The sequence below is a fragment of the Saccostrea cucullata genome, unplaced genomic scaffold (assembly GCF_032062105.1).
Source record: "Saccostrea cucullata isolate Sc308-1 unplaced genomic scaffold, CSIRO_AGI_Scuc_v1 ctg1455, whole genome shotgun sequence".
Lineage (NCBI taxonomy): Eukaryota > Metazoa > Mollusca > Bivalvia > Ostreida > Ostreidae > Saccostrea > Saccostrea cuccullata.
In genome coordinates this window covers 1-144,179 of record NW_026924057.1, presented here as the reverse complement: position 1 = coordinate 144,179, position 144,179 = coordinate 1, and the positions used below count along the sequence as shown (strand labels likewise).

Below are 144,179 nucleotides of genomic sequence, written 5' to 3'. Positions count from 1 at the left end.
CAACAGAAAACAGAAAAAAAATGTCCTCCCCCGTGACACAAAAAACTCCTTTTGACAGGTAATGGACTATTATTACACGAATTCATATCAAAGCTTTTTTGTGTTTAAAGGGGGGGGGTATGTTTATAGATTTAAAGACAAAAATACTTAATATCTTTACTTATTTCAAGGCAATTTACAACTGAAATTTATATTTTGTTAATATATTTTTGTAAAATTCATGTGTCTTAAAATAAGGAAAGAAATAGGGAACATTTCATTTAATCATATCCAGGACTATTTCAAAATGTGGTGATGCTTCAAAGAACGGTTTCATTGAAAATATCGTCTACCCATTTTTTCAAGAGCTGGATTTATTACGATTTAGCACTTGTATTAAAATAGTCCAAAACTTTTTCTGTTTAAATTGGTAAAAATATGTTTATTTAAAAAACGACAAAAATGCCTAATATCTTTAACCAATTTCAACGCAATTTACAAATGAAATTTATATTTTGTTAATATATTAAATATGTTAAATTTATGTGTCTAAAAATAAGGAAAGATATAAGGAACATTTAAACATATCCAGGACTATTTCAAAATGTGATGCTTCAAAGTACGGTTTCTTTGAAAATATCGTCTACCCACTTTTTAAAGAGCTGGATTTAATACTATTTAGGACTGGTTTTAAAATAGTTCATCAATACCAGTTGACCTGTTCTTTGTATTAAAAAAAAAAGCTTTATATTGAATTAAATGGGTGAAAAATGTAGGCGAGAATCGAAAGTTAGCTTGCCTATTTCTTTATCATTTTAGCATTTTTAATTTTTTTTTTTTTGGGGGGGGGGGGGGAAGGCAAAGGAAAATTTTTAAAAAAATACGTGTGTCATTCATAGTCCATATCTTTTGAAAACTGTTCCATTGCCGTACATTTTCTGTGCACCTTAAAAATACTTTTCTTAGTGTGTGAAAATGTGTCATTCGCAAATGCGTTAAATGTATTCACAACAAAATCCATACTTCTTAAAAATTTGTAAAACTTATTAATTATTTTAGGCACTTTAAAATTGACATTCTGAAACTCAAAACGTTTTGTTTTTATATTATTTGGGGGAAGTTCTTGCAATTTAAATTGCACATGTAATAAATATATGATGAGAAATGAAAAACAACTTACAACCTAGTAATAACCATGTAGAAAAAAACTATTAAATTTTTATTCATGCCTTTTAGGTTTGGTTTCAAAACAGATTTTTTTTTTCATTGAATCAATGAAATAATGACCTTTCAATTCCGCACGAGCCCTGTCTTATACATGTACATATAAAAAGGCTGCTCCTGCCGTCGATAATTATTCATCAGAAATTAATGATACGACAGAAATATTACTGGTTAGGTTTATATTTTTTCGTAAAATGATAATTAAGTTTGCATTTAGATAATTTTTTTATTAGCAAAATATTTATTTAAGTACTAACCATTGAAATTGTTACAGAGAAAAGACTATTATAATTACAGTTACCGGAAAAATTTTAGACACTTGATATGTTTTGACAAAATCAAAACAAAACAGCTTTCAACATAAATATTTCATTCTAAGAAGGCCAACCTTTAACAATTTCATAAGAAAGGAATAATTACTTACAATTTATCTTGAGGAAGATACAACGTTTGAATGAGCTAAGGATTCTGATTCATTTTTTTTTGGTTATGTGTGTTATTTGCAATAAAGAAAAATGTAAATTTCATTATCTATAATTAATATTGTCGCCTGCGATGCGCAGTGCTTAGAGTGTCCACTTTAAAGTTGCGAGGTAAGGATTCAAACCTCAGATCACGGGCTCGAATCCCACTGTGGGACATGGAGACCGGTCCATGGGATAAAACCGTAAAAACCGAAGCACCGTGTCGCAGTGGAAGATGGCACAAAAAAAACTCTTACTGATCAATGGCACTGAGTGCCGAGTATAGGACAGATTTTGTTACTCTCCATCGGCAAGTGATGGTGTCTCCATATGACTAAAAAAATTTCTGAGACGGACGTCAAACAACTTAGAATCAATCAATTACAAAAGAAATTATTTTGTTTTATTTGCAAATTTTCAGTTATGTACTTAATTTTTTTTTACAGATTATTTTTTTTTACATATATACTCTAGTAGAAAGTTTAACAAGTCCTATTGATACAAGGCATCAAATAGGCCATAAAAAGAACTGCGGACGATAGTATTGTTCTCCCGCCTACTTTCAAGTCAATTTTAGATAGTTAGCATATTAGAAGAGTTAATAGTATTTTTATAGATGATTATATGGATTTTTATAAAACATTACTTTTTTGGAAAACAAAGAGAGAGATGTGTAAAATTTGAGTAAAATCGGTGTTTTGCAATATACAAATCAACAGAAAACAGGAAAGAATTTCCTCCCCCGTGACACAAAAAACTCCTTCTGACAGGTGATGGACTGTTTTTACACAAATTCATATCAAAGCTTTTTTGTGTTTAAAGGGGGGGGGGGGGGGGGGGGTGGGCATATGTTTATAGATTTAAAGACAAAGATACTTAATATCTTTACTTATTTCAAGGCAATTTACAACTGAAATTTATATTTTGTTAATATATTTTTGTAAAATTCATGTGTCTTAAAATAAGGAAAGACTAGAAATAGGGAACATTTAATCATATCCAGGACTATTTCAAAATGTGGTGATGCTTCAAAGTACGGTTTCATTGAAAATATCGTCTACCCACTTTTTCAAGAGCTGGATTTATTACGATTTAGCACTTGTATTAAAATAGTTCATCATTACCGATTGACCTGTTCTTTATATTAAAATAAAAGCCCTTGAGAAATTGACATCATTAAAAATTTTAAAAAAGAATAACATTACGTGTATCATGCATAGTCGATATCTTTTGAAAACTGTTCCATTGTCTTACATTTTCTGTGCACCTTTAAAATACTTTTTTCAGTGTGTGAAGAAAAGTAAATAATTTTATAAGTTCATGGATATATGAAGAATAATATAATCATCAAATTATTTCAAACATGTACGCGAAAAAAAAGTTGTACAAACTTCAGGTTCTGAGATGGATCTCTCTCGTGTGAATGTTATATCAAAGTATATGTGAAGTAAAAAAAAATGTTTCATTTGCAAATGCAATACATGTATACAAAACAAAATTCATACTACTTAAAAATTTGTAAAACTTATTTATTTGTTTTGGGCACTTTAAAATTGACATCCTGAAACTGTTTTTATATCGCTTGCACATCACCTTTGGGAGGAGTTCTTGCAACGTAAATTACATATATAATAAATATATGATGAGAAATGAAAAACAAATTACAACCTAGTAATAACCATTTAGAAAAACTATTAAGGGAATTCTCAAACTTTTTATTCATACCTTGTAGGTTTGTTTTCAAAACAGATTTATTTTTATTGAAGCAATGAAATAATGACTTTTCAATTCCCCACGTGCCCTGCCTAATACAACTATAAACAAGAGGTCCATGGGCCACATCGCTCACCTGAGAATCTTTTGTCATATTGTTCTTTACCAGATTTCCCCCTTGTAATACATTTGTGGCCCCGCCCTACCCTCTGGGGTCATGATTTGAACAATTTAGAATATACACTACCCCAGGGTGCTTCCACATCAGTTTCAGCTTTTCTGGTCCAGTGGTTCTTGAAAAGAAGATTTTCAAAGATTTTTCCTATATATTTCTATGTAAAACATTCATTCCCCATTGTGGCCCCGCCCAACCCTCGGGGGTCATGATTTGAACAATTTAAAATCTACACTATCCCAGGATGCTTCCACATCAGTTTCAGCTTTTCTGGCCCAGTTGTTCTTAAGAAGAAAATTTTCAAAGATTTTTCCTTTATATATCTATGTAAAACATTGATGCCCTATTGTACCGCCGGGGTTCATGATTTGAACAATTTAGAATCTACACTACCCCAGGGTGCTTCCACATCAGTTTCAGCTTTTCTGACTCAGTGGTTCTTGAGATGAAGATTTTCAAAGATTTTTACTATATATTTCTATGTAAAACTTTGATTCACCATTGTGGCTCCGCCCTACCCCCGTGGGTCATGATTTGAACAATTTAGAATCTACACTACCCCACAATGCTTCCACATCAGATTCAGCTTTCCTGACCCAGTGGTTCTTGAGAAGAAGATTTTCAAAGATTTTTCCTATATATTTCTATGTAAAACTTTGATTCACCATTGAGGCCCTACCCAACCCCGGGGTTCATGATTTGAACAATTTTGAATCTACACTAATCCAGGGTGCTTCCATATCAGTTTCAGCTTTATATATTTCTATGTAAAACATTGATTCACCATTGTGGCCCCGCCCTAGCCCCTGGGGTCATGATTTGAACAATTTAGAAGCTTCCATCAAATTTTTCCTGGCAGTGGTTCTTGAAGAATTTTCAAAGATTTGTCCTATATATTTCTATGTAAAACATTGATTCACCATTGTGGCCCCGCCCAACCCTCGGGGTTCATGATTTGAACAATTTAGAATCTACACTATCCCACAATGCTTCCACATTAAATTCAGCTTTCCTGGCCCAGTGGTTCTTGAGAAGAAGATTTTAAAGATTTTTCCTATATATTTCTATATAAAACTTTGATTCCCCATTGTGGCCCCGCCCTACCCCCGGGGGATCATGATTTGAACAGTTTAGAATCTACACTATCACAGGGTGCCTCCACATAAGTTTCAGCCTTATTGGCCCAGTGGTTCTTGAGAAGAAGATTTTTTAATGACCCCACCATATTTTTGTCTTTTCTTGATTATATCCCCTTTTGAGATGAATTGGCCCTTTGTTTTAACAATTTAAATATCCCTTCACCCAATGATGCTTTTTATCAAGTCTGGTCAAATTTGGCCCAGTGGTTCTTGAGAAGAAGTCGAAAATGTGAAAAGTTTACAGACGGACGGACAACGGACAAAATGTGATCAGAAAAGCTCACTAGAGCCTTCGGCTCAGGTGAGCTAATAAAAAGGCTGCTCCTGTCATCGATAATTATTCATCAGAAATTAATGATACATGTAGAACAGAAATATTACTAGTTAGGTTTATATGTTTTAGTAAATAACAATTAAGCTTGCAATTAGATAATTTGCTTATTAAGATAACATAATATCTTATTAAGAACTAATCATTGAAATGGTCACAGAGAAAAGGGTATTATAATTTTAAAGCTACCGCAAAAGTTTTAGACTCTTGATATGTTTGGACAAAATCAAAACCAAAACAGCTTTTCGCATAAACATCTCATACTTCAGCAATTTTATAAGAAGGAAATCATTACTTACAATTAGCGCAAATTAAATTAAATCATTAATATGCACTTTGAATATTTTCACTAAATCCTTAACAGTCAAATAATTCTACATGTTCAGTGCACATCATTCCAAATCTCGTGATAAAGTAACTTTTAAAATGCAAATATTCTACTTTCATATATGTGAATATAACATAATTCAAATTTAAAGGTTTGGTTGATAAGAAATAAAATACGATTCCCTGTTGGTTTTTTTTAATGTGCATGCACATAGGATGTTTTCTTGATTAAGACACTCCTTAAATTAGATTCTTTAACTTTTATGATCTTTCATATGGAAAATAAATATTTCGATTATCCCGATTAAGCTACTTTTGAAATTCTTCTTGACTTAAAAAAATGAGTATTTTAAATGCCGTGGTTTGGTTCTGTCACTCTTAAAATATAGCCTTCAAACATTTTAGCGCCGACAATTAATGAGATAAGAATCAAACTCATGTTTAATAACCTTTACCGTAAGTAAAGCTTGCTGTGAAGCAAATTTAGATTGTGGAAGACTGGAATTTTCAACAGTGATTAAATAAATTTATTCATATTTATATATCTAGGTTATATTCAAGATCAATCTGTTAAGAATTTGGTTCTAAGAGTTGTCCTTGTCAGGTGAAATCTAGCCGTTTAAGTTTAAACCTGATTGAAAAAAAATCAGTTATATCGGTTTCGATATTTTGTGATTACATGTCACTTGCACTATTTTCTCTGGTGTATTGACACAAATTCCTATAAAATTAATAATACATATTTGTGTTTTTAAACACTTCAAAGCATGTCAGGAAACAATTTTTATTCTGCGCAAAATACTCTAACGAAAATGTGATTACAGCTATAGTTTCGATACATCTTGAAATCCCTTACAAGTAATATAATATAAAATGAGTTGATACCATCAACTTGCGATCGTTAAAGTGATCAAGTATTGTTATCGTATGCAGTACACATACAGTATATATTATAGTGTATCTAATACCATTAGCCCAGACATGCCTACGAACAGATAACTGTCATAAATGATTATAAATATGCACAATAAGAATTCGTTTTGATTAGCAGTTAAACAGAATATTACGCATAATCAGCTAAGATCCTTTACTTCCGTCTTCATTAAACATAATTTGAGTATGACTCGAAAACCAAACTTCAAAAATTGGGGGAGGGGTTAATCAAACTCCATACCCCTATTTTTGGGGAGGGAGGGGGTGGCACATACTTTATTTTCAAAATTATTGAGGACATGCATAAGTGTTAATTTTTTTTAGCCAATTTAGAGCTGATTACTTAAAACAGGTATTTTGAACACCCTGACAGGTTTTTCTTTTTTCAAAAATGGCTTGGCAGTCTGTTTTGCATGGTTTTACATTAATCAATGTTATGTATGTAAATGTATCTATCACTGTAACTACTTACTGAGCCACAACGTATTGTTCATTTAGTCTTATTTCAAAAAATGTGCATGAAGTTTTTGCTATTTTCTCATTTGTGTGAATAAATTCAATATTGTTTGAAAAGACAAGTACAAAATATCGTTATCACGAGAATAAGAACTCACAGCATCGATGGTGTCCTAGACTCGTCATTCTATGCACTGCCCATAGCAGCGATGTGATTTTTTTCCGTTCATTTTCGAGTTGAGACAAATGGTACATTGATCAGATTATAATTCTGCATTTACTTCATGAGCTACCCTTTCATCATGATATAAATAAATTGTTTCTCTTTAGAAGACATTACGTACTAAACATAGTGAACAAGTGAAGGCTCGGTCGAAACATTTTGTTGTATTTATCTGAAAATCATGGTGTACATCTTGATCTTGTCGTGCAGGTTGTACCTAGAAAGAAAATCGCCTGGGCGGTTGCTGTAAGGTACTAAACAGCATAGAACCGTAAACAACTAAATAAAGTGTTTTTCTTTTTTATGAAAATAAAAAAGACCGTCTCTCTGTCAACATGGTGGCGGAAAACGGCCAGGGAATTGTCGTAAATTCCTAATATCAGAAGAAGACTCCAAAAGCCAAAATTGAATAATTTTATCCGAACTATATTGAAAATAAATTTATTTGTCTAACAAATTGTTGCTTGTGATCAATTAAATTACTTTTATAACAAAATGACACGTAATTATTAGTGTCAAGACATCAGCAGCGATCAGCTTATTTTCAGCAGTTCGAGTTGCGCGGTAGATTTGATTTCGTCACGTTCAAATCACCTTAACAATTTTGTACACTGAAAATATTCACTGAAATTCAAATTTCATCAAATATGATTTTATGAACTTTGTTTTAATAATTGTACTCATAAAGTAATGGAGAAGTAATCATGATTACAGGACTTTTTAAGAGTAATTGATTAAATTACGATTACTTGAAATCAGAAAAATGGAAGATTACTGATTACTCATGATTACTTGGCAAACTGTAATCGATTACAGCTGATTACGATTACCCTATCCCTGTTGTATGCAGCACACATTTAACCACTGTCATTTGTGTTGTGACTGTGGTTTGTATTCAATATCAGCGTTGCCTTTAATTGCCAATACATATCATAACAAATATCTTCTTTATTTATGTGCCATCTCGGAGATAATATAAGGCAGAAGATTCTTGCTTACTTGGCAAGACAAGAAAATAGAAAACTTACTTTTGTGACGCAGAGATGAAGAAAGATTTCTCCCCATTTCACTACAAGTTTGTTCATCCATATATCGGTACGATTCACATTTGTCCATGGTCCACATCATTGTGTAGCATTGAAATCGATCTATGCAATATGATTCGCACTCCTGAGCGTTATTTACACCAAAGAAAAAAAAGTCCTTGCACAAATTCTGAGGTTCCCTGTCCTTTAGACTAGATGTTTCCGACGTTTCCATACAGGACTCATACGGAGGTGCTGAAAAAAGATTTTAATATAATGAAAGTAACCCTTTTCACTTCCAGGTTAGTTTATATTGAATTTTGTATTTATCAACGTCACATTAAACCAAGATTACTAATATACGAGAAAATTATTCATTCTTATTATATAGCTAATAAAAAGATGTAAGATGTGTTTTTTTCACACAAAATGAAATTATTTATGAAAAATTTAGTACGTATTAGAATTATTAAAACCTAAATAAACAAATTATATCGCTCCATAGGGTCATCAAAATAATGCGATATTGAACGCCTACAAGACAGATGTAAATGTTAATTTGAATACTAATATTTAAAAAAAAATCATTAATTTGCCTTTTCAGTTGGAATAAATATTATAAATTATGTGGAAATGCTTTAGCTCTATAATAAAAGAGTTATTGAACTGATATTGGTGAATATCGGCACGAGTTGGCTGTTCAAATGCACTCGCACGCTCGTGCTAATATTCACCAAAATAAGTTCAATAATCCTATTTTTTTTAATTGTAATGAAATGTTTGCCATCATATAAAAACAGTGTCAATTTGGTCATACCTATCCGATAGTTCTTTACTTGTTTACAATATCATAAGAGGAAGGTAATGGATTGATTAGACAATAAAACAATAGAATGATAAAATTCATCATAGATTTCAGCATTCATTGACCCACGATAGATGAGGGTATATTTGCAGTATCTAATAAATGAGTTTTGTATGGAAAAGAGGTATGTTTTTTTCTGTAAGATTTAAAGTAAATATAAAGTACCTTCTTGAATCGGAAAATTAATTTTGTGAAAAACGTCTTAAAAATCACGGTTTGTATCCATAGAATGCATTATTTAGATTCAAAATCTTAAGTTCTCATGAATTGTTTATGTGCAAATTGATACGTGTATACATGTATTGCACGTTTATTGCAAAAAGAGTACCTAAGATATCTGGCGTCATTTCTGTTTCTGAAAAGTGAGAATTTATATTTGACAATATAATGTAGTTGAGTTACGAATTCATACATGCATGACTTAAACTAGTAGACATTTATTACAAAAGCATGCACTGCCCTAACTTATGTTTTATCGTATTGTTGTATTCTTATTGCGTAATACACAGCTTCTTGATGAGTGTATTTGAGTAGCTGATCTTTTATACTTGTTGTAAATTTTCCTAACTGTATTAAGCCATATTAAGCCATACAGCATTCTAATAACATCTCAGAGGCCTTATTTTGTTAGGTGGTAAGAGGCCCTATTAGTGCCTAACACCTAATGGTGGCCTAATATTATGTAGCTTGAGACCCTATTATTTGGTTGCCTAATAGAAGCCTGATTGAGGTCCAATGGATGCCTAATAGGTGTCGAACTGTATTGGGCTGTCAAAAAAAGTATATATACAGGGTGAGAGAATGCACTTTACTCATTTCTTCTTTATTCCGAGTTATAATATGATATTATGTTGATGTAAATTTCCATAATACAATTCTTCCAACAAAAGCAAAAAGTTGTTCTAATTGATCTATAAAGATCTCAAATCCAACGCATGTATTGAATATAGCACAGGATCCACGTAATTTTTTTTTATTTGCTTGAGGTGAAGCAAACTTGGACATAATCGCTAGCTACATTATCCTCAGTCGCTTTACAGTATAATATAAGGCGTAATAAGCTTTATTCCTGAAATATATTAAACTATATTTACATTACCTTTGTTTTTGCTTTCACATATGAATGCCTTTTTCCTCTTACAGTCCTCGGGGTATATATTGAGGTCTGTTCTGTTATAATACAAACAGAGCATTCCGTCTTTTGAACCCACTAAAGTTGTTTTAACGGGTAAAGAACAATCCAAAGATTTGCAGGTCTCAACAGTATTGCCTTGATTTGAAACTCGTATAAATTCATGGAACCAAATTCCGCTGAAAACAGATAATAGAAGCGCGAGTCTGAAATCATATTACATAATAAATATGGACTCAATGTAGGACAAAAAGCATTTAAAAGACCCAGGTTGTCAGATATTGACCGGAGATACATGGAGTATATCGACCGAGGATAGCCCTAGGTCGAAATACTCCATATATATGAGGTCAATACCTGTCATCCTGGGTCATTATTAATGCATATTGACTGTGCATTCAGTCCATATCTATTATATTATGTAATTTCCCAAATTTATTAGTGCAACTGTATATTTACCTAATGTTTACAGAGATGTAATTTGTTGTTGTTAACCATGTATAATTTGATTGTGAATGTTTCATTGATATATTTATTGCGCGCTACTCACAGGCACTTATTTCGGTATTACAGTAATAAACCTTAACCCATTACATAATAATAAGACAAGGTATCTAACTCCGAATAGCACAGGGTACCACCCACCCATCCACCCAGTAACGCACTCATTAACACTCCCAAAGAAAATGCATTGACAAAATGTTAGTACCTTTTTCTTCTTTGTTAATTTATCTACAAAATCATACATGGCATGCTAGTGTTTACTTTCTTCATATTAGTCTCTTTAAACAGCGTCAAAACTCTGCTCGCCGAGTGGAAAAAGTCGATTTAAACCATGAAATTTTATGTGCGAAGTATTCTTGAAAAATGATAACAGATATCATTATTAACCGATTTGTATTTTCAGATTCAGACTTCTTTACTATATCTTTCTCATATATAAGCTACAACTCGCAAATTTGTTTGACTAAAACGAAAATGAAAACGAGGCAGCTCGTGTGAGTCATTATTCAAACGTAATGACTTCGTATTGACTAATCAGATTACCGGATTTTACAAAGTTATATAATGTTAACCGATAATAACCGATCATATATGTATAATGTTTATCTGTTTTTGTGTTGTTAAACACCCATCTCGAGAACTTTTTCTTTCATATGGAGACGCCACCACTTGCCGGTGGAAAGCTGCATATATTTCCTATACTCTGCACTAAGGGCCATTGAGGAGGAAGGGATCTTTTTCGTGCTAGCACCTACGACGACACGGGATCTCGGTGAATAGGTTTTTTTCCGATAAGTAGAAGAAAACCACTGTAATTTTTAAGAAAAGGGTAATTATCCTTATTCATGACGTGATTGACAAATGTTGGACTGGGCTGCACTGCCTGTCTATACGACGATCGTACATTATCCTGTATTGATAGGAATTCTAAAAATTAAATCAGTTATATTCTAAACATACATACTATTGCAGACATTTGTCAGGGTGACATAAAGAAAAGCAGAGCGCGTAGATAAACCTTATAAAAAATTCAAAATATAATTGAATACTAACATAAAACTACAAACATATTCTGCTTAAATTGTATAATTTTAACTGCTAAATAAACTGCATACATGTAGTTCTGGCTTAATTGTATAACCTCACTTGCAGAATATTCCACATATTCTGGTTAATTGCATAACCCCACCTCCTGAATATTGCACATACTCTCATTCTGGTTTAATTGTATAAAACCATCTTCAGAATATTCCATATATTCTGGTTAAATTGTTTAAACTCAACAGCGGAGTTTTACACCATACTCTTGTCAAATTGTATAACCTCACCTGCGGGATATTCCACATACTCTGGTTAAATTGTATAACCTCACCTGCGGGATATTCCTCATAATTGTGGTTAAAATGTATAACCTCACCTGCTGAATAAGTCATCTTGGTATATCGTGAATTTATCAACTTCCTTTAATACTAGATCCACCATGTACAAATCAGCGAGGACTGAAATGTTCGCTAGAGTCTTGCTCCTCATTTGACAAACATCGTATGCCGTGTACCATGAAGCCTCAGGTAGGTGGACAGTGTATCTACACTTTGGATCAATTTCTGGAAAGATACACGTTTCATGCTTTCTGAAATATTTATAAGATAGGAATATATATTGAAAACTAGAGTCGAATGTGTTGCAAAGCAGCGGTTAAGTCTTCAGTTCGCCCTTTTGTAGCACTGCTTGTGGGATAAATAAATGAGAATAAAATATTTGTTCAAAAGAAGGTCTCCAGATCAAAGTAATGTCGATCTGTATTTTAAAATCTCTTGACTCATTTTTGTAAAACGAAGCAAATTAAGACTGTTTTCGGTGACCGTATGTGACCCAAATAGACAAAAATTGGGTCAAGTTATGGTATTAATTCATTTAATTTTATGTTGATATCTATAGAAATACGTTTTTTTAGTTACTTTCGGTTAAATGTGAAATTGACAAAAGTGACGATACTCGACAGAAATATACTACTGGACCGTCTCTCTGACATAGATTATTCAATTCAATATTAATATCTGTGAATTTAGCAATTTTAACTACTTCCAAGTTGACCCAAAATGATATCATTATATGACACATTGATTCCTCGCTAGCCGCTATTTATCATATCAAACAGCTTATGCTTACTTCTCCATGGCACCTGATCCCATCTCTGAGGTTTTGGAGGTCCGTGTTTGCTTTGCTCTTATTTTGTATTGTTTTGTGGACTTTGAGATTGAATACTGTTCTTTATCTTAATATGTTTCATTGAACAACTTTGCTTCTTTAAAGTAGTACAAGTTCTTAATACAGTGTTGAGATATCAGGAAAAAAATGGCCATCTAGATCCCTTATTTAAGGTGCAAACCTCTTTTTCGAGGTTTTATTTTAAAGATCTTTTATTTTATTGTTTTTTTTTTATTTTATATTTCTATTCAATTTTTATAATTTTAAACAAAATGTTTTCAAAGTAAAAAAAAATAACTTGTGATGTATGATGGACGTGTGGTATACTGATGAATAAAATTGTGAACATTTTAGAGTTTAGTATGAAAATTTAGAGAATTAGTCAAGTGCAATAACCTTTGTGTTGCAATTTAAGTAATATTTTAGAGATATGCACATTATATTCATTTTGTTAAATTCGATGGAGCTTAGAAACGCTCAAGGAAGAGCTACTTTAATGTTTGACTGCTTAAATACTACTATGGGTCATGTTGTCCGTCTCTTCGGATGAGACAATTAAACTGAGATGTCGTGTCGCAGTAGATTATGACAGTGTTAGGATCACTCACTGATCAATGGCCTTGAGTGCCAAGTACAGAACAAAATTTACAGCTTTCCAGTGGTATCCATATGAGTGAAAATTTCTGGAAAAGGGCATTAAACAACAAACTAACAAACAAACGTTTGACTGAAATGGGAGGTTTATAAGAATATCTAATTATGTATTAAAATATCTGTTACTTGATAGAAAAAAGACAAGAGATCTGTTTTTTAAACAATTAATGAAAATCAAATGTAAAAATATAATTGAAGTTTTTATTTCACTTTGTTCTTTAGTTTTGTTTCCTTTTAATGTTGAATTCTTATGTGAATATACGAGTTTCAGTTTTGAATGTTGCAAATAGTTATATAATATTCAAATTTAAGTGATGTGTAGATACGAAGACGTTACTTACCTTTAAGGCAGAAAACCCGATGTAGCAATTGGAAAATGAAGATTAAATCATAGATGGTGAACTTCATCTGAAACCGATTAATTTTTTTATGAATACCAAAAAATACATTTATAATAAATGCTTAAGCTTCGTTAAATAACCTTGTTATTTCAAAAATAGTCTATACAAACCATCTAATTCTTGCTTTTCCCTAAATCAGAGGTGATTAAATAATTTCCATTACCACATGAACAATACGCTGTAGCTCCAGCAGAAGTAAGATAGTTCTATTTACATACATAACATTGATTAATGTAATACCGTGCAAAACAGACTGCCAAGACATATTTTGAAAGAGAAATACTGTCAGGATGTTCAAAATACGTGTCATGAGTAATCTGTTTTAAACTGGTTAAAGAATAATGTTTAACACTTATGCATGTACTCAATAATTTTGAAAATAAAGTATGCGCCACCCCCTGCCTTCCCAGAAAGAGAAGTTTGAAGTTTGATTAACCCCTCTCCCAATTTTTGAATTTTTGTTTTTGAGCAAAACATTATTTTTAATGAAGACGGAATTAAAGGATCTTAGCTGATTGTGCGTAATATTCTGTTTAACTGCTAATTAAAACTTATTCTTATTGTATATATTTATAATCATTTCTAACAGTAATCTTTTTGTAGGCATGTCTGGTCTGATGGTATTAGATACGTTTTAATAAATACAGCTTATGTACCACATACGATACCAATACTTGATCATTTTAACGATCGTAAGTTGATGGTATCAACTCATTTCATATTATGTGACTTGAAGGGATTCCAAGATGCATCGAAACTACAGATGTAATCACATTTTAGTTCGAGTATTCTGCGCATACAGATTGTTGTATCATATTGGCTAATTTACAGTTTGTATGATCTACAGAATAAAAATTGTTTCCTAATATGCTTTTGAAGTGCTTGAAAACTTAAATATAAATTATTAATCATATAGAAATTTGTGTCAATCCCCCAGAGAAAATAGTGTAACGGGCAGGTAGTCAAAAAATGTGATGTTTCAAAACTTTTTTTTTTCAATCAGGTATAAGCTTAAATGGCTAGATTTCACACTACTGGCTTTTAAAACCCCTGTCCGTATGAAAATCCACTGTCTTTCTCTGTATCCTACAGCATTTTCACAGTAATCTACGGTATACCTACAGTATGCTACGGTATACTAGCTCTGTATATACAGTAAATCTCTGTATGCCACTGTATGTATCCCCAGCATGCCACAGTGACATACAGTAGGCCCCGATACGCCTACAGTATGCCACTGTATGGCTACTGTTTCCTACAGACAACTACGGTAAACCCCAGTATATGCCCCAGTACGCCCTTGTTTATGTTCTTTGAAGCAAAAAGAAGAAGTTTACACACTCCCAGAGCATTGTAAGGTTACCTAAGATGTGGGATTATCAATGTAGTACAAAAAGTTACTTACATAAGAAATTTTTGAACACTATTTTAAACACATAGTAGTATTTTTTTTTATTTGTTAGGAAACTTAGTGTGTTCTTTTATAATAACTCTGAAATAACTATGAAAAATTAATAAATCATTTCTTCAAAGAATATCTATCTATTAATTTTTAAAATTAATTATTTAAATATTCTTTGAATTGATTTATTAGTTAATTAATTAATTTATTTATTTTGCTAACACCTATTTAATCTATAAAATTCTTGGAGTGACTTTGTAACTTTTAAAAAAAAAAGCACGGCCGGGGTAATGCTGCATTTTGGAAAATTGTAGTTTTTAAAATTAATATAGTTTCTTTGAAAAAATAAATATAATTAATTAACGGCATGAAATTAATCACTGTAAAAACAAATCAATCTATTTCTTGACAAATGCAGAGCTGCATAGTAGACACGGCACAAAATAAACAAGGTGAAGTGGTAAGTGAAAATTAAATAAAATAAATGACTTTAAAAATACAAAATTGATCAATGAACTAATTAATTATCTTATTTATTTATTCTGTTTATCAATTTATCTACAAATACATAAATAAACAAAATAAATTATTTATTTTTGTAATTGACAAGCCAACAAAGTGATTAATTATATAACCCCCCCCCCCCCAATTGATTTTTGTAGTTTTATTTTTAAATGAAAATTATTTCTCCTAAAATATACTACAAAGTAATTTTTAAGCATATTAAAACAAATTTCAATTATTTTACGTCCATGATGGATATCAAAATAATCGTCAGATTATGCACAATTTTTTTGTGTCAATTGCAATTTTATATTTTTAGTTTGATTTGATTGAAAAAAAAAACGGTTTTCAAAACCTTAACACGATTATGAAAGAACTTCAAAGCCATTGATTGTTTACAAGTGACTCGGGGTACACAGTAATGACACCTATTGTCTTTTTCACTGACCACTATACCTTGTTTATTTTGTGGCAGAGAGCGACCCTGTCCACTCTGAGGCTGTTTGAAATAACATTTTTTCTTTGTGAGAGGACCGATTTTTTTTCTAACGAAATAAAATAAAAGTATCAAAAAAGCTATTGACGGGTTAAGATTGTGCATAATGAGACGATTATTTTGATATCCAACACGGAAGTAAAATAATTAAATTAATATAAATATGCTTCAAAAATACTTTGAGAGGCATTTTAGTGGAAAATTGTATTAAATAAGCCAAATAAATCCAACTTTCGGGATTATAATTAATTAATTTGTTTGTTTCGTCAGTTTTAAAATTCATTAGATATAAATATATTGTTCTTTGTACAATTATTAAATACGTGCTTTTAATCAGTTTCATTTATTTATTCACTAACTATTTAAAATCAATTATTGAATTGATTTGAAAAGTATTTTTTTTTTAAATGCAGCATAACTCTTGTTTAGTTGGTGTGTGTGTGTGTAATTTTTTTCCCCAAAAGATACCAAAAAGCCATTCCATGTATTTTATGGATTAAACAGGTGTTAGAAAAATAAATAAATGGTAAATAAATAAATAAAATAGATAATTAATTTATCACCATAAAAATGTCAAACTCTTTAATTATATTTTTTAAATTGACAATACAACAAAATAATCAATTATTTATATCCCCAAAAATAAGATTTTAAAGGGTTTTTAGTATAAATATTTTTATCCTAAACTATGTTACAAAGTATTTTTTAAGCATATTAAAGTGAATTTCAATTATATTACGTCCATGATGGATATCAAAATAATCGTCAGATTATGCACAATTTTTATTTGTCAATTGCAATTTTATATTTTTAGTTTGATTTGATTGAAAAAAAAAACGGTTTTCAAAACCCTAACACGATTATGAAAGAACTTCAAAGCCATTGATTGTTTACAAGTGACTCGGGGTACACAGTTATGACACCTATTGTCTTTTTCTCTGACCACTATACCTTGTTTATTTTGTGGCAGAGAGCGACCCTGTCCACTCTGAGGCTGTTTGAAATAACATTTTCTCTTTGTGAAAGAACCGATTTTTTTCTAACAAAATAAAATAAAAGTATCAAAAAAGCTATTGACGGGTTAAGATTGTGCATAATGAGACGATTATTTTGATATCCAACACGGAAATAAAATAATTAAAATTAGTATAAATATGCTTCAAAAATACTTTGAGAGACATTTTAGTGGAAACTTGTTTACATTAAATAAGCCAAATAAATCCAACTTTCGGGATTATAATTAATTAATTTGTTTGTTTCGTCAATTGTAAAATTAAATAGATAAATATATTGTTCTTTTTACTATGATTAAATACGTGCTTTTAATCAGTTTTATTTATTTATTCACTAACCATTTAAAATGAATTTTATAATTGATTTAAAAACTAATTTTTTTTAAAATGCAGCATTACTTTTGTTTTGTAGGTGTGTGTGTGTGTGTGTGTGTAATTTTTTCCCCAAAAGATACAAAAAAGCTACGCCAAGAATTTTATGGATTAAACAGGTGTTAGAAAAATAAATAAATGGTAAATAAATAAATAAAATAGATAATTAATTTATCACCATAAAAATGTCAAACTCTTTAATTATATTTTTAAATTGACAATACAACAAAATAATCAATTATTTATATCCCCAAAAATAAGATTTTAAGGGTTTTTAGTATAAATATTTTTATCCTAAACTATGTTACAAAGTATTTTTTAAGCATATTAAAGTGAATTTCAATTATTTTACGTCCATGATGGATATCAAAATAATCGTCAGATTATGCACAATTTTTATTTGTCAATTGCAATTTCATATTTTTAGTTTGATTTGATTGAAAAAAAATGGTTTTCAAAACCCTAACACGATTTTGAAAGAACTTCAAAGCCATTGATTGTTTATTAGTGACACGGGGTACACAGTAATGACACCTATTGTTTTGTTCACTGATCACTTTACCTTGTTTATTTTGTGACAGAGAGCGACCGTGTCCACTCTACAGCTGCTTGAAATAACAGTTTCTCTTTGTATTAGAACCGATTTTTGTCATACAAAACAAAATAAAAGTTTCAAAAAATCTATTGAGGGGTTAAGATTGTGCATAATGAGACGGTTATTTTGATTACCAACATGGAAGTAAAATAATTAAAAGAAGTTTAAATATGCTTCAAAAAGACTTTGAAACACATTTTAGCGTAATATTGTTTACATAAAATTAGCCAAATAAATTCCAACTTTCGGCTATACAATTTATAATTTTGTTTGTATATTCAATTTAGAAATAAGATTTTTTTTTTTGCAATGATTGACTACATGCAATAAATTTGATTTTTTTTAAGAACATCAATAAGTTAAAAAAAATAAGAATTACTCGGGCTGTGTTTTGTTTTTTTTTTTAACAAAAGTTACAAAGTCACTCCAAGTATTTTATAGATTAAATAGGTGTTCGCAAAATAAATAAATAAATAATTTAACTAATAAATCAATTCAGAGAATAATTAGATAATTAATCTAAAAATTGATAGATAAGTATTCTTTGAAGCAATGATTTATTAAGTTTTCATAGTTATTTCAGAGTTATAAAAGAACACAATAAGTTTCCTAACAAATTAAAAAAAATACTACTATGTGTTTAAAATAGTGTTCAAAAATTTCTTATGTAAGTAACTCTGTGTACTACATTGATAATCCCACATCTTAGGTAACCGTACAATGCTCTGGGAGTGTGTAAACTTCTTTTTGCTTCAATGAACATATACAGGGGCGTACTGGGGCATATACTGGGGTTTACCGTAGTTGTCTGTAGGAAACAGTAGCCATACAGTGGCATACTGTAGGCGTATTGAGGCCTACTGTATGTAACTGTGGCATGCTGGGGATACATACAGTGGCATACAGAGATTTACTGTATATACAGAGCTAGCATACCGTAGCATACTGTAGATATACTGTAGATTACTGTGAAAATGCTGTAGGATACAGAGAAAGACAGTGGATTTTCATACGGACAGGGGTTTTAAAAGTCAGTAGTGTCATCTGAAAAGGACAACTTTTAGAACCAATTTTTTAACAGATTGATCTTCAATATAAACGAGATATATAAATATGAAGAAAGAACTATATGCGGTTTATTGCATATATTTGCCCCCACAAAAGTCAAATTTTAAAAAAAACTCCTGATATGTGCTAATTCAATAAATTGTATGAGAAATATAAATTAAAAGAAAATATTATAGTGTCAAAGCAGTGTATTCACAATTTTTGTTTTTATGACATCACATACTAGTCCGATTTTGTATCCTTTCTCAGAAAGAGGACAAAATGGACAAAATTTCAACAATTTTAGCTTTAAAATTGATAGAGCGCAAGTTTGTTCAGGAACAATATTGACATACTTCATTGATATTATCATTCTAAACATTAAATCATTATATCAAAATATTGATCCCGAACACACATGCGCTCGTTGACTTTAACTCAAAATATCGACGAAATATGTATTTTTTTTTTTTGTAAAATTCATAAAAAACTTAAATTTATGTCATGTTTGTGACGTCATTACGTACATATGGCGTCATTACTTATGAAAATAATCAGTGCTTTGAAGTCAGCATATACTCCCCTGTTTAAGAACTTAATTATGTATATCTCCATCAAAGTTTGATTTGGGGGGCAAACATTGGTTTCTACCGAATAAAGTTCTTTATTAAACGCTCTTGAAAATTCCCGTCTTCCACAGTATAAATCTGCTTCATAGCAAGCTTTGCATACAGTAAACGTTATTCAAGCTAGAATGTATGAAAAGTCTTTGTCACAACATTTCAAAATGTCAAATTAGCACTCGCTTATCAATCAGTCAAAAGCACAAGACATGTTTCCTTGTTATTAAATGTAGTACAGCATGTGAAACATGGAATGGTATTTACATACTGCTACTAGACATTTTCAGTCATTTCTCAATAATAAATTCTTTTTTTATTTCATCGACTTAAAGGATTAGTCCACATCTAAGAAAATATAGGCAAATGAACTCTATTATTTTTAGTCAATTTTCGACCCTGAATTTGTCAATATTTTTCAGAAGTCTTTGTCACAATGTTTTCAAACTTTAAAATGATGAAGAACATACGCAAATGATTATAAAAAAAGATTAAAATATATACTTTTCCTCTTTGATTAATGAGAGATAGGTAATCTACCGATCCTAATATCCTTGACCTTTTTGCACTTACGGGATTTAATTATTAAATGACTGTTTGGGGTAACTTTCAGATTAAAAAATGTTTACCGAATATCTTAAATTGTACTTTTAATTCAAAAGGATCATATTAAATAGAAAAATTGTAATCAAACACAAAGAATATGAATAAGTAACAATTAAAAATGAAAAGGAATCTACATCATTTCATGACAGTTATCACAAAAAATGTACACATAATCACCTTATCTACAACATGTACATCTTTGACTTGGAAAAATTTCATCAAGATATAACACTTTTTAGTAGGCAACTGAAGATTCTTAGGATTTTTCATTCCTTCAAAATACATGTAGTTACATATCATTCACATTTTACAGTAAGTTGTATACAATGTACATTGTAATTTCATTACACAGGATAATCTCGGATTTGTCAACTTTATTAAGGCCGATATCTAGTAGATGAAAGGTTCTTATATATATATATATATATATATATATATATATATATATATATATATATATATATATATATATATATATATATATATATATATATATATATATATATATATATATATATATATATATATATATATATATATATATATATATATGTGTGTGTGTGTGTGAGGGTGTGTGTGTGTGTGTGTGACATTGAATTTATTATGACGGTCATAATGGATCTAGCTAAACACATTCACTCGTTATGATGTCGTACGACGTAGGTTCTACGTTAACTTTAGTTTGATTCTAATCTTATTTAATGTCGGCACTAAAATGTTACATTTCAAGAGAAAAAGAACCAAAGGAATGGCATTTGAAATACCCATTTTATTTATAATAAATGCTTTAGCTTCCTTATTATATAAGTCAATAAGGGTTTAATTTCAAGAGTAGCTGAGTCAGGATATTCAAAATATCTATTTCCATATTAAGGATTCCAAAAATCAAAGAGTTGAATATAACGAGAGTCTTTATCCTATGTTTATGCAAATTTGAAAGACAGGGGGTCGTATTTCAATTATAATCAACCAAATCATTAAAGGAGAAAGTATGGTATGAGTCCAAAAATCTTATGAAATTGTTCTTGAAACATGTCTAGAGTAACCACTTTCTAAGTCATTTGAATTTTTGTCATTATCTCAAACCATTTCTCAGAGAACTCTTTAAATATAGGTAATTTTCGTTAGAAAATAACGCTATGACATTATAAAGTCAACTTGACTTTATCTAATTTCAATGTTTATCTCCCGATACAGGACAAAGAAATTTTGCTTCGCTTATTTTAAAACTACCAATCTTCACATACTTTTATTTTTTGCGAACTTGTATATAAAATAGTAGGCCTCCTTATAATAGATAATAACTTTGTCTACATTGTAATATTCACAAATGAAAGTAGAATATTTGCATTTTAAAAGTTGCTTAACCACGGGATTTGGAACGATGTGCAATGAACATGTCAAATTATTTGTCAATTAAGGATGTAGTGAAAATATTCAATGTGCATATTAATGATTAAATTCAATTTACACTTATTGTAAGTAATGATTCCCTACTTATAACATTGTTGAAGGTTGTCATATACTTGGGTGAAAAGCTGTTTTTGTTTTGTTTCTGTCGAAAGATGTTAAGTGTCTAAAACTTTTCCGGTAGCTTTAATTATAAAAGTCTTTTCTCTGTAACCATTTCAATAGTTAGTCCTCAATTTAATTTTATATTGATAAACAATTTATCTAAATGCAAGCTTGTCATTTTACGAAAAAATACAAACTTAGCTAGTAATATTTCTGTTCTTTTATTAATTTGTGATGAATAATTATCGACCGCAGGAGCAGTCTTTCTATTTGTAATTGTATTAGAATGTACAGGTAGGGAATTGAAATGTTATTATTTTATTGCTTCAATGAAAATAAATCTGTTTTGAAAACAAACCTAAAAGGCATGAATAAATATTTTGAAAATTTCCTTTATAGTTTGTTTAAATGGTTATTACTAGGTTGTAATTTGTTTTTCATTTCTCATCATATATTTATTACATGTGTAATTTATGTTGCAAGAACTCCCAAAAGTGATGTGTATACGAAATAAAAACATAACGTTTTGAGTTTGAGAATGTCAATTTTAAAGTCCCTAAAATAATAAATAAGATTCACAATTTTTTTAGAAGTATGAACTTTGTTTTGAATACATATAGTGCATTTGCAAATGACACCTTCTTTTTTACTTCACATATACTTTTTATTGGAACATCATCAATATCACACGAGGAGGTTCCATTCCACAACATAAAGTTTGTTAAACCTTTTTTTTTAAATAAAATTCAGACCGTCGCATTTAGTCATCGCTGATTGTTGTTTCACATGAACTTGAATGAAATAATTTTATGACGAAATTATTTATGCATGAGCTTATTTCCTTTTCTTTACACACTGAAAAAAGTATTTTAAAGGTGCATAGAAAATGTAAGGCGATGGAACAGTTTTCAAAACAAATGGACCATGCATGACATATGTATTTTTACTATTTTGAATTTTCCTTTGCATTTCTTTCTACCGAAAAAATTGAAAATGCAAAAAAGAAGAAGAAATACGCACGCTAACTCTCGAGTCTTGCCTCCGTTTTGCAACCATTTAATTCAATATTGATGATAATTTGGCAATGGCTTTTTAGTTTAATACAAAGAACAGATCAGTGGTATTAATAAATTATTTTTATACCAGTGCTAAATCGCACATTTTTCCTAATTATAGCTCTTGAAAAAGTGAATAGACGCTATTTTCCATTAAAATCGGACTTTCAAGCATCATGATTTTTTGAAATAGTCTTGGAAATGATTTAATGTTCCATATATTTTTTTCTATTTATACACAAATAAATATAACATCAATATATTTATAATGTATTTAATTGCAGTTGTAAATCGCCTTGAAATTGTTGAAAAATAAGCATTTTTGTCTTTTATATATAAATATACTTCCCATTCCGTGAAACACAAAAAGAAATTGGTATGGATTCGTATAATAGCTGTTCATACATGTATTACCTATAAAAAGGAGTTTTTTAACACGGGGGGGGTGTCAAAATATTTTGCGTTTTCTGTTGATATCTATAGTAAATACGCCTATTTTAAGAAACTTTCACACTTATTTTTCTTTGTTTTCCCAAATAAGCAATGTTTTATGAAAATCCGTATAATAATATCAATACAAATGCATGTACTAATAATCCTTTAAATATGCTTACTTTTGAAAATTGACTTGGAAGTAGGCGGGAGAACAATATTATCGTTAACAGTTCTTTTTTACCGCCTATTTGATACTTTGCATCGATATAAAATGTCTAACATTCTAGAAGATATGGAAAAAAGAATATGTGTAAAAATTAATTAAATTACTAAGAAGGAGCAAATAAAACGATATAATTTTATTTTTTGATTGACTGATTGATTCTAGGTTGTTTAACATCCGTCTTGATGATTTTTCACTCATCATGGAGACGCCATTACTTGCCGGTTGAGAGCTACAAATTTTGAAATATAGGGCGATTGGGAAGAGCTAGATCTTTTTTGTGCCAGAACCTAATGCGACACGGGGCCTCGGTTTAAACGTTCTTATCCGATAGACCTGTCTCCACGTCCCACAATTGGATTCGAACCCGTGATTTAAGGATTGACTTCTTACCTCGCGACTCTAAGGTGAACGCTCTAACCACTGAACCACGCAGGCGACATTATTTTTTTTAACAAAACACACAAAACATAATGAATTGAACTTTTTCGTGATTGCAAATATGATACATAACATAGAACTGGACCAGAAAACTCAGCTCATTCAAACGTTATAACTTCTCCAAGATAAATTGAACACCAGGCTTTTTGATTTCATAGACAGCTGCTTATTTCAATAAAAAGCAAAATTATTACATTCCGATTTTACACACAAGTACTCTGAAGTTGACATAAAAAAAGATGCACATGCCAAGGAGCGCATGGCGGATGTCACAGGTCAGCAGGGGAATGCTCACTTCTCCATGGTACCTGGTCCCACCTCTGATGTTTTGGAGGTACGTGTGAGACCGTATAAAATGAGGCCCCTTGTCTCAGTAGGTTGTTAGTAGGATAAAGATGTTTCCCTGCTTTGGGGCCGTAAAGTGCCGATTATCGGAAAAAATTATCAGCAAGCGGTGGTGTCACCATATGAGTGATTCTTTTCCATTCCTAAATAATTTAATTTTGCTTGTATTCTTGCCTCTCATTGGTTGATTTCCAAAAAGGAACGCATAACATTTTGTATAATCTGGTTTGGTATGGGGACACACCCCCTTGACAACAAGCATAATCATCTGTATCCATCAATCCCCTCATTTCCAGTCCTTGGGATTCATGGAAAATTCCAGATTTAATGAATGTACCTTTAATTTCAAACAGTTACTCGATCTTACCTCATGTAAACAAGCATCATGGCCGCTAGATCTATGTATCAGTTTTTATCTCCCCTCGCTTCCCATCACTTCCGTTACTACGGTTGTATTATTGCGCGGTAAATTTGAACTCATAAAAACAACACAATTTTACATCCCCAGTTGAATAAATATTTTAGAATTAAATTATAAGGAATGACTCTAATTCTTGGCCAAATTATCGAGTATAATATGGTTTGGGTCAGTTTACGCTTTTTTATAATCCGCTTCGCGGATTATAAAGCGTATACTGACCCAAACCATATTATACTCGATAATTTGGCCAAGAATTAGAGTCATTCCTTAAATGATTAAGTCTAGGACTAGGTTACGAGACCATGAAAGGAAATGTACAGTACTTCATTAAAAATGCACAAACTGAGCAGTTTTTGAAAATTTAACTTTTTTTATTCTTGTGTATATATATTTCTAGTAATATTTTTACTTGTATAATTAAAAAAGCAAGTGAAATAGAAAAATAAATAGAAATAAATTCTAATATGTAGTCAGATTTGTTTTTGGGCATGTGTATTACAATATGTTGAATTTTCCATGAGGGAATGTAGTCAACTTCTTTATGTATAATGCAATTTTTTAACAGTTCAATGTGTCTTGGATTCCAAGAAAGTTCGTATGAAATTCATAGAAATAATCAAAGTTAAAATAATACAGAAGTATATTTAATAAGAGATCGCTTCACTTTCTGCCCCTAGTTGATACTACTGACCGCAGGTTTATCAATGTATTTGCAGTTGTTTTAGATTGAGCACAAGGAGTTTTGAGATGGTGTGTTCTTCACTGTCTCGATGAAATACTCTTTGATGGATAAGTAACATGACAGTCAGGAATAAAATGTTGTAACAGTTTCGCTTTAAACTTCGTCCCAATGGTTATTAATTAGTTTCAATTCGTTGTTTAATTATCATCATATATTCATTAATTTATGATAGGGATGTCAAAATATTTATTTTCCTCAATCGCATTTTCGGTAGCATTATCCAAACGATATGAGAATATGTTTAAAAAAATTTTCTGAAAATATTTTTTTATTCAAACCTCACTATGATTTCCTCGTCATTGATATTCCTAAATCGGTTTTGTGGGCAATAGTTTCCAAGTGATATTGATATACATTTTAATTCAGTCTGCTTGCTCAATTATTTATTGTTCCGGCTACTACAATTTAAAGTGTATTAAAAAGAGTTATTTCAATAATTATCGAAATGTCAAAACACGGTGATGAGAAATGATCTTCAAAGAAAAAATGCATGTTAACTACAGATTTATCACAGCCGTACCTAACACTAAAACCGATAACGCAGGGTCATAAATTTAACATGTCTAATAGAGGAACAATCATCATCATATATCTAAGCTGCAGATCTGTAGCGTTCTGGTTTTATATATTTGTCTTTGATCATATCATGGACAAAGACAAAGATATAAGAATATAACGCTAAAGATCTGGAGCTACATATATCTGACCATAGGTGAAGATTTTCAATGAATTGACACATTTTCAATATAATCAATAGACTCCAATTTGTAACAAAAAGCCACCACCGTTAGACCACAAATGTCAAAAACTATATAAGAAGCACCCTTATTCATATCATTCATAAAAAAACTCTGTACTTTGTTTATCTGCTCAACTTTAAGGATTACATAGGACTACTTAACAGAACAAATACATTTTCAATAATTTATAGTGCCCTGGCCCCAGGATCATAAAACAGACCTAGACTGAAGTCAAATTTTCAACTATGCACTTAGTTAGTTTGTTTTACCCTGGAGCAGAAGAAGGATGTGGAGATAACGAAAATTATTTAATATCATAGTCCATAAAGCAATACAGAATAAAAGCAGAGCAAACACGGACCTCCAAAACATCAGAGGTGGGATCAGGTGCCAATGAGGAGTGAGCATCCCCTGCTGACCGGTCACACCTGCCGTGTGCTCCTTGTCATGATCGAGAAATAACGGGAAAAACTAATATGTTGTATGAAAAACGTCAGTCAGCATTTGACTCAATCATAAATTGCATTTGCTGATAAGATCATTGTATCGGCCATAGAACTTACGAAATGAAAAGATTTTCAAACAATTAAATGCACTTTCACTATATGATGCATATATCCCGTAGACACCAGAACCCCTGACCCTGGAGCCGTGCATTTCACAATTTTGTCAGAGCCTTAATTGCTTACTACCACCATGCCAATAGTTTAACTGCATGATGTTCAAGAGTGAAAAAGAAGATTTTTAAAGATTGCATTAATCTTAGTTGTTTTGGCTCACCCCTCAGACTCCCAGAGAGGCTGGGACAATGAAATTTCTAAATCCCCCCCCCCCTCCAACTAAGGATATTTCATGCCAAAATTGGTTGTCATTTTTGTTAGGAGGTTTCAGAGAAGCTGAGAATGCAAAAAAATATTAACGCCCGACCCACAATGCACGTAACACGAAGCACCCATCTAAACGCACAACGAATGACGAAAACAGATAGCAATAAATTACACGAGGTTACTCAGGTCACCTAAAAATAGGGAGGGAAAGAGAGATGGAATGTATTCCTGGTCTGCAATGCACAAAAGAATAATTAATGTCAATAAATCTGCCATATATTCAAAATTTGAATGAATTGATTTTGGGGGGAAAAAATTGGTGTGTCTACAAACAAAAGCGCCAAGTAAACGAAATAGCAAGCAAACACCCCGTCCCCGCACGCAACACCTAAGAACGAAATATTAATCTATCTGATTTTAAATACCTGAATTTTATTAAATCAATACATTATTTAATTTGCTCTTTAACTAAGAATAAGCATATGTCATTTTTCCTTTGTTTTATATTCTTTTCGTTTCTCTCAATGGCACCTGATCCCACCTCCGATGTTTTGGAGGTCCGTGTTTGCTCTGCTCTTATTTTGTATATTGTTTAATGGACGTTGAGATTGAATACTGCTCCTTATCTCCATATTCTTCCTTTCTTTGACCACTGCACACTTTAAAACTATTCTCAACGTCAGTGAAAAGTAACTGTGTTATTTCTTGTTATTGTGGTCTTGCCTTTTTCTAGATCTTGTACTATTTCGAAAAATGTGGTATTAAGTTTTGTGTTATTACATTTTACGTTGATTTTGACGCAAAATTAGGTAACACAGTCATATCGTAATGATTATTCTTAAAAGTATGTTGTTACACTTTGTGGTATTTTGCGTTGATCTCAGTGCAAAATATAGTAAGAAAGATTGCAATAATTCCGGGTTTTAATATCCATTTTAGGCACAGCATATTGTGCACGTGAAAGATTGTAAGAAAAAAAATAAAGATGATTTCCAGTATTTGTTTTTGATTTTGCCGTTGATTAATAAATGGCAAACTCGTTGATTATCAATAAGCGAATGATAAAATAATTTCTTTCGCTACTTTTCTGAAACCACTTAACCGAATAATTAATCGAGAAAAAAATGAAAACAAATTCGTTATCTTTATATATATATATTTTTGATTCTTTTCAAAAAAGACTGTATTAATCGTCTTAAAGGTCAGGAGTCTATAACTTTATACTTAATTGTTCCAATTTAAAACTATCAAAAAAAACTATTTAAAAAGAGTAAACTTCTTCCATTCATGTTCTAGCAGTATAACTTTTGTTGCTTTTTAATTTACTCCTTATACTTTAATTTCCAATCATTGATAATAGAAAACGAGATAATTTTCCCCTTAATAAGCCTTCAAATGATCACATCGAGCGGATTAATACTTATTTGAGTTTCAACATTTTGACGTAGACAAGGCAGGTTACACAAATTAGATTAATTTTTTATCCAATCAAATGTCGTGTTCCAACCAAAATTAAATTATTGCGAGATTAACTTGTGTATAATTTGCGTATATAATAAAACTAATACAAAGCCTTAAGCAAATTTTAGTCAATATATACCGTAAAGGAATCTTGTTTTGGATTTTTTTTCCAAAAATTGAATACTCTTTATCTTGTCAATTTCTTGCTGTTAAGCCTTAAATATATTATCTGATAACTGATAACTCGGAGACGACTACATCTCTAACTAGTTTTAATGAAAGCGCAGCAAATTGTGCAATATTTAAGTAGTAAACATTTAACAAAGGAGACTTTAATTACATCCAGCACATTGGTAAACTTTTTCTTTAACTAGTACAATCACTGCTAAATGTCGCAATTAGATTTTTCAATGTGAAATAAAATTATACCTACCACAACTGTAGAGTTGGTCCGCTGTAGTTTACAAAGGAAACCACTCAGGACCACGCAAACCACTCAGTAAAAGGGAAAAGAAATGACAGTTTGATATTACTGAAAAAACAAGTACCGTACTATGCATGCCTACATTTAACCTTTTTGTAGGCGTGGTTTTATTAATTATATTTCAACAGAATGCAGGTAGCGAATAAATTCCAGTTATATAACATTGATCGATTTTTTAAATTTATACTGCAAGTTTGTCTCCAGCATATTTATTTTTATATCTCACTTCTGATTACAAGGTGTTCTCTTATGCATTATTAAAAACCATAAAGTTTCGAGGACATTGACTGGAAAATGTTTGTAAGTCCCAAAATACTTATTTAACAATAAGTACTAGAATTCCTTATCTTATTCTACATTTTTTGTTAATCGTTTCTTATTAATGTTTTTACTTTAAACGTCTTTCTCTTGAATTTTTGTTTTGGCGGGAATCGTCTGATTTCTTTGAAAATTATGTATAGCGGGAAAATTTGTCCGCAGCTATGATAAGGCTGTCCGAAGGCTTTAAATGCCTTAAAAATATACATTTTATTTTGAGCTAGATTTTAATTTTAATATGTAACCCTTGTTTGAAATTGCAGTCAACTTGAGATGATAGTTTAATCAGGTATTATAATAAAGTATTTTTGTGATGTCACATGACTGTGTTGATCACGTGACGGAGATTTATGACATTCCTAAATGTTGCACAAAAATCGCTTCGGCACAAGTGCAAAACAAAAATATTGTGCAAAGTTTGTTACATAGATCGATTCATCGTGATCTAGGGTACATAGAAAGTGCTGGGGGCAGGTTTAATTTTTACTCGTTAAGAAAATATTTTACGAGAAATTCAACTTACCAACATAAGAGGGGGTAATTTCCACGCCTTATCGCAATTTATACAAAAATAGATAAACTACACAAAATTCAGTAAGAGAACAAACTTCCCTTGTAGATTCACGCAGAATATCTTCAATTTATCCTTGTCTTTCACTTGTGCCAGTCCAATGTAAATACGATTCTTAAATTCTAACTCTGTCTACGGACGCGTGGGGGGAGTGTTTCACACATATTTTTTCTCTATTGTTTGATAATGTGCATATCGGACAAGTAAAAGAAATAAAAATATTTAAATTTTATATGTTCAACTTCATAATAAACATCGGAGCTTAAAAACAATCCTAACACTTGAATTAAACAATAAGGTCCGAAAATAAATCTACATGCCATGTACAAATTATGACACTTTCCCCGTCATGTCAACTCAAGTATGCAGTGACTTGACGTCATATTCTATTATGACGTCATATCTAAGTAGTTCAGAGAACTTACTACAGTCTGAACAGTTTGATATTTTACGGACAGCCTTATCCTAGCTGCGTCATAGGAGATTACACTATTGTCAAACAAAGATGACTATAATATACTATAATTTAAGTAGTTTCTCTATCTGTGTACAATAATGACATTAAAACATCTAGGCTTATTATAAAACTTTTTAGAACTCTAGATTCCTGATTGATAGTATATCCATGAATTATTGCTTGCATAAAAATTTGATAGTTGATAATAATCTCCCTGTTATAACCCATTTCCAAGCAAATTGTTCCGGTATCAAGCCAAATAACTTAATAGATAAATTAAATTAATTAATAAATGAATAAATTATTTATCAGCCACTTAAAATGGCTAACATGGCCCCAAGAGGTAGAAAAAAAATCATTTTTTGTAGAAAAAAAACAGGGGTCATCATTTTGGAAAAGAGTCTTATCCAAAAATATAACACCCGTTGTAAAATGGTCCCTTTTAGAGTGATACAAAATTTACAAGTATAAAATGATGCAAATTGAGCATCAAATCGGCTGCAAAAATAGATAATTTTTTTGCATTTTAAGAATTCCCTCAATAAATCCAAAGGAAAACCTCATATTAAAAAATACATTATGATACCACTTATTATACCACTTGTTCAAAAGTAATGGCTAAGGATAAGTTTTGGTAGGTCAAACTCAAAAGGCATAGGGTCAAAGTTGATCGTATCTTAAGAAAGGTTTAATGTAACAAGGATCACAATATGTGAAGTATAAAAACCCTAGCCCTTACCGTTTAAAAGTTATGGCCAAGGTTAAATTTTTTTTCATAAGAACGGAAATCTCTAAGGTCAAGGTTAAAATGTCAAAGTTTTTAGTATCCAATGAAAAGTCATGCCAAAAAAGTATGAGAAGTATGAAAGTACTAGTATCTACCGTTTTCAAGTTATTGCCAAAGTAAAAAATTGACATTGTTGTGTTAAATGGAAAAACTCCAAGGTAAAGGTCAAAAGGTCAAATTTGGTGGAACCCAAAGTAAGGTCTTGTCACGAGGAATACACATATACAATATGAAAGTCATAGCTCTAATAAATGATTGATTGATTGATTGTATATTGTTTAACGTCCCTCTCGAGAATTTTTCACTCATATGGAGACGTCACCGTATGCCGGTGAAGGGCTTCAAATTTTGACCTGTACTCGGCACTCAGGGCCATTGAGCAGTGAGGGATCTTTATCGTGCCAACGCCTGCCGCTGACACGGGGCCTCGGTTTTTAAGGTCTCATCCGAAGGACCCGCAACTTTCACTTCAAACTTCACTGACTAGGTCAGTCGCAGCCGAGATACGAACTCACGACCTCCCGCTCACGGAGCGAGCGCTCTACCGACTGAGCTACCGTGAACGGTCTCTAATAAATGAAAAGTTATGGTCAAGGTTAAAGTTTTTGTGAACAAACAGACCACCAGATAGACAGACAGACATACAGCCGGACACGATAAAGCTATATACCCCCGAATCTTCGTTTACGAAAAAGAAATAGTCCTCAATTTATTTTTAATATTATGATACAGTATAAAGAAAACGTTACAAAAATGAAAATGTTTGTTCTGATTTTCATATTAAATTCTCTGAAAAATATACTGAGAACTGAGTAAAAGGCCGGAGTAAACCAAAAATTAAGAAATGTAATGAATACTGTGTGCTAAATAAAAAGATTATGTCTACATGTATAGTTTTTGCATTCGAATGTGTATTTTACACATTTTACACACTAGCCCATAGCATAGAATTAGACTTAGGGCGGGGTCTTATCCCCTTTCCAAATTCATTAATGTAAATTTTTAATTTCTCATTTGAAAATGTTAATTGCAAGTCTGGTTGTTCTATCGTTGGGGGGGGGGGGGGGGGTATAAAAAGTAGATTTAAAATATCTTTAATCATATAGTGATTGTCTGCATGTATAAAATGGAACATATAAAAAATATACAACATCGAGGCCTCCTGTCATCTATTTCTATTTTTACCCAATCGTACGAATGAAACCTTATTAATTCGAACAAATTACATATTTGTACCCACCGATATTAGTTTGTCAGCTACAAATTTCTACTTTTTCCAAACAAATACTTTTTTTTCTGAAACACCGTATCAAAAGAGTCAGAACAGAAATATATTCATAAATTCATAAATATTTATATTCATAAATTCATCTCCTGCGTGCGTTTGATCCATTTACATGTACCATCTTTGATTTTCTAGGTTTGCTCCTCTATAAGAGAAATGAAGATTAATTGATTGATTGTTAATTGCTAAAAACTGATTTGTCAATATTGTAGTAGAGAGAAATGAGGAACTTTATTACCCTTACGTGCTAATAAGAACAAAGATCAAATCTATTCGAACAAATGCATGAATTACTCGAAGGAACAACAATTATAATATACAGCATAGTTTTCCCTTTAACATGTTATAAATTTGTATCACTTTAAAGGGGTCATTTTGCAATGTGGGTCAATTTTTTATAGGACTAACATATAAAATAATGACTCCTAGGACTCTCTTTCTACAAAATTTTTTTTTTCTACAGGTGGTGGGTCATTTTTTGTCGTTGAAAAATGAACCCCGGTCATTTTTCGATGGGGTCATTATTCGTCTTTACACCGGGTCTCACAGTGCAAAACAAAAACTTTGCCATTATAATCATATGGAGGAAGACGCATCGTCTAGTGATAGCATTTAGTCTTGAATGTGTATGTTTTACATACTTTACGGGTGTATACGAAGTATATATCATTAATAGGAATCGTCAATCATTTTCTAGGCCACCTGAGTCACTCGGTTGTTGACCTATTGCTATCAGTTTTTGTCCGTCATAGAGCGGCATCCGTCCTCTGTTAATTCTTAAACATTTTCAACTTCTTCTTTGAAACCACTTAAACAATTTCCACCAATTTTGGCATAGAACATCTATAGGTAAAGGGAAACAAAAATAATGAATTTCATGGAAAAATTACGCACTTTGAAAATTTTTTTCAAAGTTCGTTAAAATTGTGACAAAATCGACGCACTTTGAAAAAATTTTCAAAGTGCATTAAATTTTGGACATACTCAACGCGCTTTGAAAAAATTTTTCAAAGTGCGTCAAAAGTTTACATCAATACATTTTACCAAGGAGACACTTAACGCACTTTGCAAAAAAAAATATGTAAACACAAAAATTCTAGATATAGATTTTAGTAATGGAACGATTCTAATTCAGTGTTATTTATCTGGCAAAATACTTATGAATTGTTTTACTCCCGTCGAGAAGAGGAGAAGTCGGGAAGAAGATCTCTCAGCCTAAGTCTTTCTCTTTCAATACACAGGCGTCTGTTACAACTCAACCTACCCCAAAATGGATACGTATTTACATTACCGGTATGATGTTGAAAACTATCAATAATTGTATTAATTTAAAGCAGAAGAAAACTAGAAATTTTTAATCACAGTAAAACGTATGAGAAAGAATTTTCATAGTATTGAAAAATCAATTTCCCTTTTATAGTAACTGTATTTATCAAAACCTAAAATATTTAAAACGTAAATATCTCAGGTCCTGAAGTGATCTTATCACCAAAAACGTATCCGACCAGGGTCAGTTATTTATCAAACCGATTATTTGTAAGAATATTGATCAAGCTTCAAATTTTTATTTTTTAAAATGCGTTAATATGGTCGATATTTACGCACTTGAAAAGAAATTATATTTTTTCAAAGTGCGTTAGCTTGGTCCCAAATTTTTCAAAGTGCGTAATTTTTCAAAGTACGTTGTAACACTGCCTTCTATGGTCTGTGGGCTGGTACAAAAAGTACTAAAATTAATGCAATCTTTAAAATTATTATTTTTTTCTTGGACTTCAAGCAATCAAACTGTTGGCATGATTGTGATAAGCATTAAACCTTCTACCAGAATAATTTATTTCTTGGCCTCTCGGTCGGAGTTCTGCTGTTTGGGTGGGAATCTAATTGATCCTACAGTGAAATTAAAGTCTGAAAATCTTCTACTCTGCTCCTGGGTACTACGCCGATAAACTAAGAACATAGATATAAAGATGAAGATTGTCTCTTCCAAAATTGTGAATTCCAAGTCCCCTACGTCGGGGTTTCCACTTTGAGGTGGTAAGAGGTGGCTGATTTATTATATACTAGTAAATGTATGCTTTGAAAATCTCTTGAAAATCTCGTCCAAAATTAAGAATTTCATGGCTCCTGGGTAAGAGTTTCTTGCATTTGGGTTATGCGCTATTTGTTAATTAGCAAAACTGCATTAATGCTTTGAAACTCTTCTCCTCTGCCCCTGAGTACTAAGCAACCTTAATGCAATAATATCAATATAAAGGTAGAAGATATAATTAAATGTGCATTTTCTTCTCTTTTGGGTATCTAAGAGGCAAACAATGTACAAAATTGTATTAAATGAGCAAAGGAGAAATACTCTTCTTTGATAATTGTTGTTAATCAAAAAATATTTTCATACTATTAATAACACGTTATGTTTGAATGAGAATACAGTAAAATATGCTATATATGTAGAAATAAAATAAAAATAAATGTTTGGTTTAAATACCGAAATCATGCTCAAAGTCACATTCTTGTCTGAAAAGCAGTACAAAAGATTGACATAAATATTATCCGTATATTTAGCAAAAGTTGTAAAAAAAGACTCCATTGGTATAAGATTCATAGTTATGAAAAAATTGGGGGTGTTTTAGAAAAGACTTGCTGTTGCGAAGTCAGCATGTATCGACGATTGATTGTCTATTAACAATGGTAATTTCCATTCCTATGTAGATATGATATAACCTTGTGAGCATGAGATAAAACATACCACGGAGTCTGACACGTCTTTCATACTTAGATATGTTACTTGAAAAAGACGTTAATGGGAATCTAACAACCAATGTATATGATAAACGTGACGACTTTAACTTTTCTATCGTCAACTTCCGTTACTCATTCTGCAATATACCTTCATCACCTGCATACGGAGTATATATGTCTCAGTTGATTCGATATGCAAGAGTACATTCTACGTATGAGCAATTTCTAAAACGAGTTAAAGTATTGACAAGAATATCATCAGTCTCGTTTAAAGTCATCATTTCGTAAGTTCTATGGTTGATACAATGACCTTTTCAACAAATACAATTTATCATTGAGCTAAAGGCTAACTGAAGTTCTACATACTAACTGTTACTGCATTATTTATACACTGAATTGACGATGGATTTTTTTGTTATTTCCCGATCATGACAAGGAGCACACGGGGGTTGTGACCTGTCAGCAGGGGATGCTCACTCCTCCATGGCACCTGATCCCACCACTGATGTTTTAGAGGTCCGTGTTTGCTCTGTTCCTATTTTGTATTGTTTATGGACTTTGAGATTGAATACTGTTCGTTATCTTCATATCCTTTTTTTATTTCAATTGCCCTTTTTAGCAATTTTTTTTAAAGCAGGTGTACTTTAATCGCAATAACAGACATTTGTTTAAATACAAGTAATTGCTTTTTTTCCTTCATATGTGCAAATAAATATAAATTTTATTCCAACCAGGATATTATTACCTTATACATTTGCTGCTTAATATTACCATTGTTTTTAATAATCCATTACGCATGTGTATGTTTCTTTTTACTTCTGCTAATGTGCCCTCCACTATTTGTTACTGTTCAGTGACTGATTATCTTTACCTGATTAAAATTAATCAAAATTAAGGTATCTGAATAAAAACGGACATTTCCGTGCTAGTTTGGTCTTAATTGTTTGTTTAATTTGTTACTAATGGGTTTTCATTAATTATTGAATAAATCTAGAAGCCCATTGACCACATCGTTAATCTGAGAGCATTGCCAGGGGAAAAAAAACAGAAATCAATTCAGTCTACAAAAGTTTACGGGGAAGCATTTTTATACTACTTCATGATGCCTCCATATCATTGAAAAATACGACTTTCCTGTCTTTGAGAAGAAGATTTTTAAATATATATTTTTTAAATCTTTCCTTTATATAACTTAGTGAAAATTTTACCCCATCTCTTTTGTGATCCCTCTCTACGCCCATGGTTCGTGATATAGGTCGCGATTGAAACCAGCTTAAAATACTCAAAGATGCCTCCTTGTAAATAACACAAAATCACTCTCAAATACTAGAACGTTCTCCTTTTTCTTTATCATTTGCTGTAATACACAGCAAATAATAAAATGCACTATTTGAATATACTTTTGGATTCATTTCTTTTAGAAACTTTCTGCACATATATGGCTGAGGATGTTTTATAAAGACGGCTTCATCTATCTTTCCTTGATTATGTGACCAAAAAAAAAAGAAAAACACAGTGGTAGGTAAATCGATCTTCATTTAAAAAAAACATTTTTATATTAATAATAAAAAAAATTGAAAGATTATATAAAAAAGTTTACTTTCTAATCTTAAACATTATTGTACTGTTTCTTCATATCTTAAAATCCTGCATTGAGTTTATTATTTAATATTTTTAATTTTCCTATGTTTTTTCTATTAAATCTACAATTAAATTTATTGAAAACCATATTGTGTATACTCTTACGTAGAAATACACGCTGAGAATTGCACTAAGTGAATGATGGTACAGGGACAATAGTATAAATTAAACAATATTGAGCATTGAGAAACTTTATTAATGGATACATTTCGTGTTCTTCCAAACTTGTAAATGTAAATATCAGGAATGTTTTTAAACTTGGAATGAAATATTGGTGTCTAGTTCACAAAGACCGCTCATGTCCTCACGAAAGGTCTACATGATTTAGACATCAATATCTCAAACAAACTTTAAAAAAAAGATTCCTTAAACATGTTGAATGTTAAAACTAAAAACCAATTAATTTCAGATGTGGTTTTTTATTATAGTTGACGATATTTGTGCTCCCTATATTCAAAACAATTCATGTTTAATTCTGTTTAATTCCGTCAACTTGCGAATCACTTAAGCTAATATAGATCATGCAGGATAAATGAAGATATTCCCATGGGTATCTTCTGCACCTCGTTACATAGGCGTCGAAACCGAGAGAGCTAGTGGGGCTTAGCTCCCCTACTTTTATGCAAATATATACATTATATATGCATTGAAAATTGGGGTTTACGTTATTGGTGATTTAACAACCACATCCCCCCCCAACTTTCAATTTGCTTCCGACGCCTATGTGTCATGTGAACACCTTTTTTGTATTTATAGGAAACCAAATTTGTCAAAAAAAAAATGAGAAAAGAAAAAAATAAACACTTGCTGTGGCCTTCTATTTGACACAAAGATATATAGACGACGAATTGTCCATTAACAATCGTAATTGCTATCACTTTAGAATGATCCTTAGTAAGATCCTCGCCCAATTTAAGGACAGAATTTGTCCTATATTGTGTACTAAAAATGAAATTCATTGAGATAACGAACATTATTTAAGCTTAAAAGCGTAAGAGGTAAGGATCAGGTGCTATGGAGGAGGGAGCATTCCCCCTGACAGGAGGCATCTGCCGTGTGCTCCTTGTCATGATCAGGGATTAAGAGAAAAATCCATGAACATTGCAGTGTATTTATAATAGTTGAACAATTCGGATGCAAAAGTAGTCAGCTTTTTGGCTCAATGGTACTATTACGAAAAATACGATGACTTTAAACGAAACAGATAATATTCCAGTTTCAGCAACTTGATCGTCGAAATTTTAACTAGGTTTAAAAATTGCTTTATTTAGAGCATGCTCGTCTGTATCCACAACAAAAATGAGAGATTTAAACCCCGTACGCAGATAATGAAGGTTTATTGTAGTAGCAAAAGTAAGGGAAGTTGAAAAGATCTTTGTTGATAAACAATACATCGTCGATATATCTAAATGTCGAGTCAAAGAACGCAATAAGAATTTCTTCTTTTCACGTATATTATCTGATAACAAATGCAAATTATAGTTTAAATAAAAATTCTCTTAAAATGATCAGGAATGAAATAGGAGCAAAACGAAAATTGGATATCTTAAAATAATAAAGATGGGATCACATGGCCTGAAGAAATAATCATCCCCTGGTAACGAATCACATCCATCATCAATGCCTTGTCATGTCTGGGCAAACAGGACAATAGGTAGATATAATTCGGTGTGAAAATAACGACCTGACAATTGAATGAAATGACATTTATGTAAGCCTTATCTTAATATGTGACTACATGTACGAATTTAAAGCCTTACGACTCGTGTTACGGTACACGTAAGTGTGAAAATGCATTGCCGAACAATCTCTAGTCAAAAGAAAAGAATGTTGCTCGTTTTAAACTTTATCAAATTTTATGTTTATTTGTCGCGAAAAGTGTCAAGAAGAAACATTGCAACCATTCATGGTGTGTAGGGATGAAAGAGAAAACTAAATATGTATCAATGGTTTTTGCGATTCACAGAAAAATGAAATTTAGCCAAATACTGTAAACCATCTTTTATTCGCGTGCGAGGAATATTTTGCGAAGTATTTTACCAGAGCCTTGTAATCGAAAATATTTTTCGCCGCGAGCTGGTCCTGAAAGTCTCTGTGTCTATTAACTACAGAATAAAAGCTAAATCCCGAAAGATTATTGTCGCTTATAATTTAGCTATGCTGAATCGCAACATAAAGTCGTCGCGAATAAAAGTTTGTTAACAGTAATCGTCGCACTTTCATTTATAAAAAAATAGCATAAATAAGTTTTGTAATGTTTAATTATTACTGTGATAGTTACAACTACAGGAAAAAAAAACATCAGTTATATTCACTTTGTTTGGTACAAAATCTTAAATATAACACAAAGTAATCACAGTTTACTTTTTTATTTACAACATCGATATATTACGCACATCAACAACATTGTTCACGTAAAATTGTTTGCGAGAAAGATATTTCTATGTATCTATATATATTGAATTTTCAAAGAGTTTTTTTTAATTGCTTGAACAGTTGCAAACACTTCTCAAAAATTTGTTTACTTCTTCACAAATAATATCCAGCCAACACCTTGCAATATGAAAGAATCGCCAAAATTAACATCCTCACGGTGCCAATTATTAAAACTCATGTATTTTTTTTTTTGCTTCCATTAAATCAAATACACTTGGTTTATTCATTAGTTTTGGAGGAAAAAAATCTTCCGTATATCATTAAGATGGCTTTTCATGCAGTAAAGATATTTTCGCTAAAAAAGCAAATTCTACAAAATATTAGGTAACAAATAAAAAATTATAAAGGGAAAAAATATCAACATTTAATTTGAATTATCTTTCTTGACTCGCGGATACTACCTTTACGAATGATAGCGCAATCATATAATTTTTTGTTGCAATAAAAATATGACTTGGTAGATTTTGTCAAGATGCAGTGATAAACATGTACATGTTTTTATCATTATTTCTTTTTCAATTTTCTCTTTAATAAATATTTTATTTAGATTGCGACAGTTTATTACTTCAAAATTATTTCTGTTAATTGTCTTCATTATTTCTAAAATTCTATTCAATGAATATAGATACTTAACTTTAAGAGCAAACTTCTTATATTTGCAGCCCAAAATAAAAAAAAAACTCTCCTGATTTTGTCTAAAACAATGACCAAAAACAATAATGTAAATTACGACGATATAAACGTATCAACAAATGAAATAAGCACAGCATGCATTCAAGAATATAGCATTTCTAGAATTTCATTGGGTTAATTATGGCATGAAGTTGATAAATTCCTGAAGGGCAAATTTTTTTGTTTTCAAATATTTATATTGATTTGTATTGCAAGGAAAATGTGCGCAAGGCAATTAGATATATAAAAGAGGCATCCATTGCAAAACAAAAAACAAAAAACAAAAACAGACAACAACATAAGATATCATACAAAAACCATATTTAGCAAGAAAATAGTCCTTATTAAATACAGATATTTTATTTGTATCAATTAACAGTGTTTTTTTAAGCTTCTTATAGTGTCTTCTAAATTTTCATTTCGATATAAATGAGAAACACAAAGTACACAAAAATTATTGTTAACCCTCAAGTGTGGAATGAAAATTATTTGTTTTTCCTTTAGATTTTTTTGTTTTTGTCATCTCATAGTTATTGTTATAGTTATGATGTAGATGTTGTTTGTAAGAGTTTTGTTGATAATTTTTAAGTGTCTCAGATGTTGATGTTAATTATATTATATTGCATTAAATGCTGCTTGTGTAACTCTAATTGTCTTGTAGGAAACATACATTCGAGAAGATCAAAATTACAAAATTAACATTAAGTAATATTAAGTCTCACAAATACGTTAGACTAAAACATTTTTATTTGTACGCTTCTATATATATATTTTAGCAAAGCCAGCTGCTTTGTTTTACTAATTACTCGATATGATAGTGCTAAGTCACAACAAGGGCTTTAACTTAGGCATTGGAACAAATAAGCGAATATATTAAAATTAAGTCCACATAAGGACAATTCAAACATGTAAATGGTATGAATATTATTAAATTTATTAGAATAATCGCCCTTCGGATTGAGATAGGGTCACAATGGGATTCAATTAGGAACATTTATGGCGTAATTATAAATGAAGTGCAAAGTTCGACTAGGCTGCACTGTCTGCTTACAAAAGTAAATTGTCCTGTATTGATTGGAATTTTGAAATTTAAATCAGTTATTTTCTATAGATAAATACCATTGCAGACATTTGTCAGTGTGAATTAAAATGAAAAGAAGACTGTCGATGAAATCAGTAAACATTCTGAATCCATATCTTTGAAATATTACACCTTTAAAGTTCGCAAAAGAGTGTGAACTGTGTAATTATATTTATTATCAAATCAAGGTCTCTATTAAAATATTTTCTTTGCATTTACTAGTATGGGTATTGGTAAGTAAATTACAGCATTTATCCTTGAGCTTTGTAAATAATAAAAGGAAAGAAAAAAAACTAGGACAGAAATATACATCTTAGTATCACTTGACCTGCTTTACTACAAAGTTTCAAATTCTGTAAAGCTTTTATCCCCTCCTTACTGGGTGACCTTTGATGATTTAATCAATCTTAATTTTTCGTCACATTTTTCTGACTCTCCTCTTATTTACAAAAAAATTAGGAGAATGTTAGCTTTTTATTCCTATGTAAAGTTTGAGCCCCTATTAGGACACTACCTTATCCAAGGAGCCCCGATTTAATCACATCACAATATTCCAATGCAATATTGACAATGTATCCCTCCTGTTTTTGATAAGAATGCTTTTCTAATATCTTATTCTAATATGGCATTTTATATTTATGTCATGTTACAATATATTATACTATTATCATGTTATAATATCCCCGTTAGTCATATTATTTCGACAAAGTTCAATCGTCATAACACAGGATTACGTTCACAAAAACTTCTCAAACTACGATCTTGAGCATGAACATGAACAATCATGTTATCCCCTTATATATTATTACTATTTTGAGTATTTAATTGTGTAATTCACCCAAATTAAAAACAAACATACACATGTATAGCATTATACTCCATAAAAAGATATAAAAACAGAAATTTATCCTTTGTAATTTTACCATGTTTGTTCTACACCTGAAAAAATATAAATGAATATTTTCTAAATTTAACATTTTCAAAATTGATTTACGTGCACGATAGAATCAAATCCAAAAATTAATATTTTTAAAATCACATGAAAACTAACTATGTATTACTTTTAAAACAGCCAAAAATTAATCGCTTAAATTTTCACCACTTTTCTGGCTTAGATAAAAAAAAAGATTATCTGATGTTAAAACTTCATCGTTTTTCTAACTCTCTCATAAAAATCCTAATCCCCATTCAATTTTTTCCAAACTATGGAGTTACACTGTAGTAGCTTTCATTTCACAGAGAGACCACGCTCCCTTAGCATTACCACTGGCTAAATACAGATTGACGTCACTACAGTGGGCGGGGTCTGGGCAGTCACAACGAAACACACAACGTGAAAAGGCGTCAGGTACGGCCTTGTTGTCTGTCAGAGTACAGAACTGGGTCGGTTCTTTGATGGCTCTGTAGGATACCTAGAGATATTTGTACAAACAAATCAATAAAATTGAATAAAAATAATAACTATTACCATCATTTTTACCTTGCAAAGTTTCGACTTTCATTAATTGCTATTCTGCATGCGTGATTTAATTTTAGGCAAACAATACGTTATGCATTTTAAGATAAAAACAATTTAAGGTCCATCTTTCCCAAACAGTTCTAAGAGATAAAATTTACATCAAATATTTGGTGAAAATCAAAATAAGGCTCATTCGAGATTCGAGGTTCGAAATACGAAATTCGACAAGCGAAATATGAGATTCAAAATTCGAGTTTCGAAATTCAAGATCCAAACTAACCAATCAAAACGGGTATAAAATTTGATTACTCCCCTTTCTTATGTTTTTTTTTCGATCGAGAAATCGTTGAAAACATAATTATTAATGGGTCATTTGCTAAAATCATAATGCAAGAAATATTGTTTCATGTATTAAAACTAAAAGTAAATAAAATTTGGATTACATTTTGAAAAAAACATATATAATTTAATTTTTCTTATTAAACAAAATAGAAAATACATACGTATATATGGAAAAATATATGGTCTTATCGTTGCAGAACAAGTAGGCCGACTTTTATTTTTAATCAGATTATTGCCGATGGAGAATATTTATTTGATTAAAATGAGATATGAAATACTAGTATTATGAATCGTCTCTACACTGCACAGTAATTCAAGGGTATATATTTCATTACATTCATAAAGGGTATATTTGTGCAGTGAGACTTGACTGCTGAATCGAACTGTAGCGTTACAAGGTTTCACAAATATATTTTAGTCTTTGGTCATAATGGTATGGTCAGAGACTAAAATTTAAAACCATAACACTATAGTTCTACATCTAATTTAGACTCATCTATTATTGATATATGATGAAATAAATGCCGAAATTATTTTAATTCATTTGCCAATCTGTATTGTATATATAATTTTTAATCAATTCAAGAAATCAAAGCCTTAGATGAAGATAGGTAAATAAATATCTTATTTCTATGTATTTCCTCTATCAGGAACATGAACGCGATAGTTTTTCAATACTACGTCGCCTTTCACGTTTTACAAAGAAACATTTTCAGTGATTGATTGTATATTGTTTAACGTCCCTCTCGAGAATTTTTCACTCATATGGAGACGCCACCACTTGAGGGTGGAGGGCTACAAATTTTGTCCTTTGCTCGGCACTTAGGGCCTTTGAGCAGTGAGGGATCTTTTTCGTGCCAGCACCCACTGCGACACGGGGCCTCGGTTTATACGGTCTCATCCGAAGGACCGGTCTCCACGTCCCACAGTGGGATTCGAACCCGCAAAATAAGGATTGACTCCTTACTTCGCGACTCTAGAGCAGACGCTCTAACCACTGCGCCACGCGGGCGACCATTTTCAGTGTGTTTGGAAAATAGGCACATGGGGTTGGTAGGGGTTGGGTTATTGATAATCTTTAGACACTTTATTTTTATGTCATAAATCCCGGAAACAAAGTAGACAGTACAAAAATATATATACTCCATATATAATATTCTATTTAATATTTAAGACGCCAAAATATAAATTGAAGTATATCTTGCTGATTAAAAATCCAATGATTATTTTAATTTCCTTTTAATATATATAACACTCTTTGTTGCATTGTATTTAAATCTAATGATCCATTTGGTCATTAATATACTAAAAGATTTCTTGATAGAAAATCATAATAAAGGGGAGTAATCAAATGCTTTTCATTGGTTAATCTGGATCTTGAATTTAGAAACTCGAATTCCGAATCTCAAATTTCGAATCTCGTATTTCGAATGAGCCTTCAGGGCTTTCGTAAGATAAGGAACAGTATTCAAGCTCTAAAGTCCATTAAACAATATTGAGCAGAGAAAACACAGATCACCAAAACATCAAAGTTGGGATCACATGCCTTGGAGTAGTGAGTATCCCCTGCCGATCGGTCACAGCCCTCGTGTCCCCCTGCTTTATTCTTCCCCTTTTTATTTTACAGTCATATTTACCTGAAGCATCCGGGCATTTGAGTGTCTGTCACATGATATGCCTATCCCTGATATGTTGAGAGTGAAAGCTTTTGCCTGAATGCCGAAGACAGGTTCTGTCGGTATGCTCATCGTTAAGAAAGGCGTGAAGTCTTCTTTGGTCGAAAGAGAAAAACACGTGTCCTCATTGTCATCAAAGACAACTGCTATTTCAAATTTCGTGGTTCCACCGGGATCTTTAAATATTGAAATCGACTCCCATCCTGGAGGAGAAAAGCATGTACAACTCAGATAATGCTTTAGATAATGCTTAAAATATAACAGGAGTTTCTTGTAAATCCAAACTCTGTCACCACCCCATGACGAGTAATTAATGTTCTGATTTTTTTTTTTAAATAAATATATTTGTAAGTAAATTACCTCTGGAAATCGAATAGCTTTCAGAAGCTTTACTAGTTGGAACTGAAAAAGAATGCATGTTTTTTTTTTATTTCAAAAGATCAAAATTCCATATCAACGTACATTAAAAACTATAAAGCGCAAATTGAACCAACCCAGTTTATACCGTATAAAATGGGTAGCTAGTAAATTCATTCCTTAACTATAAACAAAATAACTAATTGTCATTCATAATACGCATAGGTTGCATTCAATTAAAACGATTTTTAATGCATTCTCTTTACCGTTACAGGTGTTTTCTCGAAGAATCATGATTTTCCTTGGTTCTTTAGATACAACAGTGGTAACTATGGGTACAGAAGTGGTAGTGGTACTGGTACTGGTAGTGGTAGTGGTAGGTAAGGTACTCAAAGTTGATTCTTCGCTCAAATTTGCAAAGGGACCTAAATTTGATAGAAATACTGTATAAATGTGTAAAAGCAAGCAAGTTAAAGGCTGAGGGTCAAAATCAAAGACAGATCTAAAATTTGAGGACAGGAAAAATATATACTCATAGAAACTGTTTGAAAAAACAACAAAGTGATTCATTAATCTATACAATTGGCATTCGTCTGAATTAAAACAAATTATTGACCATTACCCGATCATAACAAGGAGTACACCTCGTGTGTGTCCAGATCGGCAGGTGATGCTCACTCCTCCATGGCACCTAATCCCACCTCTGACGTTTTCAATTTTTATGTTTGATCTGTTCCTGATTTGCGTTTTTTGTATCTTTTTTTTTTTGCGTGTTTACTATACTTAAATAATGTTAGCCATATGTTTCATATACAATTTGTAACTGAAATCAAAGGTGTAGCAAAACCTGCACGCGGGACGGGAATAAATGAGAATGAATTTGTGTTTATCATTGTGATTTAGCTTTTGATAGGCACGGGCAATGAATGTATTTTTTTTAATCTATTTTCTATGAAAGAAGAAAATTTTTTGGGGGATAAAAATATTCGTTTGTTTCGTTTTAATGAATTATTTAGGAAAGTAAATCTTATGTTAAAATTTCTATTAAATATTTCATATGTTATAGACGTTCTTTAGTAACACCGGTTCCATTTGACCACAGAACCTTTATAAGTAACTAATCAAACACATTTTATATACATGAAAATCTATAATTCTACAATAACTTGTACCGGTTAGGTGTTAATGTATACTTGGGAGAAGAGTTAATTTAAAATATGATTCCACAATGTATTTCAAATAAATCTAGAGCATAGCAAACCAATAAAAATTGGACTTTCTTCACTCTTTCTTTTTCTCTCTCTTTAATAATAAAATATAGATTGTTCGACATCTGATAAATATACAATGATTAACATACAATATATTTCCTAACCGACACCTGATAGACAAACACACATATATGCTTTTTTTTAATGTTTGCAAATCCATCTTTCAAAATGTTTTAATGCATACACTGTATCAAGAGCTCTCAATGAACCGATGATCAATCTTGATTTGGTAATAAAAAAATGTCATTGATTGGATGTAATACAAACTGGTTTATAAATGGTCATGTCAATCAAAGATAGATTTATGTTTGATAAGTATTTATAAAAATATTAAATACAGAGTCAGAAAAGAGATTAAAGTCAGTGAGAACCCTAACATTTGTCTCATTCTCATAGTTTTGTCTGTCTTGAACACAATCCGAAAATTCAGTAATACTTTGTTTTATACCAACAACGCAAAAGCTATATAACGCGAAAGGTAACAACGGAAAATTACGTCATTGCTGTACGCTTCAGAGTTGTACATTCCGTCCGAATTGTTTTATACTTTATTATTCGTAAAGTGATATTCGGATTCAAATGCACGGACTACAGGTTGGGGAAAAATACCATGATTTCGACCGTCAAATGTGTGAGTTATTTACTTAAAACATGGCTGTTAATAATAATGAGAATTCTATGATAATGAACAAACTGTCCGAGATTAAAGAGCTGCAGATCTGCTATTTATTGTAATAGATATTTATCCATTAATAGATTGAAACAATAAATGTTACTATATGGCATGACGGTGTGTCTGAATTTCTGAGCTGACCAAGAGCAACATGTCAACATAAGGGAAGATACAGCCACCCGAAGAGTCGAAAGATCCTGAGCTATAGGGCAAGAGGCGTCGACGTTCAACGCATAAGGTTAAGTTTCACATAATATACAACAAATTTAGAGAATATTAACACTGATTCTACGAAAATCAAAGAAATTCGAAGAGGTCTGGCCACTTGATGTCACCGATTTCAATGATTTTGGAGTTGTTGGCTTCTTTCACCTATCTTGCACAAATATGAATAAAAAACAAAATATTAAACCGTTGCCATGGAAACCAACCACGGCATATTACAGTGGTCTATAACTGTGAAATAAGTCCATTTTTGACCCTCTTCATCCAACAGTGAATTCTAATGTAAATAGAAAAAAAATAATTATAGATTTCATTTTTCTACAGATAGATCTTTTTATACCTGCAATCATTATTTACTCTGTGATAAATGGTGTATGCACGGTGTACATGCAATTTTTCATTACTTGGCATTGTGCCAAAAAGTGCATTTTTGCTGTTTTTTCATGCATGATTTTCAAACATTTGGCTAACATAGGGAATAAATGCAATTATAAACATTAAACAAGCATAATCTTGACTTTTAAAAAGTATAATAAAATTTTTGGAGAAACAACACAGTCTATAGAAACAATGGCGAGAAAGTTATTTGTTTTTTGGCTCTTTGCCAAAAAATGCAACTTATCTATTTCTGAGTGAATTGTTTTTTTTTTTTTAATTATCAAATACTGAGAAGAATTGTAATTGTTAGCATAACCAAGTTTTATTAAAAAACATTTGATAAATAAAGGTTTTACGTTCATACAAAAGATCCATCATATCTTTAAGATTGTACACTTTGGCACTATGCCAAAAAAGTAATATTTTATGCTTGTTTTGAAAACTTTGGAAATGCATGGAGGAAAGGCAATAGGCAATAATTATGAGCAAAATCTAGACCTTTTTAAGTGTTTGATAAGATTTGTGAAGAGAAATTGCACATCAAATAAATCATGGCAGGATTACTACCAACACAAGTTTTAATTCAATTTTGCCCTCATTTCAGGGCGGATTAAATATTTATCAAAAGATCGGAAGAAATCCAATTTGTATTACACATTGAATACAATTTTCTACTGACTAAAAAGATTTATGAAAGACAAGAAATATGACACATAAAATATTCAAGAACTCATTATTATGCCTATCAGATTTTGTATATACTAAATTGGAAATGTTTGACAAAAATTTTAACAGAATGAGGAAAGCATGTTTTCTTTCATTATTTTACATTTTTAACAAACACAGTGTATATATATTTGTGGTATTTCTCTATTATATAAACATGCAGAGAACTAATAACGTCATATCTGTATGAAGTTATACACAGGTCATAGGTCCATATTGGGCCTAATCACATGGTGCAATAAAAGAGAGGTTAAGCAGATGACCGTGTACGTCTACGTGTACGTGTAGCTAAGGAAATCCCCTAATTTGATGCGATTTACGACATCAGTTTTGCATAATTCTACAAGTTGTACAATGTACATACGTGTAGATTCGCAAATACATGTAGCTGAAAACTTGTAGCTTCTTAAACTTGAAATACGGAATAAATATTTTTCAGTCAGTATTTAGTATGAAGTTGATAGTTTATTACGAACAACCAATGTACCTTCTTTATTTCAAATCATAGATTTATGTAATACAAATGGATTGTAAGGTGACATGTTAAAATGACGTTTTACACGTACTGGTACACGTCAATTTGTTAAACAGAACAGGACATTAATTACGCGTACGTGTAAAATTACATATAGGTTAACACGTACAAGTAGACGTACACGGTCAAATGCTTAACCTCTCTACTCTACCAATATGTAGTACAATACGTAGTAACTTAATTACTTGCTATACTTTTTTTAATTAGACTTTTACCTAAATCTTCATGATAAACTATAATTTCTTTCATTTAATTCTACTCGCTATAAATTTGTAAATCTGTTAGAAAATATCAAAGCATGCAATCATGCCACAAACAGCTGACAAACACTTTGGTGTTGTCATAATAATGTAACCGAGCAGTAAGGCAGATGTTGGTTTAATAATTTATTGAGGAAATAAAGGCATTGATATAAAATAAACAAAATACATTATAAGTCAAAATTACAGAATTTGTGAAAATAATATATGAAATAATTTACCTACAGTATACGTTTACGAAAAAATGAACTCTAAGAAAAAATGTGTACTGTAAACAAATCAAATTGAAATCTTACAGACTCATTATAATTTCAGTAACAACTTTGAATGCAAAAATACAATGAAGTAAAACGTTTGCAATCAAAATAATAACGTAAATTAAATCTTTATATGGTTAGGAAACACATAATCAAATATATAAGTTACATACCATAAGATGCGTATGATGGACACTGGATTAAATATACTTCTTTCTTGGAAAACGTATTACTGCTATGACATACATAAGTAAAGCGCGGTAAATTTATACTTATAATGAAAATGTATTATTGGATGATAAAATAGTAAATAACCAATCAAATGAAAGAGCCAATGAAATCATAGAATAAAACTTTACTCAGGCAACTCAATCCAGGTGCGCAATAGAACTTTTGGTTAATCAAATTTTAAGATTATATTTCTCAAAACGCTATGAAAAAATAAATAAAAACGAATAAATACATATAGAAATAGATTTCATAATATCACAATAATATAAGTCTTCGCCAGTGTCTCTGTGTCTACATCATAAATATGCCTAACTGAAATCCTAAATTTACGGTTTTTGATCAAATTTTATACTTGATTGTAATTTCACTGCGGCTCGGAGAAGTGTCTCGTGGTATTACAGTCTGGAAAACTGGTCTTGGTGGTAAGAATAGATATTTGATTACGAACTGTTCGTGTCTCAGTTTTTAGGCTACTCTCAGTTAAAGGCTCAATAAGTGCCGGTGACTCGTAATGAGACTTTTCTAATTTTGAAAACATTGAATCTTTTAAGGCATCACTTTCTCCAGGACATATTGTCTTAAAGAGAAGAGAGAGGCATTTATTTGCTTTGGCAGAAATATCTTCTTTTTTTTGCTCACTTGAACGAACAAATGACCCTCTAAGTGTTTTAACATGACTCTTGTTACACGCTGCAAGTTTTGAAAGGCGATCGATACCAAAAATTGATGCCTATGTAACCTGGCTTTTTTGGCTATCCATTGGTGTTTCTTGACTGGATTCAACATTTTCCTAATAATACAAGGAACTATAGAAAAAAAGTTATCTTTTTGAAAAAAAGAGTAAAATCTCTTGCCCTTTGTTGAAATGAACATATTGTGCTATCAATATACATGATATATTTTTATGTCCATTTTCTCCATTGACCTTAAAATCGATAAGAACTATATACTCTTCAAAGGGATCCAGTGTACCATGTTTAACGTCTGTCAAGCAAAGGGTTATAAAGATTCTAATGGTCAATATCCTCTTATGTCCAGGTTGACCTTGACCCTTGACTTTGTGACCTCAGTTTCTGCACATATTTGTGATTAGTCTTACAATTTAAAAGATTTAACAGACATCTGAACAAAGAGACACCAGGATAGTGATCTCTGACTTAATTTATACTTCGTCTCAGCAAATTAATCAACACATATCATCAGGAAATTGATGAAATCAACATAATGAATACAGAATCAGAAAAGGTGTCAGGACTAGTTTGGAAACCTGTTGATGATGAATTCACATCATTGAAAGCACAATAGCCATGAAGAGAAATCAAACAATAATTCGGAGGAAATCCCTGAGATTTTGACAAGAAGAATAGTACTAAGTCAAGTTGCAAGAGTGTATGACCCTTTAGGACTGATTGTTCCTTACACTCTTAGTGCAAAATCTCTCATAAGAAATTTATGCCAAGGAAACCAGAGTAAGTCAGAAGTGAGAGATAAATCTTTATCCACAGAAATGAGACAACAATTGATAAAATTGTTAAATGGACTCTTTCAGTTAGAATCCTTGTGCATTCCCAGATGTTTAAAACCAACTAATGTCTTTGGAAATCCGGTTTTGGTGCTTTTTTTCTGACGGCAGCAATCTTGCTTTTAGAGCGTGTGCGTACAAAAGATGGGAGACTGCTTGGGACACTTTTGACGTCAGATTAAATTTTGCAAAAAATCGGATTGCGCCATTTATGCAACTTTCCATTCCAAGGCTTGAGATTTGCAGTGCTGTGCTGTCAGCTAGAACAATGGTAAAATTTGTGGAAAGTATGACTTTTATATTTCAGAGAGTAATTCATCTTATTGAATCCGCAATTGTCCGTGCCCAAATTCAAAGGGAAAGTTACGGTTTTGGTACATTTGTTGCCAATAGGATACTAGTAGTCGAGATTCAATCAAAGACACAAAAGGCTGAATGGTTTTGGATTCCTTCTGATAAAAATCCTGCGGATCTTACAACAAGGATTGCACATCCCAGCATATTAAACAATGATTCAAGGTGGCAGAAAGGATTAGAATTCTTACATCTACACTATCCTATTGAACTGTGGCCAATGAAACAAACTGTTGATGTTTTACAAATTCAAGATTCACTGGTGCACAATGTGTTGACAGAAAATATTGAAGTGAAGCCAAAAGAATCATCCTCCACTCGGATGCTGGAATTGATAGACACCACAAGAATCTCATCCTTCAATAAGCTGTATAGACTCACTGGTAATTTGCAACTTACATTCAAGGTGCGCTCGTTTAAGAAGATTCTGAAAAATGTGACAGTTGAAGTTATAAGAGAGGCTGAAAAAGCTTGCATTTCACATGCTCAAATGGACCTATCTAACAACGCTATGCAGCGGTTTCGACGTCTTGGCCCCGAACGAACAAAGGATGGCATTATTACAGTTCGACAAAGAATCGAGTAAATGGACTGAAGAAACCTGGAATCAATCAACATTTGCACTTCTTCCTATAAATCATGTTTTTACAGAATATGTAGTGAAAGCAGTACACGATGATGATCATGCAGAGATTGACGTTACTCTAGCAAAGATTCGCAGCAGATTTTGGATACCCAGAGTAAAAAACATTATACATGTACGCAGAATCAAAGAGCTATATGTGTTAAGGGCTTTAGGCCCCTACTTGAATTTTGTTTTATTAATCATGGTAGATGTTGAGATCATCAAGTAACTCATGAAGTATACCTTTCATTGTTCAACCCTCTCTTTTCCATGGAAACAGCCTTCAAATACAAAACCTTAGAATTTGACTATATTTGGCACATATTCAAAAATGCACATGTTTCATTTAAGGAAATTTACAAAAAAGGAATTCATTTTATCACTTGATCCGTAAAAGAGGTTTCTGTTTCCATGGCCACAACTAAAAAATAATAAGGAAGCAAAAACTAATACTTTAAGTTATATTATTAATTTTTTCTCCATATTTACATGCATTGTAAATGGTTTAAGTAATTTTGAATGAACAAATATTCCTTCATAACTGATAGAACAATTTGTTAATTATTTTACCCGCACTTTCTAAAGAAAGTTCGGGTATATTGTTGCTACTCATGTCCGTCCGTCCGTCCGTCCGTCCGTCCGTCTGTCACACTTTTCTTCCCTGAACTCCTCTTACATTTTACACAGTAGCCTAATCATCTTTTGGGAGATGGTTGGTTGTGTCATGTAGATGTGCAGTAAGGTTTCGGAATTTTGATTTTGCCCCGGGGGGTCAAATGGGGGTCAAAAAATGACGTTTTTTATGCAAAAAGCCCCGTCTTCCCTGAACTCCTCTTACATTTTATAGAGTAGGCTAATCATCTTTTGGGAGATGGTTGATGGTGTCATGTAGATGTGCAGTAAGGTTTCGGAATTTTGATTTTGCCCCGGGGGGTCAAATGGGGGTCGAAAAATGACGTTTTTTATGCAAAAAGCCCCGTCTTCCCTGAACTCCTCTTACATTTTACACAGTAGGCTAATCATCTTTTGGGAGATGGTTGGTGGTGTCATGTAGATGTGCAGTAAGGTTTCGGAATTTTAATTTCGCCCCGGGGGGTCAAATGGAGGTTGAAAAATGATGTTTTTTATGCAAAAAGTCCCGTCTTCCCTGAACTCCTCTTATATTTTACACAGTAGCCTAATCATCTTTTAGGAGATGGTTGGTAGTGTCATGTTGATGTACAGCAGGGTTTTGGAATTTTGATTTTGCCCCGGGGGGTCAAATGGGGGTCGAAAAAATGATGTTTTTTATACAAAAAGCCCCGTCTTCCCTGAACTCCTCTTACATTTTACACAGTAGGCTACGCAAGTGAGTTAAGGCTAAATATGAATATTTCTATACAAATGAGCTGATAAAAATTCATAAGCTGTATATTTTATGTACAGAGAAAGTTCAATTTGATTTTCTTATACATACTAAGTACCCACAGTTTATTTATGCAAGTGCATATTATGACGTCATATTATGACGTCATTGTTCTCTCCCATTCAAGGTTATAAATCATATCAACAAAATCATGTCGGCGCAAGGGCATGTCCTATCTAATTTAAAATAAACAATGTATGATATTAAGGGGAATATTATTAAAATTAATAAAATTGCTGCACAAATCCTATGGACTTTTTCAATCGATAAAAATTTTAGGAAACTTACACTGGACTGTGAATTTTTACCCTGTTTAAACTTAAAACTGCACGGATAGTAACTAAATAATTGCCGTGCCGACACTTGTGCAGCAATATCGTAAATCCTTGGAGTATCCTTCGTCTTTTTATACCTTGCTTCTGTAAAACAAAGTAAGGTTTTTGTTGATTTTGTCGATTTTGTTGATGTTTCATATAAAATTGTGTAGTAGAGCTCGATGACGTCATAATATGACGTCATAATGTGTACTGGCTATTGCATGTCCTGGGTACCAAGAATGTATAAGAAAACAAATCTTATCATTTTCCGTGCAGTAGGTAGAGCAATTGTGGAATTTAATTAGATATTTTGCATAGAAACCTCCATATGTAGCCTTAACTCACTTGCGTAATCATCTTTTGGGAGATGGTTGGCGATGTCATGTAGATGTGCAGTAAGGTTTCGGAATGTTGATTTTGCCACGGGGGGACTAATGGGGGTCGAAAAAAGATGTTTTAAAAATGTCTTAAATCATTTCTTTAAAACTAAGCGAAATACAAATTAAAAAGGATGGAGGTCAAGGTCACAGGAATGTGCAAGGTGAAGTTTTTGATGCAGGTGAGTAGCTTCACTAATACATATCAGCATATAATATTTGATAAAAATATCTTGAATGATTTAATGAAACTGAGCTTAACACCTTTTCTAAAAAAAAAAGAGAGGTCAAAGGAAAGGTTGGGGCCAAAATGTTGTTGCAGTTGACAAACTTACATCAGTATGAATTTACTATTAGCATATGAAGTTTGATAAAACTATAATTAATGGTTTATTTAAAACTTAGATAAACACATAATTTAAAAAGTGAGGTCAAGGTCAAAGGAAAATTCAAGGTCAAAATGAGTTGATGTATTAATAGCTCTCAGCAGTATGTATCAGCATATGAAGTTTGATAAATATATCTTGAATTGTTTATTCAAATCTGATCTAGACATTAATTTTAGAAAAGTGAGGTCAAGATCACAGGAATGGTCAAGGTAAAAAAGAGTGAAGCATTGTAAAGCTTACATCAGTATGTATGATCATGTGAAGTTTCATTACACAACTTGAACGGTTTCTTTAAAAAAGCTAAACACTAATTTAAAGAAAAGTTAAGTGAAGGTCAAAGGAAAAGTCAAAGTCAAAAAATATTGCTGCAGTTGGATAGTTACATCAGTATGCATCAACATATTATGAACTTTGATAAAAATATCTAGAAAGGTTCTTTGAGCCCGATGGAAAGACAGATGGAAGGGTGGAGGACGGACATGACAAAAAAAAATATACATGTATGTATTCCTAATCATGGTGTGGCATAAAATTAACTTGAATCTACATGTTTCCATCTATCAAGATTATACAAGCAAATTCAAAGAATTGTGGTCCTCTGCTTTCTGTGTTTTAGTGAATGGGATGCCATAATTTATGGCAGATTGTGTGTCAAATATGCACCCCTATCATATATCAATTTTTGAAAATTGGGTCAAAGGGGAAAAATCATAGCATGCTCTGACATTTTTTTGCAGGTAATGTACATATCAAATATGAAAGTCCTATCACTTTTGAATCAAAAGTTATATATACAATACAATATTTTTGAAAAGTAGGTTAAACTTCTAGGTCAAGGTCACAGAGTCAAAAGTCATGATATATTTAGAAAAGTCTTTTCACATGTAATAAACATGTATAATTTAAATGCCGTTTCTTTTCTCTTTCAAAATGATCAATTTAAAATGTTATTTTTTGGAAAGTAGGTAAAACTTAAAGTCAAGGTCTCACTTCGGTTAAAAAATCATAGTATATCTAGAAAGTTTTGTGGTAATGTACATGTGAAATATGAAAGCACTATCTCTTATTATTCAAAGGTTATGACCAAGGTTAAATTTATTGTGACAGATGCACATACTAGCTGTAAATAAGATGGACAGACTGACAAACAAATGAAATTTAATGTCCCCTCCCTTTCCCCAAATTGGGGGACAATAATGCCCTTGCTGTTCTTGAGAAGAAGATTTATGATGGAAAAATCTTAACGCAAATCAATATTGTGTTTTTATGTCATTTTGTTTGTTAAACATCTCTCTCAGGGATTTTTCACTCATATGGAGACACCACCACTTGAAAAATAATGAGGACAAGTTAGATTTGAGGTCAACATTCATTTTAGGAGTTTTCAACCATTAAGACGTAAAGAAATATTAACTCGATCCTTCCCCTCACCCCTTCCCAGACCCCTGTTTGTTCATGTATGCAAACTACTTCTTGTTTTTACATTTAAAAAAATATATACAAATACTTTAATGTGGTCCATCTCTGAATGAGTTTCATTCCTAATTCTAGGAAGATAGGTTTACACAAATTCATGAATAAAATGTCAAGTAATGTTATCATTGATGCACTTTTATTTAATTCAATGCAGTCATATTGTGAACATTTCAGCTCATTAGGAGAGTGGGGATGACCTCTAGGGGTTCATAACCTTTATACCATTTAATTTACATAACATAGTAACACAAGAAACAAAATTATATATAGTGAAATGGAAAAAGTTTCCTACTATTTAGGAGTCACATGATCATTTGTCATTACAGGGACAGGGAAGTGGATTGGGAGCTCCCCCCCTCAACCCCCCCCCCCGGAATTTGCAGGACTATAATATATACTGGAGGAAATAAAAATGACTTTGGATGCCCTAAGTGTCCCTCCACCCTAGAAAACAGACCCAACCATAACTTTTTTTTTTTTTTGCTTCTCAGGAAATTCTGGTCTGGAACACCCCCCCCCCGCCCCACCTCCCTCACAGAAAAAAAATTCTGGATCTTGTAACTGAATGTAACATTGATAACGGGGGATAACTCTTCAGAATGTAAAATTCGTCTATTGTAAGTTTAAAGGATCAAAGGTCATCCGATGCTGAACCTAACCACTGGCATTTCAGACTATTTTACCCAAATCTATACCAAAACTTGTACTTACCGATTGTCATTATTTAGGCACTGTCATCTTCATGAAATATAATCCAGTTAAAACACAAAATGAAATAATTCCTACTGACATATATGAAATGATGCACACTAGTAGCCTACTGCACGTGCAGTGAAATCCAAAATAATGCCAACGGTAAAACTAGTACTTAAGTTGGGTACGTGACGCAAGCCCAATGTGATGCAGGTGTTCAGATACATGTATAGTGCAAGAACAAATTGAAAATTACCATTTACAAAAGATGTTTTATTTTAACTTTGCCATCTAGGCCTATTTCCAAAAACAGGCAAATAAGGTGTGTTTGTGTGTGTGTGTGTTGATGGGAGAGGGGTCGGGGTTGACTAAATTGACTGTGTATATGGCAGCTTTCAAGAAGTTTCTGCCTAATCAAATACAAATAAACTTTGCACATTTTGAAATATTCATCAAAAACGCTTTACACTAATTTGAATGATATTATTTGTTGTTAATCTATATGAGAAAATATATTTAAAAAGTTCCAATTATGTGCCAAAAATTTATAACCCCCCCCCCCCTTTTATCAAACCTAATTTACATCATTAATTTAATTCTGTTGTTTTAATTCCGACTGGTAATGAATTAAGAATATAAAATACCTATAAGATGGAGGCCCATGGGTCACATGGTCACTAGCTGCAGATCTGTATAGCGTTATGGTTTTATATATTAGTCTTTGACCATAAAGCTACAGATCCTGTAATGCAAAAAAGGTGCAATTTACAGTGCAATATTTTTTTTGCGCACTTCTGGGGAGAATTTCTCCACTTTCTAGCATCGGTCAATTTACTACCTTTCACTCCCTAATTCTAGGCACATTATTTAAGTAATCTGTATATTTTATCCATCTCCAATCCTTTTATAGTTGTCTCTACACGAGATAAACTCGCATGATTAAATTTAATTGTTAGATTGCTTAAAATTCACATCAAGCGAGTTTGTTGCCTGTAGAGATGACTATAATTGGCTGAGAGGTGGACAAAATATACATTTTGACTACAGAATGTGTCTAAAATTAGGGAGTGAAAGGTAGTTGATGGACCAATGCTAGAAAGTGGAGAATAATTCTGCCCAAAAGTGCGCAAAAATATTGCGCCGTAAATTGCAACTTTTTTGCATATGGGGATCTGTAGCGTTATGGTCAAAGACAAATATATTAAACTATAACGCTGCAAATCTACAGCTACATGGTCACCTGAGCACATTATGCTCAATTTGAAGAATACATGTGTTATGTAAATTATTGCATTATATTGACTTTTTCCTTGGTAAAGTCCAATATGAAGAAGTGTGCATTTAGAGGCAAACACCTTAGTGCGGGTATTACTGTCTCATGACAGCATCTAGTTTAAAATGAAGAAAGATACTTTTGGTATGATCATAGACATCCTTCTATTGTATACTTATACATAACAGACCCAAAGTATATAGAGTTCACCTATGCACGTTCAAATATTTTGATACAAAAAATAAATTTATATTTTAATAATTTTACTCTTTTAGAAAAATTTTTGTAAAACCTGAAAAAAGTTAAATCAGTTTCACCTTATAAAAATACAATGTCTCTCAATGTAAATCTCAAAAAGCTAGAAAGATTTTAAAAATGAACTTAATTTACAACAATTAATGGTTATATTCAATAAACAAGAAAGGTTCTTTCATATACCAGGTACATCTACATAATTATGTTAAATTTCATGTTCTCTGCAATGGAAGACTGTTGCTGTAGAGGACAACCGAGATGGTTTCAATACTTTGCCGTGTCCCTCTATGCCAAGATACTGTAAAACACTGGCTACATGTGCGCAGCACCCGACCATTCTGGCACCAACTTTACAAGTGCAGTACCAGCCTTTAATAGGGAGATATGTTCCACAGGAAAAGTCAATAGAGAGAGTGTGAACTGCAGCCTTTGTATGTCTCGACTGGATCTTAACCTGCAGTAGGAATTTACTTTCTTTGCAGATCAATAAATCAAAATTTCCTTCTTCCGATATATGCTCCCGTGCATAGTTTAATGCTTGCTTGATTTAATAGACTCCAAGGGTAATGGATCTCAAAATATCTGGGGATAGTCTTGGAAAGTCCTGTAATGATTCTCCATCGAATTTTCAATAGGCAGATCCTCGTCTAGCCAAATTGTTTTCCTCAACAAACAGTTTCAATGGATTTTCCATAAGTGAACGTTCTAGCATCTTCTTTGCTACTTCATCATCCTCTGGCTGGTGAAGCAATGCGTCCTTGTATTTATTCAGCAATCCACAAATGATATTTACAAGGTCCCCAATGCTTGGAATCATACTGTTAGGAACAATCTTATAAAAAAAAAACGAAAGTGTTTGATCCTAGCATTTGTGCTCTCTACAACCCGTAGTCGTTTTGTTACAAGACGTGTTAAATTGGCATCTTTGGTGGAAAGATGCTTCGACCCTTTTGGGAGACAGATGGGCATTTATACCATGTACATGTAACCACTGTCCTCTAAAAACTTCACGGCATCCTAAAATCCACAGTCAACAAGAAAGACATCATCTTTCTGAAACCAAGATGCCATGTTTTCTACATTGTTTGTGATGGCATGATGTCTAATAGCTGCATCTTTGTAATGGCCATCTGAGAAGTATGGTACTAGCACCGACAATATATATCCGTCTGTTCAAACAATGACCATGAGTTTGACCAACAGTCTATGCTTGTGCATACTGAAGGACATTCTTTGAAATCGGTAGTCTTGGCTCTTGGCTCTTGGCTCTGAATAAGGATATATGTTCCTTCAATGACTACAACAGCTTGGCCTGGCTGGGTTGTAAACCACTTCTGGGTTGTTTGAGTGGTATGACTGGTGACCATGTCATCATAGTTGGTATGTTGAAAACCCCTTGTGTGCGGTACAAATGTTTCCACGAGCGTTCCTCTTACGTACTGTATGAATAATTCTTTAAACGCGAGTTGTCTTTAATCAAAATAGTGTGGCCAGAATTTTATTTGCCAATCCAACCCTCAGTTTTGTAAGGAATACCCAAAGGCATGTCCTGAGTGATCTGTTTCCAGTATTTCTCACGGTTGACAAATACTGAACCATATCACTGAAGTTTTCTTTTGTCAAACCATTTAGTTCCTAATAGTTATCATCTGTCAATGGAGATGGTACATCAAAGTTCAAATGGGAAGATGTTGATTTCATTCTTTGCTTAAAATTATTTAAAAGATCAAGTTTTTCTGTGCGTGAAAAGAATTCAAAATCCTTTGATGACTGCAGTTCTTGCAATGCTGCTGATGTGAAGTATTTATTATTCATGTACTTTTTGCATCACGATTTTTCTGTGAAATGAAAATTCCCTTTTCAAAAAATACTTGGGTCCTGGCATCTGAAGTGACTTGTATCAATCGATGGCGATGATTTGCTTCTTTTTTGCAGACAATACAGTAGCGATGAGTCTTTGGTGCTGATTTGATGTGCAGTTTGATAGATTTTTGGAAGCAAATGTTTGAGAATGATAATCCTCTAGCTTGGTTATTTGCATGGTTTGACTTCTCGTAGACAGCGTTGACCTTGTTTCTTCGAAGATCTTTGCAGACCATCGTGAGCACAGACGATCCGAATCAGTTATTACATGCTCCTCTTCATTGGTTAATTATATGTTCAAAACAGCAGTAAAACAGTGTCTACTATTCCCTGTCTGGCAGCGATTCTCACAAAAACAGCAGATAAATGATTTAACCATTGTCCAACGAAGAAATAATTGCTAAAAATGGAAAATAAAAACAATTTTCATCATTGCTATTATAATTCATCATAACCTCCCCCACCGGTCACGGTAGCCTAGTGGTAGAGCGTTCGCTTCGTGATCGGGAGGCCCGGGTTCGATTCTCGATCGCGGCGCCGCGTCATACCTAAGACGTAAACAAAGGTAGTGACTGTTCATTCGCCAAGCGCTCGGCACTAAAAGAGAAAGTCACGGGTCTTTCAGATATGACCTTAAAAACGTAGGTCCCCTGTCACGGTAGGCGCTGGCACGATAAAGAACCCTTACTGCTCAATGGCCCTGAGCGCCGAGTATAGGTCTAAATTTGAAGCCCTTCACCGGCATATACTGTGACGTCTCCATATGAGTGAAAAATTCTCAAGAGGGATGTTAAACAATATACAATCAATCAATCAATCATAACCTCCCCCCCCCCTTAATTCTAGCCGAAACATCTCTGTTGTATGCTTATATTGCACAGTTATTTATAATCATGTGGAGAGAGACAAAACATAAAATGACAGCTGAAATGATATCCTGGAGAAAATGTTGTTCAACACTTATCTGTGAGTGCGCTTTTTGAAATATTAGGATTTTATAATGTGACAAGCAAACCATTTATAGTATATGTTCATGTGTATCCTGATGAGGAATGTTAAACTATCTACTGAACAATTCATTGAAGGCTACAACACACACTATCACTATTCAATCAGGCTGAGACTAGGTCAAATGGGAGTGTTATTACTATGTGTCTCAGAACTCGCATTTAACTTTCCTTGAAACGTAATTCTTTTTTTTAATTTAGTTTGAAAATGTCATATAAAAGGCCTGCCACCCCCTAACTTTGTTTTAGGAAATTTAAATTCTGTGTTAATGCATTCTTTTTTTGTAGAAAAAGTTAACAGTCACGCCCACTTTCTTTATAATATAAAACCACATAGCTATTTTTTCAAGTGCCCCTCGTATAAATGACTAATAGTCAAATCCTTAGGTTAATACATTCAAATATCTTTTTGCCCATTTGTTCTTGTTAACTTTAATCAAATATTTTTTAAAATATTTTCTTTTTTACCATTTTATTATTAAATCAACATTCGATATTTTCACGTACTTAATACTAACACACGTACTGATTCTCAAAAACAGCATATCCTTTCCCCATCCCATTGCAGTTTTATGTGTAATTAAATTTAATCTTGGAATATTTTTTTTGTGAAAATAACCACCTATGTTACAATTTGGTATTTAGATTAATCAGAATTTGCTTTCATATACAGGAATCAAAGAAAGACATTTTTTCCGTATTTTGGAACAAATATGCTTATTTAAATGCCCTGGACAAATGTCTGAAAGAAAATACAAGGCTATAAGACAACACAAATATAAATTATTTCATAAATCTTTTTTTTTCACTATGTATGTATACAAATGTATTTCTATTTTTATTTTGGAATGCCTTACACCCTAGTGTATAGTGCCCCATTAATTTACACCATAGTAACCCATCATACTTTAAAAACTTTCATTGATCAAACTCTGTTGCAAGAAATGGATATGGTGACGGTTTAATGCCTTACCAAAGATAAAAAGAGAATATTAACTGAAAATTAACGAGAGTCGTAATATTATCGCTATACTATTGGAACTCCATGGCATATTACGGTTACTTCAATGATCACTGATGCATGCATGCACGATATGCATATCGTGAATTAAATCAATTCATATCCTTTAGGAATCTTGTCCTGGATATTTTAATATTTCTATGTCTATTGCTGTATTTACAAAATCAAAATTAAACAAGACACAAAAGCAAACATTAGACCTTGCTGTTTCTTTGAAAAAAAAATACAATGTTATGTTCAGCGTAGATCTACAATAACAGTCTCGACGTACTAGAGCTGTGGAGAGTATTTACGTCTTAAATCGCATTAAAATAGTTTCCAAGCAAACTTTTAAAATAATCAAAGGTTATTCTTGTATAAATTTTATTATATATTTATTTTTAAGGAATCTATTACCTTTGAAGGCGTGTTTATGCCTAGGTCACATTTCCCGGCCGGTAGCCGTAGACCGGTGGTAATCGTTGGTAATCCGTGGTGTAAACGATGCCCTTACATCGGTCCACATCGGCTTAGTAGTCCTTACAGACTCAGTCACATTATCCAGCGTTGGGTATTCGATGGGCAACCAATGCCTTTTATGATAAAATGGCGTGGTTGCCGTCCGGACTTTCAAAGGCTCAGTGAAGCATTGCTAATCATAAAACGATGTTCCAAGATAATCGGCCGATGTATATTACATCGTTCGTACATTGGTGAACATCGTTCGAACATCGGTTGACTATGGGCCAATGTTTGGTCGAACATCGACCGATGATCGGCCTTTATCTGTTGGACACCACTCAACCCCCCCCCCCCCCCCCGATGACCTCAGATTCAACGGATATTGGACGATGCTCGGCCATACATCGGCCGATCCGTGAAAGATGTGTTAATGATGGGTTGCCGATGAGGAGCGATGTGAGGCATCGTTGGAGACATTGCTGAATTTTAACTACGACTTATTTTCTACCGATGAACCCACCGATTCGCAAAATGGCCTCAGTCACCTTCCGATCACTAGTGATGCCCGGTTGGCAACCACGCCATTTTCATTAAAAAACGCACCGGTTTCTCATCGTATACCTTATCGCTGGATAATGTGACTGATACTTTAATCAGCCTGCATATCATCGTTTGTTTACATCTTTGATGTTCTGAAGGTACTTCTTCATGAACCGGTGGTCGTGGCTGTTGTCTTCAGGTGAACCCCATCTCTGGCCAAGTATTTCATGTCCGGGTTCCAGGAGCTGCAGTGGTGCCGAATTAGATTATTGGTGGTGAACTGGTGATATTGATCATTTAGAAGTTTATTGTTGTCAATCACTCTAATTGTTATGGTCTCCTACATGGATGGATGTCTGTTAACCAACTTGAAATTCGGTTAATTCTTTTGAGCTGACTATCTCGCGGGTCTTGATGCCGCCCCTGGCTCGAATTAGCAATTTAAATGTATGTTAATGTAGCCGTGAATTATCGAAATCTGTTTCATTCAGTTATAAACACCGTGTCTACTCTTCAAAGAAGGATTGACCTATCTGCTTTACAGTGTGCGGTTTTGGATATCAAGGTTTTATTTCTATGCCAACTTTTTGATTGAGACAATATTGCACAATCAATCAACTTTCCAAACTGATAACGCATCTGAGGTAATGTCACAGGAGTAGAAAATATAGCTTTAAGTAAAATTAAATCTTCAAATTGACTACAACCTCATGTTTCCGCAAAATTAAATTAATTGAGCACTCGATCCCGATCAAGCCGAACCCGATTCAAACATGAGTTCGATCCCGGTCCAGTCGACACCATTCCTAATACATTAAAAATCAAGTTTAATTTTAATCTAAATTTGTCAAAAACAATCTTAAAAGTTTTTATATAAAACATTTCATGAAACATAAAAAGATGTCAACAGGTTAAGTTTTTCATAATTTGAATTTATAATGGGGAATAAGGAAATATTTTTTGTCATTTCATTAAATAATGTATGAATTTTTGTGTGCCGTTTTAGTTAAGATATAATTAAATTTTGGACTTTGAATCGTAAGGAAAAGTATTCTCAGAATGAGGAAAATATGAATTTTGAATCTAGATCCATATAGAATAAAATGTAAAATTGTTTTCTCCCTAACGATCTTATTTTTAAAAAAAATGTTCAAAATATTTTATCTAATTCTTCTAAGGTATAAAGACAATAAATTCGATGAATTGCATAATAATTTTTTTCTACACTTCCTGAGCATGATTACCAATAGTAAAGACTGCCAATTGCTACAATTGCTAAAACCTACGATCTCAAATACCACAACATTAACTCAGCATTTTCGTGTAGTTTATTATAAAACTAAAAGAAATAAGGTAGAATTATATATTTCTCTTATAATTTCAGTTTAATATCAGTTATTTTTGTCTTTTTATCGAATATTTCATCTTTTTTACCTGAATGTCAGAGTTCAAGATCGTCAACTTTTCCAATGATAATTCCTGATTTAGCAGTAAACATACTTTTTCGCAATACAATCTCTTAAAACATCTTTAATCTATCAAATTTGAGTAATTACAGGTTTACAAAATAATCCAGCACTTATTGCACCAACTTATTTTGTGGACCACACGTTTTTCCGTGAAAATAGTACTTAAAGAGTGTCTGCGCATGCGCCTACCCCCATCTGGGGATACGATTTTCCTACTTCCTTTACCCCCGTTTGGGGGGTCAACTATACTGAAAAGATTTTTGTTTCAGATATTATACAATTTACTTGAATTCGCCCGTTTTGAATTCGCCCACGCCAGACTAGGGCGAAATGGGCGAAAATTTCCTTTAATACAGTGTGTGATTCACACAAGTTTTACTTTAAATAAATCTGGTAACAAATCAAAAGAAAACAACTAACTCTAGATAAGTAAGTTAATTTAAACACTAAGTTTAAGATAAATTATTAAGTTAAAACACGGAAAAGATTATATCTACTTACCTTGATTAAAAAAAAATCCGAATACTTCTGGCAACACAAGGAAAATAAGTATTAAATCATAGATGGTGAGCGGCATCTATAACAGATAAATTAACTTAAAAATACAAATAAGAATACATTAATAACAAAAATGTGAATACTTGTAAATAAAATAACCTTAGAGCGAATTCAAGCTTTTTAATATGTACTAATCTCTTGTTGCCAGAAGCATCAAATGAGTTTGTTTTATTTCTAAATTTGTTTTCCCAATTTCCATCTAAACCCAACGACAACTTGGTACATGCCATTGAATATGAATAGTATGCTTCTGAAAGTCTGAAACAATAAAAATCTGGGGCAGATCAGAGCAACATGGACCTCAAGATAAAGACGTGCCATGAAGGATTGTGGATCTCCTAGTACCGACCATCACATCCACCGTGTGCACCTTGTCATAAAAACGGGTAATTCCGCAGGCAGTTCAGTGTATAAATAATGGGAAAACAATAAGTATGAAAACCGTCAGTCAGCATATGACATTGTAAAATTGAATGCGCTGGCAAGGTCTTTGTATCTACCATAAATATTGCCGAATGATGAATTGAAGATACAATGATACTCTGATAAGAGAGATAACTCTTATCGACACAAACGTTTATTATTGATTTCCTTTATAAATTTTTAAAATTTAAGTGCCTTTTTTGTCAAATGTTGACCAGCAAGCCATGCTTTGATAATTTGTATTTTATTCAGCATATATATTTACTTTGGAAAATTATAAAAGTTAAAAGAAGGATATGGAAATAACGAACAGTATTCAATCTCAACGTCCATTTTAAAACAATATACAAAATAAGAGCAGAGCAAACACGGACCTCCGAAACATCAGAGGTGGGATCAGGTGCCATGGAGGAGTGAGCATCCCCTGCCGACCGGTCACACCCGCCGTGTGCTCGTTGTCATAATCAGGAAATAACGGAAAAAATCCGTCGTCAATTCAGTGTATAAATAATGGTCTAACAATTTGTATGAAAAACGTCAGTCAGCATTTCATTCAATGATAAATTGTATTTGCTGACAAGGTCATTGTATCGACCATAGAATTTACGAAATGATGACTTTAAACGAGACTGTTGATATTCTTGTTTCATCAATTTGCTTGTCAATAATTTACCTCGTTTAAGAAATTGTTCATACGTAGAGCATGCTCTTGCGTATCGAATCAACTGAGATATATATACTCCGTATGCAGGTGATGAAGGTATATTGCTGCATAAGTAAGGGAAGTTGACGATAGAAGAGTTAATGTCATCACGTTTATCATATAGCTTGGTTGTTAGATTACCATTAGTGTCTTTTTCAAGTAAAATATCCAAGTATGAAGCAGAAGTGTCGGACTCTGTGGTATCTTTTATCTCAAGTTCACCAGGATATATCGTGTCGACGATAAATTTCAAAGAGTAAGCAGAGGGTTTATGAACCCTAAACAAGACTGTTAATAACTTTGTTTTATCAACTGTTTGACACTCCCTTGACTTGTTTTCATGTGTATCAAACTGACACACATTAATACTTTATGCAGGTGATAAGGGTATTTTGCTGTATAGGGAAGGGAAGATTACGATTGAAATGTTGGTCATCACGTTTATATTTTTATTCACATTTAAGTAAGGGATAAATAACGAGATGGTATTGAATAGTTTATAGAGAAAACATGTTTTCGCTAAACTATTCAACACTATCGAGTTATTTATCTTACTTAAAAAAATCCCTACTTTGGGCCCCAAAGAAACATTAACCCATTCAAATATCGAACTTTGCAGTAATCAAGAAAGCGGATTATAAAAAAGCGTAAACGTACCCAAACCAGGTTATAATCGAATAATTTGGCCAAGAATAAGAGTTATTCCTTATAATTTAATTTTAAAATAATTAAACAACTGTGGGTGTAAAATTGTGAGCTTTTTATGAGTTCAAATTTGCCGCTCAATAATACATCCCTAGTAACGGAAGTGATATGAAACAAGGGGAGGTAATAACTGATACACAGATCTAGCAGCCATGATGTTTGTTTACACGAGGTAAGATAGAGATACTGTTTGAAGTTAAAGGTACATTTATTAAATCTGGAATTTTCCATGAATCCCAAGGACTGGAAATGAGGGAATTGCATGGATACAGGTGATTCAGCTGGTTGTCAAGGGGGTGTGTCCCCATACCAAACCAGGTTATTGAGAAATATTTTTGCGTTCCTTTTTGGAAATCAACCAATGAGAGAATAGAATACAAACAAAATTAAATTATTACAATACATGTAGGATGTAGCCCATTTAAATATCTAACCGTGACACAAAACAATAGCCTGATCAAACACCTCTTTTATTCATGGACAAGTGAGCATGAAAATACATGGTGCTGATGTCATTTCAACCCTTTTCATTGTACTGAACAGTCATGAAAGCAGATGAAGAAAACTTTAAAATCCAAAGTAAATTAGAGAGGTTCAGATAGTGTTTTGGATACTTTTGACCTGAAATATGAAGAAAATTACCGCATTTTGATAAAAGGTTAAAATCTGTCATTGATAGTTTGTTGAGGAAAAATGTTGGGTTTTTATTGGCAGTGTTATGCGGAACATGCATTAAAAACATTCCATATCAAGATCTACAATAAAAACGGTGTCGAAAAAAAGATTGGCTATCAAATAATTATTATAATAGGTTGTTTTGGGAAGTACGCCGGAAAAGTATGAAACAGAGAATAGAGATGATTCTCGGATAATCTGAAGGAATATACTGATAACGGACCCTGAAGTAACAAGTGATGTAGTTTAAGATTCAAGTTAAAAATGTATTTATGTGTTAAAAAGTGATGCTTTCAAAATTTAGACCGCAAACATTTCTAAAGTGTGCAAAAGTCGGAGGAATTGTTATTTTTGTGAGCATTGAAGTGCATTTGAAACAGGATAAATGTGATAAATGCGAACTAATTACGGTAATTCTGTGTGCACTGGATATTAATCATAACAGTGTGGCAAATTTGGAGTAATTATTTTTCATATGCATTGGAAATACATTTTAAAATTGTTTTATCTCTTTTGTTCATTGTTTTATGTTTTCTGCACCTCAGTTGGGTATTTAAATGTCCAACCGATAGGCAGTTGCTTATGTCCATTTATGAAAAAAAAAATCATAAAAACCATGAAAGCTAAGAAAAATTATCTATTTTAAGGTGAGGCATTTAACTATAGTTTAATGATCACCCCTACATTTCTAAACCTGTGACATAAAATTAAGTATCATCCAAGGAAAACATTTGTTTGTATCATCTGTCTTTAATCTCTCTCGTTTGGTTTCCATGTGCTTCTTTTTCCAAAATAATATCTAAGTATTAAAAAGATATTTCCGACTCTGTGATAATGTTTAATTCAAGATCTTATGAATATTAGTACCTATTTTATTATCATATAAAAAGTTTTAATAAATTCTGCCTATAATAATTACAAAAAAAGGGATTTCGATATATTGTTGGAGGACCTGATCTCCAAAAACTGCGAAGTATATTTTCATAACAACAAAGATTTTTTGTCTGCACAAATTAGACTGATTTTTAACATTTTTTGCAGTCAACCAATGCTAGAGTAAGTATTTTTTTAGTTCCATTTTGATTTTTCTTTAACAAAAACCCCAGATGTTTATGATACCAAAAAGTCTTGTCTTCAGTAATTTATGGGGAATGGTTGTTACAAACAACAGATATATTAATTTCGCCCACCTTGTCTCTTCTAAACCCGTGCATTCACGGCGTACCGACTATTTTTTTATTAATAAAAAGTAAGACATTTGAAATGCAAATTAAAAAGGTTAGACTCACCACAACTTCAGAGATACTCCATAGTTTACAAAGGAAACCACTCAGTGCAATCGGGGAAATCAAATGTTTGACATTATAAAAAGAACAAATAGTCACTATAATTATATAAAGTATTTTTGTAGGCGGGGTTTAACCAACGCTTAGAAAAATAGAGGTAGCAAATGAATACATGTATCAATAATATTCAGTTTTTCTCGAAATACAACTATTATTTTTATAAGACTTTTGATCAAACTTTTTTTTTATTTCATGCATTTTAGATAATAAAAAGTTTATGAATCATGAATTATTAACATTTATTAGAGACAGGCAAATAAACAATAATTCCTTGACGTATTGATCAGTCGATTTATTGACAGAAAGATAATACTCTCTTTTTAATGAAATTTAAAGTTCTATTGTGTTGAACGTCTAACGGTTTGCAAATGGCCGGAGAACAAATTGGTGGTGTAATTAAGGTGTTCCAGAAGAACATGTGATTAAGAAGAATACTAATGAAAGCTATGGGGATAATGAACAGTATTCAAGATCAAAAGTCCATAAAACATAAAACAATACAAAGCAAACATGGACCTCCATAGCTTCAGAGGCGCTGCTTGTCCTGAGCGGGAAATTGCGGAAAAATTCTTCGTCATTATACATATCTTGCAGAACAAGTATAGTTTTACAACACTTTTTGTGTTTTAAAATAGTGCTATTATAACATCCAATGAAATGTTGAGATAACGAACATGAAGTTATCATTATCATTCTCTTATATATAGAGCTTATTTTAATCTATGTTACACGATAAAACAGAACCTGGGACAGTTAACGCCTAAAATGCCCAAAGGTATGTTATATATTACATAATATGAAGTAACTTGGGGAGGTTTAAGCGTAATCACGTTAACTTAGCGTACGTCATCACGTTTGTCGAAGAGAGTGTGGTTGCATAAATATAAAACATATGTGTCAGACTCGTTAGTATCGTTTATCTCAAGCTCACCAGCATATATCGTATCGACAAAAGAGTGGAGATAACCACTGTTTATTGAAATACGTCGTCGACAAATTTAAAAGTCGACTTGATTGTCTAAGGTTTTTTTCTTCATATTTAAGATTGTGGACAAATTTTGCTTTCATTTCAATACATAATAGCTCTACTAATAACAACGCAAACATGTCAAAACCAGTGAATGAATTCATATTTTACTGCCTTATGAACATTGCATAATTTTAGGGTACTATTTTTTGAAATGTTTGAGGGATAATTATTTCTTAGTGCGTGAGCATTTTTAAAACAATAAAATACATAACCATTTTCTGTACTTGTTAAAGCAGGGGTAGCGCTTTAGAAATATTGAAAACTGTGTGCTAAAATTATAATTAGTCATATTCAATGATTTAAAGTGTTTATACATTACAAAGCAGGGTCAAACGTTTTGTTATTGGAAGAGCCAGGTTCTGAGCTCAGTTTAAGAATTATAGTATTATCGTAATGATACGCTAAAATGTATACAATTAATATCCCTCTCAAGAATTGTTCAATCACGTAGAACTAATGACTTCAATTTTTCTACAATCAATTTCTCTTATCTATATTGCAATACCATTTGCCGTCACCATTTTTTTGTTAAAACAATGCCATTAATCATGAACAACGAGGGATTTTTGCTTTATTGGCGATTGATTATCTAATGAAAGCTATGGGGATAATGAACAGTATTCAAGATCAAAAGTCCATAAAACATAAAACAATACAAAGCAAACATGGACCTCCATAGCTTCAGAGGCCTGCTTGGTAATCAGGGTTCATACTTTTTGTGTTTTAAAATTGATCATTAAATTTTCTAAAGACATCTTTCATAATTATGAGGTTTGTGTACTGTAATCGGCGTTGAATAGTCATCGGAAGCATTGGCAAGTCTCTCCTACATACATTAACTTTGGCATTGATTTCCTTTGGCATTGCTTTCAATTATTCATGCAAAATCGTCTTTTAGTAATTTAAAGCCAGATGATAATTGTATGCATGATGATTTTTGTTGGTATAGAGATTTCAAAGAATAATAATATCCCTCTCAAGAATTGTTCAATTAGAAACGTCACCATTTGATGGCGATTGCATCTAATGCTACACGGGCCTCGGTAATCAGGGTTCATAGTTGATCATTAAATTTTCCCTTTCATAATTATGGGGAAATTTGGTTTTTCCTTTGGCATTGCTTTCAATTATTCTTAGGTTAATAAATTTAATATGATATGAATACAAATGAACCATTTTGTCATTATTTTCAGCCCTGCAATTAGTTATACTAATGACTTCAATTTTTCTACAATCAATTTCTCTTATCTATATTGCAATACCACTAGCATTTAGAGTTTATGTCTCCTAGAGGATTCAATATACTTTATTCTCAAAAGCATTTTTTTGTTAAAACAATTTCCTGAACTAAAAAGGATACCCTTAGAGATTTGTTAAAGATACAAGGGCTACGAAAAGTTTCAAAAGTCTCATTTACTCCTTCGTGCAAAATTCACTGAAAACATTCTCAATATTAATGAAAATGATATGAACAATAAAACATAGTCTTGAATGTCTGAATATTTACTCCTTTAAAATGACTTTTTGCAAACTTTATTAAGGTGTTCCAGAAGAACATGTGATTAAGAAGAATACTAATGAAAGCTATGGGGATAATGAACAGTATTCAAGATCAAAAGTCCATAAAACATAAAACAATACAAAGCAAACATGGACCTCCATAGCTTCAGAGGCGCTGCTTGTCCTGAGCGGGAAATTGCGGAAAAATTCTTCGTCATTATACATATCTTGCAGAACAAGTATAGTTTTACAACACTTTTTGTGTTTTAAAATAGTGCTATTATAACATCCAATGAAATGTTGAGATAACGAACATGAAGTTATCATTATCATTCTCTTATATATAGAGCTTATTTTAATCTATGTTACACGATAAAACAGAACCTGGGACAGTTAACGCCTAAAATGCCCAAAGGTATGTTATATATTACATAATATGAAGTAACTTGGGGAGGTTTAAGCGTAATCACGTTAACTTAGCGTACGTCATCACGTTTGTCGAAGAGAGTGTGGTTGCATAAATATAAAACATATGTGTCAGACTCGTTAGTATCGTTTATCTCAAGCTCACCAGCATATATCGTATCGACAAAAGAGTGGAGATAACCACTGTTTATTGAAATACGTCGTCGACAAATTTAAAAGTCGACTTGATTGTCTAAGGTTTTTTTCTTCATATTTAAGATTGTGGACAAATTTTGCTTTCATTTCAATACATAATAGCTCTGAATATTTACTCCTTTAAAATGACTTTTTGCAAACTTTATTATCAATACAATGCCTTTATTTGCAAAAAAATTATCGTTCTCCAGTGCTGTGCGTTTTATTTGTTTGATGTTGTTTTAAACTTCCCTCTCAAGAACTTTTCACCCATATACAGACGCCGTCATTTATCGTTGGAGGGCTACAAATTTTGACATATATTCGCTTTGGTGTTTTTTGATTTCCCTGTAGAGAACTTTTCATCTATATAGAGACTCCGTTATTTACCGGTGAATGACTATAAATTAAGATCATTACTTGGAAATAAGGGTCATTAAGTAGTGAAGGGTCTTTTTTGTACCAACACCTATGGCGATAGGCGACCTCTGACGGGTATACACGATCCCCAGTGGGATTTAAACCCGCAACTTAATTGGATTGATTCCTCACTCCGCGACTCTAGAGTAGGAGCTTTAACCACTGCACATGCGACACGTGGGCCACCCAATGCTGTGAGAGATCCACTCATGTTTTTTTCATCATTTCATTTTGTTCCCTTGGAGTTTTGATCATGATGCCTTCATATCGGTCACAGTAGCTCAGTCGGTAAAGCGCTCACTTCGTGATAGGGAGGTCGTGAGTTCGAATCTCGCCCTCAACTGTCATAATCAAATAAAAAATGGTAGCAACTGTTATACCGGTATTCGCTCGTAACTCTGAAGTTGAAGTTGCGGGCCCTTCGGAGATCTTAAAAACCGAGGCTCCGTGTCATGTTGGCACGAAAAGGATCCCTCACTGCTTAATGGCCCTGAGTGCCGAATAAAAGTCAAAATTTGAAACCCTTCACCTGTACATGGTGACGATTCAATATACTGTATGATTGAAAATTTCCCGAATGGACGTAAAACAAATAATCAACGTATTATTTTTCATAATTGATATTTTTGAGGAAGGGTGGGGCGTTCGTACCCAACAACATCGCCCTTTCACTTTCGTCGGTATTTCACTCCTTGTGTATGGTTTGAGAAATGGTCAATGTTTTTTGTTTTCTAAACGAATGAACCCTAAAAATCTTAGATAAGTCCTTCTGGTAAATTTGTTTTCTTAATCTCTTGATATTCAGTGCCTCATGAAAGCATTTGAACAAAAGGGTATAAATTAATCTCAGAAACAAACATTTGTTGAAATACTAGTAATAAATGGAAATGTTACAACATTTGCAGGGAAAGCACATTTATTTACTTTTTGTACGTGTTAATGTTTTTTTTTTTTAGTTTGCATATCCAATTAAAAAATTATTCCATTTCAACCAGGACGTTACTGCTCTGTACATTTGATGTTCATTGTCACCATTAATATTTTATAAACCAATACACTTATTTATGTTACTATCTTTGTGATAATTTAAATACCTCCAGGTGGGGTGATTTTTAAACTACTCCATACCAATGAAACATAATACTTTCCTGGCCTTGAGAAGAAGATTTTAAAAGATTTTTGAAATTTTCCCCTCCTTTATATTACTTCGTGTAAATTGTACACTCTCCCTTGTTTGGTCCCTCCCTACCCCCATAGGTCATGATTAGAACAAACTTAAATGAACAATACTTAAGGATGCTCCATTTAAACAACACAAAATCACTCTGATATACGTTCTCTATTTCTCATTTGCTATAATACACATTGAATAATAAAATGCACTATCTGAATATATTTTTGAACGCCTTTCTTGTAGAAAATTTCTGCACATATATGGCTGGATATGTTTTATGAAGACGCATTAATCTATCTTTCCTATGATTATGTGACAGAAAAAATCTTATTAGAAAGAACCAATGGTACCGTAGGTAAACCGATCTTCAATTTTTAAATAATAAAACGTTTTGGTCAATTGATAAAAACCTTTTTTGAAAGATAATATAAAAAAATTACTTTTTAATCATAAACGTCATTGTACTATTTCATCATATATCACAGAATCTGACACAACTGTTTCATACTTAGATATACTACTTGAAAAAGACGTTAATGGTTATATGACAACCAAGTTAAACGTGATAAACGTGATGAATTTAACTTTTCTATCGTCACCTTAAAATTCCCTTATTTATGCAGCAATACACCTTCATAACGTGCATACGGAGTATATATATCTCAGCTGATTCGATATGCAAGAACATGCTCTACGTATGAACAATTTCTAAAACAAGGTAAATTATTGACAAACAATTTGATGAAACAAGAATATCAGCAGACTCAATTAAAGTGATCATTTCGTAAGTTCTAACGTCGATACAATGACCTTGTCAGCAAATACAATTTATCATTGAATGAAATGCTGACTGACGTTTTTCATGCTAATTGTTAGTCCATTATTTATACACTGAATTGACGACGGATTTTTTCGTTATTGCCTGATAATGACAAGGAGTTCACGGCGGGTGTGACCGGTCGGCAGGGGATGCTTACTCCTACACGGCACCTGATCCCAACTCTGATGTTTTGGAGGTCTGTATTTTCTTTGCTCCTAATTTGTATTGTTTTATGGACTTTTAGATTGAATATTGTTCCTTATCTCCATATCTCTATCTTAAAATCCTGCAATGAGTTTATAACTAAATATTCACTTTTCTTGTGTTTTTCTACTAAACCTACAGCAAAATTTATTGAAAACCATCGTGTGCATACTATTGCATACTAGAAGTTTGCGCTAAGTGACGTCAAAATGGTGCTATAGAGACAATAGCAAACATGTAACAATATGGAGTACGAAGAAACTCTATTATTGAATGTAAATCGGGTTCTAATGTAAAATGTCAATATTAGGAAGTTCTAAAAGCTTGGAGTGAAATATTTTGTGTAAATCACAAAGATCTCTCATACTTTTACGAAAGGTCTGTGATTTAGCTGCCAATATCTCTCATAAAACTTAAAGACATTCCTGAAATGTCAAGACTAGAAAAACCATTATATGTAAAATGTGATGTTAAATTCTGTGACACTGTGAATCACTTATACATATATCAGCATCAATCATGTAAGATACATGACGAGATTTCAATGGCTATCTGCTATTGTGCCCTGTTATTAGAGATTGTTCTAACTGACGTACGTATCCGTATCCGTATCGAGATATGAAAGGCATCTCGATCCCGATGTCTCAACAATTTAATACAATTTTCATCTCTGTTTGTGGTTAAATAAGCCACAGTCATGCATTGGAAAATAGCAGATGGCAATTTTTCTATTAAAAATACTTAACTGCTGTAAACCTCTATCATTTCCTATACAAAAATATGTATTAAAAAATAAAAGAAAATGAATTCAAGTATAAAATATTTCATTTTAATTATTTTGTTTTAAAATAAATTCATTTTGTTTCAAAATATTTGTAGGAAATCCCCTTTCTCTTTTTCCTCTCGCCTACTATCAGGATATTTTATTGATATATTCTGTATTTTTCATATACCTTTACACAGTATAACGGTGTAACCCCCCCCCCCCACTGAAATACAAAAAATACATTATCATCAACGCGATTGATAAAACACTGTAGCCGTTTTTAAAGAGACTTTTCAAACTGATTTCATAATTCGCTTCAGGACCGTTACAAGTATTGAGTATATGCGTTGAAGAGCCTGTTTAACTCCCTCCTTTCCCCTCCCCTCACATTGGCGTCAGAAGCAAATTGAAAGTAGGTGGGGTGGGCTAAATGAAAGAGAAAAAATATAAGCCCCGAAAAACCCTCATGCAAAAAAAGTACTTTAACACTTTTGTATGTGTGTGTGTTGGGGGTGGGGTGGGGTGTGAGGGGGTCGAACTTTTTTCATTGCCATTTTTTAACACTACTACTTACTCTTTTTTGACTGCAATACAACATGCCTGTTGAAAGTAAAAAGGGAGCTAATCCTACGCCTGCAACCCCCCCCCCCCCACCCACTCAGTTCCAGCGTCTGTGCCTCACCATGTGCACACACGACATTTGATAACATATTTTGACTATCATTCATTTTATGCTAAGATTAAAATAAATATGGCTCAAAATTTTCAAAATAATACATCTTATTTTGCTAAGTCTACTTGTCCATCGTTCTAATTTTCTTCTCATTTTTATCCAACTCTCTTTTTTATATACCGGTATACACTTTGGCCGACATCGAGATCATTGTGCACAAATTATAGGATTGAAGAGAAGAAACTGCTTCAATGTAGCCAAGAAAAAAATCATTCATTTAAAGAAAAATTACAGTGATGAAATACATGTATCAAAGCATTTCAGAGCTTGCTTTGTTCACTATAAACTCGATCATGTAACTTTCATAAAAAGAAGTTAATATGCAAATAGAAAAGTTTAAGAAAGGAAGATCATCATAACCTAACATTTATTTTTCTCCCCCTTTATCGACAAGTGTTAAATCAATCGAGTACTACATATACTGCGTTTAATCGCAACACTGTCGGAAATTGTACATATTCAATTCTCAATCTCCTTGAAACCGTGGATACGCATAGGCGTCAGAACGGGGGGGGGGGCAATTTCTTGCAAAGACAAACATAATATAGGCATTTAAAAGTGGGGTTTGCCTTTTTTGTTGGTTTTGCTCCCCCTTTCAATTAGTAAGTAATTTGATTCAAGTTTCATCTTTACTGTATGCATATGGTTATAAATAACTCCCAAATTCAACAAAAAGTGGAATTTGCACGATTTTATTTGATCGATATTTTGCTTGCCCTTGCGTAGGCATATGACTCGCCTAATCCACCCAGATTCTTTTCCAAAATCTTATACATGAAAAGAAACTTGACATTATACAATTATGGACGTCGTTTTATCAATCAATAATGGTCGCTTACCTCCTTATCTTGATACTATATGTTCCTGTCAGCTTGAGATAAAAGATAACAAAGTCTGACACATCTGTTTCATATTTGGATATTTTACAAGAAAAAGATGTAAATAATACTCTAACAACCAAGCTTTATGCTAAAAGTTATGACTTTAACTTTTCAATCATCAACTTTTTATACTTATGCAGCAAATTACATGTATCGTCATCACCTGCATACGGAGTATATACCTCTAAGTTTATTCTATACACAAGAGCATGTTCTACGTACATACATGTACAATTCTTTGTAGTAGATTTCACTTTTGGCTTTCCATAAAATTAAAGGTATTCAGATTAAACATAGGTATTCCACTTGACACCATTTTATCTATAAAAAAAAAGTAACATATGGAAGGCACAATTCGTTAACATTGAAGTGAAATTGAATACACTGGATCTTAGCAATGTCAATCGAAAGTAACTGATTAAGTAAGTAACAGGAAGCTTTTATAATATATTATTTCTCTTAATCTACATAAAAATCATTTCATAAAGATACTTTTAAGGAAATGTACTTTCAATGAATAGCACAGCATATGCGAAAGATTTCATAAATTCATTTCAAGAGCTTGGGTGGTCGTGGCAATTTTTAGACTATTTTGATCTCCTTTAGAAGAAGAGCTCCATATAAAGATACAATAAAATGATCAAATTTTAAAATTAAAATTTATGAATTTTTTCTTTGCCAAATGATAGTTGATAGCTTAAGATACCATATCCCAAAATGTAAGGTATATCTGTTCGTTAATAAAAAAATAATTTGTTGACCACCTAGCCTCCTTAAGATCTAGAGAAAAGTACGATAAAGTACTTTCTAACGATTTTTAACATAATTGATAATTTTTTCATGAATAAACTGATTCTCTAGAGAGTCGCACAAATTCCCACAATATTTTTTTAAAAATGCATGTGTCTTCATCGGGATCGGAGACATATTTGTCATGTTGTGATTTATGTAGAATGAAGCGTTACAAGTTTATAAAAGAGAGTAAATTTAGTATATTTTTGACTAGGCCTAATTATCATACAATTTCTCATTTTTCAATTGAATATTATTGAAAACATGAAAATCAGTCATTAGGATCTCTCTTTATTTCAGTCACGCTCGAGATTCATCTCGAAGTTGTCTATTTTGGTTAGCTCCCCTAGATGGTAGAAGTTATCATTGTTTGGGTATATTTTGGCATCAGTATTGACTTAATTCCGTATAATTTAATGAAAAGGATGCTTATACATTTCATCTTTCAGACTTTACACTCATAAAACCAAAAAATTAATGTTGAAATCTTTGTTTTAATTTTTAGGTAAGATAGCTATAATACAGCTCTATAGAGAGATAAATATTTGGCTATCGGTGGTCAATTGTCAGTCAAGCATTAAAAGTATCTATTAGTCACTTTCACTTCTTTTATTCTGTTGGCTTTATATTATCAGTAATGTATCTACTCACTGACTAGGTCTAGGGTTAACAACTTTTCCACCTGAATCAGGTACTACATGATTTTTCATTTTTCCATGTTTTTGTATAATAAATTGTTGAAACCCTACAATTTGTTTTATTTAAGGAAAGTTAACCTCGATCAAGAACAATTATATTTCGGAATGAACCTGGGTAAAAAGGAAAATATTTTAGAGTGTGAATTACAACTCTTATATCTTAAAGGAGTTAAGTTATTGACAAACTAGCCGATGAAACAAGAATATCAGCATTTTTTAGTTCTGCGGTCGATATAATGACCTTGTTAGTAGATGCAATTCATCATTGAGTCAAATAATGACTAATGTCTTCCATACTTATTGTTCATTATTTATACACTGAATTGATGACGGATGATTCTTCCGTTTTTTCCCGATCATGACAAGCAGCACACGGTGACCGGTCAGCATGGGATGTTCACTCCTCCACGGCACCTGATCCTACCTCTAGATGTTTAAATTGGAGGTTAGTGTTTGATCTTCTTTCATTTCGTATTGTTTTATGGACGTTTGAGCTTGAATACAGTTTGTTATCTCCATTTACCTAATTCAACACCCAAAAAAGTACATTGACATACACAAATTACTAATCGCTTTAGTGAATCTAATGCTAATGCTGGTTAACTTAACCAACTAAATCGGGTAGCATATTTATGTCCCTACATGTTAGATAATTATGTCAACATAAAAGATAAAAATATGTCAACATGCAAAATATATAACTATTTTCACGCAACAACAAAAAACATGTATATATAAAAGAAAATAATATCATTGTGTGTATATATATATATATATATAAATCAGGAGCAGAGCCAATGAACTAGAGGTGGGATCATCCCCTGCTGACCGGACACATCAGATAAGAGTGCACCTTGTCATGATCATGAAATTTCGAGAAATTTTGTTGGAAATTCAATGTGATAAAAATGGCCTTACAATCAGGTCCAGTCCAAAGACTATTTCTACCTACGTAGTTATTAATAGCTACGTAGGTATTTAAAGCTACCCAAAGTAGCTATTTTTACCTACTTTCTGCTTTACTTGCATTTTTTAGCCAAATGCAGGAACGGCGCAACATGGTGAGCACACAATTTCTTGATACAGTCACACTGATGATGAATATGACAAAAATTTGGCCAAAAAATGTAAACTTCGTATATTATCAATTTTGCATAGAAACTAATGCAAAATTGCCGATTCAGGAAGAAATCATTTTTTGGCCAAATTTTTGTCGTATTCATCATAAGTGTGACCATATCAAAAAATACGGTGTAAACCATGTTGCGCTGTTTGGTCTTTTGGTCGCAAAATGCAGAAATTATATAAAGTAGGTAAAAATAGCTACTTTTGGTAGCTTTAAATACCTAGGTAGCTATTAATAGCTACGTAGGTAGAAATAGTGTTTGGACTGGACCTGACAATGAGTATGAAAAAGGTCAGTAAGCATCTAGCTTAGTAATAGGTGTAGATTGTATTTGCTGACAAGGTCAGTTGATTGAACATAGAAACTTAATAAATGACAAAAACAGGACTGTTGATATTCTTGTTTTGTTAAATGTTTGTTCAACTTATCTCTTTTTTAAAACTAAAAGGTGTGTGCTCTTGCGCATCAAATCAACTAAGAGATATAAACTCCAATGCAGGTAATGAAGGTATTTTGCTGCGTAAAGAGAGATGGCGATTCAAAAGTTAAAGTCATCACATTGATCATAAAGCTTTATTTTAAAGTTTAATTGACTTTTTTTCCAATAAAATATCCAAAAATGAAATAGGTGTGTCAGACTCTGTGATATCTTTATTATCAAGTTTACTTGATCAATTTATTATCAAGTTAACTTGGATACATTTTGTCGACATAATATTTGAATGCATATAACCATTGTTGATTGATAATACGTCATCGATATATCGAAATGTCGAGTAGATGATTGAAAATACGTCGTCGATATATCGAGTAGATGGCAATAACAGCCTGAGATTTTGCATAAATTCTGCTTCATACGAATGCAAAATTATGTATGCTTATTACGGAACGCAATTGGTAACCACGGGAAATTAAACGGGTTCTTGGAAAACCTGCAACTCAAATACCAGATATATATAATGTCAATCAGAAATCCAAGCATTTTTTCTATCAACTACAAGGTAGTTGTGACACGCTTGCTTGAAGCAGTGGTATAGAGCCCGGTCCTTAGAATGAGATCGAATAAACTGAGGTCACGTGTTACAGAAGATCCTAGCACGAAAAAGATCCCTCAATGCTAAATGGCATTTAGTGCCGAGCATAGGTCAAAATTTGAAGTTCTCTACCGGCAAGTGATGGCGTCTCCATGTGAGGGGAAAATTTTTGAGAGGGACGTTAAAAAACAAACAAGCAAAGTATTTTGTATTTATATAAACAGATTAATTTTGCAAATGACCACAAGGTGTTTTCAAAATATATTTTTAAAATTTTAACCACTCAGGAATTTGCTATTCGACCTATAAATATAGAGGATTTTGTTGGCATTTCCACTAGCTGTACCAATCTCGTTCAATGATGGCTGAGGTTTATATTTATAAGGATGTGATGTCATTAATGGATGCCCTTGACAGCTGATGATCAGCCTCATTTTCAGTTTTACTGTTGCAGACTGGGCGCGTGATTCTACGACCACCGTCAACTACAAAAGAAAATATATCAGATTAAGCATCAAATAACCAATCAGAATTACCAGAGGCCTGTTCAGCAGAGAGAACGTTCGCGAGCGCTCGCCAAAATTACTATTGGAGGTATAAGGAATTTTGGCGAGCGCTCGCTCTGCTGAACAGGCCTCAGATTTAAGCAGGCCGATTGGATTGTAACTATTGAGCAATATTTCGTGCATCATAGTAAAATGGAGCGTATTTACTGAATAAATGAACATTATTTCAATAGTGGTTGCAACCTATGCTTGTTATCGAAATGATTCTCGTCCACTATTGAAATAAGAGAACTTATCTACATTGCGCTGAGTAGCGGCTGATATGCGCCTGTGACGTATAAAGCTTTGTGTAGCGTCTACTTATAAGCTATGAATTGATCTACATAGCATTGAGTAGCGGCTTTCATGAGCGCCTGTGATGTACTTAGTTTTATATAGTGGCTACTTGGCGCTTATTAACTTATCTAACTAGCGTTGAGTAGTGGCTAACTAACGCTTATTTACCTAGCGTTGAGTAGTGGCTACCCAGTGCCTATTATTTACCCAGCATTGAGTAGTGGCTATTGAAAACCCTAGCTTTTATGTAGTAGCTCCCTAGCGCCTTTTATGTACCTGGCGTTGAGTAGTGACTTTAAACAATCTAACGTTGAGTAGCAGCTATAAACTGATCTACGTACTAAGTGTTACGCTGCAGCCTGTAATGTTCACAACGTTACAAAACGGTTTTCTAACGCATTTGATGCTCTCCGGATCCAGGTTTAGAAGATCTTCGCAAACCAGGGCCAAAACGTACGATCCTCTCCCGTTCTGGCCGTTGTTGATGGAGGAGAGAATTCTTCGTAGCTCATTAAAATATTGACCAATGCGAGTATAGCATAGTCGGATGATGAACTTGATCGCGACCTTTCAATATCCATTCTAGTGCAATTGTTTTGTAGAACACTCTTTGATTTTGCTAATACACTGATGTTTGAAGCAGTAAAACGAGCCTTATCCTGCCTCTGATAAAAATCGTGAAATTTCATTGGCCGAGAGCAATACTGCATGAAACGATGTTATGCTGTCTACCCACCTCACATTGCAAATGTGCCCCCTCCACGTGACCTACCCAACATATATTAAAAATTTACCAACCACACATCATCAATATACTGCCTTCACGTGACCCGCAAGGAGCTTCATAACTGACGTCACAATGCGTCTGACGACAACGCACAGTGGATGTAGACCGTCTTGCGTGGACGTTAAGTGAAAGCGGTCTATTGGTACTATCAATATTTAGGGAATAACTATCTCCTAATTTGGTATTTGCGACCGTTAAATAATGCTGATTTAACGGTCGCAAACTGAGTTTTACCGGCGACGCGTAAGCGGAGCCGGTAAAACGGATGTTTGCGACCGTTAAATCAGCATTAACGGACGCAAATACCAAATTAGAAGATCAGTTATTCCCATTCTAATGCAATCCATGCATTTTGTTTGTTGTTTACGTCTTATTTTGATGAATTTTGTTACATGAAAAACGTCACGGAGCATTGTGTTTTTCGTCGCTCTATTATGACGTCACAATGAAAAAGTTTTCACGCTCGTTAATGCTCGTTTTACTGCTTCAAACATCAGTGCATTAGCCGATGAAAACGTATTTTACAAAACAATTGCATTAGAATTAATCTTTTAGAGAACCATCGGCAGGATAAATTCGTTATGTAGACACTTAGAGGGGTAATACGGAAATATGCGGGGTCCTTGAAAAAATGCATATTGGGCTCGGCTTACGCCTCGCCCAATATGGATTTTTTCAAGGACCCCACATATTTCCGTATTACCCCTCTAAGTGTCTACATAACTAATATTAACGAGCGTGAAAGCTTTTCATATTGTGACGTCATAACAGAGCGACGCAAAAATACAATGACGTATTTCATGTAACAAAATTCAACAAAATAAGACGTAAACAACAAACAAAATGCACGGATTGCATTAAATTAAGCATTGAATTCATATTTTGGGATGTCTTCGGTCCTATAACACACCTGGCCGTGCCGACAAATTGAATACCGCGGTATGTTAATTTGTCAGCACGGCCAGGTGTGTTATAGGACCGAAGACATCCCAAAATATGAATTCAATGCTTATATTTACATTCTCTAATTTTCCTTTATCATAATTGTTTATTTTGTTCATGTTTAATGTGAATTTAGCGCCCTTCGGTATTGGTGTGCTTAATAAACGTAATAGCCATTCGTGACGTTGGAAAGCCGTTTGTGACGTTGGAAAGTTAAATAACGCAAATAAACATTGCGAGGAAAAAAATGATAAATTAAATTTTAATGCACATTTGTTGTGATTTTATTTTAATTTTAAAAGGGTAGTTTTTTTTAAAATGAAATTGAGTCAAAACAATACACATTTTTTTGTTCCTAAATATTGAAAATGCATGTAGTTCCTTCTGTGTATTCTAACGCGCGGTGACAAGGTTTCGCGTGTGTTATAGAAATTTGAACGTCGTGGATTTATAATGGATTTCATAAAGAAAATTACACTGAATGTAAATATATGGGAATAACTAAACTTCTAATTTGGTATTGTTGCATATCTGCGGTGATTTTCTTTGATCTTTCTGTGGTGATATATCCCATTTCACATATGCGATAATACTTTCCACGCCCCTTCATATATCACTGCAGTAGACAGAAATCAGGTCAAAATTGTTTTATTGAATTTTGACACTCTCAATGTTAACGTCATCAGACATGCGACAAGTTGCTTACATCATAGATTGCCTTGTATTATTGGTTATTATCGTTTTCATGGGGCGTGGAAATCTCGGGCGGGCCGCGCCCGCGATTTCCACGCCCCATGAAAACGATATAATCAATACAACTCGGCATTTATGCTGGAACCTATACTTTGCAACCGTTAATGCTGATTTAACGATCGCAAACATCCGTTTTACCGGCTCCGCATACGCGTCGCCGGTAAAACTCAGTTTGCAACCGTTAAATCAGCATTAACGGTCGCAAATACCAAATTAGAAGATAGTTATTCCCTAAATCGCAGTTTACAAAATATTCCTTGTATACTGTTGATGTCAATTGTTGCGATGGAAACAAAGCTTCCGACTGACTAAATATGACGTCACAATAGAGAAGCGAAAATATTCAAGATTACGACACTTTTTGTGATCAAGCAGCCACGGGTAGGAGAAAACTTTATGCGGACTCCAGACAGTGGCTTGAGACGCGCGATGGGTTTAGAAAGCCGATAGTGTTTCAGAAAATATAAAAATAATGTACTACGTAGCGGAGGGCTTATTGTGAATTCTACCACGATTATCGAAACATCAAAGGAAACCACCGGACATTATTTAAGTAATGTTTTTAATAGCTGCCCATTTTATACCGTATAAACTGGGTTGGGGCAGTTTACGCTTTATAAACCGCCAAGCGGTTTATAAAAAAGCGTAAACTGTTCCAACCCAGTTTATACCGTATAAAATGGGTAGCTATTAAATTCATTGTTTATAATTTAATTTCCATTCATTTGATGTAAGAAAAAAGATGATTGTTCTAACAAAATGACTTCAACTTGTACAAAATTTTAATGTAACGTCAGGCGGATTGATACGTTTTTGACGTAAGTCATTGTGACGTAGGCAACCCATTTTATACGATATGAAGTAAATTTTTTATCCAATCAAATACAGCGTTACAACCAGAATTAAATTATTCTCCAATAAATCACGAACGTCATCAAAAAATTATCAGATCAGAAACACGTATCAAACTTGAACAATTCAAATGCATGTTTGGCTGTAGAACAAAATACTTGTTTAGACCGCATAGATGTGTCGTCTTTTGCAGTATAAACACTGTAAATTACATCAAGTTGCTGATGAAGGTCGGTTTTTATAGCTAAGCGGGATATTCCACGGACCTCCCTACACATTTAAAAAACGTGATTTTAGTAATGCAGGAACATGATTTTGTTACTGCATCTATTCATTAAAATTAATCAATACATATTCCGAAAAAAAAAATGTAATTTTAAAAGGCTATTTTTAATGCAACAAAAGCTCAAATCGTCTGATTTCCATACACAGGTAAGTAAACAAAATTTCGCTTTGGTGTTAAATGGAACAGTATTATCGAGACATGGTGACCTAATTTGTTTCTCTATAGAGGAAACGATCAGCCGTATTTTAGCATGTTCAGCGATCTTTGTAGAATAGAAATAAAGTCCTAGTTGTCGTGAATAATGCAGGATATAACCTCCTCGGTCTCGAAATGTTGTTTGAAATATATTTACATAGACTGAATATTTTCTCCTTTATTTCTTAAGAAACCCCATTGCGTTCATCACTGCATAAACTACTGTAGGCATGTCGCCTGTACAGATTTCTTAATCAGTGGCTTTCCATCAATGAAACGTATAAAGACGTTCGCATCATTAATTGATACAATAATTAATCTTTACTACTTTAATTGATTATTTAAACAGATATAAATATAAACAATAAAATGTCTTTCTTTGTTTGTTATTACTGGAATGAACGGTCGCAGCTATTGCAGAAAAAAATTACATAGTTTCCGTTCATTCCAGTAATAACAAACAAAGAAAGCATTTTATTGTTTAAATAAAAGCTCGGCTTTTATCTTTCAAATAACATTTCTCGACCTCGCGAGTTATCCTGCAACATTCACGAAAACGCGGACTTTATTTCTTAAATAAATGACACATAATTGAGTGTTCTAAATAAAAGACATAAGGTTCACAAAATACCATAAGATTTCTACAATGATTGATTAAACAATTACGTACACTTTATCAGTATTGATCATGACTGAGTATAGTTTTACATTTACCAACAGTAACGAAGTACTTGGTCTTGTTGAAGATTGCCTTGTAGCCTTGGCGAAATTGCGGGAACCTCCAGGCATAGATTACCGGATTACAAGCACTGTTCATGTACCCGAAACAATACGCCTACAAAACAAAAGATTACACTGCAGTAACAATACGCCTATAAAACAAAGAATTACACTGCAGTAACAATACGCCTATAAACAAAGAATTACACTGCAGTAACAATACGCCTTTAAAACAAAGAATTACATTGCAGTAACAATACGCCTATAAAACAAAGAAATACACTACAGAAACAATACGCCTATAAAACAAAAAATTACACCACACAAACAATACGCCTATAAAACAAAGAATTACATTGCAGAAGCATTACGCCTATAAAACAAAGAATTACACTGCAGAAACATAACGCCTATAAAACAAAGAATTACACTGCAGAAACAATACACCTACAAAAACAAAGAATTACTTTGCAGTAACAATACGCCTATAAAACAAAGAATTACACTGCAGTAACAATACGCCTACAAAACAAAGAATTACACTGCAGTAACAATACGCCTTTAAAACAAAGAATTACATTGCAGTAACAATACGCCTATAAAACAAAGAATTACACTGCAGTAACAATACGCCTACAAAACAAAGAATTACACTGCAGTAACAATACGCCTATAAAACAAAGAATTACACTGCAGTAACAATACGCCTTTAAAACAAAGAATTACATTGCAGTAACAATACGCCTATAAAACAAAGAATAACACTGCAGTAACAATACGCCTACAAAACAAAGAATTACACTGCAGTAACAATACGCCTACAAAACAAAGAATTACATTGCAGTAACAATACGCCTATAAACAAAGGATTACACTGCAGTAACAATACGCCTACAAAACAAAGAATTACACTGCAGTAACAATACGCCTACAAAACAAAGAATTACACTGCAGAAACAATACGCCTATAAAACAAAGAATTACACTGCAATAACAATACGCCTATAAAACAAAGAATTACACTGCAGTAACAATACGCCTATAAAACAAAGAATTACAGTGCAGTAACAATACGCCTATGAAACAAAGAATTTTACTGCAGAAACAATACGACTATAAAACAAGGAATTACACTGCAGTAACAATACGCCTATCAAACAAAGAATTACACTGCAGAAACAATACGCCTATAAAACAAAGAATTACACTGCAGTAACAATACGCCTATAAAACAAAGGATAACACTGCAGTAACAATACGGCTATAAAACAAAGGATTACATTGCAGTAACAATACGCCTATAAAACAAAGGATTACACTGCAGAAACAATACGCCTATAAAACAAAGAATAACACTACAGTAACATTACGCCTATAAAACAAAGGATTACACTGCAGAAACAATACGCCTACAAAACAAAGAATTACACTGCAGTAACAATACGCCTATAAAAAAAAGGATTACACTGCAGTAACAATACGCCTATAAACAAAGGATTACACTGCAGAAACAATACGCCTATAAAACAAAGGATTACACTGCAGAAGCATTACGCCTTTAAAACAAAGAATTACACTGCAGAAACATTACGCCTATAAAACAAAGAATTACACTACAGAAACAATACACCTATAAAACAAAGAATTACACTACAGTAACAATACTACCAAAAAACAAAGAATTACACTGCAGAAACAATACACCTACAAAAAAAAAGAATTACACTGCAGTAAAAATACGCCTATAAAACAAAGAATTACACTGCAGAAACAATACACCTACAAAAAAAAAGAATTACACTGCAGTAAAAATACGCCTATAAAACAAAGAATTACACTGCAGAAACAATACGCCTACAAAACAAAGAATTACACTGCAGTAACAATACGCCTTTAAAACAAAGAATTACATTGCAGTAACAATACGCCTATAAAACAAAGAATTACACTACAGAAACAATACGCCTATAAAACAAAGAATTACACTGCAGAAGTATTACGCCTATAAAACAAAGAATTACACTGCAGAAACAATACACCTACAAAAACAAAGAATTACTTTGCAGTAACAATACGCCTATAAAACAAAGAATTACTCTGCAGTAACAATACGCCTACAAAACAAAGAATTACACTGCAGTAACAATACGCCTTTAAAACAAAGAATTACATTGCAGTAACAATACGCCCATAAAACAAAGAATTATACTGCAGTAACAATACGCCTACAAAACAAAGAATTACACTGCAGTAACAATACGCCTATAAAACAAAGAATTACACTGCAGTAACAATACGCCTATAAAACAAAGGATAACACTGCAGTAACAATACGCCTATAAAACAAAGGATTACACTGCAGTAACAATACGCCTATAAAACAAAGGATTACACTGCAGAAACAATACGCCTATAAAACAAAGAATTACACTACAGTAACATTACGCCTATAAAACAAAGGATTACACTGCAGAAACAATACGCCTATAAAACAAAGAATTACACTGCAGTAACAAACCGCCTATAAAACAAAGCATTACACTGCAGAAACAATACGCCTATAAACAAAGGATTACACTGCAGTAACAATACGCCTATAAAACAAAGAATTACACTGCAGAAACAATACGCCTACAAAACAAAGAATTACACTGCAGTAACAATACGCCTATAAACAAAGGATTACACTGCAGAAACATTACGCCTATAAAACAAAGGATTACACTGCAGAAACAATACGGCTATAAAACAAAGAATTACACTGCAGTAACAATACGCCTATAAAACAAAGAATTACACTGCAGTAACAATACGCCTATAAACAAAGGATTACACTGCAGAAACAATACGCCTATAAAACAAAGAATTACACTGCAGAAACATTACGCCTACAAAACAAAGAATTACACTACAGAAACAATACGCCTACAAAACAAAGAATTACACTACAGAAACTATACGCCTATAAAACAAAGAATTACATTACAGAAACAATACACCTATAAAACAAAGAATTACACTGCAGAAACATTACGCCTATAAAACAAAGAATTACACTGCAGAAACATTACGCCTATAAAACAAAGAATTACACTGCAGAAACAATACGCCTATAAATCAAAGAATTACACTACAGAAACAATACGCCTATAAAACAAAGGATTACACTACAGAAACAATACGCCTATAAAACAAAGGATTCTATTGGTACTGATTTTGGTAGTGATGATGAAATTTGGAAATAATTATTGTTGCAAAATAAGAATTTAATCAACGCATAAAAATTTGTCAGTCGACTTCATACAAAAAAAATTTAGTCGACTAATTTTTTTGTAAAAGATATATCTTGCGTAAAAAAAAAACGATGAAATCTTCCTCTCTCTCTCTCTCTCTCTCTCTCTCTGTCTCAACAATAATTGTTCTTTGTCTTGTCTGCATGCTTCACATAAGAGAATTCCAGGATAATTTTTTCAAGAAAATTCTTCCTAGTTCTTTCAATAAAATCCCATCAAAAATCTGTTACTGATAATAAACTGGGAGTGTCCATATATCATAAAAGTTGCATCACATATTAGCTACACTGTGCGTTTCGAGAAATTGATTAAAAAGAATGTTGAAGCATCTTTTCAAAAATGTAATCATCGTTTGTGCATGAGTTTTTGTGACTCTCCAAATGAAAGGAATTTCAATCGAGATAAGAATTCATAATCCTCTGTTTTGTCAGATTTATCTTTACGTAATGATGCGCAAAAATCTGGATTTAAAACTATATAATCTTACATGATATATTTAAAAAAAAAGAGCGGTTTTCCATAAAATCCAAAATTTAGATTAATAGTTAAGTGAGAACGGGTTAGATTATTATATAATAGAAGAACTGTAAAAGAAAGAAAATCCAGAATTGCCACTTAAGAAAAGTGTCACGGTATACAAAATTACTTTTTCGGGTTTAATATAAATTCTGTGTAAATTGACTTTTTCAGATTTTGTGTTATTTGTATAATTAAAAAAATATTTTAGCAAATATCATTAATTATATATAAATTATTATAATAAACTCAGCCTAAAGACATTACAGTATATAGTCGGGCACGTCGTAATCTAAGCGCTCATTGACGAATAACCATGGTCGTAATTTTTCCCGAGAAAAGAACAGGTACTTGTTCTTAAAATTCACGTATTTCAAGCTCCACTCAGATAGGTGTATGTATCTCGTATTTTAAGCTTAACTTATAGATAGGTCTATCAGGCCGTCTGTATCTTAATGTCTTAAATTAGTTTAATCGTTATAATAATTGCTTAGTCTTCGTCAAATTATTTCAGTCAATTGTCAGAATTCCTGATTTAGTGAATTAGTGATGCAAAATCGAGTTTCACCGACAATTATTTATCAACTCAGAAAAAAACTCGGAAGATTTAGATTTCAACTTAATTACTAAAAACAAACAAACAAACACAAACCAATGCAGCGTCAAATAAACAAATATCGTATATATTATCTGGAACATCATTTTTGTGATTGTTTAAATTCTGTTTGAAAGTATTTTTGGGACCTTACATGTCATAGATACAAAATGACTTACCATTGGGTTGAAATAATTCGGAATGCCACTGTGTTTTTCCATTACGAAAGTTGCGTGGTTCGTGTACACCATGTATGGTAACCAGGACAACGAGAAACACGCAATGACAATCACTAAGGTCAAGGCCACACCTTTTTCACTTTGGGTTTGAACTCCCTCGTTTGGAGCAATGGTCAGTTGACGTTGGACAATGGCATGACGTCTTATGTACAAGAATATACAAATATAACAAAAGACAAGTACAACGAGAGGAATAAATACATTAAATATTTGGTTAGCGATATGTAAATAAAAACTGGCATTCCCAGGCACGGGATATTTTGGTCCACACTGAATGGTTTTCTCCTTAAATATAGGACCGGAAATGACGGTGGCGGTACTGAACATCGCGGCGTAAGTCCATGCAATACCTATCATTATAAAGCAAGATCTCACCGACACCGGGGAGTGAAGGTCATTGTTCACGACGAGCCGCCGTACACAGGTAAACTTGTGGATACTTATGTACATCAACGTATGGATAGAGGTAACCAAAGAGAGTGTTACAAAGAACGAGTTAATTTTACACAGAAAAAGCGGTATATCCCAGCATTCCATGTAAGCGGAATGAATTGAAAACGGAATAACCATTGCCACCAAAAGGTCGGCGATGGCCAAGTTTAGCAGGAAGAAGTTTGTTGTTTGGGTGGAACTGCGCATGTTTGGGTTTTTCACAATAACCCAGATGACCATCGTATTGCCGACCAGATCTCCCGCCATAATTAACGAGAGCCACACAATGACAAACGCCGTGAATGAAGAGGAAAAGTGATCGTGCACGTCCGTGCCATTACAAAACACGTGCACGTTATAATGTGGTGAGGTGTTTGTCCGCGTGACTGTAAGATTCGATGACATTTTTCCACAGTTCCTTAAAGAAGTAAAATAACCCGTGCAATTATTATAACCGGGGTATGCCTATTTTCCTTTTTCATTGGAGTGGCTCGAACTATTTTTTTCCGTCGTCCTCATCAAAGTCCGGACCTCCGTCTTTCCGTCCTTAATGCTTCCGTTCCTTCCGTCCTTTATTCCTCTGTTCCTCCGACGATGTGCTTTAAATTCACTCCATAAATTTTAGAGGGCAAATGCTTTTGCATGCATTTTTTTTTTTTTTGCTTTGACTTTACTGTCTTAGTCACGGTGTTAAGCAATGTAAGTCAATGCCAGTTTCACGGTAGGTATGATGTTAACATTGCAGTATGAGTTGTTTCCAGTTCCAATGTCGACTTCTGCTGTATATTTTACATACATGTAGCATTCTTGACAGTGGCGAGGGGATACTCACTGGAATAAAAACTGTTGGTCCTTTTTATTTGTCCAAGTTAATTATACATGTACTTTTTAGACAAAATCTGTTTTATTTGTCTGACTTACCGATAGGTAAAACCTTAATTGGTGGCCATCAAAAACTTTTATACATGTAAACCTACAAAAAATTAAGATTTTTTTTTAAATAATTAAATATCAAATTTTAACTATTTTTATTTTTTTCACCCTTTCTTGCAAAACCCCTCTACTTACGACTCAACGAATTTTCGAACAGAAATAGTCATTCGATTTGCGTAAATCCAACTACATGAGAAAAAAATCCAAATTTTTCATTGACATTCACAGAAATTAAATAAAACATACTTTGTCTTATCAGTGTTAAAACGGAAATTCCAAGTTTAAACATCCTCTTCGGGCGTTCCTCTAGTGAAAGTGCAGCACAGTTATACCAAGTTTTTATAGTTAATTCACAAACTGGAATGGAATAATGCCAAACGTTCGAATTCATTTAAAGTGACGAACGATATGCCTGTAAAGCATGCAATCCTTCTGTTAAATGTGTCTAAACGGGGGGTCAAGTTAAATCAATAATTGATGATCCCCCAGTGAAATAACTACATGAAATAAGTGCAAGAATGTCCCCTACCATAGAAGAAATGTAATAGAATTTGAGCTTAAAGGACATGCATCTTGGGAATATAAAATTCTAAATTTTCGTCCGGAAAGGGACTGTAAAATTCCGAAGTTAAAAATCGGTGTTGACGGGAACTCAATTATACATTTCTTCGATATCCGTTGTCAACATGGTCAAGTGCATCTGGGAATATTATATTCTAACTGCCACGAATTTTATTTATTTTATTTGCATGTACTGTTCTTATCAATTTTTCAAGATATAGATAACGGTATGTGATGAAAAGAATGACAGCTAGAAAATTATTATTAGTGACAGGTTATTATTTTCCAACGGTTCAGGCGCGGATCAAAAAACTTGTTTTATAACATGTGTATAGGTATCTGTGCCTTACCAAGAGGAGCTCCAAATTATCAAGCATTGCAGTAAAGCATCACAATCTGTATACCGATAACACTGACAGCAAATAATAAATCGGGAATTCCACACGCTCTGCAGATTTCTCTCTCCTAAAGATGAATGTTTTTGAGTGCAGTAAAAGCAAGAAGATCAGTGACCTAAATATTTTTTTTAAAGTGGTACAGAGAAAGTTACGGTGGCTGGTACAGGACATGGTATAATTAACATATTTTTTTATTGATTCGTGGCCACGAATTTTATTTATTTTATTTCGTGGCCACGAAATAAAAATTCGTGATCACGAAATATAAAACTCGTGGCCACGAAATAAAATTCATAGAAACGAAATGAAATTCAAAGAAATGAAATAAAATTCGTAGAAACGAAATAAAAATTCGTGACCACAAAATAAAAAAATCGTAGAAACGAAATAAAATTCAAAGAAATGAAATAAAATTCGTAGAAACGAAATAAAATTCAAAGAAACGAAATAAAATTTCGTGACCACAAAATAAAATTTCTCAATGCAAACAACTCTTCTCCTTCAGGAGTACTACTGATTCATTGTGATATTTGGTTAGGACATCATTTTGGTTGAAGTTTCATTCAACTGCCCTAAATCCCAGAATAATCTCATATTTCAAGTCAAATTTTGATGACATATCACTCACAGACACCGGAAGCGGAGGACCACAACTCTGTGTATTTGCTTCTTCAGCTTTTTATTTTGATGGCTAATTCAATTCACTTGACTATGAGAAAAGCATCCTCACAATGTCAAGGGTTTTTGTGGAATTCCGAAATCACACACACTTGACATTTTTAGGATGTGAGAAAGGGCAATTAAGGTTTAAGAGAATGGTGATGTATCTATAATTAAAGTTTAACCGAAAGTCTTGTATAAAACTTACTGGTCATTTTTTTATGATGTACATCACTTTGTAAGAATATGTATCTGAGTGTAATATTTACAGGCTTCAGAAAATTTTCATTCTTTCTTTTCAACTTTATTTCGCTTTGGAAATTTTGTATTCTATTCCGAACATCTTAGATTGGGAAAGTTCGTCTTTTATTCTCTGTATCTTAAAGCAATATGAGCTGCATTTTTGAAAATTTTATTTTGCTGGTAAAATGTGTTAAAATGGTTAATCTGTATGTAATCTAAACCCTTATTATAAAAAAAAAAACGAAATAAAGTTTTAAATGTTTCAGAAGAAATATATCTGTACAACCGAATATACAGTATTATATAAGAAATCATTATTGTTCAGGACGACAATAATTCAATTTTGCTTCAATCAAAGCTTATAAAAAGTTCTTCCATAGCAATATGAACAACAGAAGTTTATTAACGTTCTGTTTTTCTGTCATTGAAATAATTAATTACAAATTTGAATATTTCTTTCCGAAGTCAAACATGCAGCTCATATTGCTTTAGAATTAACTTCTGGGAGTTTGAAATACGTTATAATCCTATAGCTTTGAACTTTTTAAGTTTCGGGGGTATATATAGTTTCTGTCCTGTCCGTCTGTACGCCCATCTGTCTGTCTGTTCGTCCGCAAAAATTTAACCTTGCCCAAAACTTTTGACTGGATTGGACTATATTGTTTTCATATTTCGTAGGTTCAATCCTTCTGTCAAGACCTTTTTTTGGGTACCACCAAATTTGACCTCTAGAACTTATCTTTGGATTTTAACACACTTTTAAATCAAAATTCCAAACTTTTACTTTGGCAATAATAACTTTTGAACGGTTGATTATAGGACTTTAATTCATCCTTCTTATACATGTTATATGCTTTCTTTGTGAAAAGACCTTTCATCGGATACCAGCAACCTTGTTCTTTTGATCTTGACCTTGGAGTTTGACCTAATTTTTAAAAATTTTAATCTTGATCATAACGTTTGAACGGTAAGAGCTAGGGCTTTCATACTTCTCGTATGTAATCCTTGTGACATTTTGGGTAAAGTCCAACGTTAAATGGCGTTTAGTTCCGGACTCTTCAAGTCTCCCTATAATTGTTAATTAAAAAAGGGGGGTCTTCGACGCTAAAATCTTATTACACATTCGGGTTTATTTTTCAGAGCTTGCGGGAAATTAAGACCCAAGAATATGCAACTGGTCCTTTTGTGCATGCGTTTTTTCATTTTAAGTAAATTGATTTAGGCATGACTCGGTATACTAGTAAATCTCTTACATTTAGAAAACTGTCAGGGAAAAGATGATTTGATAACCTTTTGTGTCGAATATCAAATCTTGAAAGTCTTGTTGAAATTTTTTTCACTAAAATATCCAAAGAAAAAAGTAACAGGAATAGAACACAGGCTGAAACAAACAAGATGGCATATATTTATTTTCTTCTTAAAAAATTACATAAAAAAGTTCAGTCATTGAAAATTCAACTGACATACATGTATCCAAGAAAATTTTTGAAAAAAAAAATAGTTCACTCAAGAAAAGAAAAACATCCGACACATACACTCATAATGAATTCATTATGAGCTGCACACAAATAACTAATTATTCTTTCAACAGTTACAGAAAGAAAGGAATTTGAATTTAGGAGGGCAATCTCTCATACAACAAAAGACAGACCTCCCACTTACAACAAATCAAAACATGATGTAGTTATAATTGTAGTGCATCACTTCATAAGAACAGGGAATTTAGTTACAGGGTGCAGAATTATACCAATCATTTTACAACATATAAAAGGGATACACATGTTTAACAACTTTAAAAAAAATATATCACAGAATATTTATTTACAAAACGAAAAATACTACCTTTATTTGTATATGGTCTACATTTTATAAAAAAAATAATACTGATTAGTCCTGAACATTGAGAGTTTGAGCTTTTTTTTTTATTCACACTCCACTCATTTTCATTTCCTAGAGAGATGACATTAGATTCACAAGGCAGTTTCAATATAAAAGTAACCTATAATGCAATGCAAAAATTACAATGATGTGCAGAATACATAGATGGGCCAATTTCATGGACCCTAAACCAGTTATCAGTAGACTTAGCATTAACATCAGATATCACAGACAAGGAAAAAATAGCATTCCTGAAAAAACAATCAATTTACAAAAAATGTTTTTGTATCCCAATGACCAGCTCCTTGGAGTGAACAAATTATAGACGTAGTGTAACTACTTATGCATTATTCAATATTTAAGGTACCGTATAAAACATTGAGCTTCCAAAAACAATAAAGAATGAACTGAGGCCAACATTAAAATAATTTTTGTTTGCCAACTTACAATTCAGGATTTTAAAAAAATGGTTCGGTTTTAGATGAGTAATTTTTTTAAAGGAAAAAATCAATTAAATGTTGAATATTTATTTTCCGGGTGGCATAAAAAGAGGTTTCATGCTTCCTGAACGTCTGAGTCAAGCAAATTTTTACCAGTCGGTCGGTAGTGGGCACCCAAAACATTTTTTTTAAGATGGCCATATATAAGTGACATCATATTCAGTGTTTACTGGACTTGACTCTATAGATAAGTGACGTCATAATAAGAGTTTACTGGATTTTACTCTCCAGAACCTCCTCCAGTTTGTTGATCTGGTTGAAGGGATTACATGGAGGGACAGTGGTCACCATCTTAGACATCTGAGAGTCCCGCTTGTGGTTTGAGTTATTGGGGGATATTGGCATTGATCTAAAAATAGAGCACTGAGAGTGAGGCTTTGACTCAGCAGATACATATGACAGATAATTAGTGTAAGGCTTTGAAATACAAAGAAAACTGAGAGTGAGGCTCTGGCACAAAAATACACTCTGGGGTTTGAAATAGACCTAATTTGATTTTTTTTACCCTAAACTTTATTTATTTAAACAATTACTAGGAAATTATTGCTGATTTGAATATTTTTACCTTCCTTCATAGTAAATATAGTTTAACTCTAACTAGAAAGAACATTCATTTTCAAAAATCTTTTAGATTTTAAAGTAATTTACGAATTTCTTCTAAATGATTATACTGTTATATGTATCTTCCAATATAAAACATTGCCTTTCTTATACTAACAAAAACTTATGAGCTGTTAAAATGCTGTACATTAATTACTTACTTATGAACCGTTGACGTGGTGCTCTGAGCATTAATTACTTACTTATGAACCATTGACGTGGTGCTCTGAGCATTAATTACTTACTTATGAACCGTTGACGTGGTGCTCTGAGCATTAATTACTTTCATAGAGTGAGCTGGAGCATACACTCCCTGCCACAGAGTGCAGCCCTGGTAACCTGGGATGTTTGGACGACTGAAAAGAAATCAAAGAATTAAATAAGAATGGAATGTTAAATTTGTGTATTACTCAGTATAATTTATGTAAAACTTGTTTTTTATATTAGGAATATAAATTCCTTGGGATATAGATATTAAGAACTGTAACAATTTCTTTATGTATTTGTTGAACTTTAATTTCCATGTTGACAACCATTCTCAGTTAATATAATTTGGATTTTAAACAATTCAAAGTTCTAGGAGAGAAAACACATAAAGATCTTGACATAATTCTAGAAGAATTTTATTTTTCAAGAAAAATTTTCAAGTTTTATCTCTATAAGAACTTTATATTGTTGACATCTTGTGTATTTTGTGAAGAAAAAAAAAACCAGACTCATATATTACTTTTGTAAAAATGAGTAAAAGTGAGACTGAGATCAAAATTGAGCTCATCTAAGTTTTATGGCCCTGGATCCAGGTCATTAGAACCAGTCCAGCTTTCTGTACTCACTGTCCGGTCTCACTGTATCTGGGAATGTTCACTCTCTTGATGGTGTAAGGATTGAAAGGTTCTCTGGCATTGTCTTTCTCATCTAAGTTATCTGCTCCTACACAGCCACTGAAATATACACACATAACCACTATAATATATACACAACCACTGAAATATGCACACAACTTCTGAAATATATACGAAACCACTGAAATATACACACAACACCACTGAAATATACACACAACACCACTGAAATATACATACAACGCCACTGATTTAAAGACACAACTAAAATATACATACAATGCCATTGATACATAGACACAACCACTGAAATACACACAACACCACTGAAATATACACACAACACCACTGAAATATACATACAACGCCACTGATACAAAGACACAACTGAAATATACATACAATGCCATTGATACATAGACACAACCACTGAAATACACACAACACCACTGAAATATACACACAACACCACTGAAATATACACAAAAATGGACAAAATCACTGAAATATATACACAACCACTGAAATATACACACAACCATTGAAATTTGCACTTAACCACTGAAATATACATGCATGTACATACAACACCATGGAAATAAACACACAACCACTGAAATATACACAAAACCACTTAAATATACATAAAACCACTGAAATATATCCACAACCACTAATATATACACTGAAATATAAACAACACCATTGAAAAATATAATATATACAACACCACTGAAATATACACATAACCACTACAATATAAACACAACCACTGAAATATACATACAATTAACACCAGTAAAAAACACACAGCCACTGAAATATACACACAACCAATGAAATAAACATGCACATAACCACTGAAATTCATACAATTAACTAATGTAATCAACACAATGTGTGAGTATACAATCAAATCTAATTATCTGAAAGTCAATCAGATCAAAGATGAACATAATCCTGGCGCTAGGTTAAACATACAGGTATTTAAAAAAATTATATGTTTAATATCTCAACTACCTGTAATATCATAAATCTGCATTATATCGTAAATCTAACTTACAAGTATATTTAACTTGCTTATATGTAAATCATCTTCGCTAGCCAAGGGTTTTCGTCCGTAAAGCTAGCTTACATTTAAATTGCTTATCTGTAACTAGGTGTACATGTCAGCTGTGTATCCGACTTACCTGTAGTTAGGTATATGTTGAGTTCTAGGACAAGGGCTTGAGCTGCAAAGGAACATAAAATTACATGTTAATGGTTTTTCCCCTGCATTTCTGCATTTAATTAAAAATATAATGTGCTGTTTATTACATGTAAGATCCTACTCACAAATTGATTGGTCCTTCTTTATAATAGCCACGCCTCCTTTGAAACCAATCCCATGATCTTCCGGTGCCCTAAAAAGATCATTGAACAGATTTTTTTTTAATTTATCTTCCATTCTGTATAGCTACAAATCATGTTCACACATTTTCATGTTCATTCCTGACCGCGCGTTCATGGGTCTATACTCTTTTTTGTTTACAATAAGTTTAACTTAATCAAAAAATTATTGCTGCCGTGTCTGACCTGCGGGGTCGTACTGTATAAGGAATATTTTTGCCCCATCTTAATTTTTCAGACTTGAAAACATTTTTCCCCATGTTAGATACATCAAGTCATGTAACTTAATAACCGCCACTCCTTAGATGCAAGGTCATGATATTAACCTATAAAGGTTACAAGGTCATGATATTAACCTATAAAGGTTACAAGGTCATGTACCCTGGTAATTAACCAACAAAGGTTACACATTTTCGTCTTTTGTTATTTTAACTCTTTCATGCTTGCAAACAATTTTTTGTGAAAGAAATCATCCCTGTGCCGCAGGGTCATATCTTTTGTTACGTTACCTATAATTTACCCACATGATCCTTGAGTATAGCAGGGTCGAATCTTTTGTTTACGTTACGTGTAATTTAACCGCCACTCCTGCTATTCCTGTGCCGCGAGGTCGTATATTTTGTTTACGTTACGTGTAATTAACCTGCAATTCCTGTGCACTGGGGTCGTTTCTTTGTTTACATTACGTGCCTTTACTGTGCTGCAGGTCGTATCTTTTGTTTATACGTTACGTGTAGTTTACCCGCTATTCATGCGCCGCAGGGTCGTATCTTTTATTTACGTTACGTGTAAGTAACCTGCTATTCCTGTGCCGAAGGGTCGTATCTCTTGTTTACGTTACGTGTAATTTACCTGCCATTCTTGAGCCGCGGGGTCGTATCTTTTGTTTACGTTACGTTTTATTTACCTGCCATTCTTGAGCTGCGGGGTCGTATCTTTTTAGGGTGTAGGTCTGTGATATCATGTCCGGCCTTTCCTCTAGGGTACTGACAGGTGCCCATTGTTTTGGGGGAAGCATGTTGTCCCACGGTACCTCCTCGTATGACCTAAATAGAGAAATGAATTAGAACTTATAGTATACAAAGTATATATAAAATCAAAATTTTACTGAATCTAATGTAAATTACATTCACCTATGATCTGAGAAGAAAAGGATGTGTGATCTAAATGAATAACTAATTTTAAACATATCACAGAACGTGATTTTGTTTGTCATAATTATCATGATTATAGAAATGACAATTTATTTAAAAATAATGAAAAATTATTATATTTCAGCATAAACTGACTTTATGAGACCCATTATGGATGAGAGGTATTTAGTCTTACAGAAACACGTGGATTTTAATTGTGTCACTTGGAAACCACCCGTTTTAATTGTATTTTTCTGTATCGGTGTTCTATGAAATTTTTGACATTTATTTTCCTTAATTGTTCAAAAATAATTAAATTCATCAATTTTAACCCTAACTTTTTTTTCGTTTTTTCGGAAGTTATCAATTTTAGTACCTATTCTTTGGGGAAAATTGTTTGCAATTATACATAAAGCTTGAGTACCATAGCACCTAAGTAAATCATGATATCGGTAGGTGAATAAATCATGATATCGGTAGAAGATTAAATCATGATATCGGTAGAAGATTAAATTATGATATCGGTAGGTGAATTAGTATGATATCGGTAGAAGATTAAATCATGATATCGGTAGAAGATTAAATCATGATATCGGTAGAAGATTAAATCATGATATCGGTATGTGAATAAATCTTGATATTGGCAGGTGAATAAATCATGACATCGATAGGTGAAAACTTACTTCTGCGTGGAGGCGCCGTACATAAACTTCAGGGCGAGATGGTCTCTTCCGTCCCTGCTCTGTTCTGACGGAGGCTTGGGGACAAATGCTGACTGAAAAAAGACACAAAGACAATGGAAAGGAAAATAATTAAATGAAAAACAGCTATTTTTTTCTCTCAGATGAATTTTTCTGTAATGGATATTTTATTTCTATTTTACCAGAAGACATGAAGTAAAAATAATGACATTGGAGAAATCTAATTAATAAACGATACGTTGCATGAGATAAATCTCCCCCGCACCCAATGAACCCAAAATTCTTAAATTTCTTTTTAAGTTTTATTCATTTTTATATTTCACAAATACCAAAGCTTTAAAATTTGTTGTTTTACGGGGGGAGGGGGGGGGGGTCTTTACAATGCAAAAACCAACGAAAATTGTCTTTTTTAAATACCAATATCATATGAGGTTACAAATATAAAGAAAAGATACTTTATCAATCTTATACGCTCAATTCTAAATCATAAGTTAAACATACTAAAAAATTAAAGGGTTATTTTCCATTTTCTGCACAACTGGTGATGTTTACAGCTTTTTTACCAGTGGGTGCAATTTTCTACCCCCTTTATGAAAAAAGTTGTACAAAACAGTAATTTACATTTTAATGTCCGTTTTACAATTAATATGAACTTTTTTTTGCATTCAAACAAGTTTTAATTTTCCAAAATTTTATCTATACTGGTGCAATTTTTTTCAATCAAAAACAGCAACCAAAAAAATGCAAAAAATTTTAAGAGTGATAGCCCAATACCCAACAGCTGTGTGATTTTTCCCAAACGTCAGTCTTTTAAATAAAACTTTGACAACATTTCTGTCCCCGATCTCTTAACGCTGAAGAACGGAAAATAAATCGCTCAATTCAGAGAATCGCGATTTGAGGTGACCTCCCCCCTTTCTCTGTTTTAATTAATCTTCTCCTACAAACTTTAAGTGCCCTCTCCCTCCTCTCTCTGTTTTAATTGATCTTCTCCTACAAACTTTAAGGTGCCCTCTCCCCCTCTGTCCGTTTTAATTTATCTTCTCCTTCAAACTTTAAGGTGGCCATCTCCCTCCTCTTTCTGTTTTAATTAATCTTTAAGGTGCCCTCTCTCTCTCTTCTCTCTGTTTTAATCAATCTTCTCCTACAAACTTTAAGGTGCCCTCTCCCTCCTCTCTCTGTTTTAATTAATCTTCTCCTACAAACTTTAAGGTGCCCTCTCCCTCCTCTCTCTCTTTTAATCTTCTACAAACTTTAAGGTAGCGTGTTTTCTTGATTCACTGTTTCTTGGTTCACATTCAAACTCACAATAACATGAGGAGGGTGAGATTGTCCCGTCATGTTGTAAATGTTGAATTTACACGGTACTAAATTCAAATTTTACCACATGACAGTTCCCTATGTTAATATCCGTTAGTTGTGCTCTTAATGGAAAGTCAGGAAGTGTAGGGGGAAAAGGGGGTATATCATTAAATTAGATACTACATGTAACTATTATTTAAATTACATTTTTAAAAAATATAATTTACCATTGATGGTTATTTTTTTTTTTTTTACATATACTGCGAAATTTAAAATTTTGCTGTATAAGGACTAGGGCTGGGTATTGGCCCGAGATTTCGTATTGCGATATATTGCGATATTTTTAACTGTATTGCGATATGTATTGCAATATTTTCAAAATAAAAATGGCATTTTCTGTTTTTACATTAATTTACATGCAGAATTAACTATGATAAGTAACCAGCACGGAAAAAAAAATCTTGTTGATTTCATTTAAGTTATGCTCTGAAATGTTCCCACAAAACAACTTCTGTCTTACTCTTTGGCTTAATAACAAACTTTCACAAGTCCTTTTTTATATTTAATCATTTTAATGACAAAATTCCTTAATCTTAGCATATTGCCAATATATCGATATTTCAAAATCGTATTGCGATACGATATTTTTTGTCATTGTATTGCAATATATTGAAATATCGATATTATTGCCCAGCCCTAATAAGGACTTTCTGTCACGATGGAATTTTTCGGGTGTAAATTTAATCAATCCGATGTGCAATTCGAGTTAGACAAAAAAAAAGTGTGTCAGTCATCTGCTGTATCACTGGAGGACAAACATACTGTGAACAATTTAAAATTCTTGTGTTTAAAAATGTACCTTATTGAAACTCCCATCCTGCCAAAGTATCAAAATAACATTACAATATTTATTTGCAATTTGGATTGTTGGTAATATTTAAGTTTTAAATAACACGGCAAAGAAGTAACTTTCTTTTTGAATTCTTTCAATTTTTAAACGCATTATTCACGTGTTTGATCATCGCCTCTCTTTAATCTACACCAATACGTTTGATAAGGCCTAAAATTAAAAAAAAATGTTTGTTTGCAGTTGCCTACACCCACTGAAATGCACCCGACCCAAACTTTTTTTAGCCATTTTGTAATAATATTTTTTTCAATTTTTCAGGATACTGAAACCGCTTCATTTTCAATTTTTGACTTTTGTTTTTATCAATCAGTGGTTTATAACAAGAGTGGGGCTTATTTATGTTTAGTAGGCCAATGAAAAGCTCTCATATTTGTTATCTAACAGAAATCTGAAAACAATTTTTTTTTTCAAAAAAAAAAAAAAAAAAAAAAAGAATGCCTACCTACCTACCCAATCTAAGAATTATAGGTCGGCAACTGCGAACAAAGAATGTTTACGCTTGGCCTAAAGGTTATGTAATCATACGTCTATATGTACAATATAATGACTATTTTTTTGGTCGGTGCTTTTTACCTTTGACCTCCATTTCGTTGTCTCCGGGGGGTCCTTGCGGGGGTCATAATCACTGGTCCACCCTGAAAGACAAAAATTCTATATCACATATCATGGGCGTCAGATGCAAATTGAAAGTAGGGGGGGGGGGCTTATCGAAAGTGGGAAAGGGGGAGGGGCTAAACCAACAAAAAAGCTAAATCCCAATTTCCAATGCCTATATAATGTCTATTTTTAAGAAAAAAAAAGGGGCCAGCTTCCTCCCCCCCCCCCCCCCCGGTTCCGACGCCTTTGCATATGGGAGTTAGAAGCAAATTGAAAGTAACGGGGGGGGGGGGTAAACAACAAAAAAAAGGTAAATCCCTATTTTTAATGCATATTATGTCTATTTTTGCAAAAAAAAAAAAAAAAAAAACACCTAGCCCCCCCCCCCCCCCCCTCCCGGTGATGCAAATCGGATATCTACAGAATTATTTAAAGAATGAAGCCTATGTAAACCAGTATGTTATACGATATAACATAACTTGGGGCAGTTTATGCTTAAAGCGTAAAGTATCCCTAGTCATGTTACATGTACTGTACAACATAGGTTAAAATAAGCTTCATTCTATATAATTTAATTTCAGTGTACACAATAAGACAATTTTTCCTCCAAAAATGGCTTCAAAGTGAGCATATTCTAAAAGTTCAAATTTTGATCTACAAATAAAAAATGTTCAATCGATATGGGTGACAAAAAATGTGGCCCTCTCCTTTTTTAGCCTCTCTAAAAATATCAGATTCTACATTATTGCAGCTGAGAAAAAGCTGTCCGAGTCTCGATTTATATACATATCGTTGATTGATTGATTGTACATGTATGTTGTTTAACGTCCCTCTCAAGAATTGTTTACGTTGAGACGTCACAACTTGCCGGTGGAGGGCTACAAATTTTGTCCTATGCTCGGCATTGAGGGCCTTTGAGCAGTGAGGGATCTTTTTCGTGCCAGCCCCTACTGCGACGGGACAGGACCTCGGTTTATACGGTCTCACCCGAAGGTCCCTACATATCGTTGAAGCAGTTGGGGATTTTTTTTTTAAGTCCGGTCGTCCGTTTAATACCTATGACAATGTACTCTTTATTTATCTAAAGAGATAATCAAGACCTTTAAATGATTTTTTGTTTGTAAAACAATGAACGTCTTGTTAAATTTAGACAGGTCGATTACATTGCTTCAGATCAAATGACCGAAGTGTTTAATTAGCACAAAAAAGTTTTCAAAAGGATAAAATTTCTGACAAAATATCGATCACAGAATGTTGCCCCATACAGAAAGAATTACACCATGAATTTATTGTATTTAATATTTATAAATTTATATATATGTAACGAAATAAAAATACAAAATGTTGAAAAGAATATCAGGTATCCAATTTACTCATATGATTTTCTTAAAAAATATATATATTTGTTTACTTATATACGTGTATAACGAGGTCAAAATGGGGGGGGGGGGGAGAGAGACATTAAATTTTTAACTTCAAGTTCATCTTGAAATTTTATCTTAAAATTACTTTCTAGTGTACATATACCGATATATTTGAAAAATAAATTAATGTTCTATATTTAAAGTTCACTTTAATTACCAAAAAAAAGAAAGAAAGAAAGAAAGAAAGAAGAAAAATATTAATTTAGAACTTTTTAAAAAAAGATAAAGGTATATAACTGAAATTGAGCATTTGAACTTTTCGGTAAGGGGGGGGGGGGGGGGGTCACCTTTATCCCGTAGCAGCCAAAGAGTCGAAGAGGGATCACCCCAACCCGGGAACCCCTCAAACCCCAACCCCCACCCCATATAGTGCACCACTGTCTCTCTTAACTTTTATATTTTGAAAATCACCAGCATAATACTTCAAGTTCGATTCAAATGTATTATCTGATAATCTAGGATAAAACAAGCTAAAGGTGACTGTTGAATCGATTATATATTTCTCTACCTTTAAATTTCCAAATTTCTAATAACTGCCTATTGTATGGTAATTAATGCCAATATCCCACTGAATAGAAAAAAGTTCTGGTCTATTTATCTAAGTGTAAGTATACAGATAGATATATAGGTAGATAAGTACTTGTGCTGTAGAAACTTTCCAATAGAATACACGTAAGAAAAGTTTACCTTCGCTAATTAACGACCGTGTTGAATTTTGTTTTATTTGAATGCTAAATTTTAATATCGATCTTTCATTGATCAATTAAACGTCAAATTCTATAGACAAGTACCCATATTTAATACACCTTAATTTGTTTTAACATTTGAGGTATAAGAAGTAGACACTATGATACTTCCCAGGGGTGGGGGAAGGGGTAAGGGGCACAGGTGCTTGTGAACAGTCCGCGTTGACTGAATATCTGTATATAGACCCCGGGGTGTAGATTGATTTTAGAATTTGATTTCATAAAAAATTTTCCTAGTGCACGCATGCAATATATTCAGTTAAAAATCCAAAATAATTGTCATGCAATAAATTGGATTTCATACTCGCGCTATCAAAATTACCGGTTAATTAATTTAGTTCAGACTTAAAAAAAAATGACAAAGCAACATACTAAGTAAGCTAAGAGGATTCTACACTGCAATACACATACATGTACTTGTAACATGTATAATGACCATGTATTTTTACCAATTTTTTTTCCAAAGAGACTTTAGGCCTTTGCTTTTTTCTTGTCTGCATACAAAGGAGAGAAAGGGGCGGGAACTTGCAAGGTCACAAGGTCAAAATTGGGTCATTTGTACGCTGTATACATATAGAAATTCACTTATAAATAAATACATCAGTTTCTCTTTTACCGTACTTCGGAGTTCTCCAATTTTATGCTGAAAACTCTATTAATCTACTTTGTAGTTTTCCTTTCAATCACTCGCATGTTTTTGTTTGTTTGTTTGTTTGTTTTTTTTTTTTTTTTTGGTCTATTTATCTACATAAAGGTATATAGGTAAACAGTGGTAAATAAAAAGACGTAAAGTTTGTGTACGAAGTATCTGATCATTATTTTTCATTATTATATTATGTGTACTTAAACAGAATAAATAAGATAAAATTAATTGGGTTATTGATCAATGTTTAGTTATTTCCTTGATACTATCGTACTCTAAGAGGCACTGCGTGGCATATATATAGTAAATATATATCATTAAAAAATGTTTATATACTGTCATTTTTGCATTTTGTAGATTGAGAACAAGATTTCAATTCTAACGTGTTTACAAAAGGAAACAAACCAACACACATCATGCACATACGCAAGAAAAAATGAATGAATGAATAAATGAATAAATAAATAAATAAATAAATAATAAATAAATAAATAAATAAATAAATAAATAAATAAATAAATAAAAAAAATAAAAGACGTAACTTGACATAATTAATACTGCAGGTATACAGACTTACACCAACATATATGCATTAAAAAAAATAACACTGCTATATTATTTTTAACACTAGGACAAATTCTGTACGTACCTCCCAGCTGAGATTTGATCCACTCATCCGATGTCTTTCTACTGTTCCAGAAGGACGGGGCCCCGGGCTCATACGTATTGGAGCGTCGTAACTCGGGAGGGGCTTTCTCAAAAGTTTTCCTGTCCGAGTTCTTACTTTGTGGAGGGGCACACTGCGGGACGTCGTTCAGCTGAGCTAGGGGTTTAATTTTCTTATGTCCGGTGACCCTGTCCACGTCCCCACCGGCCGAGACGAACCCCGAGACCGGATCCACAATATTGTCATAGTCCCTGTAAGGCGCATTGGACCGGAAGTCGCCTTCATCATTCCAGCGTTTGAATCCGATATCCTTGGCAGGGAAGTCTTTAAAGGAGTCGACATCAGCCCTGCCGGTCAGGGCGGGGAATTTCATCTGTCGGATCCGCCTATGGTTTACTATTTGTTGCACGGTATTTCCACCAGCATTTGAATCTACTTGTAAATAAGACTGAAATGGTGGACGTGTTTTAAAATTGGAGTCGGCCAAGACAGGCCTTTCAACTATTGCTGTGGCCATTTTCACTTTTTATTATCCAGTAGTACGAAAGTTTAGAGTGACTATCACAAAATCTATAGGTTTAAAGTTCTACACGTCCGACATATTGTAAACTACCGTGTTACCCGTGGATACTCCGGAAACTTCCATATATGGAGGAAACCGGAAGGAGCAGGTGCCCGTTTAGAGATCGTTAAAATCCGTCATGCAAAGTTAATGAAAATGTCAATACATATAAAATATGATATAATTTTATGTTAAAATTTTTGTGTAAAGTTTTTATTATAATGGATAAGAAGCATTCAACTATTTTATTTATAATACACGAATTTATTTATCAAGATAGGGTCTACGAGAAATATTTCGACTCAACGAACACTATTATGAGTATTGTTCATTGTTGATTTTTGTTTTTCAGTTTATGGATAGGTTTTCTTTTTTAATATTTAACCATAAATGTCGTAAAAATCTTTTCAGGTGATGAATTTGAAGAAAAAATGCTAAGTTCATTTATCATAAACTCTCGACTATTTCTGTGTACGACTTGGTCGATAAACAAAAATGGCAGCTAAGAAGAGGCACCAAAATCAAAACTCCAATGCAAACACAGAAACGAGCAATTCCACGCGAAAGAAAACCACAAAAAGGAATGACAGCAAAGGAGAGCGTGGAAAATCAGGCGATCTTTTATATAAATTATTTATCGCTGCTTTAGGTTTGTGTTTTCTTATCGCATCATGGATTTTGTACACGTAATCCATTTTATAAACAAGGCTGGCTTAGCGTAGCTTCCTGTATGGGACTGTTATTATTTCTAAAACAGACAGTTCGGAAAAGTCCTGTAGCATTTTAATGATTTTATTATGTTTAGTTGATAAAGGACGAGGAAAACAAAATACATTAAAGTATGAAAAAATGGAAAATTGAAAATATTTTTAGAGTATTTCTCTTAATTTTTTTTTCTAAGACAAAAAAACTTTTGCATATTTTTTTTACAGGAACTTTAAAAAGTTGTAACTTAAAAAGAATGCTTCTATTTCATACATTGATTATTTAGATGAAATGCATGAAAAAGGTTGTTAAAAGTTTTGTTAATCATTTTTCTCTTTATTTTGCAGCCATTTCTGTAGGATATATGCATAGGTTAGTACAATTCTGTCGTCAAAGTTTTTTTTTTTTATTTCCTCTCAACTTCAAATATTTTAATTAAAAGCAGAGAAAAGAAATCATTAAGGAAATCATTTGTGAAAATGTATTAATTACATTAGGCCACACCAATTTATTTTCTTGGTCTTCGGATTTTTGACAGAAAAAATTGGGGCGAGCGAGCGATTTAAAAATTTTTAAAATTAAAAAGCTGAAACTTAAAAAAGTAGAAGCGGTGTAAAATGAAAAGAGGCGAGCGATAATATTTTATTTTTTAAAAACCTGTTTATTTCAATTCATAGTGATTCAAGTAGGAATCATACATCATGTAAATGTCCAATTCACAACATTTTATCTTTTACACCTCTTGGGCAGAATATCCCTCCCCAAGATCTAGGGTCTCTGTCAACAGTGACAAAGTTGTAATAAAGCTTGAATAACTGAATATTGTTCATAAAGAGCAGAAATATAAGGTTCTGTATCATCCAGAGGATTTTCAGTACTTCAGCAATGAACACACACAGGTGGAAGGTAGTGCTTTAAAGTAGTTGAAAAATAACTTTGCAGTTTGTGGCCTACTTCACTACTATTCCTTGATCCTCTGTGTCCTCTGGTACAAGGTATACCGATGATCCTCTTTTAAACGAATCAACAGCTCTTCCTACAAAAACTTTCAATAATGAAAAAGCAGTCTGTGTCTCACAATATATCAACCTTAAATACATTTAAGCTTGTAGGTATCTGAAACTGCAATTCAAACCATAAACGGGTAATAAAACATCCCTTCTACTTACCTTTTTTTCACTGTAGAGTGTAGACACATGAATGCAAGAATGAATTGGGCTTGTTGGTTTCATGTAAATGTATTTCAACAATCGAATCGGTGTCTTTCGAATAAACAGTAAACATATTTTTCAAACAGTTCGGAGAACGTTCCCCATGTAAAATTTGTAACAGTGTTTTTCATAATAAATCCTCCTTCCTGATCACTAATTTTTACCACGAGCACAGGCATTCTTGATATAATTTCTATGCTAAACTTCTTACTAGAATACTGACAATCCGGTGCCAAATATTTGTGATACGATCAATGTAATTCAGGAAAAGACACACGCGTTTTTGAAAACCTTGATTTTAAACGCAACCGTGACTTGGAATGAAAAAATAAAAGTTAGAGTCGAAAATGATGCGGAAAACGGAACAAAATATTGCGGATGCGGGAAATCTTTTTTAATATTATTTTTTGGAAAGTTATAAATTACGTGCGCGCGGGTCCGGCGACCAAGATATCAAATTGGTGTGGCCTTACAACAATTTTTCGTTGAGTTTCCCCACGGACGGTGAGTAAAAGAAGTGAGCAGATATGGGCATTCATCAGTGAAGTCTATTTTGGTTTCAATTTTCAGTGAGACACTTAGCTTATTTTCAACAATCTGTATACAAGAGGGAAAATATTTACTGTGTTTTAGTCATTTAAAAAGAATTGGTTTTATTTTCGTTATTTAATTTTTTCCTTTGCGTTGTAGGAACCATGTATATGGAATGTTTGAAAGAGATAAACATTTCTCACATCTGTCAAACCTGGAGAGAGAGCTGTCATTCAGGACCGAGATGGTAGGTCTGTAATGAATTGTGTGTGTACAAGGTCACAACTACATGTCTGACACAATAGCAGTTCTCCAATTCTGTATTATAATGAATTGTGTGTGTTCAAAGTCACAACTACATGTCTGAGACAATGGCAGTGCTCCAATACTGTAGATTCATTATATTTTTTGCGAGTACTTATTATCACAAGATGACTCTTTAACGTCAAATTGTGAGAATAATGATTTGCGAATGGACCGTTGATGAAGATAATTTACATGGATTTTAGCACCATAAAAATAAATGTGAGTAATTTTATTTCACAAGTGATCCTGTAATGATTTAGAATATCTTATCTTTAATATCATTCTTCATTAATTAATTGTTCACACATTATCTACACTTATACTATAAAGAAGTCGGTTCACTTTATGCATAAAATGGCCCTGTAGATATGCCAATTTATTGATCAACACTTGATTTTCTATTTGAAGTACTAAATTAAAATAGAGACTTGGTGCTTTCATATCCTATTAAAAAAATTCTTCTAAAAGTCCAGGTCTAGGAGAACTGGCTTTATGAAATTGCAATGTTCTTGAATTTTTAGGTAAACAGGCATAATTGAGTACTTTCAGTGAAGAAAAATAATATGAGCGCACTCTCTGATCTACAAAATAAAACATGTCCATTAATCCTCAGAAACAGTTCTATCATTTACTAGTAGCATATTTTAGATCAGAGGTTGCGCTCTATATAAAATATCAAAAAATAGCTTTAAAAATTGGCTGTTTTGTAGACTTTTTCAGAATATGAGAAAATTGACGCATTTCATGACGTCATAATGCATTGACTAGCCAGAAAATGACGTCATTTTTGATAGATATGCAGTCACCAAAGATCTCAGTGATATTTAATGCATTGTTAACTAAAACTATGCTGTTTCAGTTTTTCAGAAATTCATAGGGCCAAATAAGGCAAAAGTGAACCTTGTTCTTTTATCTGTATATTAATCGCCCCTCTTATCTAACCTCCTGCTGATCGTAATGACCTGTGTATTGACTCCTGATCTTAAGGATCTTATAAAGTGCTCCTGATCATCAGGAGCGGATCTTGGGTACTGGTATATATATAGCGCGACAGAATTTTAGAAAAATATTATATAGAGATTGTGATTGTTTTACTTGGATTTTATTTTGTGAATTATTTTTCCTGAATGTTTCTATTAGGTGATGTGCTGTGTAAATAAACTGTAGACTAGAATTTCGGCATCTATTTTCAAGATGAGGAACAAGGATTAATTCAATTTATTCATGCAAACTGAAATCATGAAATGTGTTGTAAGACTGCTCGTTGTGGCGCTACAATCCTTCTCATGAAATTACGCGATGATTAATTCCTCCTTATAATAAGGAATCTACAGTACATACTACTGCTGATAATATTCTTTCAAACAACTATCGAGCAGTTTAACTGGAAAAAACTAATATATATATATATCTCCTTGAAATTCAAGGAGATATATATATATATATTGGTTTTTTGATAATCAGTGTTTCCGCTAACTTTGAAAACCAAGGGTCATTATGACCCTTTGAATACATTTTTGGGAGTGAAAGAGAATTTTTGAGGGTCAAAATATATTCTAAGTTTGCTACCAGCTGCAATTCTTATTTCTATAATTTGACTTTCACATTTTGAAAAGGAAACAGAAAGTAAAATGTAATTGAACTTTTTTTATTTAAACAATTTACTGATTCTGCCATTTGTACGAGGGTTGTCCCGTAAAATCGTGGACAAGTTGTCTAGTTTGAAAAATAATCATCACTGCGTTCTGAAATTTTCACCACTTTTTAGTAGATAAATTATGAATATACATAGCAAATTTCAAATAGATATATGCATAGGTAAACAAATTATGATATTTTATTGTATGTACTGTATCGCCCTATGGCGCACGGATGATAACGTCAAAGTGTCTAAAACAGCGTCACGTTTCATCTTTGCTAAACTTAAAGTAGAATAAGCCCCACTTAAATTTAGAAATTTTATTGATTTACATATGTGAGTATCTATAACCAGTTAAGAAACCAATGTGGCACACTCATGCGATCTTCTGAATATCTATTAGCAAGTTACAGACAGTATTCTCACCATCATTTAACTAAAAGAGAATCTCACATCGACGGTCGACAGTGACAGCGTCCTTTGCTATTACAAATGGCAGTCTGTCCATATGTTTTGTACTATCTGGGGACTCAACCACGAAGACTTCACTAAGAAAACTTTCATTTCATTTATATACTAAAGATCTGGTGATATTTTTCATATTTTCTTTCTTCCGTATTCCTTTAAAGTCCCTTAAGGCGTCATTACAACATCCTAATCAATCTGAACTGCTCTCCGGTGCGCCGTGACGTCATAAAAAGTCGCCATTTTTCGTGTATTGTGTTTTTTACTTTCCCATTTCAATTGCTCGGGAAACTGCCAAAAATTAACCAAATGCCTTGAAATTTTTAAAAATACGACAGAATTGATTAAGGAATGGAATTAGGATAATTTTCATCCTAAGCTAATGTATTGAAAACTTTTATTACGAATCAATTCTTATGTCTTCTCTAATATAAACATGCTATTTTTACCGTGCGCCGTAGGACCATACCTTGTGCACATTCAAGCAGAATAAAATCTTTATTTTTGAATATATATTATCAAAAACATTATGAATCACTTAAATATGATGAATAAACATTTACTGAAAATTTCAGCTTAGTGCGCCCATTACTTTTCGAGAAAAACGCTTTGTCCACGATTTTATGGGACAACCCTCGTATATTGCAGAATACATCTATCAAAAAAAAAAGTATACTGTAGATCACTAAATTTTGGCGACACCATATTTTCGCGAGATTGTCATTGTCTCTTTGTAAGCGAGACATAATTTTCACGAATAGTTGTTATTCCTCTATATAATCGTAAGGAATACTTTTATACGTGAGAATTAAATTTACGCGAATGCATTGTCTCGCGTAATTACGCGAAAAAAATAAAGTTCTTGCGAATAAAAAGTGATTTACAGTATCTGAAAGTGGTTTGAGCATTTTGATGATGGGTTTATTAATGCTTTGAGCTTTGCTTACCTTTTTATTACCATCATTAGCTTTTTTAACAAAGCCAAGCTGAAATAAATATACCAATGTCAGAAGCCACATTTTTCATTTGGACTTCCGGTTTTGTTAAGAATTAGATAGGTTGTTTATAAAATTTGATAGATTGTTGACATTGAAATGCTAATTCCACTCACTGCCACTTTGAAATTAAAGCAATGATATTTTCCTAGAAAGTTGGAATGTAAATTAATAAACTGGTTACATCAAGGCAACAATTTGGAACTGGATTTTTAAAAAAATTGTTATCATATTTTTTCTGTGTCATGATAACCCTTTGGGTCATGTTTTAGGGAGTAAAAAGTATTTTTTTTTTTAGCTCACCTGAGCCGAAGGCTCAAGTGAGCTTTTCTGATCACATTTTGTCCGTCGTCCGTCCGTCCGTCCGTCCGTCTGTCTGTCTGTCTGTCCGTCTGTCCGTCTGTAAACTTTTCACATTTTCGACTTCTTCTCAAGAACCACTGGGCCAATTTTGACCAAACTTGGTACAAAGCATCCTTGGGTAAAGGGGAATTTAAATTGTTAAAATGGAGGGACATATCCCCTCGCAAGGGGAGATAATCAAGAAAAGAGAAAAATAGGGTTGGGTCATTAAAAAATCTTCTTCTCAAGAACCACTGGGCCAGAAAAGCTGAAACTTATGTGAAAGCATCCTAGGGTAGTGTAGATATTAAATTGTTCAAATCATGACCCCCGGGGGAAGGGTGGGGCCACAATGGGGAATCAAAGTTTTACATACAAATATATAGGAAAAATCTTTGAAAATCTTCTTCTCAAGAACTACTGGGCCAGAAAAGCTGAAACTTATGTGGAAGCATCCTGGGATAGTGTAGATTCTGAATTGTAAAAATCATGACCCCCGGGGGAAGGGCGGGGCCACAATGGGGAATCAAAGTTTTACATAGAAATATATAGGAAAAATCTTTGAAAATCTTCTCAAGAACTACTGGACCAGGAAAGCTGAAACTAATGTGAAAGCATCCTAGGGTAGTGTAGATATTAAATTGTTCAAATCATGACCCCCGGGGGAAGGGCGGGGCCACAATGGGGAATCAAAGTTTTACATAGAAATATATAGGAAAAATCTTTGAAAATCTTCTTCTCAAGAATTACTGGGCCAGAAAAGCTGAAACTTATGTGGAAGCATCCTGGGATAGTGTAGATTCTGAATTGTAAAAATCATGACCCCCGGGGGAAGGGCGGGCCACAATGGGGAATCAAAGTTTTACATAGAAATATATAGGAAAAATCTTTGAAAATCTTCTTCTCAAGAACCACCGGGCCAGAAAAGTTGAAACTTATGTGGAAGCATTCTTGGGTAATGTAGACTTTAAATTGTTCAAATCATGACCCCAAGGGGAAGGGTGGAGCCACAATGGGGGGAAGGGGAAGGGTGGAGCCACAATGGGGGGATCAAAGTTTTACATAAAAATGTATAGGAAAAATCTTTGAAAATCTTCTTCTCAAGAACCACTGGGCCAGAAAAGCTGAAACTTATTTGCACATGGAAGGATCCTGGGGTAGTTGATTTCAAAATGTCTTAATTATGATCAGTGGGGTAGGGTGGGGATACATAATGTATTACAAGGGGGAAATCTGGTAAAGAACAGAATGGTCAAAGCTTCTCAGGTGAGCGATGTGGCCCATGGGCCTCTTGTTTATGTAAACTATGCAGAAATATGTGATTACTGAAACACAAGTAATTTAATCTCCTTTCTAAAATTCTTTGTAGGGTCTTTATTTCTCCTACTTCAAAACCATCATAGAAGCTCCTACCTTCCTGGATGGATTGAATGAAATCATGTACGACAACATCACAGAATATCCTGATACTATCAACGTCCTAAAGAGGTTCAACCTTTATCCTGAGGTGGGGAATCATTATAAAGTTTGTTCAATCAGAAAACATTTGACTTAACCAATAGCCAATCACAGATCATTTGACTTAGCCAATAGTCAATCACAGAACATGTACCTTAACAAGTCACAAAACATGTATCTTAACCAATCACAGGATATGTATCTTAACCTATCACAGAGCATGTACCTTAACAAATCATAAAACATGTATCTGAACCAATCACAGGACATGTATCTGAACAATCATAAAACATGTATCTTAACCAATCAAAGAATGTGTATCTTAACCAATCACAAAACGTGTATTTTAACCAATCACAGAATGTGTATCTTTACCAATCACAGGGCATGTATCTTAATAACCAATCACAGAGTGTGTATCTGAACAAATCACAAAATGTGTATCTAAGCCAATCAACATGATCAAAAAATGTGTATCTGAACCAATCACAGAGTCTGTTTTTATACGTGCAGTGCCAGTATTATAACTTTTTAACAAATCAAAGAATCTGTTTTATGATCATCTTTCCATGTCAAGGGATTCACTCTAATTAAACACTTGGCTTAACTGATCAGGTATGAAGGGGTAAGAAATGCACACTTTTAATTAGCCTCATAAAAGTTTGCATGAGCCAATTAAAATCATTGTTTTATTTAACCTGAACCTAATTTATCTGAAAAATGTGCCAATTTAAAACCCAAGGAAAATTTCTATACCACTGAATAATCCAAGTAAAAGCTTGTCTTAGCTTTTGTTTCCAAAAGGCAACGGCTATGTTCGTTCTTCGGTGTAAATCGAAACACGTCACTGGTAGGAAATATTCATAATCACCGGACTGTCTGGGTACATATGGTATGCGAAAATCCAAATGCAAATGTTGTTGATTGTAAATCTGTAAAGCTTGGATCCACCTCTTTGCTTGCTTTCACTTCCGGAAGTAACTATTTCCCGGGGTTTTCCATTCTTGATCCAAGATCCGCCAACAGGTGCGCGTCACTCAGGTGTAACGAGTAGTTCTCACTATTCACCAATGCTCACAACATAATACATTGAATCGCACTGTTTAAATCCCGTGACGAATAAAAATAGCACACTGAACACTGGTTCGTCAGGAATTCGATCACAAACTGGGGGGCTCCAAATGTAAACCTTGGTTGTATATTGAAATAAAACAACAGGTTTCAAAGTTCAGCAGGTTATATTATTTCAAGTCCAATTCATTTCACATATGGTAATCAAGACAATTATTTATGGCCCTGCAAAATCAATGTACAAAACCTCATCAATGTACACAATAATCAAGTGTTTATATTATAATACAAAACACCAATCATAAAATAGTCTCTCACTAATAAATGCGTATCTGAACGCATTAACTTCAATATAGTTATAGTTTTACACTCATAAATTTAATTTATAAAGTGATCTCCACTGAACCTATTTAATTATGAAAGTTTAGCGATAAAATCAAACAATTATTTACACTTACATTTACAAATAATATTTAACAAACGACTTACCAAAATTATGGAATTTAGGCTCTCCAAATTATCTGGTAAATTTATCTAAGTGCTGTGCTGTTCTAAAAGAATTAAACATGCAAGTTTTAACTACTGGAAAATGCAGAAATCTCATCCTGAAACAATTCTCAAACTTTAAAGATAAAAAGCAAACAAAAAGTCAAACATACCATGACTGAAAATCCAAAGTCCAACAAAGTAAATTAAATATAGACACAACCTGCTGGAACCACAGCACCGGACAAGAATAACCAACACCCCAATAGATTCAAAAACCTGTCTATGGTCACTAGTCATGTGATATTACTAAACCAGTCGCTCAATTGAGTTTTGGCGGGAAAATAATTAATTTAACAAAATTGTAAAATAAATCAACACAAACACTTTTAATAACTTTGTAATTTTATATATTTGTAAAACTTTTATTTATCTACCTATATTTCATAATCGTAAACGCAAAAAAATAAAAACACAATTTCAAAGTTATATACACAAAATTCTGCTATGCTACATTATGTACAGAATTTATTACAATCTTCTCATATTATTGCTCATTCTCTGTTTCATTGGCTAACTTATTTGGTCAATAGCGTTCAAATATGTATCTCACAAGATAGCATGATACCCTAAAATAAATATGTAAAATACTGTACAAGTACATAATTTGGCATATTTGAAATTTAGCGCAATCAATGGATATGAAGTTGTTGGTGTAATCATGAATAAGTGATACTTAAATTATTTCTTAGCGGTATTCATAAATTAGCGCATCATTGTCTGCGCCAAAGCCGCTTAAAGTATGATGCCCGCTGTTTTAAGTACACGTACAGTAGTTAAGGAACTGTGGTTGGGACTACCAACCCACTTCATCAAATAACACTGATATTCAAAATAGCAGGGTCTGAGATAACCAAATTCAACTGTATGCAAAGTTTTCATTAATTAAAAAACTAACTTAAAAAAAAATGATCATGGTATTAAACCTGATAAATAATAAAGAAAAAATATAGTAACAGCAACAATATTGTATAGTGATTTCTTTTATATTAAGTTTGACAATCATGTTTTTACCCCATAAAATCTACTTGTACAATGTATCAAGGGTGTGAATTCTTGTAATATTTGAATGACCAATGGAAAAATACTCGTCCACACTTCATTTCACCTTTATATATAAACACAACACCTTAATATGCATTGTAGCGCACCGAGCAGGTTGACGCCAGGTTTATTGTATTGAATATATTCAAACATACAAACAAAGCAGTTCTGATATAACATTTTGCCAACAAACAAACAGGCAAAAACATATACACACATCGACTTTTATATTGATGCAATAGAAACTAAGCCTTAGAGCCTCCTCTGCCGCCCAGGAAAAACCATAGATAAAAAATATTTTGAAAAAACTATGGAAACCTGTGTATCCGCGGCAAATGCAGAGTAAGCGAAAAAATTGAGTGGCGGACCCTCACTCACGTTTAAAACATCCAAAAAGCTTATTCTTAATTTGAAAATTTTTTTTTTTTTTTTTTTATATATATATATAAATTCAACTATTGTATCTAAAAAAACAAATTTTAAAACACGACTTGCTCGGGAAAGCGTGCGCTAGAAAGTGAACCCTTACTAACCACCCGTATATACAATCGAACACGTTTTCTCAATTCTAACATTTCATTGGCTGAAACCTACATAGCAATTTTACGTTAGTAACACCACACTTTCGTATTCGTTTACATGTCGTCAGGACAATTATTTTTCGCTATACTTCGTAACGCGAAAAAATGTAAGTCCACACTTCATTTCACCTTTATATATAAACACAACACCTTAATATGCATTGTAGCGCACCGAGCAGGTTGACAATAGACATAACCAAAGAAAGGGAGAGAAAGGGACTAGAAAAAATATATATATAAAAATAACTTACAACAACAATTGTTTTGATACATGTAATCTTTTTTCTAAAGAGTCTTTGACATAAACATTTTTACTAGACATTGATTTCCAACGCCCGTGCCTTTGTAAACACCTTTCATTAACACCAACATTTGCAGCAGCAGTTGCACCCCCTGATCTGAGAGAATGGAGACCAATATTTAAATTTGGAGCTACCGTTTTTAAAAGAGTAACAATATTTTGCTTTGCTGCAGTATAACTAAGCTTCTTGTTTTTAAATATCAATTTTGAAAAACCGTTACTCCTGAAAGCGGGCTTAAAAAGAAAATGATCAGAACATAAATCAATTTCCGCCTCTTTTGTATAACGCAGAAACATAGCATATGGACAAGCACTTGTGATACCTTTTGCAATAAGTACTTCATTTCCATCTCTATATTGATCGTTTTTGCATTTTTCAATAAAAAGTTTTAAATAATTTTCTTCAACAATGATATTATTGCATTTCAGAGAACTCAGTTCATCAAATCTCAAAAAACCAGCAAAAGCTATCAAAATCATAGATAAATTTCTCAATAAAAGGACATCTGTACTGTCAGTATACAAATCACACAAATCTTGTAACATCTGACGGTCTACTGGATCTTTCCTGTGCACCGGCCTACCAGTTAAACGCTTTGCTGATTCTTGTAACGATTTCACAAAAGAATTTTCGGTAGGATCTGGATAACCACTAATTCCATGCATCCATTTAATCGAATAAATAGCACTATTCACTGTAGAATATGACGCACCAGAATCTAGCAAATAAGTAATATACAAAGCAACATGTACCGGCTGCGCTGGAATTTCACTTTGCTCATGCTCATTTATGAACTTCTTCCATCGTTGAAAACTATGTTTATAGGCCTTGTTGGTGCTGTCACTCTTCGATGATAAGAGATATCCACACATATGCTCACTAAAAGATCCCAACTTGCTGCTCAACAAAATGCCACTATCAGTAACTGCTTTGTTTACATGTGACTGCACTTCTAATCCTGGAAAAAAAACACTCAGTGCCATTAGAATATATTCGTAATCTTGCACACTTATTGTCAATTTTAAAATTGAATCCTCAATACCAACATCTTAAATTTCAATGGAAATTTTGCAAATACTGATTTGTTACTTTTGCCATGCGTTATTAATTTTTCATCAGGTAAATAGTCATAAAATTTTACAAAATGTTTGAAAACGTTTCCCTCAAATATCAAAGGCCAAAATGGAGATGATTTCCATTCTGGAATAATCAACGTACCTGAGGCCTTCTCCGCTACCATTTTGTTAATAACTCTAGGTATAAAAATGGGCGGGGGAACTAACCAATTATTTTCACTTACCCATACCTGTGTAAAAGCATCAATTGCCTCTGTACCAGGACACCAATATTTTGAATTAAATCTTTCACATTTTTTATTGTAATGAGTTGAAAATCTATCAACAGTATGAACTCCCCACAATTTCTCATAAATGTCAAATACCTCATCCCTAACTGACCAATCGTCCATGTCAGTTACTCGGCTCAAAAAATCTGCCCTTTTGTTTTCATTTCTAGGCTTCCATACATTGCAAACCCGAACACTGTTTTCACAGCAAGTGTCAAATATTTGATTTGCAATAATTTGTAAATATGGCTTTTTGCTCCCAACTTGCATAATTTTTGAAACGTTTTTACAGTCCGAAATTACTTTTAACTTTGAATTTTCAATGATATTGACTTTACTTTTCATAACCCTTTTAACAGTTTCAAGTTCTCTCCATGTTGAACTCTGTATTGTTTCTTCTTCTGTCCAATTTCCAACTACACTACCCATAAAAACATTTTCATCTCTTTCATTCAAACTTTCAAAATAACCACCAAAGCCTACATCTGAGGCATCGCAATATAAATACAAATGGCATACATCCGATGCGCTTACCAAATCAATTGAACAACCATTTTCATTCAATGTTGACACATTTCTCCGCCAAAATTCAATTTCTTTCAAAGCTTCCGTACTTATTTTTACCTGAGCTTCCCAGCTAGCTTTGCTTGATATACAGTAATATAAATATCTTGTTTTCATTCTCACTATATCACCGAAAACCACTTTCATGGATATTACTTGACCAACAATTTTAGCCAAAAATTTTACATGAAAATAAAGTACATTTTTCTGTACCTCACAATGTAAAGCGTCTAAGCAAGAATTTAAACGTTGAATTCTATCACCACTGATGTAAACTTGACCTTTTTCTGTATTCCACTGCAAACCTAACCATAAACAATTTTGACTTGGAACCCAGTTACATTTTTCTTCTGCAAACAAGAAACCCAAATTTTGAAAAAGATTCTTTATTGAAATACTTGCCTTTGATGCCTCATCAAAATTTCTGCCTGCAGCTATACCGTCATCTAAATATGTTATAATCTTTGTACCTTCTGACCTTAAACATTTCACAGGTTCTCTAAGAACTTTAGAAAATATGTACCCTGCTGTTGAAATGCCAAAAGGTAGTACATTAAAAACAAAATAAGACACTTTTCCATTTTCTTTCCATGAAAACCCCAAATATTGTCGATGTTCCTCGCATATTTCTAAATGGTGATAAGCTGATTTTAGGTCAAAAGTAAACATGAAATCTCCAATCTTAAGCATTTCTTTTGCTGTTATAGCATCTTCGTATCTAAACTTAAATTTGTGTAAATGAGGATTAATATGCCTACAATCAAGCACTAACCTTGGCTTACCGCTTTTGTTTTTAGCCACAGTCAAAGGATTTACAACTGTAGGTTTTTCAGATACTCGTGACACGCACCCTTTTTCTACCAAATTTTTGATCTCACCTGTAACGAAATCTGGTTCATCTCTCGCCGACCTATTGTTGTTTAATTCAACAGCCACAGGATTAGTTTTGAATGGAATTCTATAACCTGACTTTATAACGTCTAAAATTGTTTTACCTGCTCCTATTTTCTCCCACTCGTCATATTGTGATCTTAAGCGACCAACTGGAGATTTTTTATTTTTCATATCAACAAAATGTGCAAAATTTGAATTAGATAAAAAATTATCTAAGTTTTCACTTATCTTGTTTGTCTTGTCATCTTTCTTTGTGCAATCTCGGCTCCAGTGCCCTTTTGCACCACAGTCGAAACATCTGCCAGGTTTTCCACTGCCTGTTGACTTCTCGTCAGTCTCCATGCGAGTAACAGTTGCCGGTTTCTTTTGATAAGGCTCGAATCTAGATCTCTTCTTCCCGTTGAAAACTTTTCTCTCTGCCCTCATCTGCGCTCTGTACATCTTTTTCTCATCGTCTGAATCGTCAGCTATCGGATTGGCTTGATATTCTTGAACCACTCTCCAACCAAGCTGCGACGAATCAGCTAACTTAATGACCTTTTGGCGACTTTTAACCAACTCAATACCTTCATTTATGCTGCTTTTGGCTAAATCTACACCGTCGTCGCTGTTCAAATGTTCCCTGGCCTCCTTCAATTTAGTTAGCACTTTTGCCTCATGTTTGTATTGATTCTCGTTTCCTTTTTTCCGGAAAACATAGTGTTCATTAAGATTTTCTTCTATTTTACTAATCTGGGAAGTTGAAATTTGCTGAATATTCTGTTGAAAAGCTGTCAGTCGACTGTCCATCATGTCTTTTAAATTGTCCAGCAATTCCGACTGCTGACGCGAAACAACTCTATTGACTTCTTCAGAAATTGCACCCTGAATCTGCCTGGCGTCCATTATTTTAAAACACGACTTGCTCGGGAAAGCGTGCGCTAGAAAGTGAACCCTTACTAACCACCCGTATATACAATCGAACACGTTTTCTCAATTCTAACATTTCATTGGCTGAAACCTACATAGCAATTTTACGTTAGTAACACCACACTTTCGTATTCGTTTACATGTCGTCAGGACAATTATTTTTCGCTATACTTCGTAACGCGAAAAAATGTAATTCTGCAGTTAAACTTGATTAAAATTTCTGATAACAACCATAGCTGTTAGACTGGACAGAATATTGACCTAGATCAATAAAATAAATTTTCTCACATCTTTAAGGTAGCCCTAGGTATAGGATACCGGTGGTATGATGCGGTTATGACATCCTTGAACAAGCCAACCAAAATGTGCTGGACAGTAAACAGAGGGGAGGGGATGTCCCCTGTACAGAGCTGTGAGGGTAAGTAGGGGATAGAGGTTGTATGGCTTGCAATTTATATCTATTTTTAGGTCATGGGGAACCATTCTAATTTTTTATAGAAGGTGTCTGATTTTTCAGTGGTTTCCATATATGTTTAGGTCTAGGAGAAACCCTCCTATTTTTATTGAGGCTGTCTGATTTCTCAATGGTTTCTTTCTATTTTTAGGTCTAGGGGAACCCTCCTATTTTTATGTCGAGGCTGTCTTCCTGCTTAACGGGTTGATGATGAGTGTGTTCTTTTTGTTTGGTGTGTATCTCAGGTAAGTAGTTTCCATATCTGTTCATCCACAGAAAAGTTAATGAGGAAAAATTAATTTTATTTTATGCATATATGTTAACTAAATAAATGTTTAGAAGTTTGGTTAAAGAAACTATTTTTAGCTCACCTGAGCCGAAGGCTCAAGTGAGCTTTTCTGATCACATTTTGTCCGTCGTCCGTCCGTCTGTCTGTCCGTCTGTAAACTTTTCACATTTTCGACTTCTTCTCAAGAACAACTGGGCCAATTTTGACCAAACTTGGTACAAAGCATCCTTGGGTGAAGGGGAATTTAAATTGTTAAAATGAAGGGACATATCCCCTCGCAAGGGGAGATAATCAAGAAAAGAGAAAAATAGGGTTGGGTCATTAAAAAATCTTCTTCTCAAGAACCACTGGGCCAGTAAAGCTGAAACTTATGTGGAAGCATCCTGGGGTAGTGTAGATTCTAAATTGTTCAAATCATGACCCCCGGGGGAAGGGCGGGGCCACAATGGGGAATCAAAGTTTTATATAGAAACATATAGGAAAAATCTTTGAAAATCTTCTTCTCAAGAACCACTGGGCCAGAAAAGCTGAAACTTATGTGAAAGCATCCTGGTATAGTGTAGATTCTAAATTGTTCACATCATGACCCCCGGGAGAAGGGCGGGGCCACAGTGGGGAATCCAAGTTTTACATAGAAATATATAGGAAAAATCTTTGAAAATCTTCTTCTCAAGAACCACTGGACCAGAAAAGCTGAAACTTATGTGGAAACATCCTGGTGTAGTGTAGATTCTAAATTGTTCAAATCATGACCCCCGGGGGAAGGGCGGGGCCACAATGGGGTATCAAATTTTTACATAGAAATATATAGGAAAAATCTTTGAAAATCTTCTTCTCAAGAACCACTGGGCCAGAAAAGCTGAAACTTATGTGGAAGCATCCTGGTATAATTTAGATTCTAAATTGTTCAAATAATGACCCCCGGGGGAAGGGCGGGGCCACAATGGGGAATCAAAGTTTTACATAGAAATATATAGGAACAATCTTTGAAAATCTTTTTCTTAAGAACCACTGGGCCAGAAAAGCTGAAACTTATGTGGAAGCATTCTGGGGTAGTGTAGATTCTAAATTTTTCAAATCATGACCCCCGGGGGAAGGGCGGGGCCACAATTGAGAATCAAAGTTTTGCATAAAAATATATAGGAAAAATCTTTGAAAATCTTCTTCTCAAGAACCACTGGGCCAGAAAAGCTGAAACTTATGTGCACATGGAAGGATCCTGGGGTAGTGTAGATTTCAAAATGTCTAAATTATGATCAGTTGGGTAGGGTGGGGATGCATTATGTATTACAAGGAGGAAATCTGGTAAAGAACAGAATGGTCAAAGCTTCTCAGGTGAGCGATGTGGCCCATGGGCCTCTTGTTATTTTAGATTTATGTACATGCAGAATAATTTTGATGAAGAATAAATCTGAGTTTTCTCCCATATCTAGTAAACTGAACATATATATTAAATTATAAGTAGCGATAATGCTTTTTTTTTCAGTGGTAGTGTGTACGGGGGGATTCTGACTGTAGCGTCGTTTTTCTACAACCATGGGGAGGTAAGTGTACGAACAAGTAACCATAGCAACCGACACAGTCAAAGGTCACACGTAATAAATACTGTACATGCTAGGTTCATTTTTCCCCCATGTTATTTTTGCCCTTTCACACATGCAGAAATATTTGCCCTGTTTTAAATTTGTCCAGTCGTTGTTCTTTGTAAGTAATTATACCCTGTTCCTTGCTTTGAATTAGCCCATTTTGGAGTAGGGCCAACAAATGGGTGAAAATAAAACGGGGGGAGGGGGATTTCTCAGCATACAGCAGTTATTACTGATAAATAAGTACCATGTTATGTCAATTACTTGAGGCAATTCTTTTTCTGTTAATAGTGTACAAGAGTTCAATGGACTCCACCATTGAGAGAGAGCTTCGCATATCCATTCCTTATATTAGAGATGTTCTTAGTAACACATACTCTAAGGTAAGTTTAGCTTTGTGATGTTCTAAGTTATTCTTTCTCTAAAGTAGGGCTTAACATTGTGCATCCATTCTTTATATTAGAGATGTTCTTAGTTTCTCTTTCTCTAAAGTAAGGACTAGCTTTGTGTATTCATACCTTTTAATAGAAATGTTCAAAGTTACTCTTTCTCAGAGGTAAGAAAGAAGCACTATAATCAGAATGATTAAGGTACACAGAGTGACAGACACAAGTAGAAAAGAAAAAAAAGTTATTTCTGTTTTAATTTTGGCACAAAAACTTTAAGGCATTGGATCTTAGATATACATGTCATGTACACAGAGTTTAGAATATCATAGCCAGCATTGTTGACTACCCTTGGTTGTAAATGACCATAGATATATATATATATATATATATATATATATATATATATATATATATATATATATATATATATATATATTAAGTAGATGTAATGAGAGCCGTGTTTCACATCTACCTCTTGTTGTTAATCAAGATCTATATAGTTACACTAAATTTTTTTTTCTCTCTGTAGAACAAAGAAACCCTCCTACCTCCATAGTATAGGAATAGCCCTAGCTGTGGTCAGCTTTATGTTACCTTGGCAGGTCTGTATAAAGTATAGGAATAGATGTAGTCAGCTATATAGTGTAAGGATAGCCAAAGCTGTAGTCAGCTATATAGTGTAAGGATAGCCAAAGCTGTAGTCAGCTATATAGTGTAAGGATAGCCAAAGCTGTAGTCAGCTATGTAGTATAGGGATAGCCATAGCTGTAGTCAGCTTCATGTTGTTGTGGCAGGTTTGTATAGTTTTCAGTAAATACAGTTAAAACTTATAACATGACTGACAAAAAAGAAATCTTTAAATTTCAGACCGTTCCATTTATAATATTAATTTATAAAATGTTCAAATATTTAGTGAATTACTATCTAATTTTTTTTTTTAATTTTAAGGGGGCCGACTATAGTTTCCATTGCGCAATATTTCGCGCATCATAGTAAAATGAAGCGTATTTAGTGTTTTAATGCAACTTTTTTTAGCTTAATTATCAAAATTAAACAAAATTAAGAAATTATAGGTATAAAAGTGTAATTACAATTTTATATAACTGATTTTTAAACCGATTTTGCAATTGATAGGTAGGTTGACGTCGTTGCAGTGTGTTTTTGACGTTATGATAATCTGTAGCTCTTAAAGAAAGTGGTAATGGAAAATATTTTTAAAGAAAACGTAATAAACATACGCTCTTGAAATTTAAAACACAGACATTTGAGAATATCTCTAACATTTTTATTATGTTTTTATGTGAATCCATTGTCTACGTCATATTTTGTAATACTCTATAAAAATAGTAAAATTTGCTAATTTTTTTGCATTTTGAGATGCCCCCTCTGGTAACAAGACGGTAGAATTTTGTGTTTCTTACATATATTGTATAATATAGTATTACTCATCAAATATTATAGTTTGAACAAAATATCTATTGTAGTATTTGTATAATTTGCTTTAAAGTGCTAAAAATTGGCATTTCCCTATATAATCCTATAGTAAATGTACCTGTATTTTGAGATGGTCCCTCAAAAATACCTGGAGGGTAGATTTCCCCCAAACTTTGCATGTACACTGAAGTTAATGTAAGTTATATATGGTATAAAAATGAAGAGTTTCGCTATTGTAGTTTTCACACAATAAAACTATAGTCGGCCCCCTTAAATTATCTACTAACTACTAACTTTATTCTCAGGTATTTGGTAAGATAACCATGAAATATTTTATAGAGAAATGTAGCCTTTTCCTCTTATTTTTTTTTTGAAGTTTGCCCAGTTTGCCTTGATGACTCAGGGGGTTGCTGTGTTCTGTACATATGTCCTTGGCTACATTGGATCACACAAGGTCAAGGTCATAGTAACAGGGTTACTGGTATGTATTACTGACTTTCTATAACCAATTATCATTTAACCAATTAATTGATTTTAGTATCTAACAGGTTTAAAATATTATTATACACAACAGTTGACTTGTTTGTAAACACAATAAGTATTTTGTTTGAGAAGGATTTATTTGGCATCTGTGTCATCAGAGCACTGGCACGTAACATTAGCAATCAAAATGTGCATATTGAGAAATTTAAAGTTTTCAACCTTTAAAAGATTTTTAAACATGATAAAAAATCCTTTAAGCCTTGATTATTAGAAAAATATATAAGCATCCAAATTGTTCAAATTATGCCATCTTCCCAGGGGAGGTAAGTTGGGACCACTTATATATTTAAAATGTTCTATACAGAACTAAATTTTGCTTTTCTCTTGCAAAATCAAGAAATTTGGCCAATGGGCCTTTTATTTATAGTATACTTGTTAGTGGTAAAACAAAACATTACCTCATAGATAGATGAATTATGTTTTGATATTTTTTTCCTATAGAGTGGCCTACTGGTCAGTTAAGTCAGTTATTTTTGTGATGTTATTTATCTGATATTATTTTTTCTACAGACCGGACTACTGGTCAGTTATCTGCTCCTGTTTGGGAATGAAATGTTGCTGACCTCATTCTTCCTCTCATCTCTTATCAGTATCATCGTGAGTACATATATCTATATATCAGTATCATTGTGAGTACATATATTTATATAAGTCAGCATCATTATGAGTATATGTATTTATATACAGTCAAAAACTCTGTCATGAATAAGATACAGCCAATAGAATGGAACTTTGCTGAATGGCAAGTTTTGCTGAATGTTTCACTTATACTATTATTTCCTTTACTTTTATAACAGGTAATTGTGTCATTGGAACCATTCCTCAATATACTGAAGTTCAGAATAATTATTTGGGTAAGGAAGGAGGAATTAATTAAAATTTATAAATAATAAATATAAAACTTTATACTTTACAAAATGTTTTGCATTTCCATTAGTCTTCAATTTCTCAGCAAAAGAAAATATATTTGAAAAGAATTAAATTTATAATGATTTATAATGAAAATGATTGCTAATGTATCAACATGTATTTTTGATTACTGGTCTGTAAATTTGTGCACATTTTCTACATATTATACATGTACATCTATTTAAATATATGTTCTATTTTATAGGCAGTATATGATATTTTACTGTTATTAGTTACATCTTTTCTACTTTGTAGGCAGTTCAGGGTATTTTACTCTTATTAGGAACACTGGGCATTAAGTACCTCATCTCCAAGGCTCTCAATGTGACAGATGATGTGAGTAATGTAGAAATTTATTCCTTGTTTTGATTAACTGAATGACTGTGTTGTTGCAGTCCCTCTCGAGAATTATTACTCATATGTAGATGCCAGAACTTGCGATCGAGAGCTGCAAATTTTGTCCTATACTCAGCACTCAGAGCCATTGAGCAGTGAGGGATCTTTTTCGTGCCAGCACCTACTGTGACACGAGACCACAGTGGGATTCAAACCCGCATGTTCATGTTTGAAAGAATGATCATGGTTTTTTCCCCCTGATGATTATTTCTTTATAATAGTGATTATGTTAGTTTCATATAAATTATTAAATTGGACAAAAATTATCAAAAAAAAAAAATTAACTGATAAATTGATATTTATGTGTTTACATACAGGAACATACTCTATACAGGTTTTCTTAGCGGGTGTAAATTCTGGCATTTTGCCTGCTCTAAGGTATGCCAGTAATTTTGGTGTCATTTATTATTTATCAGTGACAGGGTTTAAGCTCTTCACAGATGGAAAATAATAAGAGTCCTGACTATTTAAGCGATTTAAATTTTTTATCAGAATATCATTAAAATGCCAAAATAAGCCAAAATTAGCAACCCGCTAAAATAACCGCTATACAGTATAGTTAGGAGAAATATTTAGAACCAAGTTTTCTAATTTTCATAACTCCATGATTCATGTATTTCTATGTTTACAGGAACATATAGGAGATATTTTTAGAAGTAAGTTTTCTGATTTCAACAACTTCCACACCATGCTTTACACCTGCGCTCCCGAGTTTGACTTCCTGGCAGCTGAGGTAAAATTCTATAAATACAATTCACTTTTAAATATAGAATAACGGAATCTTAGAAACAGCCAAAGTCGTTATTGCGGAAACAAACATCAATTTTAAGTGATGGTCCTAAATTCAGATTCAAACCTGTTATAAGTGTTAGTAGTAAATACAGATTCAAACATCGATTTTACTGTTAGTTGTGCAATTAATGTGGAATCAGACAGATGACGTATTATCCTGTTTAGTGTTGTCACGATGATCGATTTATAATCGATGATCGGTCGGAAAGGCTGTCGATTTTAGACAATCGATTCCTTTTAACAATCGATTAATCGGTATATTTCAGCACAATTCTTTTTTACAGTTTTCTCACTTTTATTTCAAGAACAGGCTCTTGATATCAAAATATATATCTTTCGAGAGTTGTCCTTTACTATTTTAAAATAGATGTATTTAAAATATGTTTTAAATAAATCAAAAGACAATGATATTTGTATTTCTAAACTGAAGAAACTTAACTACTTGTGTAAATGAAATATATTAATTTTCAGTATTTGGGGGAATTCACCGGTCATTTCATACGGAATCACAAGGAATTTGCAATATTAAATATCTTATAACAGTTTATAAAAATAATTCCATATACATTTTAGATGGTCATGTATATTTAAGCCTGATCTGTCAATGCTTACTTTCCCTAGGCCAAGTAATTCCTAATCATGCAAAAATCTGTATTACTGAAATTGTTAATCAAACTGCATATAATACTGTTTTTAGAATTTCAATCTGTACAATGCACTTTACTTACATTATTTAACAATACAATTCTAATCTTTATAAAATCTAATGCCTATTTTATGCAAAGAGTTACCACTTCGATTATTGGCCGATGATCAGTTGGTTAGGGTCAACCGATGCTACCGATTAATCGATTCTGATTTTCAACCGATTTGACAACACTAATCCTGTTGTTTACAGACTTACTGGAAATTATTGAAGACCATACTGCTCCCTTCTGTGATGGTCGTCGTTATAGTGGTCGCTGTCAAGGTGAGCTTTGTGTCTTTTCGCTCCTTCTTTGTGCTAAACGTTTTTTTGACTACAAGCCCACAGGGCAAGTGAAAGTACAAAATCTGGTAGCCCCCCAAAAATTTTACCAGCCCAACTTGAGTAATAACATATCAACAAATGGACTTTTAAGTTTTAATTAGTGCAATTGCATGAGCTGTCAGTTTGATCACTAAACATTCATAATCAGCTTTGTTTAACTTTGAAATTTGTCACCGGAAATATATCATAACTAACATTAACAGCAAAACTGAATGAAACTAAATCTTAATCTAATATTCTTATATAATAATTAATTTAAATTTCTGGATGATATTTTATATAACTTTTAAGCTTTTGCAACGAAATCTTATACCATAACTTCCAATGGCCCCACCCTTCTAAAAAGTGCCACCCCCAAATCACCAGTCTTATATAATGATGAAAAAGTTGTACTTTGAAAAATTGTTATGACAGATATGAGATTGACTTAATTTGATTAAATCAAGGTATTAACGAATTTGACTTAATATCTTGCTTAACATTGATCAAAATTTTAACTGCATGTGCCCAAAAATCTGGACACCATTTGTTAAAAAAAATACTTTTCACGAATGAAATAAATGAAGGATGTAAAAGTAATGGTTAAATATTCCTCATTCAATTATTTATTTTGACGAAAACTTTGCCAAATGTTATTACTGTATATTGTGTACAGTAATTTTCGGATTATAGGTCATATTTTTTTCTCAGATATCGACCAATATACGATTTCGACCTTTCTAAGGCTCAAGTTTACGAAAAATGCCCCAAAATCAATAAAATTTACGTCAATTTCAAAGCAAATCTGTGCCACTTTCTTAACTTTTTTCATTATTTTACGCAGAAAAATTAATGCCCAGGTAAACAATAAAATATTTATTCTATAGCTTTCTTACAAAATAAATTCCATTACATATCCGTTGATGACAAAGGAAAAAACTGTGCTTCATAAAAAAAATAATTCCTCAATGTGTTATCCATTGCCATCATGCGGTAGCCAGTTGTTGAAGTTAGGAAGTCGCTACCGTTTTTACTGTAAAACCCCAACCGTATCAAAATTTACATTACGGAAAAAATTTCAAGGTTTTACCATTTATTAGAAGATAAATTGAAATAGTATTAATTTTATTTATTGTGACAGTCTTATATTTATTTAAGTGTAAAATGAGTGAAATAAATTGTTGCCAGTCAATTCCTAAATTTAATTACCAAATAAACCGATAGTCATTACTATATATATTTTATTTAATTATAATACCGGTCAAACGAATTAGCGCTATACAAAGATTGGCTTCTAACAGAATTTTAATTGTCTCACAGATAAAAGGATTTACACTGTGTGTACACGCAAAGGTTTTAACACCTGTGTTGGTTTAATACCCGCAGGGCATGATTAGCAAATCCACGTGCCGTTATAATATTAGTGTCCAATTGCATTACACATCATTGAACAAACAAAGCCATGAAATTCATAATGACGGTCAAATTGTGAATGTACCGGTACTCTCAATTAAATATATAATTAAACTTATAGCGTAATATTATTTCAATTCTTTACTGTTGCTTTATATATACATTCAATGGTCTTTTGCGGGTTTTAGCAAATCCCTGAAGAACAAAACTGAAAATGGCGGACATCTAAGCGATTGTCGTCCACCGGTAAATAATGAATAAAATATATTAGGAATGTGTCCAAGTTGTTCTGAAATCAACTGATTATTCTTTGTTCTGGGTATTTCCCGAATTATAGCTGTAAAATAAGAACGTATTTACGTGTTATTTATGCCTCTGGTTTAACAACAGTATGAAACTACGGAGGCATTGAACAGGCACGTTGGAGAAAAATAAGTAGTAACACAATTCAACGAAGTTTACTACATTTTTTAAAAAACTTTATTTAAATGCTGTACTCATTAAAATACCTGTTTGTTTTCTTGATACGTTCATATCACGGAATAACCCCGGTAATTCTAGATGTTGATACGTTGTATCTGCGTAAGAATCTTTAGAAAACGGGAAACAAAGCCTCGTCCTATATAGTAAGTTCGTCCTATCTTAGAATTTTTCAAAAATTAAGGCTGAAAATGAGCCTTTCGACCTATATACCCCATCAACCTATGACCCGAAAATTACGGTAATTGCGTTAAATTCTAAACACGTCGACTTATGTATGTGTACAGTAATTAAGTTCCTCCCTTCTCTGTTTCAGTTGTTGAGGTTGGAATATAACGTGTGGAGACAGACATCTACAGAAGAGGGAGAGGAGGGGGACGACATTGTTCTGGAGGGAGAGCATCGGAGTAAACCACACGCTGAGGTCAGTCTCATTAATATATACATATACAGATATATGGTATAAGCGGAAATTTTTACGAGACACAAATTTAGCGATTTGTCCTTAAAAATTTATAATATATTTTTTTAGCGAAATGTAATTTTAGTGATTTTAAAAAGCTAACTAGAGGCTTTTACAAATAAAGCGCAATGAATTTTTAAAGAGATATTTAATTTAAGCGATCTAAGCACCCTCGCTAAATAATGCCAAAATTAAATCCTTGCAAAAAATTCTGCTTATACAACAGCTCTTGTGATATCGTTTTTTGTATCTCACTGTTAAGTGTGTTAGCCTGATAAATTAAAATAAAGTGGGGTCCTATATTATACAATTATTTAATGCCTGAGCAGTCAATATACCAGAAAATTTTTCCCGAGGTGAAAAGAACAGCGCAGTGTGTTAAATTTGCCGAGGCCAGCGGCCGAGGGCAATAAACACACTGATGCAACTGCATTTAAATTTTCTGTATTGACTGTTCAACATTAAATAATTGTTTTATTACCTAATTTTATTTTCCGTATAAAGTGTTCAAAATTGTATATTCAGTACATAAGGTTCCCGTACCATATTGTTAATTTTTACCTAGATACGGTGCATCTGTAATATTAATTAAAGATTGATTGTATAGACTATTGTTTACATTCCTCTCGAAAAATTTTCACTCTTATGGAGACGCCAAAACTTCCCAGTGGAGAGGGGCCTTTTTCATGCCAGCAGAGCACCTACTGCTACACGGGACCTCGGTTGTCAGGTCTCACCCGAAGGACCAGTCTCCACATCCCACAGTGTATTAATTAAAAGTAACTCTCATTAAATAAAAAATCATGCAATTTTTAAAACTGATGCAGAAAGATCGAATAAGATAATTGTTTACCATGTCTGTGCAGTGTTACAAACAACTAAATTCGAAACCCGGATCGTTTTTGACGAAATACGTCACCGGTCAATAGATTTTATTTACCGCTGTTATTTTGTTCTATTTACCGGTCAATGTTATTTTGTATTACCGGTGGCTGATATTTTGAAAACTGAAAACACATCCAGAATAGATGAAAATATTAAATCTCTAATAAAACAACAAAATTCAATTGATTAGGTAATAAAAAAATTTACAGTGTAAAACATCAGTTGTGAAGTACTAGAAAGCATGGGATAAAAAGATTTGCAGGTGGGTATGACTTTTGTCCAACTCGCCAAGGCTCAGAGATAAAAATCATGCAACTCGTTGGATAAAAATCATATCCAACTAAAAACCATGGGAGATCCTATATTTATCTAACTGTTTCTGTTTTCAGTACGTGTATCACCTGTTCCAGTTAGCTGCGTTCACTCTGATGGCGGTCATCATAATGAGGCTGAAGTTATTCTGGACGCCACACCTCTGTCTCATGACCTCATTACTGGCCTCCAGAAAGGTAACCATGTTTCATGGTATTTACAGTTTGAACTTGTTTAACTGATAATTACAATACTGTTTAAGACTTTTAATTAATGGCATGTTATTGATGAACTGTATGGACAGCTATTAAAATTTTACAGATGTTATTTTGTTTAACAGCTGTTCTTTTGAGTTTTACAGCTGTTATTTTGATTTATGGCTGTAATTTTGTTTTACAGCTGTTATTTTAATTTACAGCTGTTATTTTGTTTTACAGCTGTTCTTTTGATTTATGGCTGATATTTTGATTTATGGCTGTTGTTTTGTTTTACAGTTGTTATTTTGATTTACAGCTGTTTAATTTTGATTTATGGCTGTTATTTTGATTTACAGCTGTTATTTTGTTTTACAGCTTTTATTTTGAATTATGGCTATTATTTTGATTTACAGCTGTTTAATTTTGATTTATGGCTGTTATTTTGATTTACAGCTGTTATTTTGTTTTACAGCTGTTATTTTAATTTACAGCTGTTATTTTGTTTTACAGCTGTTCTTTTGATTTACGGCTGTTATTTTGATTTATGGCTGTTGTTTTGTTTTACAGCTGTTATTTTGATTTACAGCTGTTTAATTTTGATTTATGGCTGTTATTTTGATTTACAGCTGTTATTTTGTTTTACAGCTATTATTTTGTTTTACAGCTGTTATTTTGATTTACAGCTGTTATTTTGTTTTACAGCTATTATTTTGTTTTACAGCTGTTATTTTGATTTACAGCTGTTATTTTGATTTACGGCTGTTATTTTGTTTTACAGCTGTTGTTTTGTTTTACGGCTGTTATTTGGTTTTACAGCTGTTATTTTGATTTACGGCTGTTATTTTGTTTTACAGCTGTTATTTTGTTTTACAGCTGTTATTTTTTTTACGGCTGTTATTTTGTTTTACAGCTGTTATTTTGATACGGCTGTTATTTTGTTTTACATCTGTTATTTTGTTTTACAGCTATTTGGCTGGATAGGAGGGAAGGAGAAGCATTACGCCGTGGTAACCGTTCTCCTGGCCTGTATGACCATCGAGGGCGTCCAGAATATCACGCATCAGTGGAGCATCATGGGAGAGTACAGTAACTATCCGTTAGAAGAACTAGTGGAGTGGATCAAAGTCCAGACCCCTAAAAGTAGGTCACATTATACAGACCCCCTAAAAGTAGGTCACAATATCCATACCCCCCCCCCCACTTCCCTTCACTCAAATAAGGTCTATCTATCCTTACAGACACCCCTCCCAAAAAAAGAAAGAAAAAAATTAGGTCATTATATCCAGTCCCCCAAAAGTAGGACACAATTTTAAGGCCTAATAATATAGGTCACAGTATCTAAAAGTAGGTCACATTGTCCAGAATCAGAAAGAAGTTAAAGTTTCAAACACTAAATGTAGGTCCATACAATGAGGATCTAGTGGAGTGGATCGAAGAACAGACCACTTAAATACAGTATCCAAATAAAGAAGAGTAGGTCACAACATACAGATCCCTCAAAATAGGTCATACTGACAATGCCTACAATAGCATTTTTTTTAACCTTTTGTTTTTATTTATGGAGATGCACTATTCATTGTTCTACCCATGGTCTGATACTGAATTTTCTTCATATGATATAGAGGTTGTATCCTCTGGTTTAATATGACCGACAGTTGTAATAATGTTGTATTCTCTTTGTGATATAGAGTGATATAGAGGTTGTATCCTCTGGTTTAATATGACCGACAGTTGTAATAATGTTATAATGATAAATTCTCTTTGAGATCAGCATAACATTTATCTATAAAACAAAGCATAATTACAAGACTTTTTAACGCGCAAGAATGTTGTATTCTCTATGTTATATAGAGTGATATAGAGGTTGTATCCTCTGGTTTGAGTTCTGATAATGTTGTATTCTCTATGTGATATAGAGGCTGTTTTTGCTGGTCTAATATGACCTACACTTCTGATATTGATTCCCTATGTGATGTAGAGGCTGTATTTGCTGATCTAATATATTGTACAGTTGTGTGTATTTTCTTTGTTATATAGAAGCTGTATTCACTGGTCTAATATGACCTACACTTCTGATAATGTATTCTCTATATGATGTAGAGGCTGTATTTGCTGATCTAATATAATGTACAGTTGTGATGTATTCTCTATAATATAGAGGCTGTATCCTCTGGTCTAATATGACATACAGTTCTAATAATGTTGTATTTTGCTGATCTAATATAATGTACAGTTGTGATGTATTCTCTATGATATAGAGGCCGTATCCTCTGGTCTAATATGACCTACTGTTCTGATTGTGTTGTATTTTCTTTGTTATATAGAGGCTGTATTTGCTGGAGCTATGCCCACTATGGCGACCATTAAGCTGTGTACAGGAAGACCTATTGTAAACCATCCTCACTACGAAGATGCTGGACTCAGGTAAATAAAAAATTTAGAAGTCTTTAAAAATCAATGCAGCCATAATGAGAACGCTCCTAGTTTTAGTAGTACACAGTTTTAGTAGAACACAATGTTACTGCATGATGAAATGCTTCAAAGACAAAGAAATGTGAATTTCAAGTCTATATTCTAAATACAGTCATTTGAACCATCTATCTCTTGAACATTGGTTGTTGAAAGTCCCAGTTACTATTCCCTTTTTTTAAAACTGAATATCTGCATTTGTATCCATGTACATGATGTGAAGCCATCTATGAAATATTTTGTGCTTGCTCTATCTGGTCCAACTGGCTAAAAACAGCCCTAAACCCTTAATTTTTCTCATTCCTTAAACAAATTTCATGATTTTATTGATATCTTCCATTTTCAACAGATTTTGAAAATTTAGTATGATGTTGATAATTTCTACCCTAAGGGGAAAACAACATTCTCAACCTAACTACCCACTTGTTGTTGCTTCATTTTCATTTAGTCAGAAGGGGACAAACAGACATTTTAAAGATGGCTCAACTTCAAAGTTTTTTTTTCTTGGACCTCATCATGTATCAAGTCTGGAATGATGATGTTTTATGGGATGTCCATTTGATTCTGAAGGAAGGTGGGGGGGGGGGGGGGTACTGGCAATTTTTTTTAGGGTCAGATTATTTATTTTCATGTTGGTGAAGGAGAGATTATTTATTTCCTGTTCCTGTCCAGGACAATGTATTTATTTTCAGCATATTTAAACACAGATTATTTCCAAAATTTGCCTGCCCCATCCCCCTCCCCCGAATTAAATGGTCATCCTCTTACTGTGTTTTGCTATGATCCTGCTAATGTCTGTTTTACAGAGCGAGGACCATGAAGGTGTACTCCATGTTCAGTAAGAAACCCCTGTCTGAGGTCAAACAGAACTTACTGGATCTAAAAATAGACTTCGTCATCCTGGAAAACTCCTGGTGCCTCCGAAAACAAAAGTAAGTACATGTATTCATCGAAAAACAGGCCATGCAAAGTTAATTCCTTGGTTCTGAGGCCTTTTTTCATAAAATATGAGAGAGGGTGGCATTTTCTTTTTACTTTTTATGGCTGCACTAATATTGCATTAATATATTGCACTAATATTGTCTCTCAGAAAGCAGGCAAAAAAATGCTTTTTTTCATGCATTGAATTTTCCTAGTATTTTTTTTTGTAGTGCACACTCTGTCTCATAATGCAACTCATTTACATGTAGCTGATTGCTCAGTTAGAAAGTCACACCGGTGCATCAATTAGCATTTGAATGTTTGTATGTCAGATAAAATACTTTCCTCTGTTCATAATGAGAATGGCTGTCATTTAAGTCTCATTGTTTACCACCTGATTACTCTACATTTATCAGTACTCTCAGTACCTTGATTATGTATATGATGTTTACGTCATTGTTACAGAGAGGGCTGCGGCATGGCCGAGATCTGGGACATCGAGGATCCAGAAAACCGACACGAAACCGTCCAGGCGTGTACGAAGTTACGAGACCGTCCCGAGCCTCACTTCAGTCGCGTGTTCCGGAACGATGTGTACGATGTCCTCAAGATCTCAAAGTGGTAGAGCAGGGGAGGGAGACCAGATTAACTCTCATTGTGATATGTCTTTTACTAGTCCCTGATATTTTATATTTTTTCTCATAATAAGATCTTTTATAGGGCGTCTAAATGTATGTATTTGGGGATTTTTGGGAATGTGAAAGAGTGGGAGTGAATGTAATATGTATTTTCATATTTGAAACTCAAATTGCTTTATGAAAGATTATTTTTTTTCTTGCCAAAATGTGTTTTTTACATGCAGTATTACACATTGTTCTTTATTTGTATAGAAAGAAATTTTAGCAAGAGTTTACATGTTTGTTACTGTGTATGACAATTACACACACCTTTAGAAAAAAAAATAAAGATATAAAATTCTGATAGTCTTTTCACATGGTATTCCATTCTCTCCCCCCCCTCTCCCCTTTCTAAGAAAAATGTTTACAATAATTTTTTGGTACATCAAATATTGTTCCACATGAAAATTTTATTGTATTGCATAATATTTAAGCTGCCAAACAATTACATGGTCAGAAATCCCATTTGAAACCTCTTGTATGCTAGTAAAATATTTTTTTTTCAGGGTGTATAATAGTTGTAATTTGTTGTTCATGTCTGTTCTTTCACTAGAACTCCTTTTAACTTAAATTTTTATGTACTTTTCTCTGGATAACACAGCTTGGGTGTAAAAAGGACAGATTAGACAGAGAAGTTTGGAGTGTATGTTTTTTTTATTCTTCGTCCTTGTTCAGCTTTTTAATTTCCTTTTTAGTTTAAAACTTAGTTGTAAACATTATTGACTTTAGTTTGACTTTAGTTTGTTGTAAACATAAATTCCTTGTATGAGTGTTTGTTCTATCCATGATTTACTGTAGTTGAGAATTTAAAATATTATACAAGTAGCCCTTTATTTCTTTCTCTTTTTTTGGCTGTTGGACTTTGGGTTAATTTGATCATTATTACTTGCTTTTATTATCTACACGAGTCTGTGTTTGTAGGAGATGATCTGAGAAAAAATTGTGTGTTTATTAACAATTTGTGAGTACAATTACTATTATCATAAAATAATTTTTGTTTGCTTTATTTTATTATTATTTTTTTTAAGGTAAACATTTTTTAATACCATATATTATTTTTCTATCTTTTAGTAAATATAGGACAGAGAAAAGTGATGAAATGGCAAAGGTGTCAAAAGCACATTCCAGAGTGGGGGGGGGGATAGCAAACCAACAAGAAAAGTTCGAAACATTTTTTAATACCATATATTTATTTTTCTATCTTTTTTTGGTAAATATAGGACAGAGAAAAGTGATGAAATGGAAAAGGTGTCAAAAGCACATTCCAGAGTGTGTGTGTGTTGGGGGGTGGGGTTAAGAGCCATTCTCTGTAATGATTTGAAATTTTATATAGGAGCTGTGGCACGCATAGTCTCAGAATTTCTCCAAACTCTCTATGAGAAAAGGTATTGATACCCTGAACTGAAATCAGGGGGGATAGTTACCATGGCAACATGGGGTTAACATTTGCGTAGCAAACCAACAAGAAAAGTTCGGGGACTAAGCCCTAATCTTCAATGCTTAAATTACATGTATGTTTATCTTTGCAAAATAAGTTATGGGGACACAGCCCCCCACCCCCCACCCCCACCCACCACCACAGCCTGGGTTCTGACATCAGTGAATAGTTAGAAGCCTCTTTTAAGATATTTAACTATGCAAAGAAAAATTGTCTCAGAAGCAATTGTCAATGAACTTGAAGAAAGGTCATTAAGCTATTTCAAGGTAATTGATGAATTATTTATGGTAACAAAGCATTCAAAATAAAAATTTAATATTCATTGTTTTTATGAAGTCATACTTGAAAAATGAAAAGCAATTATAGGATGAAATGTCACCAAATAAAAGAAAAAAGATATCAAGGATCAGTTGATTTAATCTATAGAATTATTTATTAAAATTACCTTGCTTAAACTTGCATGATCCAGTGGAAAGCAGTAACAGGTTAAAATTATCCCAGCAGGTATTACATACTATTCCAAGTTTTGTCCTAAGTTTAGTTACCAACACTTTTTACCTGATTCATATAATGAAGGACCAGCATTTATTGACTGAGATGTTAAATTGTGATAATTTCTAGATGACTCACAAACCAGTTGAAGAAATGATTAATTGTAATCATTTATATATTATAAATACTAATAATCTGAAATCACAAACTTTAATATTTGTGATTAATCAAAAATATTGCTGCTTTATCATACATGTATTACATTTAATTTAATTCTGTATGTTCTGAATTTTGTTGTATGGGGTTTGAAAATAAAAGAAACCAATATATTGTTTTGTTGTGTTCTAAATTTCATTATAAATTTTGAAGTCTCTATACTTTTATGACATGTAAAAATACACTGTTTTTCAAAAAACATCCATTATATCGAATAACAAGAGGCTGGCGGGCCTTGTAGGTCACCTGAGTATTATGGAACAACTTCCCAACAATTAAATTTGGTTCGTGTTTTAAACTTATGAAATTCAAAATTTCGAAAGAGGCACCATTGCTCATCATAAATATACTCTTGGCGTGTTTTCTTGATAACTTTATACACAGGTAGATCAGAAGAACAAAGAAAATATGCATTTATATATACTGTATAATCAATATATAGTGCCCAACCCCACAGGAACCCCTTACCCCTGGGGCCACATAATTTCACAATTTTTGAAAAGGCGTCTTTGCTCATTATAAATGTTTTTAAAATACCAAAGAGTAGATTTTTAAAAGCATTAATTCATTTTCAGTATAAGATCATTAGACCCTCTTCCCCACATTACCTCTGACCCAGGTGCTTTGAAATTCACAATTTTGGAAGAGGCACCTTTCATCATGATAACTAGGTAGTAAGATAACCTGCTATATAATAAAAATCTTTACCAAGTATTCTTTCTTTTCTTGTTACTTGTTAAGATTACGGCATATATAGTCCAATAGCCCGCGGTAGTCCGACCTTTTAAACCATCACCAATACCTTTAATAGAGTAGAATTATTGAAAATCCTATATCAAACATTATTTCAAAGAAATTACCAAAAAAACCGCCAAAATCGACCCTAGTAAAAGTGTAACAATTAGCGAGAGAGTTGAAACAAAAACTTCAAATTTTCATTTCCCTGGGTCGAAAGGTCCAGCCCATAAGGGTGCGTGTGTGTGTGTTTTGTCTGTCTTCCATCTACTTGTTTGTCAACTATGACCTGCCAGAAAATAGCATTTCGAACATTACGGTCGCCGGGATGGTGGGTATGGGGGCTGTTTCAAAAGAAAATTGTAAGAATTTATACACTCAAAGGAAACAGATAATTTTCATTTGCTTAAATTTTCAAATTAAAAAGATTTTTATATTTGTTTAACATGTTTAAAGCAATTTATTAAGATATGACTTTTCTGTAAATCAAACAATTAAAACCAATCGCGTTTTATAGATATAAAAGAGGCAATTCGTCTGTAGAAACCTTAGCTTATTAGCTTAGATTATTAAATTTCAAATCGGTAATTTTTTTTTTATTTGAGCGTAAATATCATTCGGTAACATACATGATGTATATCTACAAGTTATATCGTATAATTATCTCAGACAGCTGATGTAGAACTTTAAATTATGCTCCCTTCTCTGTCTAATGATGTATTTACATGTTTACCAGCTGCAGTTATGCATGAGCGTACTATGCATGTATAATTTGAATATGTGCAGTATTTTCTAAATTTTATATCTTACTCTTATTTTCAGTTCTTATTTATCTACATACAACATATCAATCAAAATTGATGTTGTTACATGTAAGGCTCGTTTATGTACGGGTCGAAATAAAGTCACTGTACTGTTGTATTGCAAATGTCTTAAAACATAGGATAAACCAGCGACTTTGAGTATTTAGTAATCCATTCCGAGGTGTCTGATTTTATTGTTCAGTTATACATGTAACTATAACTGGAATCTGGTGTATCCTTTCTAGGTACATCGATACAGTTCTATTTTTTTCGAGGTAATTTTGGAGGAAGAAATGAGTGGTTTGCAATAAAGAGGCTCCATAAGAGACGTCGAAAACGATTTAACTGCATGACAAGAAAAAAGTCTCTCAAAGCAAACGATGTCAATTTTAAGTAGGTAAATTATTCAGTAAGATATTAATAAAATATAACATAGGCGTTGGAAGCGCGGGAGGGGGTGTTAGCCCCTCCCCCCAAACTTTTCTTTTTTGCAAAGATTTATATTATATAGACATTAACCTTTTTGTTGGTTAACCCCCCCCCCCCCTTTAATATCCTTCCGACGCGTACGCCTATGTATGAGCTTGAAGCGAAGCCTGTGGTGCTTGAACTATATAAATTTCATATAAAGTAAAAATAGACAATATAATCATTCTGAAAGTTTTGTTTCGTTTCGTTTCGGCAGGTTTCGTCTTGATTTCGTTTCGTTTCGGTAGGTTTCGTTTTGTTTCGGTAGATTTCGTTTCGTTTCGGCAGATTTCGTTTCGTTTCAGTTCGTTTCGTTTCCATTTCGTTTCGCACTTTACAGGTACCCTAAAAAGGGGAACAAAAAATCAAATTATCTGAGAAATAAAAATATTTAAAAGCTACAGTACCCGGCCATAAGTGAGTGATAATTTTATTTTTCCACTATATATATTTCATTGAAAAATGCATTTTTCTGAAATACTATTGGAATATTATTTGTTAATCATTTTTTATGACTAAAACACCATAAAATGCAGAATTCTTTGTAGTTTCTCTCCATATTATTTCAAAACAATTCTAACTCTAGGCATCACAATGAAATAACAGGTGAAGTACAAAATAAAAATTTTAAGACTTCAATTTGTTAAGAAATCATAGTAATTTGAGGTTAGAAATTTTTGCCTTGGCAATTTTAAAACTTGTTCTCAGTGATTTGAGTATCATATTTTGTTTCTCATTTCAAGACAAGAAAATTGGAATAATTCTGCATGATTCAGTGAAAAAATCATGAAAATTGAGCTAAAATTGACTTCACAATAATTTTTTTCAAAAATTGGATTTTCAATGAAAAATATAGCGTAAAAATGAAATTATGACTCACTTATGGCCACATACTGTACATAACCCGGTACTTTTGTAACCGGTTCTTGTAGAAAGTATAAACAAGTCGGTAATAGGGTTGGATTCGAATTTATTCCTTGGAGATTTTAACGTTGAATTATAGATGAAATAAATTAAGTTGAATAAAGTTGAATCAGAGTATCAACCCTAAAATAACAATAACAACATATAAACACATAGACAACATAAAGACAAGCACATTCACTTTACAACACAAAACGATTTCAATTTAAACACATAAAACATTCACATTAGGCCATTACTTTACATTTCATTCAAAACGCATTCAAAGGGCAATAACTCTTTGGGCGTATTTGATTTAAACACGAGCTACAACTCTCGAGTCGGATTTCTAAATCAAACACCTCGAAAACGACGCGCGTGTAGTGGAATTAGGTCACGAACATACTCTTCAATTTTACAAGAGTGAACAAGAACAAAGATGGCTGACAACATCGACAAGGGAGGGAAAGTGATGTGAGGCAGATGTTTGGTTGAGATTTTAGAAATAAATCAACATTTTAATAAGTAATTAAGGATATTGTCTAATATTTCAGAACCGGAGGCATAAAAATATTAATATACTTAAATTTCTGCCACATTACATTTGTTATTTATAGTGTTTAGATATAAGAAAATCAACAATAGATATTTGTCATTTCCTCCAATATCGTCCCATTCCTCACTTTTCCAAAAAAATCATAAATTTAAAGAAAAGCAAAACAACTTCCATTTTTAATGCACTCGAGTCGTGTTCTTGCCGTTTGATTACAA

The 144,179-nt window shown here is 32.9% G+C and overlaps 5 protein-coding genes and 1 long non-coding RNA gene across 10 annotated transcripts in view; 1 reads left to right on the top strand and 5 right to left on the bottom strand.

Annotated features, from left to right (window-relative positions):
* The window catches only part of LOC134265588 (uncharacterized), an 11,021-nt gene extending 997 nt beyond the window's left edge, over nt 1-10,024 (bottom strand). Inside the window, exons 1-2 of the long non-coding RNA XR_009991779.1 lie at nt 9,954-10,024; nt 7,993-8,244 (exon numbers count right to left, since the gene is read on the bottom strand). This is a non-coding gene — a long non-coding RNA (uncharacterized LOC134265588). The remainder of the gene's footprint in view (nt 1-7,992; nt 8,245-9,953) is intronic.
* A 32,207-nt stretch (nt 10,025-42,231) lies between these two features.
* LOC134265587 (uncharacterized) lies at nt 42,232-44,647 on the bottom strand. The gene is made up of 2 exons (XM_062747810.1): nt 44,520-44,647; nt 42,232-42,493 (listed from the first exon to the last, which is right to left on the bottom strand). The coding sequence occupies exons 1-2, from the start codon at nt 44,628-44,630 to the stop codon at nt 42,293-42,295; spliced, it is 312 nt and encodes a 103-aa protein (XP_062603794.1). The 5' UTR covers nt 44,631-44,647; the 3' UTR covers nt 42,232-42,292.
* A 36,236-nt stretch (nt 44,648-80,883) lies between these two features.
* On the bottom strand, nt 80,884-92,406 carry LOC134265594 (galanin receptor type 1-like). 4 transcript variants are annotated; one of them, XM_062747815.1, is made up of 5 exons: nt 92,207-92,406; nt 92,060-92,111; nt 90,647-91,969; nt 86,058-86,178; nt 80,884-81,171 (listed from the first exon to the last, which is right to left on the bottom strand). In XM_062747815.1, exons 3-5 carry the CDS (start codon nt 91,541-91,543, stop codon nt 81,065-81,067), a joined length of 1,125 nt encoding a protein of 374 aa, XP_062603799.1. In that variant the 5' UTR covers nt 91,544-91,969; nt 92,060-92,111; nt 92,207-92,406; the 3' UTR covers nt 80,884-81,064. The 4 variants fall into 4 exon arrangements, with proteins under 4 accessions (XP_062603799.1, XP_062603802.1, XP_062603801.1 ...); XM_062747818.1 differs by lacking the exon at nt 86,058-86,178; XM_062747817.1 differs by lacking the exon at nt 92,060-92,111 and having other exon boundaries at nt 90,647-91,981.
* Nucleotides 92,407-95,325: 2,919 nt separating this feature from the next.
* On the bottom strand, nt 95,326-107,969 carry LOC134265593 (protein SPMIP7-like). Its single transcript, XM_062747814.1, has 9 exons — nt 107,248-107,969; nt 103,762-103,823; nt 100,959-101,050; nt 100,050-100,188; nt 99,089-99,156; nt 98,944-98,985; nt 97,745-97,852; nt 97,157-97,267; nt 95,326-96,660 (listed from the first exon to the last, which is right to left on the bottom strand). Exons 1-9 carry the CDS (start codon nt 107,780-107,782, stop codon nt 96,522-96,524), a joined length of 1,296 nt encoding a protein of 431 aa, XP_062603798.1. The 5' UTR covers nt 107,783-107,969; the 3' UTR covers nt 95,326-96,521.
* Nucleotides 107,970-108,289: 320 nt separating this feature from the next.
* On the top strand, nt 108,290-139,617 carry LOC134265596 (probable C-mannosyltransferase DPY19L1). Of its 2 annotated transcripts, XR_009991781.1 has the most exons (22): nt 108,290-108,476; nt 108,880-108,904; nt 110,434-110,521; nt 115,391-115,528; nt 123,033-123,153; nt 123,341-123,434; nt 124,965-125,022; nt 125,356-125,447; nt 125,983-126,055; nt 127,264-127,368; nt 127,941-128,027; nt 128,228-128,284; nt 128,595-128,675; nt 129,367-129,468; nt 130,426-130,497; nt 132,746-132,853; nt 134,167-134,286; nt 135,252-135,426; nt 136,611-136,710; nt 137,562-137,687; nt 138,142-139,461; nt 139,602-139,617. XR_009991781.1 is itself a non-coding variant. In XM_062747819.1 (21 exons), the coding sequence occupies exons 1-21, from the start codon at nt 108,323-108,325 to the stop codon at nt 138,299-138,301; spliced, it is 2,136 nt and encodes a 711-aa protein (XP_062603803.1). In that variant the 5' UTR covers nt 108,290-108,322; the 3' UTR covers nt 138,302-139,513. The 2 variants fall into 2 exon arrangements, 1 of the variants encoding a protein (XP_062603803.1); XM_062747819.1 differs by lacking the exon at nt 139,602-139,617 and having other exon boundaries at nt 138,142-139,513.
* On the bottom strand, nt 120,029-122,923 carry LOC134265592 (uncharacterized). The gene has a single exon (XM_062747813.1). The coding sequence runs from the start codon at nt 122,709-122,711 to the stop codon at nt 120,045-120,047; it is 2,667 nt and encodes an 888-aa protein (XP_062603797.1). The 5' UTR covers nt 122,712-122,923; the 3' UTR covers nt 120,029-120,044.
* Nucleotides 139,618-144,179: the final 4,562 nt, after the last annotated feature.

Bases quoted from the DNA above. Each gene is read 5' to 3' on its own strand.
- LOC134265592 (XM_062747813.1), bottom strand. From the start codon at position 122,711: ATGGACGCCAGGCAGATTCAGGGTGCAATTTCTGAAGAAGTCAATAGA.
- LOC134265594 (XM_062747815.1), bottom strand. From the start codon at position 91,543: ATGTCATCGAATCTTACAGTCACGCGGACAAACACCTCACCACATTAT. The intron at 86,179-90,646 runs GTAAGTCATTTT...TTTGTTTTGTAG, and splicing joins CGAATTATTTCAACCCAATG to GCGTATTGTTTCGGGTACAT. The intron at 81,172-86,057 runs GTAAATGTAAAA...TTTCTTTTGTAG, and splicing joins CAAGTACTTCGTTACTGTTG to TTGACGGTGGTCGTAGAATC.
- LOC134265593 (XM_062747814.1), bottom strand. From the start codon at position 107,782: ATGGCCACAGCAATAGTTGAAAGGCCTGTCTTGGCCGACTCCAATTTT. The intron at 103,824-107,247 runs GTACGTACAGAA...TTTGTCTTTCAG, and splicing joins GATCAAATCTCAGCTGGGAG to GGTGGACCAGTGATTATGAC. The intron at 98,986-99,088 runs GTGAGTAGGATC...GTTCCTTTGCAG, and splicing joins AAAGAAGGACCAATCAATTT to CTCAAGCCCTTGTCCTAGAA.
- LOC134265587 (XM_062747810.1), bottom strand. From the start codon at position 44,630: ATGAGCATACCGACAGAACCTGTCTTCGGCATTCAGGCAAAAGCTTTC. The intron at 42,494-44,519 runs GTAAATATGACT...AAATATCTCTAG, and splicing joins CAAATGCCCGGATGCTTCAG to GTATCCTACAGAGCCATCAA.
- LOC134265596 (XM_062747819.1), top strand. From the start codon at position 108,323: ATGGCAGCTAAGAAGAGGCACCAAAATCAAAACTCCAATGCAAACACA. The intron at 108,477-108,879 runs GTTTGTGTTTTC...TTTATTTTGCAG, and splicing joins ATTATTTATCGCTGCTTTAG to CCATTTCTGTAGGATATATG. The intron at 108,905-110,433 runs GTTAGTACAATT...TTTGCGTTGTAG, and splicing joins TCTGTAGGATATATGCATAG to GAACCATGTATATGGAATGT.